Source organism: Adiantum capillus-veneris, chromosome 16 (assembly GCF_014529385.1).
Source record: "Adiantum capillus-veneris isolate H3 chromosome 16, ASM1452938v2, whole genome shotgun sequence".
NCBI classification, from domain to species: Eukaryota; Viridiplantae; Streptophyta; class Polypodiopsida; order Polypodiales; family Pteridaceae; genus Adiantum; species Adiantum capillus-veneris.
The window spans coordinates 7,073,355-7,217,533 of record NC_140946.1 but is presented as its reverse complement, the minus strand read 5'-3'; the positions used below and the strand labels follow the sequence as shown (position 1 = coordinate 7,217,533).

The window sequence follows — 144,179 nt, the reverse complement described above, 5'->3', positions numbered from 1 at the left end:
CATCAAGAAAAACAACGAATGAAGGAGAAACAGAGGGTACGAGAAGAAGCCCAAGCAGAAGCAAAAGAACGCATTGCAAAAAGAAGACTTCTACGACAACAACACAGTGGATCACCGTTGCGAATAAATACTATTCGACTCATGAATTTTGGTGAAGACACAATGGAACCAGTAATTGCAGTCAAAGTGGGTAGCAATCAAGTTGAATTCGACGGCATTGCTTGATTCTCGAGCTCAAGAAAATATGATCTCTTACAAATTATATAAACAGCTCAAGCCCAAAGATCACCTACATCCTACTTCACAAGTGCTGGAAAGTAGTACATCACATTCGCTAAGAACATTGGGTTGGGCTATATTGCATGTACAAATACATCAATATATTTACCCCCACAAGTTTTACGTGGTTGAGGACGCGAGCACACTGCACCCCATGTTGTTGGGACAACCTTGGCAAAAAGAGTATAATGTGCAGATAGATTGGAATTTGGATACAGTCAAAATTGAGCATGCACAAGAACAACAGGTGGTAACCTTTGCTCAGCAAACCCAGAAGAACTAGATGACAGCACCACAATCACTGGATAAAGAACCAAAAGGATGGGTGCCACTAAAGAACAACATGATACCCATGGAGAACAACGAGGGAACTGCTGACCATGTTCACTACAAAAATAAAACAACACAAACCACAGTGAAAAGATCAAGGTTAGCAACACACAAAAAACAAGTATGGGTGAGGAAGGATAGAGGTGACATGGCATACAAACCACAATACAACAGAAGAAGTCAATAGAAGAACACAGTTCAACCAACAACCACAAGAATAAAAAAGATATGGATCCCAAAGAGAATGCTCAATAACAACTTAAATGCAACTCGCATTTGGATCCAGAAAGCAAAGCAACAGGAACTCCCTTCAGTACAAGCAACACCAGCATGCAGAAACACACTACATATGAAACCGGCAAACCGATCTATGTGGGTGCCAATCAGCAGAACAACAATGACAACCACGGACGTGGCAATAAACCTACAAAGACCTCCAAAACAAAGCTACAAATGGAAAGCAAAAGAGAAAAAGACCACGGCCAATTCTGCCACGACAATTCTGTCCACGGAGACAACCATGGCCATATCGACAGTAGCGGCAAACCAAGCGACTTTTGCAAGAAAGACGATCAAACAAAGAGTTGTAGAGTTACAACTTTTATTGCAAAAAAAACCCGCCAACCAAATCAACAACAAACAAAAAACCTCAACGTCAAATGCCAATAAGCATCTTGCTTATTCCCTCCTCTCGCACAGCATTGATTTTTCCATGCATTGACTGAGTCTGCATCAAATAGGGCCACATTACACGGCCGAGCATTAGCACAATTTTTAACCCATGCACTGCACATACACCGAGGCGATACCTTGTTGTCCGGGAGGACTCCAGCTAGGAGGGGGGGAGGCATTCTCAAATACGGACCCAATGAAGGTAAAAAGAGCAAAAAACGGCATGTTTTTCGACTATTTTGAAGGGTTTTCGTTTGATTGCAAAATTTTCTGGACTAACCTAAGTACATATGCCCTTATACATCATAAATCTACAAGTATATGGGGCCAAACGCCAAATCAGGCCCCTAAGTGTGTGTATATATGTAAAAATAGCCATTTTTTCATAAAATATTGATAAAACGGAGAAATCCGGCCATAAAAATTGCATGTGAGTGTATATAGTGTTTTGCGGTGATGTTTTTAAGTTATTATGATTTTTGGGGATTTCTTGGATTTAATTTGCTATTTTCTTTTTAATTTTACTAATTATCCGCATAAAAACTTCAAAAATACAAAAAGCAGGTGAAATACGATCGTAATGAAAAACAAAAAATATGGGGATAATCAGTGACTATAGGACAACTTATGGTACAATAAGGGTGCAATTATGTGAATGGAACGAAAGGCGTGTTTTGGCCAGATTTTAACCGAAACGTCAAATTTTTCGGAAACTGGACAAATGGAGTCCAAATCAAGAACTTTTCGAGCCTAAACCGCATCTCGCAAGAAGTTGGGAGCACATGTCAAATTTCATAGAAAGTGGTTCGGGAACCCCCATTATAAGATTTTTCACTTCACTTAGAGCTCATTTCTACTATTTCCTTCTTGAGAGAGAGCTCCTGCCACCTAGAGCGAACCGGACTTCCAGCTGCTTCTATGACGCGCACAACCACCCGACAGGCTCCAGATTTGAGAGGTACGCTCACCACCTTGAGCTTTTCGTGTATGTTTGATGTTTTGTCGCAAAAACTAGTGTAGGGTTCACACGGGAAACGACCAGTAGAGACTTACAGGTAGAGGTGGCCACCTAACGGCTAACCCAAAAGCAATAAGGCTTCATCGGCGGTTTACCCTAGCATAGGAGACCACTCTTGAATGCACAAAGGCGGCAAAAAACCATTGGGAAAAACCTTAACTTCTAGAGCCCTACAAGAGGCCACCAAGTGGTAAATTGATGGAAATGCTACCAAAACTCATGGGTAGGAGCCTCTCGACATGCTCTACAAGGCTATATAGCCCACATGGCCATAAGGCGATTCGAAGCGGGACTAAGCTTCAGAAACGGCATCAGACACACAAAGCATCAACTAGCTCTCACGGCCAACCGGATGTCCGTTTGCCACCAAACTTCACGAGCGGCTTTCCTAGACCATCAACAACCAAGTCCTATGGTGGTAGACCACCACAAGTCATCGACGACATATGAACACAACTACGGGCGCTTCCAGAGCGACAAATTGCCAAACAGAGCTCCAGTGAAGCCAAAGCCAACAAAAACCATATGGCAAGGATCCCCAAGGAACCATGAAGCTATGGAGACTAACATCAAGAAATTTCATCACTGAAAAGCACTCCAAGAGTCAGAAAAAGGCTCAGAGGCTCTAAAAGCCAAACAGGGAGTTTCTATTTATCTTTTTGACTTTTTTATTGAAATAAGGCTTAAAGGGGACTCAGGGGGGCTCAAGGCATGTACCAGTAGCATTTCTCATATAAAATTCATCAGGAGACATCCTACGTGTAGGATGTCTCAAGGCCATGTTTGGGAACCAAACTCAACATCTCACCTCATACACAGCTTCTACATAGCTTATACATGCTAGCCATCAAGTTTCATCACATTTGGACAAGAGTTGACCTCATATGCATCAAAAAACGGAAAGTCAGAGCATAGAAGCAATAATGGGTCATAGATCTACCAAAACTAGTCTAAATCACATGAAACTTGCACAATATTCTCATTAGCACATTGCCAAGCTAATTGTGGGGTCAGATATGAAAATTAATGAAATAGACATCCTACGTGTAGGATGTCTAAATGACCTATTTGACCTCCAGCTGGTGTTTTTGAGTTCCATTTGTCTTTATAACACCTTCACAAGCTCATGTATCAAATTTCAAGCCATTCCCATCATATTTGGCCCCCAAAACCTCCAAGATGCACTTTTTGAGCCTAAAAACACTACACATGCTCTTAACAACACCAATGCTTATGCAAATCAAAATCTAAGAGCAGGGCCATGTTCTAAATGCTAAGGGCTACCCACAAAACCAACTTCAAGTCATTTTGAGAAAATAGATATTCTACGCGTGGGATGTCTCCAATGTCATATTGACCTTCTGTGCAGGAATTGACTTCATGGGAGCCTTTTACATGGTATAAGAAGCCTATGTATCAAATTTCAACCCAATTGAATATCATTTGCCACCTGTTTAGGACATACTACCCAATTTGTGAGCCAAAAGCCTAAATCTGTTCAAAATTACACTTTTTGATGTCCAAACCAAATTCCAAGTACATAGCCATGTTGCACAAGTCAAGGGCCACAAGCCTGTCAAATTTCACCAAAAACAGAGAAGGTAGATATCCTACGCATAGGATGTCTACATGATTATTTTTAAGCCAAAAATCTATTGTGGGCACATGCAGGGTTTCCCTAGTTCCTTTTGAGTTCTTATTTCAATTTTCAAGTCATTTGGGTAGTCAGAACTCGATTTTATCGGCTAATCTGTAAAAAAACGCTAACTTTGGACTACTGAGTGCAACAGGATCCATGGCAGCCACAAAATCACATGCAAAGAAGAAGAGGATGACTATCAAGGACTACTTGGAGAAACTGGATCTCCACAATTACTTTGAAGCCTTGCCAGCAGGGATTGATGTTAAAAGAGTGTGGGAATTTGTCACCACAATCAAAGAGGACGGCATAGCCCGAGTTACAGATATGCAAGGCAAGCCTAATACAATGATTGTCATCACAGAGAAGGTGGTGGCAGTAGCACTTGACATCTCTAACAAAGGAGACAGTGTGACAAAGAGGCGAGATGAAATTAAGGTCTACTCGGAAAAGAAGAATAACTATACATTTGAAGATATTGCAAACCAGAAGGTGGCTATCATGAGCCAACTATACAATCAATACTTCCACATATGTACGGCCACAGAAATATAGGATGCGACCTAGAGCTATTGCCACCACTTTCACCTGGGCAATGCAGAAGAGCAAACGAAAGGAGATAAACTATGCCGCTTACATCCACGACAATCTTGTGAAGATGGGGACCAAAAATCCCACCTATATTGTACCTAGTGAGTTGATAACAAAAAGTCGTCTATGGAGCATTGCATGCCAAGGGAAACTGGCCTCTACCTCCCTCACAAAATGATTGGCTCAAGCTAAAGGAAGACAAAGAAGAAGAACCTCCTAAGGCGCCCAGAGTAGCCACAAGGTTGAAGCGCCGTTTAGAGACAGTGTTAGAAGAGCCGCCAAAGCCAAAGAAGGGAAAGAAAGACACTCTTCAGGTGCCGATCAAGGAAACAAAGTCACAGAAAGCGGCAAGGCTAGAAAGACTAATGGAAAGTTTCAGAGCCGAGAGAGCGCTAAAAGGGGATCTGAGCGAGTTATGGAAGCCATCACTTGAGGCTATGTCTTGATCATCTCGAAGGATTCAAAGAGATCGGTTTGAAGATTATATCAAGAACTTCGAGATCTTAGATGCTACAATGGAGAATATCCCAAATATACCGCTTACAGAAGAAGAGGTGGACGAAGTGAGACGACAGCTGCTAGAAGAGCAGGAAGGCCAAGAAAGAGAGAGGAAAACAAAGGCGGATCGGGATTTCAAGAAGAAGCAACCAACTCCACCATCAAGCCGAGAATTCAGCCCACCACCATCACCACCCCCTCTTAGTCCTCCCCAAACCCAACAAAAAGAGGAGTTGAACAAACCTAATGGGCAACAAGACTCCAAGCAAGAGAAGAACAAAGAGGAAGAGCAGAAGGCATAAGTTGAGCCAAAAGATGAGAAGCCAGATCCAGAAGAAAGAAACTATAGAATATTTCTTGATCTCCTATCTGTTGGGTACTCTCGAGAAGAGGCAGCTAATGCAGCTTTTGAGTTATCGAGCACAAGACCCAAGGAATATATGCAGAGCCCTCGGTTAGTGGAGTTGAAGGAGATGGCCGCAGATACAGTGGATCTGCAGCCACAAACCAATGATTGGGATGTAGTGATGCAAAAACTCACCGGGCTCAGAGCAAGGTCGATGGCCACTGAGATTGAAATTGATAATCTCAAAACAAATGAAGTTCATATCAAAGCTGAAGTGGACTCACTGCAAAAACAAGACCAAGAGAACATAGAGAAACAAACCAAGTTGCAAGCCGATATGGACGCTGCACTACAAAGATGCCAAGAGATGGAAAGACAAAATCAGGCAACAGAACAAAAGCTTCAAAGAGCAGAGGAGGAGTACAAGAAAATCAGCAAATCACTGACAGATGCGGAGAAAGAGAGGGACAATTTGACACTATAGCTTGTTGATGAGTCCAAAGAGGTTGAAACCTCGAGGAATGCTAAGGAAAAGGCTGAACTAGAACATGAGACAAGCCAAGATGAAGTGATAGAGCTAAAAGATCAAATGAAAGTGAAAGATCAGACCATCCAAAGGCTAAGGGCATCTCCGGCCAGAGTCAGAGCTGCTACCTCGACTGGCACTGCTTCAGAGAATGATCTATATGAAGAACAGATGAAGGAACTCCACAAGGAGTTGACACTAGAGAAGAGACAAAGACTGATGCTGACCGAGGGCTCCCTAGTAATGCAAAACCGTCTGGAAGATGAGAACAAGGCCATGAAAGATGAGCTAGAAGCCTTGAAAAAGAAGATGGACGAGGAACTAAAGAGATTGCAAACAGAAAATGAAGACACCAAAAGGAAGCTAGAAGAGGCTGAAAAAACCAATGCAGATTTGAACGACCTCTTAGTGAACATGGGAGATCAAGCTGAAGAGGAAAAGAAGGCATATCAGAAGCAGATAAATGAGCTGAAAGGCCAATAGCAGACTGAAGAGCAACACTTGAGCACAGGGCCAGCAGCAATGGAAGGCATTGACATAGAAAATGTGTTAGATCTAGTGGACACACTATGCAAGAGGACATCCTTGTGGGACCATCACAAGAACCGCAGGATCTGACACAAGAAGAAGAAGAAAATCTACAGAAGGCAATAGAAGCGGCAATCAAAGACACGGCCAAAGAAGCAATGGAGTGGGAGCAAAGAGTATTTAAGTCTATGACCATTCAGAAGTTAGATGCCAATATCATTCGGCATGAATGGCTACAACCTTCTCTCCCATATTCTCTTCTAAAGTATGAAGCTGCTACAATAAACAAACGGATTAAAGAGGAGCCAATAGTGCCACTATACAAAGCAGATATCTCCAAACCAGAAGGAGTTAAGCTGATTGTGGACTCTCAGCCAAAGTGGAGAAAGGAATGGCTAAACAAATACCCGCAGTATTTAGTTCATCTAGTAGAGGCGCCTAAAAGAGTCAGAGACAACCTTAGCTTTTGCCCTCTACCAAGAATGCAGACCTGGAAAGCACAAGAGCTACTGTAGAAAAGCCAACCCACATGGCTCAACTACCCAAAGCTGCCAAGCATGAAGGCAGGTGAGAGAATGAGTGAGCAATACATGGTGAAAACCCTAACGGGTGCCATTAAATTGTTCACTGGCTCGCTTGACCTCTCTTGCATCATGCTCAGAAAAATTTGCAAAACCCTTCTGGCGGTTTTTGAAATCTTTAAACGTGGACAGGCAACAGACAACATCATCTTCTTCTAAGACACATATAGATGTGCATATGATCTGTCTGCTCAGCCTTCTCATGAGGTGATACATGTCCTTTATCAGAGAATCATGTTTTTGCCCTCGTATCACCTCCAGGCCTTTGAAGAAGCCTTCTACACCGGTTTCTTCACCATCAATACAGAAATATTCGGCCTGACATTACTGGCCCAGCATGCGCGGTATGAGTCTCTTCTGAAGATACGCGAAAGCCTCCACTAAAGAAGCAGCTCTACTGCCATGTCGGGGACGACATGAACTAGGAGGGGGGGAGTGTTAGCGGCTGGACTCACCCAACGGAGGATGATTGCTCGACAGGATATTATTTTTTGTTATTATTCTTTAATTGAAAAAAACCGTCATTTCACCTTTGTAATTAATGGGGATTGCAGAAGCTTCCAGATTGTATCCCATTTTTGACATTTAGACTGGGTGAATGGTTAAATTAGAACATTAGGGTTTGAGATTGTAAGGTATTTATACCACTTTTGACCTTAATACAAAAAACCTTTGTCATTTTATAACTGTTGTATGTGTGAGTGAGCGTACTCTGTGTACGAGAGAGAGTGAGAGTTTTATCTTGACGCTACGCGCACACCGATGGTCGGAATCGAGTGTGGAGGAGTGCAGCGTGTTGCCCCTGAAGAGAGCTACGCGCCAACACCTACATTGCGTGTGTACGATCTGGCTTTGCGAGCTCGATCCACGAGCTATATCTGGTGATTCGATGAGCAACGTTGTCTGTTTTCGCATTTCAGCATATCCACGCGTTCGTATTGAGTAGAGCTACACATTAGGCACTTCGAAAACGATGACTTGCAAATTTTGACCAGACATCCTACGTGATTTTGCAACTGGTGTTTAGGGTTGGGGTTATGGTTCATGGACCTTAGGGAGAGCGACCTATTGGTGTTAATAGGGTTTCCTTCAAGTTCCGTAGCGTTTCGAGAACGTTTGATGGATATTTGGCTCTTGAAAGCGTTGTAGGAAATCTCCTCTTATGTACTCCTAAAGGTTGTAGCTTAGACATTGGGTAGAGACCTCTGTAGGGAGTAGTCGAGAGTCGGTCGAGTGTAGGTTGACACCCTATGCTTGCTTCCACTCCGAGCTTCGTCCTTAGCTGACAAATCTTGTTAGGTGAGTTCTCGCTGTGCTGACGTCCGTCGCGACGTATCCGCCAACAGTGTGTGTGTGTGTGTGTGTGTGTGTGTGTGTGTGTGTGTGTGTGTGTGTGTGTGTGTGTGTGTGTGTGTGTGTGTGTGTGTGTGTGAGTGAGAGAGAGAGAGAGAGAGAGAGAGAGAGAGAGAGAGAGAGATAGGCAACGAGATATTAGGGAGGTTGAGATGTAGGCAAAGATATGCAAGCTAAACAAATTGTTTCAAAAACAATTGAGACAAGGGTACTTAAAACAAGAACATTCATTAATAATATAAAGTTACATTCTATTGCACTTGCATTACATAGGCAAGAAGCGTTCATCTTCTAAAAGGCCCGGTTTTAGGAGTAGATGTGCTGCCTTCGAGTTGCAAAAGAAGATTCACCACGTTCCCTAGTTGCTGCGTCATTTGCTCCTCATCCTCCTCTATGATGAGCCCAATCTTCTTCCAGCAAGAGAAAGCAAATTGTCCCTTCTCGTTCAAGTTGAGTAAGGTCCACATATTGAGTTTCGTGCGATAGATAGAGGCAATACACATTGACTGTTGCCTTTAGAGCCTCCCTAAACCAGTCGGCTCCATACAATGCCTCTCCGTTGGGAATGGCTTCCATGGCATCCCACGCAGACTTGATTTTATTCTCAAGATCGTCGGACATCGTGAAAAGTAAGAGAGGTGTGCTGAAGCTAGTGGATGCTTTCACAAAAATAATTCAAGCAATGGCAATTTATAGCTATTGTGGAAATATTATATTCCTTTAGTTATGATTTGACGCATAAACAAGCATTTTCCAAATTTGAAAAAAACTACAAATCAATGTACCGAAATGTGGCCATCATAGGATAGAATTAGAACCTGTTAGAGTTGTTCATTTTGTGAATTGACATACAAAAAGTGAGAAACGAAAAATGTTATGCATCCATACGTGGATAGGTCCGACTTCGGCTAAGTGCCCTGAAGATATCAGGATCTGCCAGGATTGGTTGATGGATAAACATGTTCTCATTTTGGCTTAACCCTAGCACACGCAGATAAATAAATACAAATCTTTACATGCAAGATATGGTTTTTGCTTTGACACCCGTTCCATGAAGTTTGTACATGTGCACGATGACTGGTTGCAAATACAAACGTTGACATGACCATCTTCACTCTTGGTCTCTACTTTGAAGACCTCATTAAGACCATCTGCCGCACATATCTCTTCTACGACCTTGGCTCTCAACGCTAGTGCTAAACTGATCTTGCGAGCAACATCCTCGAAAATGGAAGTTCGATATCGTACACACACACACCATCTCGCACTGTGGCTCGTGCACTGCCTTCAGGAGTGGATGTATCTTTTGACTTGAAATGAGAGTTGGTCATATTTTGTGCAGAAACAACCGACGTTACATTAGAGATTCCTTCTTTCCTGAGCTCCACTTGATACCCCCCTTCATGCAATATTCGAACCTCATCCTCAAATAGGTTGGTGCCCACATGCACAGGCCAAGTGTGTGATGAATGTTGAGGCTGCGGCTCAATGTTCTAGTCTACTATATGGCAATGCAAGACATGATCTGGACAAAACCAAAACCATCGATGCACCACACTATTCAAATGCTTTTGATATCCTTCAAAAGATGGGACTGGTATACTGAGGCTAGAACCTGCAATATTGCATCCACACCTTCATCCTCCTCTTGGCATGCCGCCACATGTGACTCTACTACCTTGTGGAGTTCGATGTATGGCCCACATTGCCTCATTGACCTTGTGTTCCACTACATATTGCCCACCCGAACCTATACTTCATTTTGGGGTTTGTGATATTCCTTCTTCTGCAAAGTTGATCTTATGTGGTCTTCCACACTTCTTGCGATCTTTGGTGACCGAGTTGTACTCAAGCCTATGTGATGCATCATCTTTCACATTGATAACCTCATTTGGCTTGCTTTTTTGCCTTGATGTCTCCTTATCTCTTGTCAGTGGAATTGGTTGTTTATACATTGGAGTGCCCTCAGTAGCCTCGTTCATTGCTCTTATTACTTGACTGGGACGTTTTTCATGGTGTTTTGCAAGCTTCTGTATCGATGGACCCTTCCCAATGTGTTTTCCATGGCTGTATGAAATGGCCTTTGTGCTCTGTAAGATGGAATTTGCAAGGTCGGTTGTACATGCATCATATAATGAAATGCGTTTACAAAAACCCTCCCCTACTTGCTCTTTGCAAGGTTTGTGCATGGAATGTTTGGTCCATCAGAGCTACTTTCTATGCACATCATAATGCCACCCCTATGTGCAATACGAATTTCCCACCAACTAAGCCATGAATCCATGTATGGAATGTTACGGTCTATGCAATGACCGTTACGCCACCATTGGCGTATCAGACGAGCCTCTCCTGCTGCAGCCTCTTTTGTTGGTGCTTGCCTCCACTTTTCACACATTTCTTTGTGTGTGTGTTGAGAAGCTTGCACCACATACTTCATTATGTGTTGATTCAAGCTTTGCTTCCAATGGAAAAGACAAGAACGCTCTCGACCACTCATTGTATTGGTCTTGTCGCCACCATTGAAAACAATTTGAACTGCATTCCAATTTGATTGAGCTTCATCCACCATGAAGCCAAAGAAATTAGATATGTCACACCCACATGATACCATTACATCATTGAGGCACTCCCAAAACAAACATTGCGTTTCCATGTCTTCCTGTTTCATTTCACAAGTTGCAATAGTCAAAAGGTCCTGCATGCTGCAAACAAATTGTTAGAGAGAGAGTCAAAGGCAACCCACAATGCTGTGAAGGTGCACCATGTACCTTGGATCATAGACATGACAGGCCAGAGTCACCCATTCGTTAACATGTCTGGTGTGATCAAATTGGATCCACGCACGTTGAAGATCGCCTGTCTTATCTCAAATGGTTCACCAGGTCTACATCAGATGCTGGACCAATTGTGGACATTTTGAAGACATAATATTTCTCCCCCTCTGTACCTTGACTAGGAAACGTGCTTCCATGGAAAAAGTCATATGCGCCGTCTCGCTTCAGCTTTAGGAGTGCATCAATGCCAAAGGATTCTTTGTCAACCCCTCTTCGTAAATTAGATACCGACCTTCAAAACCTAACAATGTTCATAGTGTTTAGAGCAAAAATAATTTAGCATAGAGTTTTGCATCGAAATAAGAATCTTGGAAATGCTCATACCAATTATCTTGCACCAATGGCCCCAACTCCTCGGTGATTGCAAATAGCTGTTGCTCGCCTAAAATTCCTTTGTTGGTGTTGTTGCAAAGAAGTGTTGTACTTATAATTTCTTTTGCCAAACACATTTGATCCTTCCCGGCTCCTGCGTGTGGGTCAATAGTCAAAATCCTTTGCACCATCACCTTGGTGTTGTCTGTTAGTGTTTTGGATGTGCCGTTGTGCACATCGTGTCTATGTGTGCCACGATGAATCATGACTCTAGTGGCGGTCTCATCGGATGGCATGACATAGTATACTACACAATCACATGTTGCAATACAGAAAGCAATTGCCTTGCAAAAGTGGCATGTAAGGCTCTCATCTCCAATCTTACAATATTGTCCGGGTGCAGTTGCCTTTTGTATGTACCCGTTGAAGTGACTTGTATTGGGAATATGATAATTAGCCAAGCGGGCATATTTTTCATTCATGCACTTTAGAGATCCTACGCAATGACTAAGGCTCACTACACTTGGAAAAACTATATTGGACGTTTGTGGCTTCGACCACAAATGACGATCATACTTATGCTCCATTGCATCCATATGGTGCAACTTTCCCATGGTAGGTGGAAATTCTAAAACAAGATCACCATTGTAAGCCCTTGGGATCTCTGTAACTTGTTCCACTTATTGTATTTGCATTAAAAGCTTTGTCAATGTGCCCTTCTTTTCGGTCAGCAGAAGTTTTTGTCTTGTACTCCTTTAGAAGCTATTTGGAAGCAAAACTCGAGGCGGGGTGCATAGATCTATTAACTCCTTTTGAGCAAATTGCACCTCTGACGGACTATCCACAATGGCAATGGGACTCGTGCTAGGTGAGCCTGCATAGTGTGTTTGATGAGATACGTTGACTTTGTATTTACATGAAAGCTGTTCATCCAGTACATAGATGAATTCAGCCAAATTGTTGAGCGTCCTTTCAAGAGGCAAATTCATATCAATATCACCAACTTCGATGACTGCATCTAAAGTTGTAAATTGCATTGGAGAAATTAATTTTAGAAGAGATGATTCAGATGTTATAAATTTACCATTGTAAAAAGGATAAGAAAGCTCTTTACCCAGGAAAAATAAAGAGCAACCATAATAATAAGCTAAATAAATAATTAAGCATAAGATCACATTTTATAAACTAACAAATTGTTTATATACTCACGTCTAATAATATAGACATTATAAAATTAAATTTAATAATATTTTATTATTTTGATAATTTTATTTAAAAATATAAAAAATATATAGTTTTTAAAATATTTGTGTACGACTGTGTGAGCACGTGAATGCTCGCCTAACGCAATGGATAAAAGGAGAAATTCCGTCCCAATAATTCTTTAAAATTTTTCTTTTGGGGGTTTGTGTGGTACGGGGGCACGTTCGCTCGGATGTGCAGGCTACTAGGGGGGGGCCGAGGACGTGTGGGTGGTTGGAGTGTGGACGAGCGGTCGGGTGTGCGGGCGACCGTGGGGGGCCGGGGACGTGTGGGCGGCCAATGGCTGAGGGCAGTAGACTGTGCGAACAGCCGGCCAGTGGTGGTTGGGGGGGACCGGGTGTGTTGTTGATCGACAGGGGGGCCCAATGTGTGCAGGTGACAAGGAAGGGGGGGACGTGTGTGTGCGGGCGGCGGCCACGTGCTGCCATGCAGTGGCGTGTGTCCGCTCCAACAGTCACGCATCGCCCAGTGGCGACCAGGTGGCCACGGAGCGACCACGCAAGCCGCCTCGTGGCCACATGGTTTGCCACATGTACCGTCGGCAGCCGACGGTACACGTGCATGCCACGTTGGCCACGTGGTCTGCCACGACGGTAGCACGATGGCCACGTGGCATGCCACATGTATCGTCGTTGGGCGATAGTACACGTGGCATGACACGTGGTGCCTTTTTGGTGCCACGTGTCGTGCCATGTGTATTGTCACCCAACGACGGTACAAGTGGCATGCCGTGTGGCCATCGTGTTGCTGACCTGGCAGACCAGGTGGCCAACATGGCATGCCACGTGTATCGTTGGTTTCCGATGGTACACGTGGCAAACCAAGTGGCCATGAGGCGGCTTGCGTGGCCGCTCCGTGGCCACGTGGTCTGTCACTGGCCATGCGTGGCCCTTGGGCTACGCGCCGCCCAGGTCATGCACGGAGACACGTTGCCACGCGCCCACCCTACACAGTCACACATGCTCAAAAGCGTGTGTGTGTGTGTGTGTGTGTGTGTGTGTGTGTGTGTGTGCGCGTGCATGTGTGTACACGCTCACCCACCTCTCTCTCTCACACACACACACATCTCCATTAATAATAAATAAATAAATAAATCTAATTTTGTAATTTAAAACCTTTATAAAGAGCATATAGAAGCTCTTTTTCATTTCTTTCTCAACTCTTAGCTCTTCATACTTCTCCTAATCTCTACTCTCTTATGTTACACAGATTTCTCTCTGTCAAGCTCTCTTTTGCTCACTTTTCTTTCTCAAGCTCTTAGCTACAATTTCTCATAAGCCATACTTTTATCTATTTTCTCTAATTCTTTAGCCCAAGTATGAGAACAAGAAATCAATCCAAAAATAATGGTGTCGTGGATGAAGTTTATGTTACTACGTCGCAAGAAGTCTCTCGGCGATGCACTCAAGAGAGCGAACAATCTCAAGCCTTAAGTTCTCTAGATCATATTGTGTCCATCGTAACCAGTGTGGATAGAACAACACAATCAAGTGGAGAATTGAGCCATCGTGTGGAAACTGCTACCACAACTGAAGATGTAAGAGATAAAGCATTTGGAAATGTGGTTGACAAGCATATTTCTTTGGGCTGGGTGAATTCTCATAGAGCTCCCTACGATGGCAAATTTCCATGCTTGCCTCTATGTCGACTTCTTTCAAACCCCGCCATCCGCACGCATGATGACCATGTGGTAGATTTGCAACTCTCCATTGTAAACAAAAGCTACCAACCAACCATGGAAAAAATTATTGTTAGTGAGCAGATTCCCGGGGATGATCATAAGCAATTCTCTCGTCATGGTCACACTTCGAGAGGTCTTGCAATGTCATATGATTTGGACGAGGAGCTTCGTCTAATCCTCGAACTTAGTCACATGGTCGAGAGGTACTTTGTGGTTTGGGATAGAAATCACAGATTGGAGGCATGGATGCGGTGGATGAACGAGAATGATATCCCAATTGAGAAGGCACCAAAGGTGGAGTGCGTGCTTGTCGATTTTCAACCCTATGAGACAGCGGAGTTTCTATTGGTTTTAGGAATGATAAATAGATAGGTCCAACTGGTTTTTGGCGAATGTAAATGCATCTTATTGTTTTGACAATGTGAATTACATTCGAGTGTTAAACAGAGCCACAAGGGTTTCAGTCCCTCACACAACTTTGCATGATATATTCATGATGAAAAAGCTAGGGTTGGTGGACCCTACTTCACTCCTGGAGAAATTTTCGAAAAGAGCACGTCTTGGAGCAGAGAGGGCTTTGAATTTTAGGGGTCCAAACAAATCGAAGTGGCTAAAATTGCCAATGGCTATCCTTGTGCAACTCATTTGGAAGGTATGCTTGATACCAATGCTAAATGAGAATATGTTTTGATTACAAAATCTTATTATGTGTGTTTTGATTGTGTCCTTGGTGAATGATAGGAAGAGTTCGATGTTATGTATAGTAGTAAAACGGAAGGGCTGCCATCAAAAGGGAGTTTCAACTACGAGTTGGCACCTGACGCATACGAGCAAAGCATCGTTTTAATGCTATCTCGAATAGAACAATATTTCACGTGCAAAGGGCTTGAGATAGCAATCATTGCAAATCTAGAAAATGGCAACGATTTTTTCCAAAAATGTATATTATTTACAGGTTGGGACGATAAGACCACTAAAGTGACACCCTCTAGTGTGGCAGAGGTTGTGCACGCATTAGCCCAAAAGAGTAAGTAAATGTCATTTAAGTCATTCGATTTCTTTCTCTTTTGATTATGTTGCAATGAAAAATAAGTCTCCCTTTTCCTTTGCTAGGAAGTACCGCTTAATTGATTTGCTCCAAGGTGGTGATGCATCCTTGAAGAGAATGGCATAGGGTTGACGAGGAAGGCATGGATCCAGTGGCTTCGATATCACATGTATTGGTGGCAATTGGAAAGGTGGGATCAAGTGATTATGTCCTCAAATCAATTTGTTTGTAATCTAACTTGTGTCCTGTTATTTGCTGCAGGAGAGTGCTTGAGATCGCCGAGAAAATGGAGGGCAAGAATCAGCACGTTGCTATCCAACACAAGAAGGCTGAAGAGAGGCATGGTTGACACTCGCACACACATTGCAGACATACATACGGAACCACTTTGACAAAGCCTTCAAGAAGTGGAGTGCATGGAGCAAGTCCACACAAGATCCTGAAGTGCAACCCCACTTTGCTTGCACGGCACGACGCATGTTGTACAGGTTGGACATCTTTGATTGACACGTTACAAATGTTGTAGGATACACTAATCTTGTCAGGATGGCTCAAAACATTGTTGTTGTTTTGTAGATGGTGGAGATGTGCTCTAGTCTTCCCCATTCTCGAGCACCCCAGTGATGCATGGTGCAGGTCGGAGAGAGAGGAGACGGGCTTATATCCGGATGCGTGGATAGATGACTTGCATCCAAAGGCAGTGTGGCTCAAGTGTCCTTGGTGGTTGGATTACCTGGACAAGGAGTACCCACCCGAAGAGGAAGCGCTTTACATAGGTATCGTACTATGTAGATTTTGCCTTTGCCATGCAATACGACATGGGCACAATAATTGTTCTTTTTTAATTAATAGCGGAGCATACTGCTTCACGGAAGAAAGCCGTTGTGATAGAGGATGCACTATCTCCGAACACAATAAAGAACCAGACTCAAAGAAACAGGCCTCAAAGAAATACCCAAAGATTGGCTCCACATCTCGGCCCTGCAAGCACCATTGGCTGACCGGCAACGTGGGAAGAGAAAGAAGAGAGTTGTTGCTTCCAGTGATAGTGAGGGCGAGCATGTGGTTGAGGAGTATTCTGTAGAAGTTAGTGATAGTGCTCAGAGCCTTGGTGCTATGAGCCACAGTGTACCGACACTTTCCTTCACTTCGAGACCAGTAGGGGGCATCCAGGAGTCCCCTCCATGTTCACCATCACATGGCAGGGCTGTAGAGGACCTATTGGACATGGCCAGAGTGGTCAGAGAAAACCCTCCAGGTACATGAAAATGGTTAATGTTGTGTTGTTCTCTTTAGCATTGCCTGAAAGATATATTTGATCTTATGTTGAGCATACAGATATGCTGTAGAGCCACGCCACCTTGCAGTGCATGCTGGTGTCAAGTGCTTGGCAAAAGTTATTCCAAATGTGTTGTGCAATGACAGGTAAGCCACGCGAATTTACCTTCATAGTTATGTCCACAATTTTAGTGCTAACAAAGATTGCACGTAGTTCTATGCAATCACTGCGTAGATTCTTGGGCTCTCTAGCAAAAACAGGGCAGATGAATGCCAACTTGAGATTGGGTGGCATACGTTTGATGTACATGGCCTTTCCCTTACACACTAGGCCACATGCAGCTAGCACGCGTGGAACCAATGGGATAGTGAGCTTGTGGATGCTGCATTCCTTCTCGCAACCGAGTTTCTTTTGGTTGATGGCATGGTTATGGAGACATGTCGTGCAGAACATCTGTCCATTGTCACTTCGAATGCAGAGGGAGCTCATTTCCAGTTGTTGAGGATATTGTACATATGGCTGCCGAAGTCTAGCTGCACAACTATTCAGGACTATGTAGAGGGGGTATGTTATTTTTTGTTTTGATATTGAATAGTATCTTTGATGTTCACATTTCAAAATATCTACGTTTTAATGTTATTCGTAGGTTGGTACTTTAAAACCAGTGGGTGTCGGCTTCCGAGGTATGATCGAGTGGATGGAGAGATTGCAGCAAATGTGCGTGGCTTCTCTGCAAATGACGACATGTTGTGGGAGAAGCTACCAGGTACAGATTCCACATAGTGGATGCTTGATTGTATGGGCAGGTCTTATCGTAGAAGTGTTGAGACGAGTCCAACGTTTGCCACACGCTCGAAGCTTATTGGATGTTTTTTCTTCATGTTCCTGAAAAATTGGAGGTATAACAAATCTAAAGATTTTTGTTGTTTTGTAGATGGCTACTAGGTACCTTCACAAACATGGGAGATGTTGTGTTGGACTGTTTTGCAGGAGTGGGGACATTGACAGCACAATGTTTACTACTACGTAGGCATTGCATTAGTTATGAGAAGGATTGGTCAGTTTTCAGAGCTTGTCTAGAGCCGGCTCAGTGCCTGCCTTCCAAATTTGATGTTCTGTAGGAGTGACAGAGTTCAGGTAACCGAGCATCCTAAGCAGGTGACAGAGTAGATTCATCTGATGGAGCCACCTATGCTGACACCACTCAGTAGTCAGGACGGGGTAGTAGCAACTCCATATACTACTTTCACGTCCCCAGTTTTGGCATGGCGTACAAGTGGACCATCTCCCAGTGCGTTCAGTACCTCCACATCTGAGGCCCCACCCGGAGTTGATCCATTGCCTTTTTCACTACCTACAGCCCCCCCCCCCCCCCCCCCACACACACACATATGGTTCGTACCCTCTGCCATTTGGAAGATTTCCCCCACCATTTGGTGCACTGCCCTCGTTGGCATGACCTTTCCCTCCTCCCGGAGAATATGGCCCCCCACCGCCCTTCTTTCATCCACCTCACCCATGATGTATCCCCCCCCATATGTATTTACTTTTGATGCAATGGAATACATAGATTTGGGGTTTGCTATATGAAATAGACCATAATTGTGTGTAAGGAACTTCTCTTTGTCTTATCATTAGTGTATTGAATGCATCCATGGTGGTTTTTGTTTGAATGTAAGTTGGTCGTGAACCTACAATCAAATTTTAGTTGAAAAGGGAGAGGGGGAGAGAGAGAGAGAGAGAGAGAGAGAGAGAGAGAGGGAGAGAGAGAGACAGAGAGAGAGAGAGAGAGAGAGAGTGACAGATAGAGGAATTAAAAAAGAGGGGAGAGAGAGAGAGAGAGAGAGAGAGAGAGAGGTAGATAAAGGATCTTTTGGGGATCCGCTCACCCGATTCTTAAAAAGCACTCGCCAGAAATTGTTGGCCCAAAAATGGCTCCCAACTAGTCTTTGCAAGCAACAGTGTCTAAGCCATGGGTGTGGCTACTCGAGAAATGGTTTTCAAAGGTAAAGAAGAGTAGCAACTAAGGTTTTTGAGGGTACCTAAGCACAAAGCAATCTATACATAAGTTTAATTAGCATGGCCGACAATAACCAAGAGAGTAGAATGAACATTGATAACTTTGATTTTGCACATGAAGGTGCTAATGATGATGCCCACATGTTTGTCAATTATCTTATTACTAGGCTCCAACAAGTTATGGGCAACCCTGCTTTGCAACCCAAAGTTGCTCAACAACTTCGTGCTTATAGGATTTCCCTTCCTCTTCAAGAGGAGAGAGAGCTTAGGAGCCTCTTGATGAGACCCCCAAAAAAAGACTCTCTCCCATACGAGAGGAGGAATCCAAAGAGCGAGAAAGTAATGAATTCCTAAGTTCCTTTGAAGATGTGGCTCCATGATGACAGTGGTCTAAACAGTCGCCAACTCCTCCCAAGAGGAAACATTCAACCCACATTCCTTCTCCTCGTCATTGCAAAAGGGAAGAGAGGAAGCAAAGGAAGAAAAGGGCAAGAAAGAGATTACCCTCTTCTCCTTCTTCTTCACCTTCCTTCTCTTTCGACAAAAGCCATGGCTATTCTCCTAGAGAATACAAGAGGGGAGGACATTGCAAATCTTACCCTGCATGGCAAAGGTCACAAAAGCTCAAGAAGTTCAAAGAGGGAGGAAAGAGTATCTCTTTTCTCACCTATGATGGCACCTTTGGTGCTACCGACAAAGTATTGCCCTTCATCCAGCAAATTGATGCGGCCTTTGGAGACGAGGACTTCATGCTGTCCTCCAAGCTACGGCATGTAGCTATGCAATTCCAAAAACCGGCTCGTCAATGGTGGGCTAGCCTTCGTGGCAATGGTGAAGCCCCAAAGACATGGAAAACTCTACGAGTTTCCATCATGAAGCAATTCCTTGCAAGCGATGCAAAGGACAAAGTGCTTACCAAATGGAGAAGTTTGAAGCTTCTCTCCCATGAGTCTATCCACAAATATGTAGACAAGTTTTGGGATTTACATCTCAAGGCTACTGTCTTTCAAAAGATAGACTTTGCCAAGCAAAAGCAACAATTTTGTGTGGGATTACCTGAAGAGATGGCCGAGTATGTCAAATCTCAATGGCCTGGTTGTATCACAGAAGTAATCCACCACATCATGGTTGCTTCGCGCATCAATTTCCAACAAGGGGCTCGAAGGAATATCAAATCCATGGAAAGTGAAGGCAAAAGTGATGCAAAGGGGAAAAGTAATGTGCAAAATTCTTCCCAAGGCAATTCCAACAACAACAATTGGTCCAAGGAGAAGGGAGTTTACAAAGGTAAAAATAAACTCTCTCCTGAAGAGCTTGAAGATTTTTGCAAGGACCACAAATGTTTTAAGTGTGGGGAGCAAGGACATGGCTATCGTTCTTGCCCCAAAAGAAATGCAAACAATGAGACTCTTAGAGCTTCCACTATCAAAGCTCCAAAAGGAGGATGCTCATTGCAAAGGATTACCTCTCTCCTATGCTTGGGGAAAGGTAAGTCAACATGATGCCTTCATCTTGTTTGACCCTGGCTCTACTCACAATTTCATATCAATGGAATTGGCCACCAAGTTGGGCATTCAAGCTTTCAAGATGGGAGATAATTGTAACGGCCGACATAGCTTTCAAGGGACAACAAGCCTCCGTTACTCCCTTAATTGGGAAATTGAGGCTTCATGTCCAAAGCTATGTCAAACAAAGAAGACTTTTTCATCTCTCCTCTCCTGCATGAGGATGCCATCCTAGGGGCACCATGGTTCAACCGCATGGTTGCCAACATGAAGTTCCCTAAAAGGAGAATCTGCTTAACATACAAGGAAAAGAGCATGTATATAGATGCTGGTGAGTCTAGTTGTATACCACTTGTAAATCCTCCTGCTTTTGATAAATCAATGAAGAGCTCAGTTTTTGTGTACATGATTTTTGTCAAAGAGTCCCTAAAGGGTCCTTATGTTTTATCAAAGGTAAATGGTAGGAATCAAAAAGAGTTAGAACTGTTTAATTTTCTAAAAGGACTCCAAGATGTGTTCATCGACGATATCCCTATGGATATACCTCCAAAACAAGGGGATGATGACCATCAAATTGAGCTCCTGCCAGGAAGCTCGCCGCCTAACAAGCCTCCTTATCAAGTTTCCCAAGCTCAACAAGAGGAGATCATGAGGCAAGTACAATAATTGGCAGGCAAAGGGATGGTGAGGCCTAGCTCCTCTCGAGACCTTTTGCTCTACAATCCTTTTAGTGCAAAAGAAAGATGGTACATACCGTATGTGTGTGGACTATCGAGCACTAAACCATATCACTTTCAAAAACAGATTTCCCGTGCCTGGGGTAGAAGAGTTGTTTGATAAGCTACAAGGCTCTACCTACTTCAGTAAGATTGAATTTAAAAGTGTCTATCATCAAATAAGGATAGTGGATGAAGATATCCTAAAGACCTCGTTTCATACAACGTTTGGTTTTCATGAATTATTAGTCATGCCTTTTGGCTTGACTAATGTACCAGTCACATTCAAACTTTTAATGGAAAATATCTTTAGACCCTACCGCAAATTCACTGGAGTGTTCTTTGATGATATCATCAGCTACTCCAAGTCCTTAGAGGAACACAAGCAACATCTCCAAGTGATTTTTCAAGCACTGAGGGAGAACAGGCTTTTTCTCAATCAAAAGAAAAGTGAAATTTTCCTTCAAGAGATTTAATACTTAGGTCATATTATCTCTCAAGATGGTATCCGTATGGATCCATCAAAGTTAGAGGTAATAAAAGCATAACCTAATCCAAGGAATCTACATGAGCTAAGAAGCTTTATTGATATGTGTTCATACTATAGACGCTTCATAGAAAAATTCTCTCAAATAGCAAAACCACTACATGACTTAACAAAGAAGAACGTTAAGTACGCATAGACTGCTAAGGAGCAAAATTGTTTTGACAAGCTCAAAGTGAAGGTAACCTCCCAACTAGTCCTTATGCTTCCCAATCTCTCAAAGCCATTTGAGGTCCAATGTGATGCTTGTGGTGATTGCCTTAGAATTGCCTTGGAGTAGTCTTGCTTCAAGAAGGGCATGCCATAGCATATGAGAGTCGAAGACTCAATACGGATGAACGGGTCTTAGGCATTTATAAGAAAGAGCTTTTAGTTGTTCTACATGCCCTAGACACATGGAAGCACTAACTATTGGGGACTCCATTTATTCTACGAAGCGACCACCAAAGTCTCAAGTACTTCATGACGCAAACCAATCTTCCTGACAAACAAATGAGGTGGCCAAATTTCCTTTCGCAATTTTATTTTCATATTGCTCACATTGCACTTTCACAACGACCAAAAGTTAATGCGGTGTCTATAGCAACTCACAATGATCCATCTTCTATGATAGATGAGTATCTATCGACCTTGACTTTAAAGACATAATGTCAGTCCTTGCTTTGGGGAAAAAAGAGGAACCATTCACCTTGCAATACGGTTATCTTCTCCATGGCAATAGCCGTGAAGATCTTCGTTGCCAATGAGTATAGCCGTGACCTACGGGCCATCAAAAGTATTATGCTAAATTAGCAAAAAGATGGATATAGGCTCCTTAATCTTTTGCCTCAATCGAGCCTCTACCCACTAAGAAACATTGACTAATGACTAAGGATTTATCTCTTCTACCTTGTAATCGAGGATGACTATGATTTCAAGAGAGAGGTAATGTCATAAAATCTAATATCTAACCAACCCAAATGATTTTCTCATATTAAATTGATCATTTAATGTGGGAGAATAGACAAGAACAAGGGTTAGAATATAGACATGTACTTACGGGTCTATCGCGACACGGGGCCAATGGTAAAGGGATCCAAATGAGAGATGATATGTCAAAGAGCAAGGCTAGCCAATGGAGCTTAAAGAGCTTAGGGTTAGCTTCATTGAAGATTTCCAAAGGTTAGTGTTAAAAGTCCTTTGGCCTTAGGTAAGCTAGGGCTGTGTTTGAGGTGGGAACCCGGCCCAAGCTTAAGGTGCTTGTCGTGCTTGCTGACTAAGGTGCTTCAGGTGCTTATTGTGCTTGTTGAATAAGGTGCTTGAGGTACTTGTCGTGCTTGCTGACTAAGGTTCTTGAGGTGCTTAATGACTAAGGTGCTCCATGACAAAGGTGCTTGAGGGGGTAAGGTGTTCAAAGTCAATGCATGTCCCTACACAAGGGGGGCCAAGCCCTCATTCTAGGGGCTAGAGAGAGAACACACACACCCTCACACAAGGCAAGCTTGGTACCAAGAAGCCAAATAGGACACTTGTCAAGCTCCTCCTCATGTTTCCCTTATAGTGTGCCTTAAGCCTATCGGTTGGCCTCCCAAGGAGTTCAATGATAAATTAGTTAATTTAATTAATTGTTTTTGCATTTATCAAGTCCTCTCTCTCAAAGAGGAAAGGGGGACACTTGTCCCAAGACTACCCTTGTTACTTGATATGCACTAAGCCTGTGATTGGCCAAGCTTGAGGAGGTCCAATCATATGCAAGATAGTGCTAGAAGAGGGGGTCGGACAAAGCAAAGAGGGGGGTTTCTTGGAGGGTATACTCTCCCTCGCGTGCACACACACACACACACACACACACTCATTGTGTGAAAGTACAAAGTGCAAGAGCTCCATCTCCTTCTCCAAGCTAGTAGAGAAGTTGAGAGCCTACACCAACACTCTTGGCTATGAAATGCAAATCCAACTAAGAGCCATGCTTCAATGCTTAAGCTTGCCATATTCTCCATCTTCATTACTATGCTATTATGTATGCTAGCAAGAAGAGTGATGATAAGTGAGGAACTATTTCTTTCTCCTATGAATGCTTCTTCTTCCCCTTCCCTACCCTCATTCCCTGCTAGCTCTCTCCACCTTTGAAGGTGTTTGAGGCCTTGGGACTGAGGCTAGGGATATTTAATGCATTTTACAAAGTCTACGTAATGCTCAAAATGCATGAAGCTTTCCATCTTCATTGCATCACCTAGGTCATGAGGAACACAAAGATTGTATTGTACCAAGTCTCTCTTGATAGGAGAACCTATAATACAAAAGAATTTTGAGGGGGGACCGGCTCCACATAAATCCGGTCCTCAATTGTTGTCAAGCTCTCTAAACTCTCTCTCTTGCAAAATTATTGTTTATGTCAAGTTAATTAAGTACTATGATTATGTTTTTACCATCAATTAAGTTCACCCTCTATGTTCTCAAAGTAGTCTCACAAAAATGCTCTCTTTCATTCTCCTAATTCCGCTATTCTCAAAGTTCAAAGGCCATTTCCACTTCATATAGTGATGTGGAAAATGTCAAAAACTTATATTTCAAAAAATTTGGAGACAAACACTTGAACAACTTCAATGCTTCTTAGAAGGAACAATAATTCCATGGTTAGTGGGATGGTTGTGTGCAAGAAACAAGAGGAGTATACTTCCAATACGACTGTGAACAAAGTAGAGGATCCTGAGACAACTTATGTCATGAATTTCTACTCGTAAAGAATACAGCGTTGAGGGTCACATATTGAAGTTGTTTGGCAAGGATGGTTGACAAAGATATCAATTGTACACAAAACCACATATAAATTAGAACTAGTTCTTTGTAAACTGTTATACAAGATGAATATAAATTGTATATTTATCTTTCATTCAACCATGTATCACTTTATTTTTTTCTACTTGAGGTGTACCCTATTGTAAGGGTACGACTTCTGTATCAATCCAATGTGTTTCACATGGAGTGCACCTTATCATTTGGGGGATTCTTTATTAATGGAGTGCATCCTTCTTATGGGTTCTCTTTTTCTTGTTTCTATGAGTAGAGAATTATCTATATTGTGCTCATATCTTCTGTAAGTGTATTCACTATAAATATTTAGGCTTCGTTGTAACTTGGATTTTTCCCTCGTTGTAACTTGCACCCTAATGAAAGGGGACTTCTTTATTAATAGAGTGAATTCTAATCTAAGGAGACAAATTTTTCTCTGTATTTTTAGTTTGGAATGTGATCACTATTTTTGTTTACAATGTATAAATGGATTTAATCAAGAGAACCCTTTTTGCTTCAAGACAGGAGTACGACATGAACAATGTCTATTTTGCTTCAAGACATAAATATGACTTCTTATGCTTGGTATTTCTAGTCATTTGGTGGTCTATATTATTTTGTACTTAATTTGAGTTGTATCAATAGAAGACCTCTTTTTTTATACTCATTCAATAATTAAAAAATTCATTGAACAATGTTGTTGTCATATTGGCATGGAGATTCATACAAGAATATGTCATGTTGTTGTGATATTGGCATGGGAAGTCATATGCATGTATACATGCACAGACAAACAATTTCTTATCTAAATCATTACAGTTTTGAATAATATGTATCTATAACCCATTCATTTAGAACATTGTCAAAATCACAACTTCTTATCATAAAATCCATTATTGACATTAGTTTAATTCTTCTCCCTTAAGACTTGTGTTTTTCAAATATGTTTAATGATAAGAACAATGTAATAAACACAAGAGCGTTACATTTATTATAGTTGCAAATAATTTGAAATTTTCTTTATAACAATTGCTTTTTTCTCATAAATACACATAGAATAGCATTGACACAAGAAACATTAAATTGATTGAAGAGTTTAGAATGGCCAAGTGGTGGTTAAAAACCTTTTGTTATAAAATTAGGATGAGTTAACATAAGTGTAGTTGAATACTAAATGACTTATCCTCATGAACATGTTCAAAAGAATGCATCTATGTGCACAAATTTGCGTATCACATGGTATTCTAAAATGTAATTTATGTGATCTTGACACTTCTTTGTAGCTCAACAAAGATTCTTGGGAATAGACTTGATCTATAATTAACTCATATAGGACCTAATATCAAGGCCTTGAACACCTCGTGGATAATAAGATTTATAGAGATTAAGTAAGAACTCAGGTTTGAAAAGAGGAATACTTAATCATAATCCTCACCCCCCACCAACATGGGTTCATCAAGAGAAGATCAATCTATGACAACATTCTAGCAGCAATGGTTGGCATTGAGTATGCCGCTCACACTAAACAAGAGTGTATGCTGCTCCAATTGGATCTTGATAAAGCCTATGATAGAATAACATGGTCGTTCATTGAAGACGTTATGAAGTCATTAGGCTTTGGGGCAAGCATGTGCCACCTGGTCAGCACCCTCGACACTGGTAGCCAATCAGAGCTCCTCTTCAACGAGAGAATTGTGGATGCTTTTGAAGTTAAAAGATCAATTAAACAAGGATTCCCACTTCCCCCTCTAATGTTTGCCATTGGATCCCACCCTCTGATCACATTTCTGGAAGACAATGCTACTAAAGGAGAGATTCAAGGTTTGGCTCTACCTAATTGCAAACAACTGCTCGCCAAGCTGTTTGTGGATGACTCCCTGCTCTTCCTTAAGGCTTGCCGCCCTAAGGTGATAAGGAAGGGTTTGGAAATTGTGCAAACATTTGCCTTATCCTAATAATCAAAGTGTAGCATTGAAAAATCAAGATTGATCTCTCTTTTCGAGAATGACTCGTTTGATCCCTCTATGTGGACCGGGGAGATAGTGTCAAAAGGAAAGAATTTACGGCACCTGGAAACCCCTTTGGGGGTAGACATTACTCATAAGCAATGATTCTTGTGGGTTATGGGGAATGTCAAGATCAAGATGCGAAGGTGGGAGTTTGTGCTTCTCCCCTTTGCAAGCAGAGTGAACGTTATCAATTCTTTTATGCTACCCTATATAGCCTTCAACGGTCCCCTGCTTAAGCTAGCTAAATGCAACTAGAAAGAGTTCTTAAAACCAGTAAGGAGATTTTTGTGGAAGAACGGGACTAAAGATGCAACACCCTAGCAGTGGGCAAAATGGGAAATGGTTGCAAAACCTTTGGAGCAAGGTGGACTTGGGATCCTTAACCCTAGCACTCACGCGGAAGCTCAATGTGCCAAGTTTGTTGTAGCCCTCGCTAAGCAAAATCAGGCTTGGGCTATTATGGGCAAGGATATGATGGACAACTCCAGAATATGCTTGCAAGGCAGCCAGTGGAAAGGACTAGAGGTGCACAATAAGTTACTGGCCCCATAGTGGGTGTCACAATAGTTAATCTTATTCTCCAAAATGATTTTCTCATGTTAAACCGATCATTTAATATGGGGAAGTACTAGGGGAGAAAAAGCTAGAATATTGGTTAAGCTGACAGACCGATCACAGTAGGGATCCAAAGGAGGGAAAATAGGGATCCAAAGGGGGGGCCATTTGCAAAAGAGCAATGTCCAACAATGGGCTTCAAAGACACTAAGGTTCAACCCATTAAGACTTCCAAAATGCTAAGGTTCCAAAATTAAATAAAATGTTCAATGGTCAAACTCTAGGTAAATTTGAATGCTTTTGGGAAGACTCAAAAGTCTTCCCACATCCCTATCCTTGAGGGGGAGAGCCCTTTTAGTAGGGGATGAGAGAGAAACACACACACACTCTTGCAAGCTCCCTTTACACAAAGGGCATAGTGGACACATGTCAGCTCCCTAGCCCAGTTGCCCCCAAGGTGCATTCAAATCCTATTGGATGGCCATAGAGGTGGACCAATGAGAATTAGGCTAGAGTAAATTTAGTTTAATTCATTTAAAAAACACTTGATAAAAGAACCAATAGAAATTAAGCTCTCTAGAAGACCATTGGATAGTCTTCCAAGGGTCCAATGAGCATTCAACAGCCCAATGGCTTGCTTGATTCCTATTGGCCAGAAGACTAATTGGTCCAATCAGAGTTTAATTGCATTATTTAAATACCTAAATATCTCACAAAAGGGGAAAGGGGGACACATGTCACAAGGCTATCACTTATGCAGGCCTCTCTCCGATAAGGGAAGAAGAAGAGGATCCATATACAAAGGGCTCAAAAATCTACTACTTGACAATGCATCTCCTTCCCAAAGGAGAACTCAAGTTTCAATGGTAGAGCCCCCACCGAAAGAACAAGAAATAAGTGAGTCTCCTGCCACCTCGACGGAGATGGCTCTCCATCACCCCCTAAACAGAGAAGACCATCGCACAGTTCTCCACACCATAATTCAAAGAGGGACGAGAGAAAACAAGAGAACAAAAAGGCGAGAAAGAGGTCATACTCTTCTCCTTATTCTTCATCATCTTCCTCTATGAAGAAAGTGATGGTACGGACAAGGAGGAACAAGGGAAGAAAAAGGCGAGAAAGAGGTCACCCTCTTCTCCATCCTCCTCAAATTCTGGCTCTTCTAAAGAAAGTGATGGTGCAGCTTTCGAACCACCAAAAAGAAGATCCCATAGGAAATCCTATGCCGCATGGAAGAGGTCGTTCAAGCTCAAAAAGTTCAAAGAGGGAGGAAAGAACATCTCTTTCCTTGCCTACGATGGCACCTTTGGTGCTACAGACAAAGTCTTTGCCTTCATCCAACAATTCAATGCAACGTTTGGAGATGAGAGCTTCACGGAGTCCTCTAAGCTATGCCATGTAGCTATGCATTTTCAAAAGTCCGCCAGACAATGGTGTTCTAGCCTACGGGCAAACGATTAAGCTCCACAAACGTGGAAAGCTTTAAGAGCCTCCATCATGAAGTAGTTTTTGGCTATCGATGCCAAAGACAAAGTACTCACTGAATAGCGAAGCTTGAAGCTCTCTCCCTACAAATCTATTCACAAATATGTAGACAAGTTTTGGGACTTACATCTCAAAGACACTGTCTTCAAAAAGATGGATTTTGGAGAGCAAAAACAACAAATTTGTGCTGGTCTAACTGAAGATATGGCGGAGTATGTTAACTCCCAAAGGCCACTCACCATATCTGCGGTCATACACCATACCATGGTGGCTTCACGAATCAATTTCCAACAAGGGGCTAAGAGAAATCTTAAGCCCACGGAGAACAAGGACTGTAATACCGAGCCTAAGGGGAAGGACACTGCCCAAAAGTCTCCTAAAGGCAACACCAACAACAACAAAGCTAAGGAGAAGGGAGTTTATAAAGTCAAAAATAAACTCTCTCCTGAAGAGCTTGAGCGTTATCATAAAGATAACCGACGTTTCAAGTGTGGAGAGCAAGGGCATGCCTATCACGCTTGTCCCCACAAGAATACACAAAATGAGCCTCCTAAGCTACCTTGGTCGAAATCCAAGAAGAGGATTCGCACCACAAAGGATCTCCTCTATGCCATGCTTGGAGAAAGGTAAGAGAACATGATGCTTTTATTCTCTTTGACCCTGGTTCTACTCACAATTTCATATCCATAGAGTTGGCCATCAAGCTCGACATCCAAGCCTATGAGATGGGAGATGTCCTACCCGCCGATGGTGCTTTCAAGGGGCAAGAAGCCTCAGTCACTCCCTTAATTGGGAAATTGAGGCTCCATGTCCAAAGCCATGTGGACAAGGAGGACTTCTTTATCTCTCTCTCAAGCACGAGGATGTAATCTTAGGGGCACCACGGTTTGATCGTATGGCTGCCAATGTTAAATTCCCTAAAAGGCAAATCTACTTTAGGTTCATGGAAAAAGATATGTACATAGATCCTAAGGAGTTGGGTAACACCAAACCCATTGTACATACGCCAGCTTTCAATAAGTCAATAAAGAGCTCTATTTTTCTGTACATGATTTTTGCTAAAGATTCTGAAAATGAACCTAATGCTTTGGCAAAAGAAAATCTTAGCAATCACAAGGAATTAGAGTTATCCAATTTTCTCAAGGGATTTCAAGATGTTTTTATTGACGACATCCCTTGTGAACTACCTCCTATATGAGGCAATGATGACCATGCAATTGAACTTCTTCTAGGAAGTTTACCGCCTAATAAACCTCCTTATAGAGTTTCTCAAGCTCAACAAGAGGAAATTATGCGGCAAGTGCATGAGTTAGTTAAGAATGGCATGGTTAGGCCTAGCTCATCTCCATTTTGTTCGCCCGTGTTATTAGTGCAAAAGAAAAGCGTATGTGTGTCGACTATAGAGCACTAAATAGGATCACTATCAAGAATAGGTTTCCCGTTCCACAGGAAACCTATTTACTGGAGTGCTCTTTGATGATATCATCATCTACTCTAAGTCACTAGACGCACTCAAGCAACACCTCCAGGTAATATTTCAAGTCTCACAAGAGAATAAACTTTATATTAATCGGAAAAAAAAGTGAGTTTTTCTTACAAGAGATTCAGTATTTAGGTCACATTATCTCTCAAGATGGCATCCAAATGGATCCATCAAAGCTAGAGGTAATAAAAGGATGGCCTAATCCAAGGAATCTACATGAATTAAGAAGCTTTATAGGTATGTATGCATACTATAGACACTTCATAGAAAAGTTCTCACAAATCGTGGGACCATCACATGACCTAACAAAGAAAAACATTAGGTATACATGGTCTACCAAGGAGAACAATGCTTTCAAAAAGCTTATCTCTCAATCTGTGCTTACATTGTCGGATCTCTCAAAGCCATTTGAGGTCCAATGTGATGCTTGTGGTGATTGCCTTGGAGTTGTTTTGCTCCAAGGAGGACACGCCATAGCCTATGAAAGTCGAAGGCTCGACCCTGTTGAGCAAGCTCTAGGCATATATGAAAAGGAACTCCTCACAGTTCTACATGCCTCGTGGAAGCACTATTTATTGAGGACTCCTTTCATTCTGCAAACGGATCACCAAAGCCTTAAGTACTTCATGACGTAGACCAAGCTCTCCAACAAACAAATGAGGTGGTCAAAATTCCTTTCGCAATTTCATTTTCATATTGCTCACATTGCTGGCAAGCATAATCAAGTAGGCGATGCACTCTCAAGACGGCCGAGAGTGTGTGGTTTCCATAGCAACTCACAATGATCTATCTTCTATGATAGATGAGTACGCTATTGATCCCGATTTCAGAGATGTGATTTCGGCCCTTGCACTAGGGAAGAAAGAGGAACCATTTACCTTACAAGATGGTTATCTTCTCTATGGCAATAGACTATGCGTTACTAACTCACTACATGAGAAAGTAATGTATGAATCTCATGCTCCTCCTTATACGGGGCATAGAGGGATTCGGTCTACCCTAAAAGGGATAGAAACATATTTCTATTGGCCCGCCATGAAAGCAAACATACAAGAGTATGTTTCTAAATGTGTGGTGTGCCAAAAGACGAAGTTTGATAGAGGGAACCAACCTGGATTGCTTCAACCTTTGCCAATCCCTAATGGGAGAGCATATTCATGGATTTTATCTTTGGATTGCCTAAGTCTATCCATGGGAATACGGGAATATGGACGATAGTAGACATGTTCAACAAACAAGCTCATTTTATACCTGTCAAAAATACTATCAAAGCCCATCAAATGGCAACCCTCTTCATATGACAAATCTTCAAGTACCATGGCTTGCCAATGATTAGTGTCGGATAGAGATCCTAGAATGACTGGTAATTTTTGGAAGGGTCTCTTTGAGAATTTAGGGACAACGCTAAACTTCTCTTTGGCCTATCACCCTCAAACGGATGGTCAAAGTGAAATAGCTAACCTAACAATTCTTGATCTACTAAAAGCCTACGTAATGGAAGTAGATCAAAGGTCCCAATGGGAGAAGTACTTACCCTTAGTGGAGTATGCCTACAATAATATTGTACATACCTCCACGGGAAAAGTACCTTTTGAGGTAATTGAGGGAAGATCCAAAAGTCCCCTGCTACTTAAGGTACACGAGAAGATCGTCGTTTTGCAGATGAGTATAGCCAAGACCTACAAGAATCTTTCCAAAGGTTAAGGATGCTATCTCTATCTCTATCTCACAACAAAGGCAAAAGGTTGTTGCTGATAAGCACAGTAGAGTCCAAGCCTTTTTTAAAAATGATTGGGTCTTACTTAAATTTCCCAAGGCTCGATTAAGGCACACGACAGGCAAGAATCCTACGGGACACCAAAAGTACTATGCTAAGTTAGCAAAAAGGTACTATGGTCCCTTCGAGATTCTTAGACCAATCAATGAGATGGCCTATCAACTCAAGATGCCTAGTCATTGGCTCATACACAATGCTTTGCTTGTAAGCCTACTAAAGTCTTACAAAGGAGAGCCACCTCAAGAACCAACTATTGAAGACCCACCAAAGATTGAGGACCAAGAAGAGGTGTTGCAGCCCGAGTCCATTCTCCAACATGAAGACAAGGTATTTAGAGGTGGTCAGATTATCGGATGGTATCTTCTTAAGTTTAAGAACTATCCTTTTGAAGATGCTAGATGGATGCAAGGCATAGAATCAAAGGATCACCTAAACCTTGTCAATGCTTACAATGCTTCCCTAGAGTAAGCAAATGTAAAAATGTTTAAAATGAACAAAGTTTTTGTCTTATAAGACTCTCTTTTTCTTTATTTTGCACAAATGTTAAGAAGTGTGCATGCTTAGGATCAAGTTTGCGGAGACGACGTCTTCCAACCACCAAGTAGAGCTTGCCACTCTACTATAGAAGATTGATAGGACTAAAGTGCAGACATGCTTGCCGCAGCTTAGGCTCTCAAGCACCAAATGGATTAGTCATCCATTCTGGAACGATGTCGTAGGGTAAAATAGGGATCCTCTACCCGCTAGAAAAAGGACTAATGACTAGGCTTTATCTTCTCTACCCCATAGTTGAGGACGACTATGATTTCAAAAGAGAGGTAATGTCATAATAACTAATATCTAATTTTCCTAAATGATTTTCTCATGTTAAACTGATCATTTTAATGGAGAAGTACCAGAAGAGAAAAAGCTAGAATATTGGTTAAGTTGGCAGACCGGTCACAGTAGGGATCCAAAGGAGGGAAAATAGGGATCCAAAGGGGGGCCATCTGCAAAAGAGCAATGTGCAACAATGGGCTTCAAAGACACTAAGGTTCTGCCCATTAAGACTTCCAAAATGCTAAGGTTCCAAAATTAAATAAAATGTTCAATGGTCAAACTCTAGGTAAATTTGGATGCTTGTGGGAAGACTCAAAAGTCTTCCCACATCCCTATCCTGGAGGGGGCGAGCCCTTTTAGTAGGGGATGAGAGAAAAACACACACACACACACTCTTGCAAGCTCCCTTTACACAAAGGGCATAGTGGACACATGTCAGCTCCCTAGCCCAGTTGCTCCCAAGGTGCATTCAAATCCTATTGGATGGCCATAGAGGTGGACCAATGAGAATAAGGCTACAGTATAACCAATAGAAATTAAGCTCTCTAGAAGACCATTGGACAGTCTTCCAAGGGGTCCAATGAGCATTCAACAACCCAATGGCTTGCCTGATTCCTATTGGCCAGAAGACTAAGAGGTCCAATGAGAGTTTAACTGCATTATTTAAATACCTAAAGCTCTCACAAAAGGGGAAAGGGGTCCGGACACATGTCACAAGGCTATCACTTATGCTTCTTAATTGTCATTGATTGGCTAAGCTTTGCAGGGGCCAATAGGATGCCAACAGGAGCAAATAGCACGAGGGGTCGACCAAGAGAGAGAGGGGGGCTGATTTTTGCAAGGCATTATCACACACACACACACACACTCACACAATCTCATGTGTGGAGTAAAGAAGACTATCTCCTCCTCAAGCTTTCATGGAAAGCTCATCATCTACTCCAAGCTTGTGAGAAGGGAGGCCTACACCAACAACACTTGGATTTGTGATGCAAATCCGACCAAGAGCCAAGCTCCAATGCATGCTCATCTCCTCTACCATGCTAATTACTAAGCTGGACACATACTTATTTCTTGTAAGAATACTCCTTCTTCCTCTCAATCTACTCTCATACCCCGCTAGCTCTTACCATCTTCGAAGGTGTGTGAGATCTTGTGTCTGAGACCGTGAGGGAATTGATGTTGTGTTTTACAAGTGTGAGCTTGGTGCTTGAAGATTCCATCTTCATAGCACCAGAAAGTTATTGAAGGAACACAAAGTATTGTATTGTAAAATGTCTCCCTTGATGGGGGAAACCTATAATACAAAGCCTTTTGGAGGGGGGACCGGCTCCATGTAAATCCGGTCATCAATTATTGTCAATAGTTTAATTTCTCTCTCTTTTTGAAGTATTGTTCATGCCTATCTAACTAGGTGTTATGCTTTTGTTGCTCTCTCCATCCAAGCACTCTTGCTATGCTCATTAGGAATCTATTCCAATGAAATGCTCTCTATGTCTTTGTTATTTTCCACTACACACGTTACTAGACCATTAAATGTTACAGTGGGCCACCCTAAAACCAGGGGGTATGACACGCGAGCTTACTAAAAAATGCAATAAAGCAACGAAGGTTTTGGAATGGGGAGAGATGACAAGGTACTTCCACAACTCTTTATCTCAATGGTCCGCTCGACTCTCTAAGGATGGAGGCAACCTTCTGAATCCCTTTTGGCGGAAAGTTGCCAAAAAGGTCAATAACAAAGGTATTAGACGTGTAGGCCATTGTTGGGACTACAGTAGAGGCTGCTAGAAAGGAACGAACCAGTTAGCCTTCGAATTTAGCCTCGGAGGGTTCGAAAGATTGTTGGTTAGTAGAACCCTGGAACGACTCAATGGGTGGTATTTGCCGGAATGCGAATTCAAGCTCGAGTGGAAAGCCTGGCACTGGCATGTTAGCAGACAATTCTTGAAACCGCAAACTAAATATGTGTATCTCACCCTGATGGCATCACGTGATTGGTTTTCCTCACTCAATAAACAATGGAGCGTCAACCGGCCAGGGTCAAGTTGGAGATGGTAGTGAAGAACATATGGCGCCCTCAGTGGCCGCATGGAATGAAGGTGTTCCTATGGAAGGCGCTATGGGGAGCCATGCCAACCGGAGTGAAGGTCCTTGCCAGGGGAATTGGTCTAGACAGATACTCGCAATGCAGGACCTCTTGTGAAGACCTCTCTCACTTGTTCAAGGACCCGACAATTTGTGGTTTGGCGGGCAAGGTCTGCAAATGGGTCCCGAAAACATGGAAAATAGGATTTTTTAAGAAGACCTTTTTTTGGGAGGGAAGTCGTTTATGAGCCAAGAAACACTCATTGCTACACAAATCATGAGGTTTTGCTACTTTAAGCACATTTGGAAGGCAAGGAACTGTCAAATCTTCGAGAACTTCTTCACAGAGATAGTCCAAGAAAGCAGGACAACAATCATCGCCATTGGAAAGCAAAAGAACACAGAGGACTAAAAAATCACCCTGGGTGCCGTAATAATGGACACAAAGTTATAAGTTTGGGTTCAACGTAGGTCATGGGGTGGCTCCCCCATCAAGCTATGTACCTATGGTCCTTTGGAATGGCCATATCTAATTTGTTTCTTATATCAATATAATCCACTCACCGTTGGCAAGTTTTGAAAAGATAACAAGTGAAAGGGTCACGATGGCTTTCTAAAGCAATAAGAAAGTGAGATAATAATTAGGTTGAGTTTAACTAGAATTATATAAGGTGAAGCATTGTTCGGAAATCACTTTTTATTAAGCAATCGCCTCCTTGCAAAGAAGCAAACCGAAAATCCTAGCAAATTTTTTGTTATTTGTAGGATTTTTGAACTAAGTTCTCACATATTTGGTTTTTCTTCCCTTTACCATGGTTTGCTCATTAATATATATATATGTGTGGATAAGGATGACAAACCGCATCAAGAAGAAGATCTCTCTCACCTCAAGTCCCATCTTACAGATAGGAAATCTGTATAAAACAGCGAAGTGATGGCGAGATTAGGGTAGCGGCGTGCAGGCTTCATGAGCACAGGTCTTGCTTTCAATGCAAGCGGGGCATCTTCCTGAGTCTTGTTTGTCCACCTTGGGAGGTTCTCTCCTTGCGCGCGGGCAGTCTTGACCCAAAATGCATCGAGCTTGAGGTCGACAGCCTCAACCGATCTGAGTCGTGTAGCACCGAGTATCTAGTGAAGGGCATCCCCCCCCCCCCCTCATTCTAGCACGCCCACCTCCCTACAACCTGCTGCACGCTAGCCTTCAACACTTAATAACCGCGATTGTACCAAGCAAATAATCATTTTGTGAATCGTACAAAATAATCATTGATTGCATGAGTTAATTATCTCCCTTTTTCCTTTGAGGCTTCCCTTTTGCATTGTACCTCCTTCATACCATAGCCTCAAAGCCTTTTGTTTGCGTTTGGCCCAATTGATGAATTGAGCCATTGATAAGATATTAAAGGTTCTCTCCCTCTCAACCTTTTGTCCACTTGACACCAAGTTGGCCTCTGCTACTCGGTAATGGAAATCGACACTCTGGTCGTAGATGAAGACATTGTCGAATTCTCACATATGTTAGCGGCAGAAAAGATAGCCGACAGGGAAGTAGTCGTGCCGATGGAAGTAGGAGATGGCTCGGTCTTGATACCGTTGTTCGATGCGGAAATGTCACGCCCCAATTTGCCAAGAGCTCCAACCACGGAAAAGGACAAAACTATTTTGACTAAAAAAGTTTTCTATGGAGAAACAAGAGAAAAAATGGGATCATCTCAAGGGTATAAATTCGAGGTAAAAACCCTCAAATCCGGGGTTCCTGAGGGTCCCATCTGTACAAATGGAAGTAAGGCGACAAGTGGATCAGCAGCTCGTAGGCTTGGCATCTCGTTTGCTAACATACTCAAGGGGCCCGACTCTAAGGACTATGGAAAAGGTACATTAGAACGGTTGTCGAGTGAAGCAAATATTGAGAAACTGCAGAATGCAAGAGCTAGACTCGAGCAAGAGCTCAAGGAAGTCAACAAAATGATTGAGTTCGGCCCTAACAACAATAAAAGAACTTGCACCCAAGCAGATAACAACGGGTTGGTAGAAGACGGGTTGGCAGATCGGGCCTTTTCTGCTTTTAAAAAGTCTTTGCCACAGCAAGTGGAGGTTGTCGAGGCTATTACTGTGGCGATTCCACCAACACTTATAGAAAAATAGTTAGCTAGGCAAGCTACGCTAACACTTGTATTTGGGTTCAGTGGAAGAATCCCGAACAGGTTGGAGATGATTCAATGGCTTCAGGGCCCACAAGTTCTTGGACATGGAGGAGCAATTGAAAGTACTTTCTACCTAGCTAAAGGTTTTTGTTCAGTGAGATTCAAAGAGGCCTCCGATGTGGTAACGATCCTTGACAAAGGGCCCCTTGTATTTAATAGGACTACGGTTTGTGTGGTGCCTTGGGAGCGAGTGTTCGACTTAGCTGAATCTCTTGAAGGGTTTAATCCTGTCTGGGTCGAGTTTGTGGGTCTGCCTAGCTGGCTATGGGACAATCTCAGGATGCTTGCTAGTCAGCTGGGCACCCACCTATTTATTCCTAGCAAGAGAGGCTTTGGCAGAATCTCAAATAGGGTATGTATAGGCTAGGATGTTTCTAAAACGCCACTTAAGAGCATGGTAATCAATGTTGGAGATGGGCTTGTTACTATTCCGCTAAACTTTGGGACATACTTTGGAGCATGTGTAAATGCAAGAACTTTGGACACTTTGCCAAGGATTTCCCCATGAAGGCTAATGGTACTGCAACTCCGGCAACACAATCCCCAGTGAAAAGGAAACCTCGATGGAAGGGTTGGAGAAGCAAGGAGGTAGTAACAAAGGGGCAAGTGCAAGGAAGGATAAAGAAGATATGGTATGCGACAAAATGGATATAAAGATGCAGGAAAAGATTGTGGAGAAATAAATTCCCATGCAACGAATCCCATAAGGCTCATGCAAGGATAATGTAATCATTACTCCCGTTGCTCCCCTGAAATTGATGACGGTCACAACGGCAACAGCTATTCAAGTCCTTGGTCTGAAAAGAGCCAAAAGGGTGAAGGCAGTGGCAAGAGACTCCAAAGTGGTCGAGGTCGTGAGAACACTAGAGGGGAAAGGATATGCTCCATCCCCCATCCCCATAACGGGTACACTATCCCACTTCACAATCCATTTGCAGCACTGCAAGAAAAGAAATCCCCTCACCTGAAACCCCCGGATTCTCCAGAGACCAAGGAGAGGGAGTGTGCGCACGATTCGGATGCTGAATAATTCGTTCCTTTGCCCCTCTTTAATGATGGAGTCTCTCGCTATACAATCTTGGAACGTAAAGGGGTTGAAGACCCGAAAGAAGAGTACCCTTTTCTAAGAGGAGATAAAAAAGGAAAAGGCAGTCAACTGCTGGCCCATCCAGGAACATCACTTGGATGCTCATAGAAAGAGAAAGCAGGCTCTAAGAAAGAAACTTGTTTTCTATGGAGAAGGAAGTAACGGTTTCAGTGGCGTCCTCAGCATTGTGGACAGGGAATTGGAGCCGAAGCTGGTTCTGAACCACCCCTCCGGTAGAATCCTGGGGATTAGAATCAGATGGGAAGGGCATCCCTTCACCATTGTGAATGTGTACGGCCCTTGCAATGCAAAAGATAGAGCTAAACTATAGATGCATCTTAGAGATACTCCTATTGAAGGAGAGTGGTTGTTAGTTGATGACTTTAATATGGTAGAAAAGAGCAAGGACAGAATAGGATCCTCTACTATGGTGGCTGGTTTGGAAAGGACTAAATGGCAAAGTTTGTGCAAAAAGTGGGCGATGATCGACTTATGGAAAGTTGGCCCATGGAACAGCACGCCAGGTTTTACCTACACAAGTCTCCAGTATGCCCGCACTACCTCTAGGTTGGACAAATGTTACTGCTCACAGCAAGCTGACTAGATACCGTCGATGCTAGAGATGAAGGTAGTCCCAACAAAAAGCCTTTCGGATCACATACCCCTGCACATACATTTTAAGAAGAATAAATAGAAGGACCAGACCCTAGGAGGCAAGAAAAAACTGCTAGTTACAGGGCCACACCTATTCAACGACCGTCTTTTCAGGAATCTAACCAAGAAAGCACAGGGTAAGCTCAGAAAAGATGTCGATCTCAACAAACACAATGAGTGGGACCTATTTGCTCAAAGTATTCAGAAAGCAATCAAAACTTCGGCCCCCGGTTTAAAAAATCTAGGGAGGCGCACCTTCTTCATCTTGCAGGTGAGGTACAATGGCTTACCTCCACAAAAGCCAATGGGCTTGCTACTGAGGATGAGCACAAGCAATGGCTTGAAGCCAAATCTTGCCTGGCTAACGAGCAATTGGAAGATATCAGAAAGGCAAGGATTCTCTCCAGGGAAACTTCCCTACAACCAGAAGCCTCTAATCAAGATCATTTTTTTAGGACTTTAAAAATCAAGAAGAGTCGGGGCCACGTCCACTCGCTCTATGATGAGAAAGGGATAGCAGTTCATAACCAAGATGAGATGTCTAGTTTGATGTTAAACTATCTGAGCCAAATCATTGGACGACTAGAAATCCAGTCCCGAGAAGTAGATGAAGCCATAAGGACCTTACTTTAGAGTGTGAAGAAGAAGATTCACCAGTCAGAAGCTAATATCCTGGAAGGGGCATTTTCCGAAGACGAATGTTCACTCGCATTGCAAGCCCTTGGCAAGGACAAGTCCCCTGGTTGGGATGGGATGACAACAGAATTCTTAGAGAATTTTGGGATGATTTGAAGGCCCCAGTCACAAGTTTGGCCAACAAAGCCATTGTCGAAGGGTTGTTGGAGATAAGTGTAAAGAGAGGTCTTATCAAACCCTTCCCCAAACAGTTTTGTTGTTCTCAACTAAAACATTGGCGCCCTATAATGATGATGGCGGTGGCCTACAAAATTGTTGCCAAGGCAGTAGCCCTCAGACTAGTCCCCTTACTTAACAAAATCATATCTCCCCATCAACATGGGTTCATCAAAGGAAGGTCCATTTATGATAACATCTTGGCAGCAATGGTAGGTATCGAATACGCAACTTTCACAAAGCAAGAGTGCATTTTGCTGCAGCTAGACCTGGATAAGGCTTATGATAGAATAACATGGACATATATAGAAGCGCAGTCATGGAAGCTCTAGGCTTTGGGCCTCGCCTATGTCGTTTTATTCATGCACTGGGGGCTGGTAGCCACTCAGAGCTCCTATTTAACGATAGAATAGTGGGCTCTTTTGAGGTCAAAAGGTCTATTAAGCAGGGATGCCCTCTGGCCCCCCTGTCGTTCATCGTAGGTTTGCATCCTTTAATCATGACGCTCGAAGCTAGTGCTGAGCGTGGGGAGTTGCAAGGCCTGGCTCTACCAGGAAACAACCAACTGATTGCAAAAATGTTTGCAGACGATTCTCTCCTCTTCTCGAGGGCGCGTCCCCAGGTCGTCAGGAAAGCTCTGGAGATTGTACAAATGTTCTTTGTAGCTTCGGGGTCCTAGTGCAATATAGAGAAGTCAAGGCTGATCTCCCTGTCGGAAAATGACTCATTTGACCCTTCTCTCTGGTCAGGGGAGATTGTTTCAAAAGAGAAAATTTTCACACATCTGGGGGGGCCCTTGGGGGTGGACGTAAATCACAAACAAAGATAACCTCCGAGACGATAAACAAAAGAAATCCTAAGATTAACGAAGCCCTAATTATACCACTTTAGTGTAATGTCCTTCGTAAGTAGATTCACATGTAACATCACGCCACCATACGAACATAGTATATAAGATTAATCCTAAGCCCAAGGCAAAAAGTAGATGTCAGTGGGTCTTGAAAAAAATTAGAACAAAAATGAGTAGGTGGGAGTATGTTCTTCTCCCATTCCCAAGCCGGATAAAAGTGATTAATGCCTTTATGCTCCCTTATATTGCCTTCACTAGCCCGCTTCTCAAGATGGCTAAGTGTCACTGGAAAGAGTTCTTAAAACCGATAAAAAGGTTTTTATGGAAAAATAACACAAAGCCCTCCAAGCCATGGCAATGGGCCTGTTGGGAGTCAGTCGCTCGGCCAATTAATCAAGGAGGCCTCGGCTCTCAACCCTGTGGCCCATGCAGAAGCTTGCTGTGCCCAATTTGTAGTCTCCTTGGCTAAACAAGATCAAGCTTGGGGCTATCATGATCATAGATATGCTAGAAGCAGCTAAACTTGGTTCGAAAGGAGGAAAGTGGAGAGGGATAGAGGTTCATGACAAACTATTAGCCCCGACGTGGGCTACCCTAAGTCTGGGGGGCGGCTCAGGGAAATTGGTAAGAAAATGTAATAGAGCAGCGAGAGTCCTAAAGTGGGGGGAAGAAACCAGATACTTCAAGAACTCCATTCTGCATTGGTCCCCCTGGCTTTCCAAACTTGTAGATGTGCCGCAAAATCCCTATTGGATAGAAACAGCCAGGAAACTGAATAATAAGGGTTTGAACCGACTGGGGCACTTCTGGGAAAGTGCAGCAAGAGCTGGAAAACCATTGAACTTCTGGTAACCCAATTCCAACTTAATAGCTTGGAGGTTTTGCTAGTCAACAAAGTGATGAAAGAGCTTGACAATGGAGTGATGCCAATCTGTGACTCGGAGTTTGACTGGAATGCTTGGAAATGGCCCGGAAGTAGCCTATTATGGAAACCATATCTCAAGGCATGTAACATACAATGATGCTAAAGAAGAATTGGTCTACCCCCTTTAACAAGATATGGAAAAAACAATGGTCGGAGGAAAGGTGGGAGCAAGTAATGGAGAACATCTTGGCGCCGAAGGTTCCGCATCACATGAAGGTATTTCTATGGAAAGTAATTAGGGGTGCTCTTCCGAGGGGGGTGAAGATTCAGGAGAGAGAGATACGGACAGATCGATGCCTGGGGTGCAGGATGGCTAGTGAAGATTTGGCCCACCTATTTATGGAATGCCCACTATCAGAGGCCTTACATGTAAAATATGCAAGTGGGTCCAAAGAACATGGAAAATTGGTTTCTTCAAGACTGATTTACTCCTTGGCGGTAGGAACTGGGTAGTCCTGCCCTCCTCATCTGCACTCAAATTATCAGGTATTACTTTTTACATAATGTATGGCAAACAAGGAACCGCCGTGTGTTTGATGGAGTTCTTGAGATGGCAAGCTTCAAAGAAATTACAAGAAAGCAGAGTGCTAATATGGACGCTCAGGGGCAAGCAAAACTCGGATGATTGGTATAGGGTTATTTGTACCTTGTTGATAGCGGAATGCTTAGGAAAGGGGAAAATCATGAAAATAGAAGATTAGTGAAGAACATGATAATTAACCTTGGCATGGGGGCAAGTCATTAGGGGTGGCTACCCAGAGAGCCGATGTAAGTTTGGTCTATGGATGATGTCATGGCTCGCCACGAGCATGGCAAGTTCTTGTAATTTTTTGAGATGAGTAATATAATTCACTCACAATTGTGAGTTTTGCAAAAAAAAAAAGAAATAAAAGATATATATATGTGTGTGTGTGTGCATGCATGTATAGCATTTACTATGTATATATATGTATAGAATTTACTAGAATTATGCAAGTTGAAGCTTCGCTTTAGCATTCTAAAAGAATAGAATGCAAGAGGTCAAGCCATGTGAGGATGTGAAATAAAAAGATCTATTAACTCAACTCTCCTCCAAGGTTTCTTTTAGAAAACCAAAAAGAAAAAAAACAGTACATAAACCGGACGTCCCAATTTTTAAATGGGGTGGCAACGTTAAAATCCTGCCCATCAGATCGCGAGCTCGATCAGCGCTGGTGCTCTCTCATCCAGCACTGTGTCCCAATCCACCTGCGTTTTTGTTGTTACACACAGAAAAGAGGCTGTTTTGCCGTCGCACGTTGTCTACATTTGCGAGCTCTTGCTATAATTTTCACTAGGTATCTTTTGAACGCAGTGCAGCAGGGCCTCCTGTTGGGGGTTTTACCCTAGACAATCGAGGTAAAGACATTGCGTAACATTGTAACTTGGGCTCGAAGGCACTTTCTCTTCCTTCTCAGTATGTCCTCGTCTCCGTTCTTGTCCACATCACAGCAAGCGTCTCCAAGCTTCTTGCTCACACCCCAGCAACATCAGCACCCGCAGCATCAGCAACAACAGCACGTCCACCTTCTCACTAAGGATAAAGTTCCTGTTACCTATCACACCAAATGGGCCGACCTTCACCCGGATTCTCAGAATTTTATACTTCAAGTCGAGTAAGTTTATTCTCGTTTAAACTGTATTCTTTAGATGCAATCTCATAGATTTGTTTTTGTTTTTGTTTTTTTTTTTGCATCAGAGCCCGCATTTTGGAGTACAGGGATGAGAGCAGAAGGTTGGATGAGTGTGATCGTCTTTTTGATTTCCTTGCCTTGAATGAGGGGTTTGAGGTTGATGCCACTCGCATTTCACAGGCAAGAATATCTAGCACTTCTTGAGATTTTCTGTACTAAACAAGACCTTGAAAAAAAAAGCATTGATAGAGAGCTTATTATCTCGCAGTTTTTTGAAAATTAAATGGAATCATGGATCATGGATGCTTTGGGTTCCTTCAGTTTGTAGCATGAACTCTCCTTTTGTGAAGGCTTATTCTAAGAGAGATGATTATTGCTGTTATTGCTCTTTGTCAGAAAAAAGTATGAATGCTTTGGGATTATCTTTCTTTGTCACCTGGTAGGACACAAACATCCCTTGATTTGTAGCATTGATTCTCCTTCTGGGAAAGTATCATTATTTCTAAAAGAGAGATGATTATTGCTTTTGTACTGGATGAGAGCACGCGAGCGCTGGCGCTTGATCAGAGCACGCTAATTTTTGCTGGAAAGCAGCATTTTCAGCCCCTTGCAGGTGTGTTTTTGGGTGGATAGCAAGCTCAAAGTTTGCCACTTTGCCTCTTCTATGGTCACCCAGTGACGACACCATCCGGTGGTGGTCCGTGTGGTTGATCGGTGACTTTCGCAGCTTGCTGTATCCTCGAGATCACTTGGTTTGTGAGAGGGCAGACTTGCAGATATTTGGGTTTTCATGTTGGCATTGATGTGTCATACGAGCAACAGTTTGAGCCAGTCCTACAGTCTATAAGGAGGAAGCTCTGCCATTGGTCTTCTTTGCATTTACCTTTGGCTGGCAGAGTCCTCATTGTAAATCGGGTTCGTCTTGGGACAACCTGGTTTGCTACTTCGTGCATGGCTCCATTCTCATGGTTGCGGCCTTAGTGCACAACTTCTGGTGGGGTGGCTCTGACTGTAATCGATCCAGAGATGCAGAGTAGCACATTGCTTACCAAGCTTGTGGTTCGTGGTGTGTTTCTAGGGGCTGAGCCTTGGAAGCAGTTTTGATACCATGCTTTGTCATGTGCCGTTTCTTGTTTTGGGTCTATGGGTAAAGCTGGCTCTTGGCACACGAGAATCCATTTCATTTGTATTGATGCACTCTTGGAAATGTCTCATCTGTCTCATCTGTCACCTTTCATTGCTGCTTGTTGACTATACAACATGCTTTGATTCGACAACCACCTCGGTGTGTAGAGGAACTTTAGCGGCAGCCTTTGGTCTCGAATGTTTATGTGACAGACCAATTGCATTCGTCTTTGGCTGGGAGAGCTCTTGTGGTAAATTAGGTTGTTTGTCACAAATGGGTGACGTGGCATGGCCGTGGACACTCACAGAGTGGGGCAGCAGACCCGGACACACCCAGATACATAGCAGTGACACTTGGCAGTTGTACGGAAATCCCGCAATTCTTTTGAAAGATTTTAAAAGATAATGCTTTTGGGCATCCCTTGTAACCAATAAATAAGTGGTTAGGCCCTCACTTCTCAGAGCATTTGGACGCAGTCTGAGAGTGAGCACCTACCCACTCTTTTGTACTTTGAACACAGATTAATACAAGAAGAAATACCGAAAGGGGTGCCAATCTTTGGGGCCAATATCTCTAGGCACGGAACTAGGCCGGGCCGTGTCGAATCAAGTCTGAATTGTGAACTATTTTGAAGTGAATCTCTGTTGTATCGCGGTAGAATCTTGACTTGGAGTGTCCAAGTTTGTTACAATGGTATCAGAGCACATAAAGATTCTTCTTCTACGAAGGATTCGATCCTTTTTGCAGCGCACACAGCTTTTGGGAAAGAATCTTCGTGTCCTAACCCCAGACTTATTAGCCACTCCCACCCTTCATACATCGTGCATCGGGCGCGCTCCCGCTCCCATCTTCATCGCTCTGTCTGACAGGGCATAAAGCCATAGAGAATCCCAGATTACATATGGGTTCTTGTGGAGAATCTGACAGAGACGACTGCTCTCAGTGGGAAGGCAAAGAAAAGTTGAAGATTCGGCGGGGGAATTGAAGAAAAGAATGAAGATTTGAGCAAATTTTTTTTTTGGACAAGTTTGCCAGAACGGAGTACAATGTCAATTACAGATTGGCATATGAACCGTACTCCAAGGACCCGAGATTGACGAAACACTTGAAGAATTACCCGATTGATAAGATTTACTCGAGATGGTGTGTGGCCATTGCTTCTCCTCTCAGGTAGGGAGGAAAGCTGAAAAGACAGACGAGTGCAGAAAAGTAGAACCTGTACTCGTAGAAAGAGATGGACAAGCACTCTTGAAAAGAAGCACTTCTACAGAGCCAACCAGTATGACTTCCTCAAAGATAAAAGCAAGAAAGTTAGAGAATTTAAAGAAGATGGAGAGTCAATTAAGTTTGACACTTTTTTTGGTTTCCGAGATGCTTCGAGGGCTTTGGCCTTCATACAGCAGTTTGACTTAGCTTTCTCTGGAGGGCATTACTCAGAGCACTCCAAGATTCGGAGAGCTACCTCTTTCTTCAAGGGAAATGCTCGAACATGGTGGTCCACACTTCTACTGAGAAAGGAAGGGCCAGTTAAATGGCTGAAATTCAAAAGGCTCTTTAGTTCTTCTTGGATGACTCGAGAGTACGAACGAGATATACGAGCCGCTTGGAATCATTTTCGGATGACCAAGGGAGATTCTTTGGACGCTTATTGCGAGAGATTTTGGAACTCTTTTCTACCAACCTCTTTGTTTACGAAGGTCTTGTTTAAGGAGCAGATTGAGCGGTTTTGCTGCGGACTTCTTACACAGATCAGAGACTACAGCTTGGAACAGAAGTCGAATTCTATTCAAGAATTGATGGGTCATGCAAAACGGGGTTTTGCCATACACTCAGGTAATCTGATCTACCCCATTGATGAGATCTTGACTCAGAGACCCAAACAAACCTCTCACAATGAAAGTAGACTTGCGAAGGATCCGAAATTTGCAAAACTTTTGACTCAGACATCCTTCGACGAAGTGCACTCTCAGTGGCAGGCGGCCACAAAACCACCCCTCAAACCGACACTCAAGAAACCTCCTATGTCACAAACTGCTGATGTGTCAAAGCCCTAGAGAAGGGAGCCAACTTGTAGATGTTGGCCGAGTGGCCTAAACCCTAAGAAAAACAAGTAACAGAAGAAGAAGTTCTACCAACTTATGGGGACCCCGTCCGATGGGGCCCCAAGTGACATAAAGGGACTAAAATAAAGTACGACTCACACACACACACTCACGCAAACCTGATGATGTGGCAGTTGTACGAAAGTTTCAAAAATTATGCTGGCTAATGACGTGGCAGGCTGTATGGATTTCCTCGTTATGTGTTGGCTGATGATGTGGCAGGCTGTACGGATTTCCGTAAATTACGCTGGCAGCTTTTGCATTGCTTTTGGGACTAGAAGAGTTTGAGTTTTGAAGGCTTTTCACTGTAATTGCTTTTTAGGCCAAGGGCCTCTAAATATGAGGTTAGGCCTCATTCTCTGGCATGCTTCCCGGAGAAGGTGCAGAGTTTGGAGTACTGGCTTGTACTGTGTTGATGCAATATAAAGAAACACCGAAAGGGGCGCCAAGGTTTGGGGCCAATACTCTCTGGGGTGGAATTCCGCCATTCCGTGTCGCGTGTTGTCTCTCTCTCTCTCTCTCTCAGTTGTATTGAAGTGCTAAAAGTCTGTTCAGTCTGTTCTTTTCTATTGGCACGCTGTGTCCGTTTTGTGACAATGGTATAAGAGCATCAGGCGTGTGCTTTTCTGAAAGCATACCGGTCCTACAAAAGAGCAGAGAGAGCTATTGGAATTTTATTTGAGGTATCTTCGGCCTCCGACCTTGGACTTATTAGCCACTCCCACCCTTACTTCATCGCGCATCGGGCGCGCTGTTGTCTTCATCGCTGTGTCTTACAGGGCATAAGCCATAAAGAACCCAAGACTTGGAATTCATGGATTCAGTAGAATATTTGCAGTTTCTACTTAAAGAGCTTCACGATGTTCTTTCGCGGCATCCTTAGTAGAATCTTCCGATGCTGCAAGGTTTTCAACAATTTTTGAACTACATGTTACCCCCTGTGATGCCCCTGGTGGTACCTCCTCCTTCGGCACCAGAAAGTACAAGAGCTTCCAACCGGCAACCTTCTCAGCCGTTTGTTCCGATCGGGGGAGCCTTCAGGAATATGGTGCAGCCATCTGACCCTGATCCAGTGCAACCGCCTTTGCCACCTCCATTGCCCCCACCTCCACTGTAACCGGCCTGTTTAATCCAAAAAGGGCGGTAGACTTTACTTCAAACCTTGATTTAGCTTTCACCCATTATTAGTCGTCTATTTTACCTGTACTTTCAAAACACAACAAAGGGGAGTGGGATACAGGTAAAATAGACGACTAATAATGGGTGAAAGCTAAATCAAGGTTTGAAGTAAAGTCTACCGCCCTTTTTGGATTGAACAGGCCGGTTACATGGTTCCATCGACGGGATTAAATCACTTTTTCCCATAGAAGTGAGCCTTGGTCTGTTTTGGACTTGAAGACACAGGGGATCATAGACCAGACACAGGGAATTGCAATTATGGCTGACAGACCAGATGATGTGACTGAAGAGGTTTCCTCTTCACAGGGTCAACAGACACATGAAGTGGGTGAGTCCTCAAGACCACCATAGACTGATGATGATATATTCAGGACCTAGTTGGCTACTGCTGTGGCTATGTTCACACAAGTAATGCAGAACCCAAGGTTTTTAGCCTTTCTGCAACCTCCTGTTCCGTCTCAGCAAGTTGGGTCACTGGATCATATTCAAAAGCCTGTTAAGGCTCGAGCACAGGTGATTCATACCGCACAGTCAATGGAAACACCTGTACACTTGACGGAGAACATGCAGTCTCCACAACGTATGCCTAAGGTGCAAGAACAGGTGGCTGAGATGCCAGTTTTTCAAGCTGTACCAGTTCAGCCCGCCACCTTTCAACAGCCTATAGCTGGTTCTAATGGGCAAGGAAGCAACTTACAGGCTATGCAATAGGTCTTCCCACCACCTTCAGTACACCCTGGCTATTTTGGAGGTGGATCCGTATTCCAGAGCATGGCTGGTCATGCACCTGGAAATCAGTTTTATACGCCAGGAACAGTGTTTGGGGGTGCTCAAACGATGATGCCTAACCCCATGTACAGTGTCATGGGTATGCAACCAGGGTTTCAAAGCACTCAGGGACAATTTGGGATGCCACAAGCAAATTTTGGTATGGCTGGAATTACAAATCAGCAGCCAAATATGGCATTTCCAGGTCAAGTTAATAGCGGCCAAGGAACACAGATGAACCCTAATAGTGTTCCCATGTTTCAGTCACTTCCATATGACAATTTGACGCCGCTAGAGAGGCCAACTCCATACAAAGAAGGTGGCAAAGGTGTGACATTCACGACCTTTACAGGGTTCGATGACAGGAAGAAGGCTCTTTCATTCCTCCAGCAGTTTGACAAGGCCTATGTAGGGGGAAACTTTACAGAGGCTTCAAAGGTCCGCAAGGTAGCCACTTTCTTGACAGGGAATGCGGGACAATGGTGGACAACTTTATTGCTTCAAGGGCAAGCTCCGTCCACATGGATTTACTTCAAGCAGATTTTTGCAGCAACATGGTTATCTGATGATTTCGAAGCAGATGTCATGACAGAATGGCACCAGCTTAATGCTGCCACTTGCAGAAATCTGGATGATTACAATCGGAAGTTTTGGAAAGCTCTACTTCCAGTAACTTCCTATAGGTTTGTGCCATTGACAGAACAGATTGAAAAATACTGTTGTGGCCTACCTAAAGGATTGAGAAAGTACTGTACGAAGACAAAAGTCACTACTTTGACGCAGCTCATCGAGGTAGCAAACACTGGCAATGGTTTGCTCAAGGGAGAAGATTGTGAATTTAACATTGGCGTCAAGGCAGGATCAGGCAAGAAAAATTCAGCCAAGAAGCACGTTCCCAATGAGGCTCCTAGAGGGACTCGGGAGTCAGCCAACGCGAGGAAAGACAAAGCTACGGTTGAATCAGAAAAAGGACCAGCAAAGAAATGGAAAAGACGTTTTCCTCGCAAGTCAGAAGAGCAAAAGAAGGTCCTGAGGACAGAGAACAAATGCTTTATATGTGAGCAGCCTGGCCACATTGCTTACAACTGTCCTACAAAGAAAAGGCCAGCTGATTCTGAAGACAAGGAGGACAGGAAAGGAAAGAAGCCCATGGCTGGTCTAGTGCCAGATATGGTGGGCGACAAGCCAAAATCAGATGCAAGTGAGCTTTGCAGAGCATGGGGAAAGGTCAGGGATCAAACAGTGCTTATCTTCTTTGATCCAGGTGCCAAAGCCAACTTCATTTCCCCAGAATTGGCTTCAAAGTTGGGAATCAGACCTGAAGAGATGGGGTATACAGCAGAGGCAGGTTTGGCATGTCCTGGCCATACAGAGGCTGTGACACCCATCATTGGAAAGTTGCGTCTACATATCCAGTCCTATGTAGATGCTGAAGAATTTTACATCATGCCACTGGACGGATGTGATGTGTTGTTAGGTATTCCTTGGTTGTTTCGTGTACAGGGAATCATGGATGCCTACAACAAAAAGATCACTGTACAGAGCAGGGGAAAGACTCATATTCTGGATGTAAAGCTTAAAGGGGAGTCTATTCCTACTGTATCAGCTTCTGCTATTACTTCTGTAATGAAAAAGCATCTTTCTGCGTACTTGGTTTTTGCACGTGAAGTGTCAGATTGTGATGAATCAAATTTATCTGTGCTAGATAAAGAAAGGTCAATGTTTTTACAACAGTATAGTGACTGTTTTTCCGATTCATTACCGTCTCAATTACCGCCAGAGAGACCCGAGGACCATGCGATAGATTTGGTGTCAGGCTGTAGCCCACCAAATAAGCCTCCGTACAGGGTTAGTGCGGCTCAGCAGAAAGAGATATTGGGCCAAGTACAGGAGCTGTTAGAAAAGGGGCTGATTCAGCCCAGTTCATCTCCATTCTGTTCTCCAGTGTTGTTGGTGCAGAAAAAGGATGGCTCATGGCGTATGTGCATCGACTACCGTGCACTGAACAAGAATACCATCAAGAATAGGTTCCCTATACCTAGAATTGATGATATTATGGACAAATTAGAAGGAGCAGCTATGTTTAGCAGGATAGATCTAAAGAGTGGGTACCATCAGATCCGCATTAGATCAGAGGATGTGCACAAGACTGCTTTTAGAACAACGTTTGGTCTTTACGAATTTTTAGTGATGCCCTTTGGTCTCACAAATGCTCCTGCTACGTTCAATAGAATGATAGACAGAATTTTCCGTCCACACCAGCAGTTTGTTGGTACGTTCTTTGATGACATGATAGTCTATTCAAAGAATGAAGAAGAGCATAGGCATCACTTGGCCATTGTGTTCAAAGAGCTACGCAGTCATAGGTTGCTCATCAATGCAAAGAAAAGTGAGTTTTTTCTGGAAGAGATTCACTTTCTGGGACACATTGTCTCAAAGGATGGTGTCAGAATGGATCCTGCAAAAGTTGAAGCGATCAAGTCATGGCCAAATTTGAAGACGGTGCATGATGTCCGAAGCTTTTTGGGACTATGCTCCTATTACAAAAGGTTTATCCGAAATTTCGCTGAGATTGCTTCACCTTTACATGCTCTTCAAAAGAAGGCAGTCACCTTCAGATGGACACAGAAAGAGATTTCAGCTTTTAATCTCTTAAAGGAAAAGATGACTTCAGATCCAGTCATTGTGTTGCCAGATCTTAGGAAGTCATTTGTGGTCCAGTGCGACGCCTGCGGTAGTAGCATTGGTGCTGTGCTAATGCAAGATGGCAGGGTAGTAGCCTATGAGAGCAGAATTTTGCAAGGGCCAGAGATGACCATGCAGGTCTATGAGAAAGAGTTACTGGCTGTGATTCATGCGCTCTTAAGTTGGAAACACTACTTGCTAGGTGCAGACTTTGTTGTCCAAACGGACCATCAGACCTTGCGATACTTCTTGACACAGACAAAGTTATCTGAGAAGCATATGCGATGGGCAAATATCTTGTCCATGTTCCATTTTCAGATTGTGCATGTAGAAGGCAAGAAGAACGTTGTGGCTGATGCCTTGTCAAGGAAGCCACAAATTTCAGCTGTGTCGATTCCTTATCATCATGAACTTGATGATATGAGAGAACAATATGCAAATGATGAAGATTTTGCAAGGGTCTTCGAGCAACTAATGGATGGACAACGTCATGAACACTATCTTCTTAAAGACGGGTTCATGATGATGCATGGCAGATTGTGTGTCACAAAGCCATTGCGACGCAAAGTTATGGAAGAGAGTCATGTCCCACCGTATGTAGGGCATCGTGGTATCGATGCTACAGTTAAAGCGGTAGAGACATTCTTCTATTGGCCTACATTGAGAAGGGATGTGGATGCCTTTGTGCGAGAATGCCTAATATGCCAAAAGGTCAAGTTTGACAGGCAAAAGGCACCAGGGTTATTGCAACCACTACCTATTCCAGATAAACCATGGGAAAGTATTGCTATGGATTTTATCTTTGATCTTCCGAGAACGCAGACAGGAAATGATGGTATTTGGACCATTATTTGCAGATTCAACAAACAGGCTCATTTTATTCCTGTCAGGAAGAAGATAAAGCTAGATCAGATGGCACGCTTGTTTATGAGCAATATTTTCAAGTATCATGGCATGCCACAGTCGATTGTTAGCGACCGTGATCCACGCATGACAAGTTTGTTCTGGAGAGGCTTGTTTGAGAATATGGGCACCACGCTCAAATTCTCTTCGTCATTTCATCCTCAAACAGATGGGCAGTCAGAAGAGGCAAATTCTACTGTCCTAGATCTGCTGAAGTGCTATGTGTCAGAGCATAAAGGAAAGTGGGAGCAGTATTTGCCATTGGTGGAGTATGCATACAATAATACAGTGCATTCATCAACTGGCAAGGCACCCTTTGAGATAGTTGAAGGTGGCAAGAAAGTTCCTCCCATACTGCATACAAAGGACAAGATATTTGAAGCAGATAAGTATGTTCAAGACATGGATGAAATGTACAAGAAAGTCAAAGTGGCCTTAGAAAGGACTCGGGCAAAGCAAAAGAAAGCAGCTGATCGTCACCGTCGTGAAGTGGTATATTCACTTGGTGATTGGGTGCTTTTACGCTTTGAAAAGGCAAGGTTAAAGAAGATGAAGGGCAAGGAAAGACTGTTTCCAAAGCTCAGCATGCGTTACTATGGGCCTTTTCAAGTGTGCGACATAATCAGTGATGTTGCATATAGGCTGAAATTGCCTGACAGTTGGAAGATTCACAATGCGTTTCATGTGAGTCTTCTCAGACCCTATGTGGGTGATGTGCCAGAAGATATGCCAGCTGAAGATCAGCCGGAAGTCGAGGAACTTGACGAGATCTTGGTCCCTGAACAGATTTTGGCACACAAAGAAAGGAAAGTGAAAGGCAAGGTTGCTAGGCGTTACTTGGTAAAGTTCAGAAACTATCCACCAATGGATGCTAAGTGGATGGAAGAAGGTGAACTTGCAGAGTCACCAACTGTGTTATCACTTTACCTGGAAGCCTTCGATTTGCAACCTACCTTGACCCCTTGAGTTTCAAAGCTACATGGATTGTCAGTGTGACAATGGCTACTGAAACAAATGATGTACATGGTATTTAAAGTGAGCTCAAATCAAATACCTGTTACATGAATGCTAGAGCTGTACAGATTGTCAGTTTGGCAATTGCTCTTATGGAATGTCCAAAAGTTTGGTTAGTGCTATAGAAGTGAGTATTTCTTGTCAGTTTGTCAAGGATACAGTGATTGCTTCTATTGAAGAGTACATGTGTAACTGCATTCTTAAACTGTCGGTTTGGGTATGCTCGAAAGTGTTACGGGATCCAACGTGTACTATAAGACAGTAGCAAAATGTGCAGCTACCATTTTGTCATTGGAAAGTTAGTGACTCAAAGCAATGGCAGAGTGCGAAGCTACCACTATGTCATTGGGACAGGGTTCACACGCAAGCAATACATGAGTCAACAAGGTGTTGAATACACCAGGGTTGACAATGAGCATGTATGTGTCGTACATGTGTCGACAGGTGTTGAATACATCAGTGTTGACAGTAAGCATGTACGACATAGATGCAAACGAGGACGTTTGAGATTTCAAGAGGGGGGTATGTCACCAGCGTGTGACTACTATCTATCCTTTTTGTTGATTTCTTTCTTATTATCTATTTACTTTCACTTTTTGGAAACACCCCTCGGGAAATCTAACTGCCCTGCATTGCATAGCTAGTGTGGAACTGTCCAGAGGGAGTCCAGGCCTGAGGGCAAGAGAGCACTAAGGTTGGACAAGGACTATGGTTAGCCAAGTGGGGTCATTGACTAGCCAAAGTGGAATCCTTTGCTACAGAGGCTACATTTCAGTTCTGGATGTGGCCGCAGTGTACAAAGAGGGTCGGATGACCTAGAAAGATACAATGGCAGCATCTCCTAAAATTTAGGGAACTGCTATTTTGGGACCTGAAAATGTGTTGGCGTCATTACCTCCGGAATGACAAAGGGAACATTTTCTTACTCTGCCGTGAAGTCAACTGGGCAACCGGTTGGGATATTTTTAGACGGCAACCCCGAAACGGGAAAATGCTTGTAAATGTGCCAAGTGGCACCTTCTGGTGCACTTGCCTCATGCAACAAGAAGTGGCGCTGAATTTAGGAGGAAGAGAGCCTCATTTTCAGATTTGGTCACAGGTTAAGAGCTATGGAGTGCTTGCTTTCCCTCTTATGCACAGTGCGGTGCCAGGAGTGATGCCCTGCACGCTACGCACTGCCCTCTCTCTCCCCTTTGGCAGTATGTTATGCCCCTCTAGTGGGCTCTTCATTTGACCAATGTACAGTTGTGTGGGTTCATGCGCGATTGCCGAGGCAAGAGCCTCTTGCACAAGTACTGGATTAGCTAGCGGCTAATCCCCCCGCAGGTACAGGTGAATTCGGAGAGGTTTCACGCCAGAAATCTCGTCCGATTCAAAGGGCAAGTAGCCCTACAGGTGCGGGAGCTCGAGGACTTGCTAGGGATGCGACCGGCACGCGAAACGGAGCCCGAAACAGTGAATTACAGCCTGCTGTGTATTTTTGCAGGTTTAGGGTTTTGGCCCTAAACGGACCCTAATACCCCCAGGAGGTTCGGGGACGCAAGGGGACCGCTATACAGGCGATCTGGCGCATTTTCAGGGCTGAAAACAGAGAATTCAGCGTGCTGCAGATTCTCGCCAGGTTTTGCAAAGTGCCCGTATGCGTCGGGAAAGTCATTCAATGCGTGGGAATACTGACCGTGAAGGGTTCTAGTACAGTTATGCTGTCGAAATCGAGCTGGAACAGTGGAAATTCAGCCGAGTTTGTGCAGGGCAGCTTGTAGGGAACCACAACGTTTATTCCCTCTTTTGAACAATAAAGAAATACCGAAAGGGGCGCCTAAGTTAGGGGCCAATCTGGTGTCCGTCTACTCATACAGGTGCAATCTAGCAGCCTGTATCCCACTCCCCTTTGTTGTGTCTTGAAAGTATAGGTAAAATAGACGACTAATAATGGGTGAAAGCTAAATCAAGGTTTGAAGTAAAGTCTACCGCCCTTTTTGGATTGAACAGGCCGGTTACATCCACCACCACCGCCACCAGGCTACAATGGTCGGAGCCCATATGGATACCCTTATTATCCATACCCGGGATATGCGCCTAACCAACCCAAAGATTTCAAAGATGGTGGCACGACAATCAAATTTTTCACTTTCCGGGGTGAAAGATCGCAAGAAAGCATTGCAGTTTTTGTTGCTAATTGGACTATTTTCTTATTTTTAATGATTAAATCTCTTTTTTAGGATATTTTATTATGTGCACTAAGAAGTGTTAAAAAGATTGTAGCTACAAGAACTGCCATCAGGAACGGACAACTCTGATGTGTCATTTGATGGGTGATGGTAAACATCACGAAGGAGTTTTCGTAAGTTCGGTGGAAAGGGCTGGGTTACGAGTGCCTCTGATGCGTCACATGATGGGTTATACGGGTGCATCAGTAAGGGGGCATCCTGTAGGCTAAGGAGGAAATCCGAACTGAGTAAGAAAATACGCGTAAGAACGCAAGCACAAGAATAAAGATGGGTTCAATGAAGCTTTTTATGAAAAGCAGGAACAGTCGCGGGAGGACAGATGTTTTCCCGCGAGGAGTCTGTGTCTGCATTGCATCTGTGTCGTGTCCTGCACCCAGGGACGCCTGGAATGTGTCCGTGTAGCATTGTTTTCACTAATTGAGTGAGTTTTTAAAGTTTGAACAGGTTCACACTTTATTTTATTAAAGTGGCCGGTCACTTTTAAGTGACCAGGCTTTTATTAATAAAATGAAGCAAGCAAGGCCCTTAAAAAAAAAAGCCAGCGCTAAAACCTACGCAGGGGGGCTGAATTGCGATCTCTCTCTCTCTCTCTCTCTCTCTCTCTCTCTCTCTCTCTCTCTAAAAAAAAGCGATTTTATCTCTCCTCTCTCTAGAAAACGCGATTTTCTCTCTCCTCTCTCTAGGAGGGCCAAGCTTTGCTTTTGGACCCCTATTCCTGCCGGGTGTCAGACCCTATAAAAGGGTAGCCAGTGTTTCAGTTTGGAGGAGCTGGAAGCAGCAGGAAGTGCAAGCGTTGGGATTCTGGAGCAGAGACTGGCGATGGAATTTGCAAGTGCTCGCGTGACGACTGAGTACGGAGGTTGATTCTGCGAGCAAGGAGCGACAGGTATAAGGTGTTGATACGCATTGAGAATTGCTGCTTTGTGTGGTTTGTTTTGCAGGAATCTCCCGTCTCACGGGAAGGCCCTTCACGGGAAGTACGGCTTCACGCCTAAGTCCCTTACGGGAAAGTACGGCTTCGCGCCTAAGTCCCTCACGGGAAGGAACGACCTTGTGCCCAAGCCCTTTACGGGAAAGCACGACCTTTGGGTCTAAGACTACAGAACGGAGGGGTTTCCTCGGGTTCTCGTGCTTGTATAAGAATTCTCCCTGAATAAAAGAATACTCTTAAGGGGGGGGGACCAACCCATCTTCTGGTCCCCAATACCGTGTCGCTCTTCTCCCTTCTCTCATGTTTTCAAAGAATTATAATTTTCAGATTTTCTAAGTGCTCGTGTACGCTCCCGTTTTGTGACAGTGGTATCAGAGCTCAGACTCCTCTCTTTCTCTGCAAAGAAGGACGATTCTGGGAAGAACGGGAAGAACCATGTCGAGCCAAGGGAGAAGCGTTGAAGAGGAGCTTCAACAAGTGCAAGCTCAGCTTGCGGAGTTGCAACAAATCTTACTATTGCCAGATGTCCAAAAGCTTTTGGGCGGATTGAAGAAAACGAATGGAACTGATGCAGCCAAGCATCCAGACAACACTGTTGGCGTGAGACCACAGGAGGCAAGAGAAGAAGAACGTGCCGAGGTGCACAAAGGATCTACGGATCGGAATGAACGGCCTACTTCAAGGAAAGGCCAGGAAAAAGCGCTCTCTTTGCTAGACGAGAGCAAGGACATCTCTATCTCATCTCCATCTTACTCTCCTGATTATACTTCTACTTCTCGATCATCTCGTCAGAAGAAGGAAGCCGCTACTACTGCCACTACCCTACATCAACCTAAAGATAAACCTCGATTCAAGAAGCATGGTCGCAAGTCTCAACATCGCATGAGAGTCTTCAAATCGGGCGACAAGGACATCAAGTTGGAAACCTACAATGGACGGAGAGACATCTCCAAAGCACTGTCCTTCATCAGACAGTTTGAAGTCGCCTTTACCAATGGGCACTTCACAGAAAAATCCAAATTACGCCATGTGGGGATGCACCTCAAGGAAACGGCAAGTAATTGGTGGTTAGCCAAGATTCTGGAAGGTTCTCAGGCCAGAACTTGGGAGAGCTTCAAATCTGAATTTTATGAACAATCTCTTTCGCTTGACTGCGAGCAGGACATACGGAAGGAATGGGACTGGCTTGCCCAGAAGGAACATGAAAGAGTAACGACCTATGTGGACAAGTATTGGTCGGTTCTTTTGAAGGTCACTCCCTTCATGAAGATTGCCGACGAGGAAAAGAAAAGAAAATTCGAAGCGGGTCTCCAACCGCAGCTTCGAAAGAGTATGAAGGTGTATCCTCATGATACTCTTCAAAGGATGATGGAGTTAGCAATCATTGCTGAGGATTTGCATTCAACTGGGACGCCCAGAAAGATGGAGCATAGCACTTACCGTGCAAGACAAAGAGGGGTCTACGATGACCAAGGGGGCCAAGGAAGAAAACGTCCTCCATCTAGAGACGATGATCATTCTAAGAAGCCAGAGGGCACTAGCAAGCGAACTAAGTACCTTTCTCCTACTCAACTTCAAACTTTCAGAGAGGAAGGAAGATGCTTCTACTGTGGCGAGAAAGGGCATATGAAACCGGACTGCCCGCTAAAGCAGCAACGGCAAGAGCAAGCCTCTACGAGGCAAGAGAAAGCAAGGAAGGAACCCGCACCACCAAGCTCGAACTCCATTCCAGATGTTCAAGGAAACACAGAAATGGAGAAAGGGAAGCGTCAACTTCTGAAGGGCTGGGGGTCTTTGAACAACCAGCGAGTACTGATTCTTTATGATCCAGGATCCACGGATAACTTCATCTCCCTGGATACTGCGGAACGTTTGTGCCTCACACCGGCTCAACTTGGCACACCGGTTACATCCGGATCGGCATTCGAGGGGTTGACAACCAATGCAACTCCCGTGCAAGGATAGAATCTTCGGATTGGCGAGTACAAGGACCGCGAATCATTTTTGATGGCACCTATCGAGGGATGTGATATCATCTTGGGTATGCCATGGCACTTTCACATGACACCTATTCCCGATTATGTGGAAAAGACCCTCACTTTTGATCATGGGGGTAAGAAAATAAAGATTCAAGCTGATGTAGGAGATTGGCAGTTCCCAATTGTAAGCCATATCTCCATTAAGAAAGAATTGAAGAAGTGTGTTTCTGCTTACTTGATTTTTGCAAAGGATAAAACTAGTAGGGACTCTCTCTCTAGTCTGGAAATTAAGCGTCTTCAATTTATTGAAAAGTACAAGGATTGTTTCACGGAAACACTTCCTGATGAACTCTCTCCGGTATGCTTGGAAGATCACCGCATAGATCTCATACCGGGTAGCTCGCCTCCCAATCAACCCCCTTATCGGGTAAGTCTTGTTCAGCAAGAGGAAATTTTGAAGCAAGTCAACGAGCTTCTAGAGAAAGGGTTAGTACGGCCAAGTGCTTCACCCTACTGCTCTCCAGTTCTACTGGTGTAGAAGAAAGATGGCACGTTTCGAATGTGCATAGACTATCGGTCTTTAAACAAGATCACAATCAAGAATCCCTTTCCGATCCCTCGGATTGATGATATACTTGATAAGTTGCAGGGTGCAAGTGTCTTTAGTCGCATAGACTTAAAGAGTGGGTATCATCAGATACGAATCGCCCCTGAGGATGTCCATAAGACTGCTTTCCGCACAACCTTTGGACTATATGAATTCTTGGTAATGCCTTTCGGCTTGACCAATGCTCCTGCGACGTTCAATCGCATGATGGACCGCATTTTCAGCCCGTATCGAGCTTTTACGGGAGTATTTTTTGACGACATACTCATCTTCTCTAAGTCAGAAGAGGAACATCGGAAGCACTTGGACTTAGTGTTTCAAGAATTGCGAAAGCATGAGTTGCATGTGAATGCAAAGAAGAGCGAGTTCTTTCTCTTTGAGATACACAATCTCGGCCATATAGTCTCCCACAATAAAGTGAGTATGGATCTTGCCAAGATCCGAGTGGTAGAAGATTGGCCTATTCCCACTACGGTACATGATGTACGTAGCTTTCTGGGATTATGTTCATATTATCGAAGGTTTGTCTGAGGATTTGCTCATGTAGCAGGACCACTTCATGACTTGACAAAGAAGAAGATTCCTTTCAGATGGGGATCGAGACAACAAGGAGCTTTTGATCGGCTCAAGTACTTGCTAAGCCATGGACCTATTTTGATAGTGCCTGACTTAAGGAAACCATTTGAGGTTCACTGCGATGCTTCAGGTGATTGCATCGGAGCAGCGTTAAACCAAGAAGGCCATGCAATGGCTTAAGGATGCAGAGTTGCATGCATCAATCTACGAAAAGAAACTCACGGTTGTGATTCACGCCTTATCCAACTGGAAGCACTATCTTCTAGGAGCGGATTTTGTGATCAAGACTGATCACCAGAGTTTGCGGTATTTTCTTACGCAAAGGAAATATGTGAGAAGCAGATGAGGTGGGCAAACTTTTTGTCTATGTTTCACTTCCAGATCCTTCACACGGCTGGGAGTAAGAATGTAGTCGCAGACGCACTGTCTAGGCAGCCAAGGGTGAATGCTATCACTTCGGTGTATCACCAAGAATTAGAAGCACTACCGGATTTATATCCGAATGATCCAGACTTCTCCACCATCTGGGGAAAGCTACATCGTGGAGAGAATGAGTTTCCCTATTCCATTCGGGACGGTTATCTCTACCACCATCAGGCCATATGTGTGGCGGAACCATTAAGAAAGAAGATCATGAATGAAGCACAGGCTTCGCCTTATGCGGGTCATCGGGGTATTCTCCCTACAACCTTAGCAATGGAAAGATATTTCTTTTGGCCTAGCCTTAAAGCAGACATTGATAAGTATGTCAGGGAATGTTTGGTTTGCCAAAACGTGAAGTATGATCAGCATAAGACGCCTCGGTTGCTACAACCTTTGCCTGTGCCTAATGAACCTCGGGAAAGTATTGCCATGGACTTCATCATGGACCTCCCTAGAACTCAGACTGGAAATGACGCGATCTGGACCATTGTGGACAGGTTTAGCAAGCAAGCACGCTTTATACCAGTCAAGAAAACGATCAAAGCAGATCATATGGCTAGGGTCTTCCTGGCACAGATCTTTAAGCATCATGGAATGCCTAAGTCAATTGTGAGTGATCGAGATCCTCGCATGACAGGAAATCTTTGGCGTGCCTTGATGGATAATCTTGGTACAAAGCTGAATTTTTCATCTGCCTACCATCCTCAAACGGACGGGCAAAGTGAGATAGCCAATTCCACAGTATTGGATATGTTAAAAGCTTATGTGTCAGACCGGCAATCTGACTGGGAGAAATATTTGCCTCTTGTCGAGTATGCGTATAACAATACCATACACTCATCGACGAGGAAAGCACCTTTTGAGATTCTTTATGGTAAGCCTTTGCTTCCACCCATCCTTTTAACTAAGGATAAGATCTTTGCAGCGGATGAATTTGTCCGGGATTTGGACACCGCCTACGGGCAAGTTAGGAGAGCTATTCTACGCTCTCATGAAAAGCATAAGAAAGCTGTAGACAAGCACAAAAGGAATCTAGACTTAACAGTCGGACAGTTAGTCTTGCTCAAGTTTGAGAAGGCGAGACTTAAGAAACAAGCGTCTCATAAGGGGAAAGTGGTAAAACTTTCTACTCGTCATTATGGGTTGTTTAAGATCACTGAGCGAGTGAATGATGTCGCTTTCCGATTAGAGCTACCGCCTAATTGGAAGATCCATAATGCTTTCCATGTCAGTTTACTCCGGCCGTATGTAGGACCGCCTCCGAGCCAGCCTAGCGCTGAGGAACCTCCTGAGGTTGAGGAAACAGAAGAAATACTCCAACCGGAGCAGATAGTAAGTCATCAGGAGCGGTCCCTCAAATCCGGAAAGATAACACGGAAGTGTTTGGTTAAGTTTAAGAACTATTCGAATTTAGATGCTCAGTGGATGACGCAGGAGGAATTAGCAGCTTATCCCGAGATACTGGAGGTATATGTCCAAGCACTACAGTTGAGGTCAACTGTTTAGAAGCCAGAGGGATGTTGCTAATTGGACTATTTTCTTATTTTTAATGATTAAATCTCTTTTTTAGGATATTTTATTATGTGCACTAAGAACTGTTAAAAAGATTGTAGCTACAGGAACTGCCATCAAGAACGGACAACTCTGATGTGTCATTTGATGGGTGACGGTAAACATCGCGAAGGAGTTTCCGTAAGTTCGGTGGAAAGGGCTGGGTTACGAGTGCCTCTGATGCGTCACATGATGGGTCACGGGTGCATTAGTAAGGGGGCATCCCGTAGGCTAAGGAGGAAATCTGAACTAAGTAAGAAAATACGCGTAAGAACGTAAGCACAAGAATAGCACTGTCACAAAACGGGAGCGTACACTAGCACTTAGAAAATCTGAAAATTATAATTCTTTGAAAACATGAGAGAAGGGAGAAGATCGACACAGTATTGGGGACCAGAAGATGGGCTGGTCCCCCCCCCGTTAAGAGTATTCTTTTATTCAGGGAGAATTCTTATACAAGCACGAGAACCCGAGGAAACCCCTCCGTTCTGTAGTCTTAGACCCGAAGGTCGTGCTTTCCCGTAAAGGGCTTGGGCACAAGGCCGTTCCTTCTCGTGAGGGACTTAGGCGCGAAGCCATACTTTCCCGTAAGGGACTTAGGCGTGAAGCCGTACTTCCCGTGAAGGGCCTTCCCGTGAGACGGGAGATTCCTGCAAAACAAACCACACAAAGCAGCAATTCTCAATGCGTAACAACACCTTATACCTGTCGCTCCTTGCTCGGAGAATCAACCTCCGTACTCAGTCGTCACGCGAGCACTTGCAAATTCCGTCGCCAGTCTCTGCTCCAGAATCCCAACGCTTGCACTTCCTGTTGCTTCCGGCTCCTCCAAACTGAAACGCTGGCTACCCTTTTTATAGGGTCTGACACCCGGCAGGAACAGGGGTCCAAAAGCAGAGCTTGGCGCTCCTAGAGAGAGGAGAGAGAAAATCGCGTTTTTTAGAGAGAGGAGAGAGAGAGATCGCAATTCAGCCCCCCTGCGTAGGTTTTAGCGCTGGCTTTTTTTTAAAGGGCCTTGCTTGCTTTATTTTAGTAGTAAAAGCCTGGTCACTTAAAATTGGACTATTTTCTTATTTTTAATGATTAAATCTCTTTTTTAGGATATTTTATTATGTGCACCAAGAACTGTTAAAAAGATTGTAGCTACAGGATCTGCCATCAAGAACGGACAACTCTGATGTGTCATTTGATGGGTGACGGTAAACATCGCGAAGGAGTTTTTGTAAGTTCGGTGGAAAGGGCCGGGTTACGAGTGCCTCTGATGCGTCACATGATGGGTGACGGGTGCATCAGTAAGGGGGCATCCCGTAGGCTAAGGAGGAAATCCGAACTGAGTAAGAAAATACGCGTAAGAACGCAAGCACAAGAATAAAGATGGGTTCAATGAAGCTTTTTACGAAAAGCACGAACAATCGCGGGAGAACAGATGTTTTCCCGCGAGGAGTCTGTGTCTGCATTGCATCTGTGTCGTGTCCTGCACCCGGGGACGCCTGGAATGTGTCCGTGTAGCATTGTTTTCACTAATTGAGTGAGTTTTTAAAGTTTGAACATGTTCACACTTTATTTTATTAAAGTGGCCGGTCACTTTTAAGTGACGAGGCTTTTATTAATAAAATGAAGCAAGCAAGGCCCTTAAAAAAAAAAGCCAGCGCTAAAACCTACGCAGGGGGGCTGAATTGCGATCTCTCTCTCTCCTCTCTCTAAAAACGCGATTTTATCTCTCCTCTCTCTAAAAAACGCGATTTTCTCTCTCCTCTCTCTAGGAGCGCCAAGCTCTGCTTTTGGACCCCTATTCCTGCTGGGTGTCAGACCCTATAAAAAGGGTAGCCAGCGTTTCAGTTTGGAGGAGCCGGGTGTCAAACCCTATAAAAAGGGTAGCCAGCGTTTCAGTTTGGAGGAGCCGGAAGCAGCAGGAAGTGCAAGCGTTGGGATTCTGGAGCAGAGACTGGCGACGGAATTTGCAAGTGCTCGCGTGACGACTGAGTACGGAGGTCTGCCGGGTGTCAGACCCTATAAAAAGGGTAGCCAGCGTTTCAGTTTGGAGGAGCCGGAAGCAGCAGGAAGTGCAAGCATTGGGATTCTGGAGCAGAGACTGGCGACGGAATTTGCAAGTGCTCGCGTGACGACTGAGTACGGAGGTTGATTCTCCGAGCAAGGAGCGACAGGTATGAGGTGTTGATACGCATTGAGAATTGCTGCTTTGTGTGGTTTGTTTTGCAGGAATCTCCCGTCTCACGGGAAGGCCCTTCACGGGAAGTACGGCTTCACGCCTAAGTCCCTTACGGGAAAGTATGGCTTCGTGCCTAAGTCCCTCACGGGAAGGAACGGCCTTGTGCCCAAGCCCTTTATGGGAAAGCACGACCTTCGGGTCTAAGACTACAGAACGGAGGGGTTTCCTCGGGTTCTCGTGCTTGTATAAGAATTCTCCCTGAATAAAAGAATACTCTTAACGGGGGGGGACCAGCCCATCTTTTGGTCCCCAATACTGTGTCGATCTTCTCCCTTCTCTCATGTTTTCAAAGAATTATAATTTTCAGCTTTTCTAAGTGCTCGTGTACGCTCTCGTTTTGTGACAGTTTCAACGGCAATTTGACAACATCTATGCTTTTGGGAACTATACAAAAGAATCCAAGATTTCTCGAGCAGCAGGATTTCTTAAAGATAATGCTATGCAATGGTGGAGTTCAATCGCGACACAACCGCATGCTCCAAGGACCTGGCAAGCTTTCAAGATAGTTTTTGCACATAGTTACATGACTTCTATGTTTGAAGTCCGGATTTTGGCAGAGTGGGCAAACTTGAAAATGCTTGCCACCGAAACCATGGACGAATATAACCAAAGGTTTCTCGACGTGTACCTTCCGGTGTCCTTTAGATCTGTTCCCTTGGAGGCCCAATGCGAGCGATACACCATTGGACTACCATCACCATTGCAGGAATATTGTCTATCCAAGCAAGCCTCTACTATGCAAGAACTTATAGACCATGCCGCGGTCGGCTACAAACTGATAAAGGGAAAGCTAGAGTTTACCACAGAAGAATCTCCGGTCACTAACCACAACTCTCGCCAACAAAGAACAAATTCTTGAGTCTCGTGAAAGTCAACCACAATAGCCTCGTTTGACACCTCAACAACGAGACACCTCACAAGTTACTACAAGAAGGCCGATGTTTCAGATGCTTTCAAATAGGACATAACTATTTTGGTTGTCCCCAACACACTGACAGACCTGCGGAGCCGACTACCGCGTTGACGGTCGACAGAAACCCAAGACCATCTCCAGCCAAACAAGCTATAAACCGGCTATTGGATTAGTACCTGACATCTATGGCATACGCCTTGAAAGTACAAATGAATTGTGTCGAGCATATGGCAAAGTCAATGGCTTCAAAGCCCTTATTTTCTTTGACCCCGGAGCTACAAAGAACATCATCCATTTTATTATGATGCAGAGGGTGGAGAAATTGAAGCTGAGCTAGCCACGGGGCAAATTTAGAAAGTGGTACTGCTCATTGGTGCTCTGCCAGCGACTATTCAAGATTATCATGGAAAAGCTGATTTCCACATCATGAAGTTGGGCAATTGTGACGTTCTATTAGGCATGCCTTGGCATGACAAGAATGATGCGACTCTCCAGGTTCAGAACCAAACCATCACCTTGATGTAAACCATCACCGTGATGTAGAAGGGCAAGCCAGTCGTCCTCAAAGTTCGGTTGTTCGAACAAAACCCTGAATAAACTCTCTAGTTGTTTTATAGTTAGACTCTTTTAAACTTTGTTTGAGAAAGTATTGTTTGAAACTTTGTTTAAAATGGATGGTATCTGTTTTGAACCTGTCTTGGTGCCGATTTGAAATGTTTTACTCTGGTTTTAATACTGGTTTCAATGATTGGTGATTTTACTCCCGGGTGGAGGGTGAGAATTTATGTTTGAGAATGCGTTCATACTCATGGCCCGGACCCTTGTGGTTATTTGCAGGGGGAGTATTGAATGATTGAAAAGTGTTGCTACTCATGACCCGGACCCTTGTGGTTATTTACGGGGGGAGTATTAAGAAGTCTGAGTAGTGGTTACTCTCAGTAACTCCAAACGACGCAGGCTGCGGTCTGGGGGGCGTTTGGTTGTAAAAGGCCTCTATATCTCATTGCCCGGACCTTTTTAGGTTATTTGCGGGAGGAGTGATGAGGGAGTCGTTGAACAACTCATGGCTCGGACCTGGATGGTTATTTTCGGTTGGAGTCTTTGAGTGGCTCGGTCTTGAGGTTGAGCACCTGTAGGATCAACTCTTGCATGCGTTGATTCTTCTGCGCCTCCCGCTCTAAATCTAGAGCCGCTCGCTTTTTTTCGGCCGTTATGCGCTCACGTGCTTTCTCACGCTGGAGCTCCATAGAGCTCCATAGCTACCCGTCGTTCTTCGGCGGCTAGGTGTGCTTGCTCAGGCTCAAGCTCCATGGCTGCCCTTCTTTCTTCCATGGCGGCGCGTTGCGCCTCTTGTTGTAGCATCATGTCCATCATCGACTTGACGAGTAGATGGGGATGGGGGAGTGTAACCGGCCCGTAGGGCGGTAGGCGTTGGCTTTCACCCGAAATTCTTTACTTTATACACACACACAGAGCACTTTGCAAAGAGAACCTGCGAGAATTCTTTACTTTATACACACACACAGAGCACTTTGCAAAGAGAACCTGTAATGGGAATTAACACTTAATCACACAGACAGCTGGGAAGCTAGAATGCTCCGAGCAGACGCCGACAACCTGTAGGCCCCAAAATTGGCGCCCCTTTCGGTATTTCTTTATTCTTTAGGAGGGTAAATTACAAGGTAAGGTCCTGGGAATCCTTCACGTGTATCCACCTAGATACCATTTGATTTGGCCAAATTTCGGCAGCATAAGAGCCCCAAAACTTGCGCGAAACCAATTCCCCTTGTCGGAACTCGTTTGCACTGTCGTATACCCTCTGATTCCTGTCCAAAAACAGTAAATTCAGCACGCTGTATTTACTGGTTTTTGCCCTGTTTTCAGCTCCAAACAGTCCCCTAACTGTCCTTTGTCAGTGGGGCACGATTCCCAATGATCCTGGCGTCCGTACGGCTGAAAAACAGTGAATTTACAGCACATACACAGCGCTGATTTTGCACCTGTACGGTGAGGTTATGACCCTCACCAGTGCCTGCTTTGGAGCAGCAGTTAGCTACCCCCGTTCGTGCTCAAGGAGGCTCTTGCCTCAGCACAAAAGCATGAACCCACACAACTGTACATCAGTCAAATGAGTAGCCCTCTTGTGGGGCATCACATAACTGCACGTAGGGGAGAGAGAGAGAGCAGTGTGTAGTGTGCAGGGCATCACTCCTAGCACCACACTGTACATGAGAGGGAAAGGAAGCACTCCATAGCTCTTAACCTGTGACAGGTTCTCAATGAAGCATCCTCCCAGCATAAATCGAGCGCCCCCTCTTCTGCCCTTGACCTGTAATGCATCTGTGAACAAATAGATGCAAAAAGGAGAAGATTTCCATGGCTGCCAAAACCTGCGTATCGCTGAAAACGCAGCAAAACAGCCCTGTAAACACGCATCTGATGCCTTCCAATGCTGAAAATGAGCTCCTTGGACCTAGGCAAAGTCATGGGAAGCTCAAAAATGGAGAGAAATAATGGCTGAAAATCCAAGTTAACAGCCTCCAAAACTGCTCTCAAAAGTCAGTTACGGGTTCTGTTCTCCCAGACTTGGTAAATTGACCACAAAGTGCCACTTGGCACTCATACATGCAATTTCCCCGCATTGGGCTTCCTGCTTAAAAATCTCTCAACTTGTGCATCAGTTGACTTTGCAGCAGAGTAATAAAATGTTCCCTTGGTCATACCGAAGGTAATGACACGAACACATTTCACGGCCCAGAATAGCAGTTCCCTAATTTTTAGGAGATGCTTTCGTCGGGCTCTCGCGGGTCTTCTGACCATCTATCCTCATTGGGACCGCATCCAAAAGTGCAATATGGCCCAACTGTCGGATACTTTCTGTTGGTGATCCCACCTTGACTTTATGCCTTTATTGAGTTCACTTCCTAGTATCCACCAACTTGCTAAGTGCGACGGGGGGGGACCTGTATGATCTTGCTCTGAGCCTAGACATCCTCTTACTGTACGAATTCTAGTGCCGACCAACTTCCCGTCTGCGGGTGAAACTACGGTTCACATTGGCCATACAATGTCCGACCATTTGCAACTTCAAAAAGAGGGTCTCAAAAATAAAACAAAAATCATTGGAAAGAAACCAACAACTAAGGTTAGCAATTGCCACGTCCTCGTGACAGGGAGGATCGGGGAATGGTGTAGAAACTTCTCCCCCTCCAACTTCACTCTCATCACCTTCACGCAAAGTATCCATTCCGCTTCGCGTGATGACCCTGCACTGAGTTCTTGGGTACCTGGGGTTCTTGAGGTTCTTGAGTTCTTGAGGGTCGTGAGGTTCTTGAGTTCTTGGCTTGCAATTTGCGTTTAAGAAGAAGGCTTTTCTCTTACCCAAGCTTGACTCTTTCCTGTGGGTGCACCCCTTTGCGGCCTTGCGCTCACACCAAGGTTGCTTTTTCCCACCTCACGTCAATTGGCCTGTCGCTAAGTGCAAGGTCTGCTCTCAATGAGTGGAAAAGCGGAAGGAGGGGAGGCTGGACAAGTCCTTTCTTGGGTTACTTGCCACTCTCTCAAAAACACAAAAGACCCAAGTGGGCTTGGGTTACGTGCGACCACAAGAAGCAAAAAAAATTCTTGTGGTTCTTTCCTTGAGTGATGATACCTAACACTTCTAAAGAGCTCTAGTACCAATGTAATGTGCAATGGAAGTATATGAGTGCTTAGTGATGCTCAAGGTTCCTTTCAATTAACAGAAGGGAGAGCCTTCCGTTCCTTAGTGAGAGAATGTGCAATGCCAAAACAAGAGAGCGGAATGCAAACTATGAGTGAGAGTGCAAAGAGTGCTAGGGAGAGAGAAGAGACGACACTAGATGGGGTCCCAAACCCCCCTCCAAGGGCCCCCCTCCTCTATTGCTATAGGAGAATTTGCTTTAGATTGCTCAAAGGTCTGATACAATGCTTCTAGATGTTGTGGTACTTGACGACGATGACATCGACGACGACGACCGCGTAGGCTGAAAATGGAAAAAACGCGTTCTGCTAGGCTGATGCTGACTAAAATCTGAGTGTTGTCCTAGGGCTGAAATCTGCAATTGTCAGCGACTGTCACAAGACGGGCACCGCCCGCCAATAGAAAAGAACAGACTGAACAGACTTTTAGCACTTCAATAACAACTGAATTGAAAAGAGAGAAAGAGAGCACACGTGACACGAAGTGGCGGAATTCCACCCTAGAGAGCACTGGCCCCAAACCTTGGCGCCCCTTTCTGTATTTCTTTATATTACTTGGACTCAGTACAATGCCGGTACTCGCGTTCTGCACCTTCTCAGTGAAGCGTGCCAGAGAATGAGCCCTCTGTACATATTTAAAGGCCCTTTGGCCTCAAGAGTCAAAAGCGGTTACATCAAAAGCAGTAAACTCAAAAGCATCTGGTCCAAAATCGCTACACCCAAAAAGCAGCCAGCGCGTTTTGTGAAAATCCGTACAACTCTGCCACGTCAGCAAGCAGCCATCGTAAAGCGCGGAAATCCGTACAATCTACCACGTCAGCAGTCAGTGTAAAACGCGGAAATTGGTACAATGTGCCACGTCAGCAGTCAATGTAAAACATGAAAATCTATACATGTTACCACGTCATCAGCATAAAACCTGGAAATAGAGTGTGAGTGTGTGTGTGATCCTGCTTTATTTAATCCCTTTAGGTCACTTGGACCCTCATCGGACAAGGTCCCATAAGTTGGCGGGAATTCCTCTTTAAAAATAGGCCACTCGGCAAGACTTTGCAAGTTGGTAAAACTTCTTCTACTGCTTCTGCTTCTTCACTTAGGGTTTAGGCCCATCGATCGGGATCTGTAGGTTGGCTTCGTTCTTTAGTGGATTGACACGTCAGCAGTTTGTGACAGCGACGACGACGGCAACGAAGAGGCTATGCTGAAAATCAATGGGCTTCGGCAAACTGAATTCTGAAAATACTGGCTGAATTGTAGCGTTTGTGGAATCCGGCGAGAACCTGGTTTTGAATCGGGTGCAGGACGGTTGAAGAGCTAGGGATGAATCGCTGATGCAAACGCCAAAGGCTGAGATCTAGAAAACATTGATTGAATTGCAATAAAACGCTAGGCTTGAGAAAACGCTGGAGTTTGCTGGGAAAAAACGCTGGGCTAATCTGTTTGAGAACCTCTAGGAGTGCCTGTTGCTCGGAAAGCACTGTGCGTTCTTCTGCTTTTGGCTTCTCTTCATGCGTCAAGGCCTTCTTTTATATCAGCAAGGAGTTGGGTCGATCAGCCTTCAGCCAGCCTTCGAGAGATTCAGAAGAAGAGTACGAGCCACTCCTGCCCATGGAGTATGAATAATGGAGATGTAGTGTCAATAGCAGGTTGATGCCTGTGCTCGACATATGCTCCAGTATTCTAAAGATCCTCACCATGCAAAGTTTTTGACCAGGCATCTGATCGACGAGATGCATTCCATTCTCGATGGCGTACGGCCATCGATTCACCTATGAAGTCAGCTTTGAAGAAAGCTTCTGTTCCGCGGATGTACACTAAAGATGAACTTGACGACGTAGTGGACAGACGAGTCAACCGACTCTTGAAGACCAAGAAGCATTCAAAGGAACACAGTCGATCAACAGACTACCCTGGCTACTTGGGTCACAAGTCTACGTTTGCAAATGTACAAAAAACAAAGAAGCGTGTACGCTTCGAGGGTGTGTCCAGTTCGTCCTCATACTCTTCCGATAGTTCCGATAGCTCTTTCTTGGATGAGGACAAAAAGGGAAGAAACGACGAAAGATCCAAAGACACGGAAAGAACAAGAAGGCCAAGAAAAGCAGATCCCAGTGAAGATTTCGGAAATATTTAGGTAGCTCGGAGGAGACTTCATCCTCTTCTGAGAGTTCAGACTCCGATGAACCGATGTTTTACTCTAAGAGGAAGCATTTGTACAGAGCCAACCAATATGACTTTCTCTAGGACGAGAGGAAGAAAACCAAAGATTTCAAGGAGGGTGGACAAGCACTTAAGTTTGATACTTTTCAGGATTCTAAGATACCCACAAGGCCCTTGCTTTTATTCAATAGTTCGACATAGCTTATTCTGGAGGGCGCTATTCTGAGCACTCCAAGGTTCGAAGGGCAGCATCCTATTTGAAAGGAAATGCACAGACATGGTGGTCCACTCTCTTGCTACGAAAGGAAGCATTGACAAAGTGACTGAAGTTCAAGCGACTTTTCACTTCCTCTTGGCTCACTCAGGAGTACGAATGTGATGTGATTACCGCTTGGAATTACCTTCGGATGATCAAGGAAGATAGGTTAGATCCTTATTGTCAGAGATTTTGGGATACCTTCTTACCGGCCTCTTCTTTTAAAAAGATCACTTTAAGGAATAGATCGAGCGATTTTGTTGTGGTCTACCCAAAGAGATATAAGAATACTGCTTATTGCAAAAGTCCGAGTCTATACAACAATTGATGGGACATGCTAAGCGAGGGTTTGCTATGCATTCGGGTACTCTTACGTATCCAATTGATCAACTTTTGACAAGTAGGACCGGATAGAATTCGAATAATGGTAACAGAAGAAGAGGGAAGTTTCAAAAAAAGAAAGATAAATTTCCCCGTCTGACAGAGGAACAGAAATCCGAGTACTTCAAAACGGGCAACAAGGACATATAAAGCCAGAGAGTTCCAAAGCAGCCGAAGAGCGCGAGAGAAAAGGAAAGACGAAAGAAGGACTGGTACCAAATTGTGTGGGGACCAACCCTGATCAGATGGATGAAAGTACTGAACTTTGCTGCCCATGGGGCAAAGTGCGAGACCAAGAAGCCCTAATCTGCTTTGACGGAGGGGCCAATGCCAACTTTATTTCACATGAATTGGCGGCTCGACTTGGAATTACGCCCGAGGAAATGAAGCCACAGGCGGAGGTTGTTCTATTGGCACCCGGACGGGATGTTCCCATTACACCTGTCATTGGCAAACTTTTTTTTTTTTTTTTGAGAAAAAGACCCTTCTATTAGTTAATGAAAACTGCCCATAGGGCTACATCCACCTCTGCAAGAGAGGGCTACAACAAGCATGGTGGGGAGACTCTCCCAATGAAAAAACAGCATATGTACAATGGGGCTAAATCAAGAGATGGGAGGAGGGAAAAGCCACACAGGTGGACAGTAGTGCCATCTGAGCACCCCCTGGACCATGGAGTAGAACGGCCCAGGGCGCCAGAGTCGAAGGAAAGCCTCGCGGCGCTCCCGCATGCGATCGGAGCTGCCCTGTAGTCCCTCAAGCTGTCCTCTGAGAGTATGGATCAGCTCTAGCCAAAAGTCACGAACAGTCTCTGCTGGTGGTACAAGGCGAGCCCCAAAGATGCGGAAACAACGGGCCCGCCAGATGAACCAGAGAGCTAGGCCGCTAATGAGCTCCCAACACTCCGCTCTCTCACTGCTCCACTCCTGTGGAGTAAGGTCTGTAGCAGGTTGGAGTGTAGGTCGACCCCCTGTATCACTATCATCCTGCTGGGCCGAGGGACAGTCCCAAAGACAGTGACGCTGACTCTCCACCAACTGGTCACAGGCTGTACATGCGGCCGAGAGACCACTATGTACAAGCCAACTCCCTACTGCTGTGGCTCTGTGTGCAACCAACCACTGGAACAAGGTGACGCGCCTCGGCTGTCTGGAGTCCCACAGCCTCTGCCAAAAAGCTGCCAAGAACTCAACTGTGAGACCCTCCTCCTACCAATGACGTGCTGCAGCGGGGCGGGCCTCACTCTGTGCTGCAAGTATATGACGTCCAAGCCGAAAAGTGTACTGAAAGAAAGGGACTCCGGGGCGGTCTGCAGAAGAGAATGGGTCCCTCCATAGCCACTCACCAGGATCCCACTGTACTCGTGCCAGTGGACAGCACTCCCAAGCCCATAGCCTCCAGTGTCCTGTCTCAAGAGCTGCTGGGTCAGGGTCTATGACGCAAGTCCTCCCACAGATGCCCACAACTCAGATCCTCTGGAAACAACACTCTGCTACCTGCGGGGCCTCTACTGCAACTCTCTGTAGTCGTCCCCCACCCTGAAGCTCGAAGAACAGGGCTGGGACAGTCTCTGAGCAAGCCCTGACTGAAATGAGAACCTCCAGTCGTGTGAAGGCTCCCATCCGTCGGGGTGCTACTGGCTCGAGAGGCGTGAGCCAGTCAGCTGGAACTGACTCTGAGATGTCCTGACACATGCTCTGAACCCCTCTCATGCCCTGTAGCTGGACAACCTGCACCTCCTCTGACAAACCTGTGAACTCTAGCCAGTCACCTAGAGAGCGCGCTGGACCTGTTGCCATTGGACCCCAAGAAACATGAGGCCTACTCGCAACCAAGTGGCCTCGCTGAGTGCTAACCATGGGGTTCCAGACGAGGGACTGCCGTAGGCGCTCCTCCGTGCACGTCGGCTGTCTCTGCTCTAGGCCACGCCGTAATAGCTCCCAAGAACGAAGTAGACTCACAGCGAATCGGTCCTCCAGTCTCCTGCTCAAACCAACTCGACGCAACTCTGTAAAGATCCATCTGGTCAAAGGTTGCCAAGGGCCTCCTGACTGAGGCACCCTGGCACGAAGCCTCTTCAACAAGAACTCCTTCCAGGGCTCCTCGCCTGGAAGAAGTCCTCTGATGACGAACTTCCCAAGAAGGGCTCTGCTCTGCTGTGCTGGATCAATGATCCCAAGCCCTCCCTGAGAACAAGGAAGTGTGATGACCGACCAAGCCACCTTGGCTCGGGCAATCTGAGTGTCGCGACCTGACCAAAGGAAGTTCCTGATCAGCCTCTGTACCTGGCTGATGCAAGAACTCGAGAAGATCCAGCAAGAAGTGATGTACCACATAGTCGCCAACAACACCTGGTTGGCAACTACTACTCTACCAGCCAGCGAAAGTCGGGCTGAGCTCCAATGTAACAGCTTTCTCCTGATGGACAGGAGAAGAGGAGCAATCTGCTGCTCGGGGGACAAATCCAAATCAACCTGACAACCCAAGTACCGAACTGCAGTCCCTGGAGGAATCCACCTGAAACCCTCTCTTGGCATCCAATCTGGCACAGGAGCACTACCAACCGAGAAAGCCACTGTCTTTCTCCAGTTGATCAGTGCGCCCGATGCACAGCAGAAGGTCTCCAAAGCCTGCCCACATCTGTGTAAATTGGCCTCCTGGCCCTCTAAGTACAAGGCTGAGTCGTCGGCAAATTCAGCGTCCAGAAGCTCATCTCCCCGTAGAGGGAGTGCTAAGCCCCTCAAACCAACCTGCTGTGACACCAAAAATCTGCTCATCGCCTTCGCATAGAACAGAAAGAGAAAGGGGGCAAGAGGACAACCCTGTCTGACCGATCGTGTGAGCATGAAGCGCTCACCTCTACCTCCTGCCAAAAGCACCTGACTGTGAGCCTGTCTGTACAAAGCTGACACCCCTCTGATCCAAGCCTCTGAGAAGCCCATCCTGCGTAGCGTGCCCTCTAGAAAGTCCCAGTCGACTCTGTCGTATGCCTTCTCAAAATCGAGAAGAAGAATCACAAGGTCCTCCCCACGGAGCCGTGCAAGGGCAGAAGCCTCCCAAAAAGTGAAGATGTTGTCAAGGATACTGCGTTCCTTGACAAAACCTGTCTGAGTCCCATGTATAAGGCTCTCCAAAAGTGGCTGAATCCTCAAACTCAGAGCCTTGGCAAGAATTTTGTAGGCTGAGTTGAGAATGGTGATGGGGCGCCACTGTCGAATCTCATCCAAGGAGCCACCCTCCTTTGGAATGAGGTAAATTAGGCCCTCACTCATGCTATCCGGCATCACTCCTGTGTGCAGAATGTACTGAAAGGCACTACAAAGATCTGGGCCAAGGAGGTCCCAGTACTCCAAGAAGAAGCTGGGAGTCAGCCCATCCTCACCTGGACAGCTACCACGAGGGAGGGCCCTAAGAGCCGTGTGCAGCTCCTCAAGCTGAAGAGGTAACTCAAGCCTCTGCCGCATCTCCTTAGTCACAAGACAGGGCATCTGTGCCCAAACCTGCTCCCTGCATGCATCCTGTCTCTCTGACTCGGGCTCAGCCGACAGTAGCGCACGGTAAAAGTCAGTAGCGACTGCACGCATATCCTCAGGCTCACAAACAACTGACCCATCGGGTCTCCTCAACTGATTGACCTTGGCATGCGAGTGCCGAGGTCCCACTGTCTCAAAAAAACCACCTGTCACCCTGTCACCCACCTGAGTCCACTGAGATGCCTGTCGATGAAAGGCAAACTCATGGCGCCTCTCCTCTGTGCAAGCAAGCTCCTGTCGAGCTTGCTGTATCTGCTCCTCCAACCATGGACTGTCTGGATGCTGCTCCTGCATCCTCTGTAGTGAAGCAATGCCTCGTCTGAGACTCTGCTCCTCCTCTCTCGCTGTAGCCCGTCGAGCCAGAGACTCCTGGAGAGAGAAGTGGCTAAGCTGAGCTAGGCCTGAGGCCACTCTGTCTGCAGGTGGAGCCTGGCTGTCCATGCCCTTTGTCCATAGAGCCTCGACCCTCTCTCTGAGTGCCGAGTCCAACAAGACCCGCTCTGGGATGCGAAGCATCGTGCTTCCACTCCTCTGCCTATCTGCCACTGTGAGAATCACTGGTGCATGGTCCGAGAAGGATGTCCCTGCCAGGATGCCCACTGATCCCCCCAATTCACTGAAGTGGTCACTAGTGTAGAAGCGATCTATGCGCGATAGATTCACTCCTCCCACTCTGCGGTCCGATCTAGAGAAGGCAAGACTCTCTGGAGGCCTCACAAAGCCAGAATGCTGCCATGTATCCGAGACCCTCAGCGTCATACAAAACCTCTCCCAAGCTGCTAACTCGACTCCATGCACAGTAGCATGGCTGCCTCCGATCCTGTCAGAAGGGTCCTCCAACATGTTGAAGTCCCCTCCTACACACCACTGGCCAACCTGTGGCAAAGACTCAACAATCTGTGACCAAAACTCTGTACGAGCACTCGCCACATTGGGCGCATAGATGTTCAGGAAACCCACAAGGCTACCCTGAACCTGCATAGTAATCCACTGAGCCCTGCCTGGTACAATAATCCCTCTGCCCACAATGGCCTGCTGTAGTGAGTCTGCAATAGTCATACATACCCCACCCTGGATGCCTCCAGGTCCAAAAGCAGCTTACCAAAAGGTATCATAGCGTCGACGCAAAATCTGACCACATTGCCGAATGCGGCTCTCAGACAAATGGTGCTCCTGAAGCATAAGGAGATCAATCTCTCCTCCCACAAGGCAACGCTGAAGCTCCTGACGCAATCGGCCCCGCTGTCGCTGAAACTGGGGCCCACCTAGTCCCTGCACGTTCCACGAGACGATCCTCATGGGGAGCGAGAGAGAACAGATGCTGCCGCAGCAGCAAGACGAGCTATCTTCGAAGCAGGCTTGGATGGGGAGTAATCCGCATCCGAGCGTCCTCTAGATAGGCGAGACTGCAGTGAGTGCCTGGTCCAAGTCCAAGCAGAGCGAGCCGTGCGTAAAGCAACCTCCTTTGTCGAGGAGTCCTCATGAATGAATACATAGCAAGGCAAACACTGCGTATCAGCAAAAAAGTACACCACAATGTGTCTACATCCTGCTGAGTCTGGGGGTGTCACCGCAAACTTGGCCAGTGGCCACAACGTCTGCAGCAAATCTATAACGCCAAGTTCTCCCATGTGGTGAGAGAACTCGAGAACCTGTGTATGCAACCATCCCACCACTGAGTCGAGGGACCACTCTGTCTCAGTCCTGCCACAGAGGGGGAAGGAGAAACCAACTGCTGAGTCCAAGGCCTTTGTCCCCCTAGCGGCGAGGAACAAAGCGTGGACTCTGAAGCAGGCTGCCTCGTGGTCTGCTGCGGAGTCGCCAAGAAAACGAGTAAACCCGTAATCGAAGAAATTCCAGCGGCGTCGGAGGTCAATGCTCGTCAAACCACGCGGGATAGCTGCAAGAGAAGATGTCTGAATCCGCAGAGGGGCTGCATGAAGGGCTGACCTTCTCTCGCTAGGCGACTCGTGGCAAAGGCGCTGCCAAGAGATCTCCTAGCAGCCGGCGAGGGTCCAGTCTCCTGAGCCGACTGAGGTACTGAAGCAGGAGGAGGGGGAGAAGGGGCTGGGGGGGGCGGGGGAGAGGAGAAGCGGGGTGGGGCGGCAGAGACATGGGGGGGGCGAGGTGGGGGGTGAGCGGTAGCAGAGGGCGGGGGAGGGCATGAGGAGGAGGAGGGGAGATCGGAAGGCGGAGCGGCTGGCGAGGGTGAAGCGGAGGTGGAGGCTGGCGAACAAGGAGGCTCCTCCTGCTCAAGAGGCCCAAAGCGGTTCCCCGTGGGAACCCACTCCTGCTGAGTAGGCACTTGGGGGCCACTCTGAGTGCCAGGCTGTCGCTGTGGCCCCTGGCGTCGACGGCCACCGGCCTGCTGCCACCCCTCCTCCGTTGGAGCCCCAGGCTCGGAGGGTTGAATCTGTGCTCTGTGTTGCTGGTTGTGGCTGCGGCCCAGCCTTCGCAGGTTGGGGCTGAGGCTGGGGTGCGGGTCGTGGTCTCCTCCGTGGACAAGCCTTCGCTAGGTGGCTCATCTGTCTGCAAATGAAGCACTGGTTCGGGAGACCCGAGTACTCCACACTCTGTCGAAACCAACCCCCACTCACCCGAGGCAGAAGAATGACCTTCGGGAGCGTGTGGGTATCTCTGACCAAAACTCGAACTGAAGGGATGCCAGCCGCCTTGGCATCTACTGATGTTGCCGTACGAGGTGTCTCCAGGACTGTCCCGATGGCGGAGCCAATCCTGGAGAGAAGTGGAAGGTACTCCCTCCGTAAACCCGGAAAGCAGACTGAGATGGGGATGTCTGCCTCCTCTACTAGCACATCCGAAGTCGGGTCAAAACCATGTCGCCACTGTCGAAAGTGGGCGCGTGATGCTCGGATGGCCAGTGGACTCATAGCAATGACCTTGGAGGCCATCTCGGAAGTCTCGAACTCAATCTGGTAGTACCCCCGTCCGAGAATCTGGACATCCAAGATCTTGCCCACCTCTGCGAGAAGGCGGGCCTGGAGAAGGTCTCGCAGCTCTCCTCTGCTAGGTCGAGTGCCGAGAACCTTGCAGATGACCGAAGTCGCCTGCAAGCGCTCTACCTCTGCGGCAAGGCTCGCTTGCTCTGTCGGCGAAAGAGCAAGTCGAATGGTGGGCTCAGCGGGGTCGGGTGAGGGGGCTTCAGGCGAGTCCCTCTGTGGCGAAGCTGGAGCCTCCATCTGTGTCTACTGCTGTGGCGCAAGAAGAGGACGACGGGAGGATGCTGCAGAAGGGCGCGCAAACATTGCTCCAAGGAGTTGGAACAGATGCCGAGAGTGCCGAAACTGCAGGGAGCAACCGAGGCGGGGGGCCCAAACTGATGGGTGAACGGGCCGAGACGGGGGGGGGGGGGGGGATAAAGCGGGTTTGGGCTAAAGGGATGAGGGCGTGAGGCGGCAGCATGGGATGAAGCTGAGGGCGGGTGGCGGCAGCAGGGGGCTGAGGACGGGCAGAAAGGCTGGAACAGGGCAGCGCGAGGGGGGGGGGGGGGGGGGGGGGCAGCGGGGGCAGGCAGGAGGGACAGCAGGCAGGGGGCAGCGGGGGCTGAGGGCAGCACGAGGAGGACAGCGGGCAGCACGTGAGGGAGGGAGGGAGGGGAGGGGGGGGGGAGGAGGCGATGGCGATGGCGCAGCGGGAGAGTACAGCAGCAGCGAGCTCAGTCTTACCCTTGACCTTATTTGGTTGTCATTGGCAAACTTTGTTTGCATTGTCAGGGGTATCTAGGGCACGAGGACTTTTATATCATGCCTCTGGAAGGGTGTGATGTCCTCCTAGGAATCCCTTGGTTCCACATTGGGATTGTACACCTTGCTCATCTTGTACCAACCTTTGTATCAGCTCTTACCCATTATATCCCCACACACACATGTTGTATTAGCCCTCATTCACTTCTTTCAAAACCCCCTCCTCCCCCCTCCCGCCCCCCAACTCATATCCTACAGAGTTCCAGCTAGCTGCTTAGTTCATATCTAGGAGTCTAGGATTCTGTAGTACCCTTTTTTTTAATACCTTTTTTTATTTTTGGTACTTAGACATCGTATCAGATTCACCGTGTTGTAACGTTTTGGTCTCATAGGTCATTTTGGCCTTTTGAAGACGTTAATATAATATCCCTCCCCTCCCCCCGGCCGCCCCCCTGCCTCCCTCCTTTGCTCTTCTGCCAAGTGTGCCACATCTTCATGTGTGACATGAAGTGTAGGAGAACAAGCTCAATCATGGTAAGTTTTGTAGAAGCTGAATAATTCAAGTATAAGAATAAGAACAAGGACAAGAGCCAAGCATCCAGCTCGGATGAGCCAAGGAAATTTCACAAGGCATTGTAGGAGATAAGCTCACAAAATTGATGAAGTAGCATATTTTACCAAATGCTCTAGAGCTGTACTCAAAAGATTCATTAATTGCACCACTCGCAAACCCAAACAAATTTACATTTTGTTCCGTCCAAGCTTAGCTCTAGTACAACCTCCACTTGTGAGCTGAGTGCGCAAGTCAATGCTGTGAGCCCAACTCTTCACCTAGGGAACTTGCTGACGAGCTTATTGAGCAGAAGGGTCATACAAATGGTAGTGAACATGATTTTATCAGTGAGCATGTCATACAAAATGCCAAGCTTCAAGCAACTGCTATATATTATGGAGATTAGAGTATTCAGATATTTGGAGTGGATGGTTCTATCTCATGGATACGTTATAATTTCCATTTTAGTCTTCAAGGGCATGGGATATCGAGTCTTCATGCGCTGTGCATCGCCAAGATGTTTGCAATTCGTTGTTAATCTATTTACTGGAAAAATATGTTTCTTTGTTGCTTTGGTACCATTCTAACACACAACTAGTTCTACCACACCACATATCCTATCATGTACCCACCAATGTTGGGAAATTGATGAACAAAAGTAAATTGTGTGTAATCAATAGATAAAACTTCAAATCGGTTGAGCACAAGAAAGAGAGGTATAGTGGACATGGAAGTTTCCTTGTTACCGTGTTATATTTAAAAGACTTCACAACACCCTCTATGATGATAATGAACCGTGGAGGGGAGACGTAGATGATGGAACTGATGTCACCAGGAGGTGTATTTTTCCTGTTGCCTTCCGTAAATAAGTACTAGATATTTTTATTTATTTTATTTTTACTTGTTTGTCCCGGAACTCTTGAAAAGGTGCAAGTGGACATTGCATGGCCAGTGTGAAACGGCTGCAGCCAAATGGGTTTCTCACATCGGGGATCTAGGTCGGTCAGACAGGGACTACTGCCCGGGCCAGTTAGCACTGAATTCTGATGAGTATGGAAGCTCGTGTGCGCCAAACTGGAATTTGGGCCACTCGTCAAGTCACTACAACTTTATAAGTTGAAAGGGGCCAGTAAATTAACCCACATTGTAAATGTTGGTCAAATGGTAGTCTTCAATGATGGTCAGGAGACCGATAGGGACGCCATGGAAGCATCTCCTAAAATTTAGGAAATTGCTATTTTTGACCGGAAAATGTGTTCGCGTCATTAGCTTTGGAATGACAAGGGGAACATTTTATTGCTCTGCTGCCAAGTCAACTGACGTACCAGTTGAGATATTTTTAGCAGGGAAAGCCCAAACTCGGAAACTGGGCGACGTGTCAGCCTGTGAGCGATTCTGCCACTATGGGAGGCAAAAACGAGCTGCATATCAACTAAGGGGGGGCTATTTTCAGCCTCTGTAGCAGGTACAGAAGCTATGGAATGCTTACCTTGCCCTCTATGCACAGTATGGTGACGGGAGTGATGCCCCGCACGCTACATACTGCTCTCTTTCTCCCCTACCTACAGTATGTTATGCCCCACTAGTGGGCTTCTCATTTGACCTATGTACAGCTGTGGGGAAATATGTTTTCATGCCGAGGCAAGAGCCTCTTTGCACAGGAACCGGTGTAGCTAGCTGCTGCACCAAAGCAGGTCCACGAGAGGGTGCTAACCTCTCGATTGCGCAGTAAATTCAGCACTGTCTACTTGCTGTTTTTACTCTCTTTTGAGACTGTTTTGTGCCCGGAATGTTTCCAGAATCAAGGGGCACCAAGCCCAAGGTGCAGGGAACAGTGTAGGGACCGTCGTGTGCCCAAATCAGATCAAAAACAGGACTGAACCAGAAATTACAGCGACCTGAAATTTACTGTTTTGTGCTCCCGACTGAGGGATAATGCCAGTGGGATAGAGTCCTGAGCTTGGAAACTGATTCGGAGTAATTTCGGTACCGTTATGCTACCGAAATTTTGCCAAATCTGGAGCGTACTAGCTGGATGCAGGTGTTATCTTCCAGGGACTCTCTTTTTATAATTCTCTCTCTTAATTAAAGAAATACCGAAAGGGGTGCCAGTCTTTGGAGCCTACAGGGTGTCGGTCTCGAGTGCGCAGTGACATTCTAGTCGCTGGACGCAACTGTGTTCTTTTCCCTTCTCAATGCTCTGTGTAAAGTTAACAGGTAATTGAAATAGTACCGCCCTATACGTTGTATAGGCCGGTTATAACTGATCTACTGTATTTCGATAAATGCTCATTTGCGATATGTTGGGAACACAATAGTGAGAGGACCGAGCAACGCTAGCAAGGTAAGGAAACCAAGGTTGTTTCAAAACGTACCTACGGATCCGTTCCGCACCGTATGGTCGTACTGTATGATCCGTATGGTACGAATCCATCGGTACAAGTCATTTTTTGTTTTTTTGTTTTTTTGGGGGAGGTCAGATCATTGAGTAATGTTGTGAGGGCTTTCGAGCCATTCCGTACTCTTTTGGGCACATAAATAGGCATGATTTCAAATGTCTCTAAAAGCTAACGCATGTAATCTTGTTTTTAATTGAAGATGTCCTAGAAAGTTTGGTAAATTGAGGTTTTTTAACAAGAGTAAGTATTTTTACGTACATAAAAATATATTCTGTACGGAACAACGTACGATATGTACAGATCCGCCACGTACAGTAGGTTTGGAACCACCTTGAAGGAAACTGCCCCCATAATTTCCTAGAGAGGCAGTATGTGGTTGTAAGGGAGGCGATGATACATGCTGCCAAAGGAGTGCCGATGAAGTGGGTTTGTGCACGCTCTACTGGTTGATGCCTTCAATTACAGGGGAGGGCTGGTTTTTCGTTTATTAGAGGGCCAGTCAAGTGAATCAGTATCCCTATCAAAGTAAGTGGAATGCCTGAAAATGAACAGGCGGTCATCACTTACGTCTCCGTGCATTGAGAATTGGTGCACGTAATACATGGAGAAAAACGGACTTGTGCATGATGTTACCAACAAGGACCACTTTGCAAATAGCGTATTGTTCTGCGATAAACCACTGAGAATCCATTTTGTTGCAAAAGTTGTGTATGAAGGTTGGACTTCTCTAACGAGGCTTGATTTCTTTTCGACGTCATTATTGTTGTGCATCCATCACTTCTATAGCTCTTTTTTGATAACGTCTCCGTAGCTTTTCCTGCTTCAGTTGCTTCGATCTCTTCTGGATATGCAGGCTGGATAGCAGAAGTGCAATCCCCAAAGACTTTACGTGATGCGTCCAGGTGTTGAAGAGTCGGTGGTTTATAAATAACTTGACTTGTGTTGAAAAAGAAGTTGCGTTATAGTTGATGTCTTTGGGGCACGCTGTAAACAAGGCATTGCGACCAGATAAATAAACTAACTTCTAGAATATTATTCAGTCATGATACAAAAAAAGCAGTTTGCATTTTCTTTTCTATTCAAGATCTTGTTGGTTGAACGCCTACAGGAACTTGGAGGGATCAGCACGGCAATGGAGAGGGACAAGGTCTTGCTTCAGGAGCTTCTGAAGACGGCTAAAGATTTGATGAGAAATGCCGAAGTTGCTGTACGTTCATTTGTACTATTGAGGTCCAGGTTTTCTCGAGCAGTAGGTACTGGCCTTACAAGCAGTAATCTTTCAACAAATAGCACATTTGCTCCATCAGTAGGGAGTGGAGCTCAAGGATTCACACAAGCAGTGTCTCCTACTTTACCAGTGCTGGAGTTTTATAGTGGTGTACCCATCAAACCATCAGCATTTTTGCTACATACTGCTAGCAGATTTGAGCATCAACTTCAGGAGTATAGACAATGGGTTGAAGAGTTGGAGCGATTGTTATTTGCAGATAATGATGAGAATGCGATGGATAGTACACACCATTCTGTTCTGCAGTCTCTTCCTTTGGTGCTAACAAATATTCACGACTTTTTTATTCACGTTGCTGCAAAGGTACGCTTCTCGGACTAGAATCTTCTTCAACGCATAGGACACCATTTCACTCAAGTCAAATAACCAGGGCCTTTGGATTTCATGCTGGATGCTGAGAGAAGTGCACTGCAGCTTTTGCATGTTAAGATATTTTTTGGGAAGCATGGAATGAAAACAAGATTTCTTTCAGAACTTACTGTATTTTCGCTTTTGACAGCAGGGAATATCTGATCCATATTGTTTTCCTCATGGTTACATACAGAGATGTCGCTCACCTACATATATTTGCAGACATTATTTGAAAAGGTTGGCTTGTAATGTTAAGAGTGATATGCTTTAAGGCCGGCTATGAAAACTTTTTCTCAACACACAAACTTCGGGTGTTAGGGCCTTTAGCCAGGGTGTTCTTCAAGGAAAAAGTTTTTCTTGGGGCCGATCAGGCAATGCATTGTGCTCTTGAAAATTTGAAACTCCCTTCACTACGGCATTGCAAGTTTTTCTTTTAGACAACTCGTTGACCAAGTTCCGCTTATTGACCATACATCACGTCATTTCCATAAGTGACTTATTTTTCCTCTCAACAATACCATTTTGTTAAGGTATCTGAGGCACTATACATCGGTATGCAACAGCCAAAAAAGCATCAAATTCTTTTGACATATACTTCTCCCCTTGATTAGAATGAAAGGGCTCCATAGTACAATGGAATACATTTAACAACAAAAGAGTTTTGAAGCACATAAACACTTTGGACTTAGTTTTAAGTAAATATATACATATATGCCATGAGTAATTATCAATGAAAGTTACAAAGTACAAATTGTTATTGAAAGAAGCAGTGTGCATTAAATCGCAAACATCACCATGAATAAGCTACAACTTGCGAGTAGTCCGCACCAAACCTTCGTTTGAAAACTAAGAATGTGCCTTCAAAAACATGCTTAGATGGTGCCTCCAAAAGGGAGGATGAGGTATTCCACAAATGCATCAAATTGGTAAAGTTGAGATGTCCAAAATGTGCATGCCATAGTTCAACATTTGAAACAAGTTTAGAATCTGTGAATGCACTTGCAAAGTTTAGAATCTGTGAATGCACTTGCAAAGTTTTCCAAGTGAAAATGGTGCCATATAGTAACACAACCAAAGAACTTGGGTCTCAACCATCTTGATTAGAAAGGTGAGATGATAAAAATCATTGATCTAAATTGAACCTTCTCTGATCAAGTGGAGGCCTGTCTGCTGAAAAACCTTATAACAAAAAGATCTTGGCCTGATACATTCCTCTTTTAAATATAGACTTTGAAACGTTTGAAGGTTATATTCTAATTTCTTTGTACTGAAATGCCTCCTCAGACAAATATTTTTAAGCAAACATGAAACTGTGCAGTTAAGCTGAAAGCCTTGCTTTTTGACCTTCTTTCAAGCTGACAAAATCCAAAGGATCTTTTATAGGTTCTTTGCATCAAAAGAGCTGCCAGCAGGAGGTGTGTCTGGTTTCTATTGGTGTTGGTTTATTTCTTCGAAAGTGTGTCTGGCGTGTAATTATGATAATTTATTTTTCTTTCTTCCTTCCTGAAGCTCTTGAAACAGGCAAGCATACAAGACCTATAGGTCCTAGGATACGGCATGGCTAGAGTGAAGTGGGCCTTAGCCAGTGGGCCAAGGACGTGGCTTGTGTTTGAGTCAGTCAGCATTAAAATTTGAACTATACATGGGCCCGGACAACTTTTTTAAAATGTGGACAAAGTCAGTTTTACGTGTCTGTCGTGTAATTATGTTAATTTATTTTTCTTTCTTCCTTCCTGAAGCTCTTGAATGGGCAAGCATACAAGACCTATAGGTCCTAGGATACCGCATGGCTAGAGTGAAGTGGGCCTTAGCCAGTGGGCCAAGGACGTGGCTTGTGTTTGAGTCAGTCAGCACTAAAATTTGAACTATACATGGGCCCAGACAACTTTTTTAAAATGTGGACAAAGTCAGTTATATGTGAAATAAATTAATGAGAGAATCACTGGACATGGGAAATAATAAAAAATTTACTTGCCCAAGAGCTCGAAGCTTCCTAAAGTGGAAAGTGCACAAATTGTAGAAAGAGATTTGCTTGTTTGACATGTCATCTTGTAGGTAGCAGGGGGGCAACTTAGGGGGTCTAAACTTTTGCTGATTGGATGGGCTGATTTCTGCAGAATTGACAGGTGTATGCAGCAATGAAGCTTCCTTAAGTAATAAAGGTCTCGGTAGTCATTGGAATATGCTCCCAGATCCGTGTTCTATGTAACTCGCTGTTTTTGTAGCAGCTCTGGAAATGAGCAACCTATAGAAGTGAAGCTCTGTTTTGCATATAACTTTGTTTTCATCGTGAAAAACATTATGGAACTCAAGGGGATGATACAAGAGGAAATTCTGCATGTCCCTCTACACTTTTCTTCACGATCACATGGCAAAAAGGTATTAAATTGGGACTGTTTTCTGCTGCATTTTGAGGGTTTGTGGTATGAACAAAGACGGGATAAGAGGTTTCATGGTGGCATAAGGGCCACTACATCTCCCCTGCGGGAGTGATGTGGAGTTATTAGGTGCTAGCCGATCCCTCAATGGGATTGCAGGATTCTTTTGCGCATATCCACATCATCCTCTATGCGCATATCCACATCATCCTCTATTTTGACGGCTCTCCGCCGATGTAGCTCGCTATAGGTGCAACAATAAAGAAATACCGAAAGGGGCGCCAATCTTCGGGGCCAATGTGGTGTCGTTGTGTGTGTGTGTGTGTGTGTGTGTGTGTGTGTGTGTGTTACTCTACAAATGAAGTATTGGATTCCATTCAAAGGTGATTGGTGAGGCAGAAGTGCAGAACAACACTAGATGATGGTTGGTCCAAGAACATAGTTTGGAAGGTTCGACTCAATTCCCACGCTTTCGTTTTGAATTTTGCAAGAATTAACTAGAGAGTCATTGTAACTCTTGTAACTGCTTGCTTGCCAGCAAGAACTAGCTAGAGTATTGTAACCTTTGATCGGGTTGCTTGGTGGCAAAAACTACTAGGAGAGTTGGAACTCTTTGTCCGATTGACTTCACCGTAAGTTATGAAAAACCAATTTCCTGAAGCGGGCTCGATTGTAGTCAAGGGGATGGCTTAGTAGAGACTCATGCTCATAGCTGGCTACAATGTTTCATGATGCGCATATCCACATCATCCTCTATGCGCATATCCACATCATCCTCTATTTTGACGGCTCTCCGCCGATGTAGCTCGCTATAGGTGCAACAATAAAGAAATACCGAAAGGGGCGCCAATCTTCGGGGCCAATGTGGTGTCGTTGTGTGTGTGTGTGTGTGTGTGTGTGTGTGTGTGTGTGTTACTCTACAAATGAAGTATTGGATTCCATTCAAAGGTGATTGGTGAGGCAGAAGTGCAGAACAACACTAGATGATGGTTGGTCCAAGAACATAGTTTGGAAGGTTCGACTCAATTCCCACGCTTTCGTTTTGAATTTTGCAAGAATTAACTAGAGAGTCATTGTAACTCTTGTAACTGCTTGCTTGCCAGCAAGAACTAGCTAGAGTATTGTAACCTTTGATCGGGTTGCTTGGTGGCAAAAACTACTAGGAGAGTTGGAACTCTTTGTCCGATTGACTTCACCGTAAGTTATGAAAAACCAATTTCCTGAAGCGGGCTCGATTGTAGTCAAGGGGATGGCTTAGTAGAGACTCATGCTCATAGCTGGCTACAATGTTTCATGAATTGCTGTAGGTATCTAGATACCTTAGTCTGATCGGATGCGGAGTTTTTTGCTTTGGAGGCTTCGCTCAGAAAGATGTATCATCCCTCACGTTCAATTGGTGGATTATAGGACTGGTACATTTTAGGCAAGCGTCGAGGTTGAGTCACGTAAACTTATTAGTATAGGATTTGAGGCGTATCTTTGAGAAAAGCCTCGTCTGTGGCTCGGGTGCCCAAGGTGCGGAAGTTTGTGGTTGAATGTCAATCCGGATGGGTACCTCCTACTAAGCATGCCCTAAAAGGTCCCATATCACTTCTTGAGCTCATCCCACTTGAGACTTTCCAAGGTCATGTCAAATGCAGAGTTGCCGGTTTGGCTTGGTACTATCTGTCACGCCGTCCACAATCCGACATGGGTGAACGTGTCCTCGAGTCCCTAGCCCCACCGCATGAGGGGCATAATGTCCCCTAGGATACCCTTCAGTGAAACACCCCCCTTTAAAAGGAGTATCTTTATTTACTAAGAGGATGATTACAAGCACATTAAAGGAAACGTGGCATGATTTTCGCGCATGCATTTTGAAATTCTCTTGTATGTTGATAAGAATCTATTTGAAGAGCGCCATCTCCTTTTGCACAGAGATAGGTCTTTGAAGTTTGCGGGTCTATACCAGTAGGTAATCTTATACCCCTAATCTAGTCATGGAGAGGCTCAAATGTTAGGTTCAAGGGAGCCCAAGCCGAGGAAATCATGCTTCCCTTTAGTTTGGATCCAACTCCCGTCAAGGTTTGCTACCTATTGGATGTTTCTGCATCAAAATAGCAAGAAACAGACAAAATCGAAACTTGTTAGTCTTGGAGGCGAGAATCAACTGTGTAATTGGAATTGTTGCATGGAAAGTTCTAAGCAATACTAAGGATAGGCGGTCTTTAAGACCTATTATGTTTTGTATAGCCTCATATATGGTGTCTATGAAGAAAACAACGAGTTAATGTGATAGACGTTGTCACCAAGAGGTGTATTTGGTGTATTTTTCCTGTTGCTTTCTTTAAATACGTACTACATATTTTTATTTATTTTATTTTTACTTGTTTTCCTTGGAACCTTTGAAAAGGTGCAAGTGGACATTGCATGACTTGTGTGAAACGGCTGCAGCCGAACGGGTTTCTCACATCGGGAGTCTAGGTCGATCAGTCTGGGAATGGTCGGGCCAACTAGCAGTGAATTCTGATGAGTATGGAAGCTTGTGTGTGCTAGATAGAATATGGGCCACTCGCCAAGTCGCTTATAATTGTATAAGTCAGTGGGAACTAGAGAATTAACTCAAAAGGGGCAAACTGGACACATGGCAGCTCCAAGTGGATTTTCTACTTCCAGCATGAAGAGGGGGCACTCAATTTGAGAGAGGAGGCTGATTTGACTCATAAGGAACTATAGTGTGTGTGTGAGTAGTGGGTGCAGGTCTACAATTTTAATGGAAAGCTTGCCTTCTCCTCTGTCTCATGTAGCGCGATGACTTCGCTCTCGTGCATCTCTCCCCCCTTTGGCACATATGGTAATGCCCCACTAGTTGGGCTACTCATATGAATATGTACAGTTCTGGGTGTTTATGCACGTTTGCCAAGGCAAGACCTTTTGAATAGGAACCGTATTAGCTAATTGCTAATCCCCCACAGGTACGCACAGTTCCATCGCGGAAGATTGAGAGTTTGGAGAGTTTTTTCGCGTGAAAACTCGTCCAATTCACAGGGTAACTGTCCCATTGCATGCGGGAGCCCTTTGGACACGTGTAGGCGTGTTTGCTCCGCTAAAAACGATCCGAAACAGGGGATTACAGCCTGCTGTGTTTTTCTGCAGGTTTAGGGTTTCGCACCTAAACTGCAAGGGAACAAGTGAAAAACAGAGAATTACAGCACACTGAATTTCTGTGACAGCACACCAGAAAGCTTCCAGATAGCGAGGGAATCCGTCCTAGACAGGTACTTTTGAGCTACAAGGGTTTTTGGGCCGTTAGCTTGCCAAAATCAGGTCGGAAACCTGCGTTTTCAGCCCTTGCCAGGTTTAGACAGCTTTGTGAAAGCTTGTACTAAGAGCTCGGATCGTCTATTTTAAATTGAATAAAGAAATACTGACAGGGGCACCAGTCTTTGGGGCCTACAGGGTGTCGATTTCGTGTGCGCAGTGACATTCTAGTTGCTGGACGCAAGTGTTGAGTCTCTCTCTTTTCCATCAGTACTCTGTGTGTAATTAACAAGTTGTAGATTTCGTACCGCCCTTTACTGTGTACAGGCCGGTTATATGGTTCCATTGCCGGGATAAGACACTTCTTCCTAAGAGAGTGCGCTGTGGATTGTTGTGGGTGAAAGGATACAGAGTTAAGCACTATGGCAAAAGGAGAGACGGGGGTTCTGAAAAGGAAGCATCCTCTTACAGTGGGCAGGAGGAGCATAGGGTTGTTGACAAAGGGAAGTGACCCATGGAGCCGGAGGATGAGGATCTTATGTTCAAAGCTCGGTTCTTGAAGATCATGGATATTTTCGAGCAAATGGCTCAGAATCCGAAGTTACAGAAGTACTTATAGGCTCCTAAAGAGGATGTCTCTCCCCTACCACCTAAAAAAGAGGGTTCACATGTAGAGGGGTCTCGACTCTCATGACACTCATGGAAAGGCTCCTGTGGAAGAGCATCAGCAGGTGGTGAAGACACCCAATGTGTCTACAGGTCCAAAGGAACATGTGGTATTTGGACATGAGGCTGTGAATGGTCAAGGCAGTAATGAACAAGCCGTTCGACAGACCATTCCACCGTTTACTTAATATCCTGGTTACTTTGGTGGTGGTTTAGTGTTTCAGGCTATGGCTGGACCATCCACAGGTTTACAAGGATACATATTAGGAAATGTGTTTGCAGCAATGCAACCATGTGCGGTTAACCGTATGTACGGGAATATAGGTGTTCAACCAAGTTTTCAGGGTGCTTATGGCAATTTTGGGATGCTTGGAACTCATTTTGGCATGGCTGGTTTTTCACAGCAAAATGCAGAGAATGCGAATAACCCTGGTAAAACAGGTGATATGAGTGCTTGAATGCTTAAACGAGAAGTACCACTTCTTAAAGCACGTGTTGATGATAATGTGGTCACTACGAGCCAGCCAAAGGAATACAAGGAAGGCGGGGCAGCCGTGAAGTTTGACACTTTTAATGGCACACAGGACAAAATGAAGGCCTTGACCTTCATACAGCAATTTGATGCGGCATATGCAGGTGGAAACTTCACAGAGTCTTCCAAGATACGCAAGGCTGCCACCTTTTTGAAGGGTAATGCGTTGAGATGGTGGACCACATTGTTAAATCAGGGCCAAGCACCTACAACATGGGTTCAGTTTAAACATATATTTTCTCCTATGTGGCTCACAAACACTTTGGAGGTGGATTTGATCACGGCGTGGTATGATTTGAATGCGTCAAATTGTGCAAATCTGGAAGAGTACAATCAGAAATTTTGGGATGCTTTGTTACCCATAAGCTCTTACAGGTTTGTACCATTGACATAACAGATTGAAAGGTACTGTTGTGGATTGCCAAAGGAAATCAGGGACTACGGTACGAAGACCAATGTCATCAACATTATGCCGTTGATTGAGAATGCGACAGTGGCTAATAACTTGTTGCAGGGTAAATTCAGTGGATTTAAAGGCAGCAACAAGGAGTCCCAGGGCAAGCAATTTTCAGCCAAGGGCAATGTCACAACAACTTTCACTGTACCACCTTTGAAGAAGAAGCCTTTCGGGGGACAGAGGCAGTTCAAACCTTCTTCTTGGCAAAGCCAAAGGACGAAAAGGCATTTTTCTGGCAAGACATTCCAATATCAGCCATTTCACTGGCGCTTTCTTGTTCAACAGAAGAGTGGACCACCAAGTTCGAGCATTTCCCTTGAAGTAAGAGGTAGCCCTCCGAATCTTAAAGTGCTCTGAGTAATGCCCTCCAGAGAAAGCTATGCCAAAATGTTGTATGAAGGCCAAAGCCTTCGAAGTATCTCGAAATCTAGAAAACGTGTCAAATTTAATTGACTGTCCACCTTCTTTATACTCTCGGACTTTCTTGCTTTTATCTTCCAGAAAGTCATACTGGTTGGCTTTATAAAAATCCTTCTTCTTTGCATAGAATCCTTGATCATCGGAGTCCGAACTATCTGAAGACGAGTCCTCTGTAGAATTGTTTGAAATTGGGCAAGATTTAGACTTCTTTGCCTTTTTCTTGCCCTTTCCGAAGCTTTGCTTTTTCCCTTTTCTGTCTTCTTCGCTCGAGTCAGAGGAGCTAGAAGAATTGTTTGAAGAAGAAGAAGGAGAACTAGGTATGCCTTCAAATCTGACATGCTTTTTCTGCTTTCTTGCCATGGCAAAAGCAGATGATGACCCAAATAACCCGGGAAGTCAGTTCCTTTTTTTGCTTTTTGTCGAGCTTTTCAGCTTTGTTCTGCACATCAAAAGCTGAGAAATCCGTGTATCAACCACTTCTTCTAATTCTTGTTGTGTAAACATCCTTGGAGTAGGAGGTTTCTTGAGTGCCGGTTTGAGGGGTGGTTCTGTGGTTTGCGGCCAGTGTGAGTGCACCTCGTCGAAGGAGGTTTGGGTCATAAATTTTGCAAATTTCGGGTCCTTCGCAAAATTTATCATCATCTTTGTTGCATCGTCAATCAATCGTCGACGCTCCATCTCTTCAATCTCCGCCTGAGTAGGCCGAGGTGGGCCATACTCCTCGTGAGAATCTTTTTCGTAATCTCTTCCCGCATCTCGAGATGCAAAGGAAGTTGAATGATCTCTGTCTGAATCCATAAGTGTCGCTAGAAAAAGGATCGGATTTTCCGGTAGAAGAAAAAGCGGCCGTGCTCTGATACCACTGTAGCAGACTTGGACACTTCAAGTCAAGAATCTACCGCGACACGACAGGAATTCACTTCAAGACAGTTCACACTTAGATTCAACACCGGCCCGACGGAGTTCCGTGCCAAGAGGTATTGGCCCCAAAGACTGGCGCCCCTTTGGGTATTTCTTTTTTGTATTAATCTTCGAGTAAAATACAACTTCTGTAGGTGTTCTCTCTTAGACTGCGCGTCCAGATCCTCTGCAGAGGGAGCCCCCTTGGGTTCTTAGGAAAGGTTACAAGGGTGGCTAAAAGTAGAGTCCCAAAAGCTTCAAAATCAAAAGCTTCATTTAAAAAAAATAAAGCTACTCTTCTCCCAAGCCTTGTTTGATAATTAAAGCAACTCAAACAGCTTTCTGGCCTTGCATAACAATTGCGTAGAGCAAAAGCTACACCCTGCCGTACAGTCCAGTGCATATCACGGGTCCGTACGCTCAGCCGCATCAACATTGCCGCAAATCTCGGAAATCCGTACGTTGTTGCCACGTAAGCAGGTCAGTGCATTTCCCGGGCCTGTTTTCCAAGAGCGGAATGTGTGTATTTGCTGTCACATGTCCGTGCCATGCCACGCCACTAGTTTGTGACAGCCTTCTTTAAATATATATTTTTCCTAGATATGTATTACATATTTTTATTTATTTTATTTTTGCTCGTTTCTTGTAGAACCCCTAAAAGGTGCAAGTGGACATTGTATGGCCAGTGTGAAACGGCTGCAACCAAACGGGTTTCTCACATTGAGAATCTAGGTCGGTCAATCGATGACTGTTCCAGCACGTTAGCATTGAATTCTGATAATGAGTGTGGAAGCATGTGCGTGCCTAAATAGAATTTGGGCCACCCGGTAAGTCAGTGACAACTTTATAAGTTGGGAGGGGTTAGGAAACTGAACAGTAAGGGGCATAGTAGACATATGTTAGTAGGAGAGCAACTTGTTGGTCAACACACACTCCAGAAGGTCATCCCTAGCTGAGGGCGCCCAAATATGAGAGAGAAGGCCGATTTTCAGTTTTGTGACTGGATTTTCAGGTCCATAACTTTAATGGAAAGCTTGCCTTCTCCCTGGTCTCATGTAGCGCGATGATTCCACTCGTGCATCTCTTTGCCCCTTACATGTATGGTAATGCCCCACTTGTCGGGCCCCTCAGATGATTATGTACAATCTTGTGGATTTTATGCGCGTTTGCCAAGGAACCGGATTAGTTATTGGCTAATCTTCCAGAGGAATGCACAGTTCCATCGCGACAGATTGTGAAACAGGAGAGTTTTCTTGCGTGAAAACTCGTCCAAATCAAAGGGGAAGTATCCCATTGCGTGCCAGAGCTCTAGACGTGTTTGCTCTGTTAAACACGGTCCAAAATCGGGAATTTCAGCTCGTTGTGTTTATTTGCAGGTTTGGGGTTTCGCACCTAAACTGCAAGATAACACCACGGAAGCTTTGGGGAAGCCTTGGGGTGGTTATACCATAGTTACAGGGAATGGCCATTTTCAGGTCCCCGTTCCCCGTTCCCATCCTAATTTCCCGTTTCGGATCCCCGTTCCGTGTTTCAGTCGTGAGTATCCAAACAAGGAATGACATTTGATGCATGTTGCCGTTCTCCGTTCCCCATTCCGATTTTCCATTCCGGGTAACTATGGGTTATACAAGAGTTTGGGCACTTGCCAGTGACAAACAAAACAACACAAGATGTTGGGCACTTGCCAGTGACAAACAAAACAACACAAGATGTTGAAATTTACTTACAGCTCATAGGAAAGCTTCTAAAATGTCAGGGAATTGGTCCTAGACTTGTACTTTTGACCTACAGAGATTTTGGCGTCGGAATGACCCTCATAATTTTTTGAACTAACTTGAGTTATTTTGCAGATATGTTGTAATCGCGGACGATTACTTGCTTTCAAGAATGGGGGATGTCACAAACTACTGACGTATCAAGCGACTGAAGAACGAAGCCAACCTGCTGCTTCTTAGGGTTTAGGCCCCTCGACCGAGATGTGCACATCTCGGTCGAGGGGCCTAAACCCTAAGAAGCAGCAGCAGAAGAAGTTCCCACCCACTTATGGGACCCTGTCCGATGGGGGCCAATTGACCTAAAGACCTTAAAATAAAGCAAGACCAATACACACACAAAAAAACCTTTGGCGTAGAAGATGATGACGTGGCAGTTGTACGGACTCCCGAAAATTACGTTGACATGCTTGCGTGGCACTTGTACGGATTTTTGCATTTTACGTTGATGATGTGGTAGCTGTACGGATTTCCGCAAAACGCGTTGACAGCTTTTGGACCACTTGCTTTTGAGTTTGGAAGCTTTTCATGTAACTGCTTTTCATGGCCAAGGGCCTTTAAATATGGGCCAAGGGCTCATTCTCTAGCACACTTGAGTGTGAAGGTGCAGAGGATGGAGTACTGGCGATGTATTGAGTTCAAGCAATATAAAGAAATATCGGAAGGAGCGCGAAGGTTTGGTGTGATTGCTCTCTCGGGGTGGAACTTTGCCACTCCCCGTCTCGTGTGTCGTGCATCTCTTTCAGTTCTGTTGTTATTTGAAGTGCTTTAAGTTGTTCAATTTATTCTTTTCGGTTGGCATGTTGTGCCCGTCCCTGTTACAGCCACCGATTGCTTGATGTCTCCTTAATGTACATACCGTCTCGGCAAAGGTAACCTCGAACTGTTGGATGAAAGAGAGAGCCTTAGAGACATCTGGTCTTCCATTGTAGCTGTCAAATTTCACATCATATTTCAAGACTTGAAGAATCGCCCCTCGATACGGTGCTTGCAGCTTGTCTTCTTTAACCTTAGTTCGGATGTACCCTTATGTAAAGAAGTGGTAGCAATAGTGTGAGTAGTATAGAAGTAGAGGCCACATAATCAGTAGAATATAATGGAGAAGAAATGGATATATCTTTGTAATTATGGAGAGAGAGAGAGAGAGAGAGAGAGAGAGAGAGAGAGAGAGAGAGAGAGAGAGAGAGAGAGAGAGAGAGAGAGAGAGAGAGAGGAAAATGATAATGAAATTCAATGTTATATTAACGTCTTCCAAAGGCCATATTGACCTATGAGACCAGAGAGTTACGTCATGGTGAATTTGATACAAGGTCTGGATAAAAAGAAAGAATGAAACTAACTAAACAAAAACACTAATAGTGCTGTAAAAGGTGGGTATGAAGAGCCTGAGAGGTTCGTATACAAAAATTGGGTGTGTGTCTCAGAGAACATATACAAAATGGTGGATATGTGTATCAAAATCCGAAGATGGCTCGTATGGGTGGCTAGATGATCGTGTCGATGTCCTGCATGGTGAGAGTCTACTCATGCTGTCTCCCATGTCTCGCAATATAGATTTGATGTCATGTGCGCACTTCACTTGCGCCACGTGGACACGCTTCTGCCATGGTTTAGCATTAGTTATAGCCTAGCTTAGGACTGAGCTTGGCACTTTGTGAGCCTCTAGCAGGATGTGCATGCCCAAGCCGGTCACAATTGCATACCCTCTCTTGCACAGTCAGTTAGCATGCGCATTTTCCAGAGCGTAGAACCGTTTTTGCCAAAGTACAGATTTTTCATTTATTTATTAATAAGTGACTTTTGTTGGAAAAGTAGGTAGGGCAAATTGCTAAAGAGCTATAAAAGAAACCATTGGGCACTCAATAGAAGCAGAAGAAGCAGGACACAGAAGGGCAGGCATGTGCAGCAAAGCAGGCAGGCATCCACAGGTCCCAACGTTTTCTCAAGGAGCAGCCCAACGTTTTCAGCCTCCATCAATTGGCGTTTTTAGCCACTATCACCAGCCTTTTCAGTTCCCAGCCTTAGCCCCGCGAGAACCCGCATCCTCTGGTTGCAGATCCTCGTCAGATACCCCATCTAGTTGTAAGGTGCAACGGAAGTGAATGTTGAACTTTGCTCAAGATGAGTGCTCCGAACTGTGGTTAAGGGTCCTTTTTACTTACGGAAGGGAGAGCCTTCCGTTCCTTTAGTGAGGGAGTGCAAATGATCACAAACAAAGTGAATGACACTGTGAATGAGGTGTTGAGATTGAGAGAGAGAGAGAGAGAGAGAGAGAGAGAATAATGCGACACCAGACTGTTGTCAAACCCTCCTCCAAGGGCCCCCCCTCTCTAAGGAGAGAGAGGTCTATGCTATTGATTGCACAAATCTGGTACAATGGTCTAGATGCAATGGACTAGCCGACAATGTCGATGACAATGATAACGGCGACGAGACGGGCTGAAAAACTGAAAATGCTAGGGGCTGAAATCTGAAAATCTGCTGATTGCTGAATTCTGACTCTATGTCGGCGAGTACGGCGATGGCGACGACGTGACGACGATGGATTGAAAACGCAAATGCTGAAATCTGCGAATAGCGGGCTGAAACTGAAAATGCTGATTGATTTGACCGTGTGGTGAGGATCTTCTGCGGGTAGGTGAGATCTGCGAAGTTTGGGGCTGATCTTGCGGAGTCTTAAGTGCTGAAATCTGGAAACGCTGATGCCATGGCTGATCTGACGCCGAGAAACTGCAAAACACTAGAGCAATCTGCAGGTTGCAAAAACGCCAGGGCTGGTATGGTACTGCTGATGGAAAACCCTAGGTTGAATCTACTTAGCAAAAACGCCAGGGGGTCTGTTGGCTGAAAACGCTAGGGAGTTCCGTTGGTCTTGCTGAGAAGGTGCACTACAAGTTGTAGGACTTTTGCTGCCTCTTCCGCCAGAAAATGCTAGCGCTAGGTTTCTTTTATAGAGCTTAACAAATTTGCCCTACCCAGTTTTCCAACAAAGTCACTTATTAAATAATAAGTGAAAAATAGATAGGGGAAAATGGCTTCTGTGCATTGTAAAATGCTCATGATGGGTACTGACTGTCATGCTGATGATCATGTTGTGTGCAACCAGAGGATATGCAGCTACTCTTAAGTGCGTGGACATGCACGGCCTGTGCACAGGCTCACAAAGGTGCCAGAACACTTCTTAAGCTTACCTTAATCCTAGACCTGGAGTAGCTTGTCCACATGCACATAGGGTTAGATGTGCACGTGAAATCCCCTCCTTTTTGTAGTGAGGTACTTGTACCAAGCTGCATGGCTTCCTTGTAGGAACAGTTCGGGGTAATCCTTGAAAAACGTTTCATCGATCCACACTGCCTCGTGGGTTCCTCGATCCTTGAACTTCGAAAAGTACTGTCTGACTTGCTTCTCTGAGCCATGGCAAAACCGATGCAACAACACTTGCTTCAGCTCCATGACTTCAGCTTCATCAATGATCTCTGGCTCTTCTTCTTCCGAAATGTCCTTCGGAGGTGGTCCCTTAAACCCTTTCAACCAAGAAACACGAAAAACGTTGTGCATTGACCATTAGTTAGGCAATTGCAATTTCATAGAAACCTCATTTGTCTTTTTAATGCTTCAGATATTGCTTCATGATTAACCCAATCCCCTTTCTTGATAGAAACATCCTGACGATGCTTGTTAGTCTGTCGTGAGCAAGACTCCTGAGCCTTGCTTAGCCGAAGCTTCACACTCTCAGAAATCTCATCCAACGATTGACTTTGAGCATTGGTATCAGGCATTTGACTGACCGAGCGAGTCAAAAGTGACTGGAACGGACGGCCAAAAGATGCCTCATACGGAGTTCGACCAATGGTAGAAGAGAAAGAGTTATTCAAAATAGCTTGAACCAATGGGAGATAGAGCTTCCAATGAGATTAATCGCTGATCATGCACATATGACTGTAAAACATCAAAAGCCAACTGATTGTAAATCTCTGTTTGACCATCTGACTGTGGATGAAAAGCCGATGAAAAGTTCTTAGTGCTAAATTTTTCAAAGAGCGCATGTCAAAAATTGAACGTGAACTTAACATCCCATCTGAAACAATCGATTTTGGCAAACCACAGAGGGGGTACCAATGCTTTATGAACAACTGTGCTACATCTTGTGCAGTGACTGTGGCCTTACAAGGAATCAACATGCAAAACTTGCAGAAACAATCAAGAATTATCGAACATTGAGTGTTCCTTGAATGTAAACTAGGTGGAAGGTTAGTCACAAAATCCATGGAAATATCCATCGGGAATAGGCAACGGAAGCAAGAGGCCTTGCTGCTTACCTCGAGGAGCTTTTACCTTTTGACAAATAGTGCAGTGTGTGACATAACGAAACACATCCTTTCGCATTTTAGGCCAATAAAAGAATCTTTCTATTTTTCCTAGAGTGGTGTTCATTCCCCTGTGCCCACCCGTGAGGGAGTCATGTGCATCATGCAATACGGTTGTCTCGAGAGAGGGCAACACACATAGACGGTGAGGAAAATACAACAAACCATCACGAATGAGATAGTTGCTAGGTCCTTGGGAAGCAAGAGCCTACAACCATTGCTTACCAAACTCGGAATCTGCATACTGGTTCTTCATGCTGTCAAAAGACACACCCTGAAGAGAAACTGTGGATCTTGACTCAGGAGCCAGGATCTGTCCTTGCGACTTAACGCATCTGCAACAGGGTTAGCTTTTCCAGGCACATACTCAAAAAAATTGTGACCATCGTGTATGGCGATCACTCTTATGTGCACTAGGCATAGATTGGAGCCACTTGAGGGCTTGGTGATCTTTGCGAACTGTGAACTCTCTACCATATAGAAAATGCTTCCAATGCTTAAGAGAGTGAATGACAGACAAAAGTTCTTTATCATAAACTAAATAGTTCTTTTCTGCACTATTGAGCTTCCGACTAAGGAATGCAACTAGACGGCCATGCTGCTGAAGCACAGCGCCTTTGGCGACATCGCTCGCATCCCTCCATACCTCAAAGGGGTCATCCTAAGAGGCAAGGGTAAGCCACGGTGCTTCTGTCACCGCAACCTTGAGAGCTGCGAAAGCCTCAATGGCTGTTTCGGGCAAAGTTACGCGTTGTCGGCGAGTCTTTACCCCTTTCAAAACATCTGTCATGGGTGCGGCAATGCGTGCAAAATTCTCTATGTGCGAACTATATGCTTGACCTAAACCAAGAAAAGAACGCACATCATATGCAGTTTTGGGCAAATCCCAATTACGTACGTGTTTCACCTTCGTGGGATCTAGCTGGACGCCTTCTGCACAAATGATATAACCGAGATAAGTAACTTTTGTGAGAAAAAACTCAAATGACTTAGGTGCAATGTACGATTGACACTTATCCAACTGGGTTAATACCCTTTCTATATCCTTTTCATGTTGTTCCCACGACGGAGAAAAAATGAGAATATTATCAAGAAAGATGAACACATATACCTACCATATCGCCAAAACGGCCTACCACGAGACGTTGAATGTACCCACTACACTTGTCAATCCAAAAGGCATGACCAGCTACTCCCATTGCTCTGTGTGTGTGTGAAAAGCGGTCTCGTAGATGTCGCCTTTGAATAGCCTTACCTGATGGTATCCACTTTTGAGATCGATCTTATTGAAAACCTTTGCCCCATTGAGCCTATCGAGGATATACTCAATGCGAGGCATCGAAAACTTCTTCTTGACGGTCATCTTGTTCAATGCCCTGTAATCAATACACAAACGAGACGAACCATCCTTCTTGCGGACAAACAAAATAGGAGCAACAAAAGGACTTACATTAGGACGTATGAATCCTCTGGCCACCAACTCGGTGAGTTGCTGCTCTAACTCTTCTTCCCGAGTCTTGTTCAACTAGTAGGGAGCCTTATTGACTGGCTCTACCCCCTCCGTGAGTTTGATGCGATGGTCCTCCGGCCGCACGGGAGGGAGATGGGGTGGAAGATCATCCTGCAAAAAGAGATGCTTAAACTTGGTAAATAAAGCTGAATTCCTGTCCGGAGCCTGAATGCTCTGGGTAACTGGAGAGACATAGATGAATGCCGCTTGTGCTCCTCTTCGTAAATCATGCTTCGCCTGCACATGAGAAATGAGAGACAAAAAATGCAGACCCTCCTCACCACGAATGATCATGGGAGAGTCACTTTTGGCATTTAGAGTGAGAGTATTGTCCGCCCAATCAATGAGAGGGTTATGCTCATGAAACCATCTAATGTCCAAAAGCATATCACATCCTGGGAGAGGAGACATGACAAATTTTCTACGGAAGGCAGCCTGTTGAACTATAAACAACACATCAAGGCACTCTTGCGTAATGAGAGAGTCCATACCGGGAGCGAAGTCCGACACTTCGAGAGGAGATGTCTGACTAACCTCTAGGCGGGCTCTCGGCACTAATCACATCATGTATACTACTTGAATCAAACAATATGACAAAACATTGACCCTTCACATAACACTTAAAAGAGAGACTATTCAATGTGTGTGTTAGAAACATGTGAAGATTCATTTTTGGTTCATTAAAGTGCTTGCGGTAGCTGTTGGTGCTTTGGGTTCTTTAGGTGGGGTTGTCTTAGGACAAGCCGCCTACATGTGACCCTTGATGTGACATTGACAACAACGACCTTCCTTAGCATAAATGACTTGTTCTTTTGCCGTTATGTATCCTCCTATAATTCCTTTTGCGGCTTTTTCATCCGGGGTTAGCTTAGGTTAGCAGGTGTTTTAGCTTTACCCTTAGATTCAATTTGTGAGTTCTTTTCCGAAGGATTAGAGGAAGTTTGGCTAGAAGAGTTACCGTTCTTTCCATTCTTATCGTTCTTACCTATCTGTGGGTTCCGAGGAGTTTGAGAGGTACTTCGAGAAGACTTGTTGTCCTTAGGCTTTCCCTTACTGTGCTTCGTCTCTTGCGCGAGAGCAATCGCTACCGCCTTGTTGAGATCTATTGGATCGAGTGCTTCGACATCATACTTGATATACTCGTCCAATCCATAAAGGAATGCCTCCTTGTGCTCATCATCCGATTTGCGTAATTGGGTACCGAGCTGCAAAACACGATTAGAGAAAGACATAGTTGGCATACCATTTTGCTTGAGACCGCGCCAATCGTCTTTCAACCGTGCTAGGTACTGAGGTGGCATAAACCGCGCCTTGAGCTTGTCTTGGAAGTCGACCCAATTGAAGGAAAGGGGTGCGTCTTCTTTCGCTTCCTCTAGGTGCGCGGTCAACTGTGCCTCTTGCCATTCGTGATAACAATTAATGGCATCACTGACAAGGTACATGACTGCCGTCAAAAACTTACTATTTCTTGGTCTCTTAGTTGTCGCAAAGTAAGCATTAAATTGATGCAACCAAGAATGAATAACATTAGCATCCATCTTACAGTCATACTTACTGAACGTCAACTTTTTAGTGACGGGGTTGTTGGAGTCCGAATCTGTGCTTGTGCTACCTGATGAACTACCAACATCTTTGATCGGCTTGGGCTTCGAGGTCAGTACCTGTAGGACCAACTCTTGCATGCGTTGGCCTCTCTGTGCCTCACGCTCTAACTCCAAGGCCGCTCGTCTTTCTCGGCCGCCAAGCGCGCTTGCTCACGCTCACGCTCCAAGGCTAACCGTAGTTCTTCGCGCTCGCACTCCAAGGTAGCGCGTTGCGCCTCTTGTAGCATCATCTCCATCATCGACTTGACCAAAGCCTCCATCGGATTTGGTGCAAACCGTGGCGTACATGGGGAAGGGGGAGGGTGGGAAAAACCTCCTGGTGGGGAAAATTCTTCTCCACCACCTCCATGCTCATCACCTTCACGCAAAGTATCCATTTCGCTTTGGGTGGTAACCATACACTGAGAGCTTGGGTACTTAAGTTCACGAGGAACTTGGGTTCTTGAGGTTCTTTCGTTCTTTCTCTAGCTTGCAATTTGTGTTAGAGAAAAAGGCTTTTTTCTAACCCGTGCTCATTCTTCCCTTTCTCTCTTTTTCCTTCAGTTCAATTCGATTCTTTCAAGTGAAGTAAAGTGTCCCTTGAGTTTGTGTGCGGAATACTAGATTGGAGCAAAATCCTTATTCTCTCCTGCCGCACGTGACATTGGTATCATAGCTCTGGGTGGGCTTCGGCTTTGTGAACTCAAGGAAAGAATCTAAAGAAGAATCTAAGGAAGAACCATCAGGAACCCAAGTTGAACCAAAGAACCCAAAGAACCTCTCCCAAATTTTTTTCCTGAAGAATCTTTGAGTCCCGACCATGGACTTACCATATCCCATCTTCATTGCCATGTCTTTGAAGGAAGATCAACATCGGATACACGACAACCCAGATCTTGAGTACCCTAGGATCTACTTGCCTCTTATACGGACATGGACGGCGTATCACCTTGATCTCTTTTCCCGATCCCTGCATTAGGCATTCTGTTCTTGGCATCCATTTTCCTCGTCATTGACCCTTTGGAGAAGACTCCAAAACCAAACCTTAAGAACCAAAACTCAGTCCATCAACATCGGGAATGTTTTCACCACAGATATTATTCGGGTGTCGGCAAAGACCAACCAAAGTAGAGTCGGTGTCTAGGAAGAAGCTCAGATTGGCCTTAGTATCTGAGCGAAGCTAAGGCTGGCGTATCTATGGCGGCGGTCGCATAAATTTGTTGGCTAGTAACCCTTGTGATAGTTGTTTTCATCTCCGGCAGTACCCGCAGAACCCACAATACCAGCAAAACCCACAATACCAGCAAAACCCACAACACTTGCAGTGTCCGTATACACCGGTTTTGGAGGAATTTTCATTGGTGATGCATCCACAACATCAGAAGCATTCATTAGTCAGCTTCAGAAGTACAAATAGAAGTTCGGTAGCTATGCCTCACTATTAACAGGGGGGGATGTGACATGTCACGTGTGCACTTCACTTACGCCACGTGGACACGCTTTTGCCATGGTGTAGCATCAGTCATAGCCTAGCTTAGGACCGAGCCTGGCGCTTTGTGAGCCTCTAGGAGGACGTGCATGCCCAGGCCGGTCACAATTGCATCCCCTCTCTTGCAGAGTCAGTTAGCATGAGCATTTTCCAGAGCATAGAACCCTTTTTACCAAAGTACACATTTTTCACTTATTTATTAATAAGTGACGTTTGTTGGAAAAGTAGGTAGGGAAAATTGCTAAAGAGCTATAAAAGAAACCATTGGGCACTCAGTAGAAGCAAAAGAAGCAGGACACAGAAGGGTAGGCACCCGCAGCAAAGCAGGCAAGCACCCAATGGTCCCATTGTTTTCTCAAGGATCAGCCCAACGTTTTCAGCCTCCAGCAATCAGCGTTTTCAGCCACTACCACCAGCCTTTTCAATTCCGAGCCTTAGCCCCACGAGAACCCGCATCCTCTGGTTGCAGATCCTCGCCAGATACCCCATCTAGTACGAGATCAGCCTAGCGTTTTCAGATTTCAGCTAGATCAGCCAGTGTTTTGCATTTCACCCCTAGTCCAACGAAGCGATTGCAGATCCAGGCCACAATACCGTCACAGTAGCAGATCCCCAACAGAGCATCTAGCATTTTCAGTTTTCAGCTTTGACGTTGTCGTCGTCGACACCATTGTCGTCAGCTTCATCGTCATCCTCATCGCAGATCCCTATCTTGACGACGACACCTTCGTCGTTGTCATCGCAATTTCCGACTTGACGACGACACCATCGTCGTCATCGTCACAGTCACCATCGTTGTCGTCGTCGACGTAGGCCAGCAGTGCTCGTCGTCGACATCATTGTCTTCGACCCAGACCTCGTCGTCGACATCACCGTCTTCGACACAGACCCACCGTCGACATCACCGTCTTCGACACAGAACCGCCGTCGACTTCACCGTCTTCGACATAGTAGTGTCGTCGAGAAAGACCCTTAGTACCTCATCGTCGACTTCATCGTCTTCGACATAGATCCCTATCTTCGACATAGAACTTCTCAGTTTCTCAATAATGAATAGTTCCCAGCACCAGCAACATCAGTTCAGTCTCTAGTATCAGTAGCATCAGTACCCATTAGCATCAACATCATTGTAGAAGCATTTGTGCAAGGATAAAGAAAGTACTCGCTTTGGCAACAGAGCAAGGGGGCCCTTGAGGGTTGGGACCCAACATCCTTGTGTCGTCTCTTTTCTCTCTCTCTCTCTCTCTCTTGTGTCTCTCTCTTTCCTTCAGTTCAATTCGGTTCTTTCAAGTGAAGTAAAGTCTCCCTTGTGTTTGTGTGCGGAGTACTAGGTCCGAGCAAAATCCTTTTTCTCTTCCGCTGCACCTGACATTTGATCCTCTGCGGCAACCTTCTCCGTCGATGGAAGCATCTCCTTATCCTGGGCCTCTTGGATCTCCCCAGCTTTGTTGCTGTACCTCTGCTAGTGATGTCCCTGTATCCCTCTTTGGCCGGTCTTGTCTCTGCTCTTATCTCTCTCTGGATAGAAGTACACTTTCTCTCGGTAACCCTGCTCAATATCGTTGAATCTCCAATAGATAAAGGCCAATACATCTCTCATCATGGTATCTCATAACTCTAGATGGAAGCCCAAAACAAAAACCCATCCCCGAATCCGAAAGCAAAAAAGAAGAGAGCCCAAAACCCTCTTCAAAGAGGCAGCGAGAGCGGCCACATATGTCATAGTATGCTGTATAGTGGCATGTATAGTGAAGCTTTGTCTCTGGCTCTCTCTGACAAAGCTGGCACAACGTGGCCTTAGCTGAAATGCCTTGATATCGGCAAGTCTCAATCTCCAACTTATGTGATGATGTCCGAATCTGTCCAACAATACATTGTAATCCGTGGGACAAATGAGTGTCCATGTAGGCAGGCCTAGATAAGAACCCATGCTCTCTCTATATGTAGTCATCTTTGTGCCGAGCTGGTGTATAGGCTGTATCCATGTCCTCTGCGTATCCAACTGAAACACATCCTGTTGTGTAAGTCTAGTGATCTCCCTCCGTGTCAGAGAGAGAGACGGTGCATCTAGAGAATATTGAAAGCGAGGGAGCTTGTCCATAGAGAAGCCATGTAGCTTAAACGATGTTGCCACCAACGCGATGTATCTCCCTATGCTGTCAAGTGCCGGGAGGAACCCGGGCTAGCCGAGCATAACGATCGTGTGGGAGCTCCCATAAGGTGTGTATGAATGCCATTGATCTTGTAAGAGTCTCAACCACCAAAGGAGGGGCAGCCAGCATTGCTCGGATGATCTCATGGGGAACCAGGAGATCATGGAGATAATTGGCCTCTTCACGTCTTGCTACCTATCTGTATGTCCATGCTGATGAGTATGATGATCTTTTGAGGGTCCCTATATCTGCACTCCATATAGCATAGCTGAGGCAACTAGAGTATCAAAAAGCCATAACATGGTGCGGGAATTGAACCTGTGAACACATCCTCTCCAAACCTTCCAAAGATGTGTATGCACTAGTCAGTCTAGTTTCCGTCACTCTCCTCATGGAGAAAATCGCCCCCCTAAAAACCACCCCAAGTGTACATATCTGTATAATTCACTCGGTCTTGTCCATAAGTAAAACTGGGTGCTAAATGCCTAATTCCTTGCGCTGTAGTATCAAATACCACAGGTTTGTTCTTCATAAGGTTAACAGACATACCACTATCTTGTGCAAATGTGTGTAAAGCATCAAGATGGCATTGCAATAAGCACAATATCATCTGCATACAACAATAGGGATATCCATGTGCTTGCCAACTGTGCTTCTGTGTATATGTAGTCTGAAGCCTCATCCACATACATGCCAAAAAGAGTCGGGGATAGTGGGCAGCCCTGTTTCACCCCAATGGTGAAGTGAATGATCTCTGACACCCCCTTGGGCGTACGCACTCGTCCTGTAACTGCCATGATCCTCCATATGAGCTCTACCGGCACCTCCAGCTGCTACAGTCTACGCATTAATCTGTAAACCATTTGTACTACCCCCATGTTTATAAGAAACCTGCCGTTCTACGTCTGCTCTCTATCATGTGTAACTCTGGCGAGACCCATGTTAGTGGTATCAAGCTCTCTCAACATAGTCCGCAGAGGTGCATAGAAGACTAACTGGCATTGTGTTGTCTTGGCGTTAAAATCTCCCAAAATCATAATATCACCATCTTTGGAAAAGTCCCATCTTTTCTAATCTAAACTAGTAAATGGCGATTGCTCTTTGGGTGCCACATAAGCTGACGTACTAGTTGCAAAATAACATATAGCAATATATAGGTAAGAATGTAGACGTAGACAAAAGAAGAAAGAGATTCACTAGGATTGTAGATGACATGGACATCATATCTTGGCTACATTTTCTTTTGGATAATTTATATATAAATGTCGGTGACTCTTTTCAAGCAAACACTTTGTATCCCTATGGGCACCAATCGTGCTGTTTTTCTTTCTAATTCCTATCTTTTTACTTATGAGTTTGATTTTTTGAAGCGTCTTGTCCTTGGTAACACTTGCCTAATATTTTTGCACAAGTTTTGCAATGTAAGACGATCTGTAGATGATCTTTTTGTTGACGGTCCTTCTTTTCAAAATTTTATGTGCTTGGGTCTGAGTTCTGTAGATGGAGGAATAAACACACATACACCTACCATGTCGCCGAAACGACCTACCATGAGACGATTGAACGTACCCATGGCTCCTGTCAATCCAAAAGGCATAACAATATACTCCCATTGCCCTCGCTCGATGCGAAAGGCGGTCTTCAAAATGTCTGCTTTGAATACCTGTACCTGATGGTATCCACTTTTGAGATCGACCTTGCTAAAAACCTTTGCCCCATTGAGCCTATCGAGGATATACTCAATGCGAGGCATCGGAAACTTGTTCTTGACGGTCTTTGAACATTTTTGTTTTAGCTAAATATGGTGTCATTTGCTCTCAGCTATTTAGATTTTCTCGTCTTTGTTCTAGTAAATCTGCTTTTGTTGTTCAGTCTTTCCATCTCATCTCTTTACTTGCTGAGGAAGGATACTCATTCAAAAGAAACATGAAAAATGTCTCTTTTTTTTCTCATGGTAGTAAGTTTATTTTCAATGTTTCTTCCTTTGGAATGTTCAAGATAATCAGTAGTAAATTCAATAAAAGTGGGGAGTTAAAAAGCTCACTTATTGTTTGACTTCGTAACACACTATTGTGATGTTTAGATCTTTAGTCCTAATGGTATTTTTGCTCTTGCTTGACAAATGTTAACCTTTATCATGGCTGAGTATGTCCATCACCTCAGGAGGGTGATAGAAACTCAATTCGTTGGTTTTATAGTGTACGTTCAAAGCACGAATGACCTCTAGACAAACCTGCACCTACTCTTGGGCAATGGCGATGTGAATAGGGGTGTCATAGGTGTTGTCCAAGCTATGTATGATAAAGGTGATAATCTTATTCTTCGTTGTAGTAGTATTTATTTGTAGTATTTAGCTTACATTAGGATTCAAGAATTTGTTCTTTTAGACGTTGTTGTGTGGAGTCTGATTTCTAGGATTAAGTCTTTGAGGTGTCTTATCTTTGTTAGTTTAAAGTTGAGTACTTGTTTCAAGGTTTTAGTCAAGAACGCTGCTTCAACTTATTTCGCTTATGCCTTTTCTAAAACAAATTTTAAGTGAATAATGGTTTGTTTTATCTAGTTTTTTAGTAGCAAATAAAGTGATTTTTTTTTCCGATTTTCTTGTGTCCCTTGCTTATGTAGTTTTGTGATTGTTTTATGCCCTCTTATAATTTGTGAGTTCATACCATTCTGAACTTATGAAGGTATAATCTTCAGTCTCTGGCCTTGGTCTCACCCACATATACTTGGCATGATCATCTCTACGAGCAATGTATATCATTGGCTATAACTCGTCCCTATAAACCTACAGCCATTCTTCCATACCCTCTTTCCTACGCTCTGATCTTGTCTCCTTTCTATTGGCCGACTCCCATCTATATCCATTAACATGTGGTAAACTCTATCTAGGTGCCTGATGTGTCTTCGAGTAAAATACAATGTCCCTCCCAGTGAAGCTGTCCTCAAAGACTCCTAAATCCAGTCTCAGAGACTCACTACAGTGCCAAGCAACAATAGTGTGGGCTGCCTATCCACATAGGTCCGGCCGCCAGAGCACTACGGCCGGGCAATCTCCCCCTCTAAACCCCGCCTTCTCGACTCTTTGTTTGGAAGGTGGCCGACCAAGACGGAGCTGTTTTCTGATAGCAATGTTATGCTGGCCTAATGCTGCTACGGGCCTGAGAGGGTCTGGTCCCTAGTCACAACACGTACGTCTCCATAGAAAGCCACGTTCCTCTTCTCCCTTGCCGCCTTGATCTTTGGCATGACCTCCATCATGTGTGCTAAGTGTGCCAAGGTAAGATATCTCCTAAAAAGACACCTGTCTTCTCTAAAGTTTGCCACTTTTTTAAGAACTCCTCCTTTGCTTCCATTGAGTGCCCTTTCTTTGACCGAGGATGTGCCTATATCTGCCTTCTTTTTCCTTACTCTCCATGCTTTGGTATGTGTGGGTGCTATCACCCCATCATTGTCATAAGCTCCTTAACTTCCTCATCCACATTATCTCGGTCTTTAATACGGGGTATGCGTACATGCATGGATCGTATCCTCCTCCTTTGTTCTTCTTCCAATGTCATGTTAATGACAGTTGGGGTGGGCGTATGCTCCTTGGTCTTCTCTAAGTTCTCTTTCTTGGCCACTTCAATCCACTTCTTTGCTTCCTCTCTTGTTCTTGCTTGAGGTTCTTCCTGATAGCTTCTATCCATCCGTTCTTTTCCGTATCGAGCTTTATTTTCAATGCTCCGTGCGATCTCCTTGGTGATCTCTTCTTTGATGGCTTTCTTGTTAGTGAGTATCTTCCTCTCTTCTTTTGTCATCAAGATAGCAATAGTGCCTTCCAAAAGAGGGACTCTCTCTTGGCGACTTTCTTCGAGAGTTACCAGGGAACGCTTGTCGAGGGAAGTCTGGAACGCCTTGGAGCGGCGAGACGTTTTGGACAGAGATGCCAAACTGGAACGGGACTGTCCGAATGCCTTGGAACGGCTGAAATGAATAGGAAGCTGGCGGTCAACGGACCATTTTTCGGTCAGCTGTCATAAATGGGCAAATTTTTAGGAGGTTAGTTTTTTTGAAAGTTAGCTCTCCTCTCTAAAATACAACTCCTCTCACCCCTTACCTTCACAAGTGACAATGCATTGTGCACATGCCACAAGCTCTAGCCGTATGTATCTTACTATCTAGTATCTACCTAGCCCTATAAAGATCTAGCCTCTCTCTCTCTCTCTCTCTCTCTCTCTCACAGTTCCTCCCTCTCCCTCCCCCTCTCTCTCTCTCTCTCTCTCTCTCTCTCTCTCTCTCTCTCTCAAGCTCTCAAGCCTACATGACACACATATGCCATTGAAGATTCAATCATTCAAGAAGCTCTTGAATCTCAAGTCTACAAGCTCGAGCTCTCTTCCTCTCCATCTCCCTCTCTTTTGAATCTCAAGTCTAGAAGGCACAAGCTCTCTCTCTCTCTCTCTCTCTCTCTCTCTCTCTCTCTCTCTCATCATCCATGGCCTCTTCTTCTTGTACAACCCCCTCTGTCCATGTCGGCAACACTCAAAAGCCGAAGGAATTGTCGTGGTGGGATGAAGTGACTTCGGAGGGCACTTGGTCGGCAGCGGGAGTTGCTCACGCATGGGCATGCAAGCTGTGCTCTTACCATTGGAAAGGTGGCCACGACAGTGGGGACACACTTTCTTCGAGTGCTGCGACATGAGGTGAGATTTTGCACCAACGTAAGCGCTGAGAAGACGAAGGAGCTTGAGGAAAAGGATCGGCAATTTAACACTAAATCCAAGCCCGCACGCAAAGCTATCGACCCAAAACCCCTCATTTTCCCTTCTTCGATTCTATCGGGTGGGGTCTTCATCCAGCCTGATTCGTCGCCAAAGGATCCTTGCCACCTCTTGGGACCCAAAGAAGAAGAAAGAGGTGGATGCCGCCATTGCCCTATTCTTTTATGACGACCGTATCCCATTTGTCGTGGATAGGGAAGCTTTATTGATCTTCTCTCTCGTTTCTTCCGTTCTCTTCGTTTCCGCCACTATGATCTCTAAACTATGAATAATGATACTAACCTCTTCCATGTGTGATAAAAAAAATAGGTCGGAGTATTGGAAAGCTATGGTACAATGAATAGGAGAGTATGACAAAGGCTATGTGCCGCCAACTTTGGAAGTTCTCTGAACCGCTTTCTCAATTGAGAGAAGGCGGTCGTGGAGTAAGCAACGCTTAATATTCAACGACTTTGTGCAAAGCAAGGGGTTTCCCTCATTGCCGACGGGTGGAGCGATACGAGGAAGAGATCGATCCACGGCCTCGTCGCATACTCGATCGTCATCAAATAGAGTAGCAGTTAGAGCAGTAGCAACTATTGTAGAGGGCCACTAGCCGCATGTCACAATGTGATTTTGTATGACATATTCCTTGAACAACGTTTTAAAGGACATTGGCAAGCTAGAATGGATTGCACCAGTCATTGCAGATGCAGTGAAGATTGTGACCTTCATCAACAATCACAATTTCATTCGGTGCAAGTACCTCAAGAGGTCGGGTGGCAAAGTGCTCCTCAAGTATTCAGACACCCACTTGGCGTTCAACTTTCTCCTCGTACGCAGTTCGTTTGTATGTCAAAATGCGGTCCGACAGGTTTTCATCAGTGATGAGGTCACCACCTCTCCCTATGCAAAGACTGTTGCAGGGATTGTGTGCAAGGAGAAGGCAGAAGATCTTGAGTTGTGGAAGGAGTTGAAGACTAAAGAATATAGACGCATAGGTCAAACCAGAGATTCATTTGCTTCAGGTTGTGGATGGTTGCATTGGCAAGTTTTATGAGGCCATGGAGTGCATGATCGAGCAGCTTGCACGGCTTGAGCCAGATGTAGAGCGATATGCAGAGATCCATGCGCTTTGCAGCTCGAGGCGGAATTCATATGCCTCTCCTTTACACGGGGCAACATACATGGTGGATCTAGAGTTCCAAGGTGGAGGGCAATAGGCATATAAGGAAGTCATGAATCAATCTACAAAGATCTTGATAATACAGAGAGATGTGGGGGTCATTTGGCAATCCAGATGCTCAGATTGATCGCAAGAAGATAGGTCCATTGCTATGGTGAGAGGACTATGGCTATGATGACCCTAAGCTTCAGAAACTGGCGATCCGTATTCTTAGCTAGTCAGTTAGTACCTCATGGTTGGAGCAATTGTGGAATACCTTTAGCCACATTGCTTCCAAGAAGAGGAATCGGCTTGGAGTAGAGAAGGAAAATGATCCTGTCTTTGTTAGCGCAAATTTGAGAATGCTTTGCAATAGTACGACTAAATAGAAGATCCTTTTACATAGTGGGAGATGGAGCAAGAGGCTCCTCAAGTAGGTGAAGATAGGTATCTCAAGGGTTTTTTCACTATCAGATCCGTTGTGTGTTGCCTACGGGATGATGTAATGCCTGTGGGCTTGTAATTTTGATTACGTAATACAAAGGGTACCAAGCCCCAATTTTTTACACACACAAAGAGAGAGAGAGAGAGAGAGAGAGAGAGAGAGAGAGAGAGAGAGAGAGAGAGAGAGAGAGAGAGAGAGAGAGAGAGAGCCTAACTGTTCACTATTGAATTGCTGCACAATAACTAAGCTCGAAACTGGTGTTTACATGTGTGTCTTCTAGCATGAGTGTCATATATTCTTTACTGGGTCTTGTTCCCACTCAGCCCCTTATGAAGTTCTCAAGCTAGTTTATTACCTAATGGCTCAGTTTACATATGTGTGCCTCTAATATTGTGCCCCTCAAACCCCATTTGTGCATGTTCAAATACGGGAACAGCTTAGCTTGCTCTATGTTTCCCATCCGTCACTGTAATTGAAGTAATAAATGTGGATTTTGAAATCTATATTTGTGTCGCATTTTGAGTATGTTTTGTACGCGTCATTTCGAAGGTTGGACTTTTGTGTGTGTGAGGTGTTGGGATTCCCAAGAGTAAGGGGGTAGAAAATGGAGAGGGAAGATATCACGGTTCAGAATGCAAGCCTCATCAGTAGAAACGAAAACATTTCTTAATAGTACCTACAATTAATTTTCTCATAGAAATATTGTATCAGTGTGTTTGCTCCATTGTTCGTCTTTACTTGCAATTAAAATTTCAGAAGCTGTATCTTGATTTTTGCTGGGTGCAATGAAGGTTGTTTGTTTGACAGCAATTAATTACAGAATGTAATGGAATTTGAATGGCTTCATATCTTGTTGATGGCAGTGTATTTCTGTTTTGCTAATATATGTGGGATAGCAATCTTGTCTCATTGTCTAGATTCTAGGGGTTAAGTTTTGTCACTGTAAAGAGCCTAACCTCACAATAGAAAATTCGCATCTTTTGACAGGTTGAAACCCTACACCAGCATATATGGTCTAGACGCACAATTTACTTAGCAAATCAAAGGAAGAAAGGAGATGACAACAATCCCTTTCTGGAAGCTGATAGGCGGGAAGTTGCAAAACGGGAAGCTGCTTCTAAGAGAGTACACCCTACTTTGCTGGCTTCAATGGCTAGCCAGCTTTCTACGCAGCTAGGGGGTTTGATATCTAATCCAACTTCTTGGTCAACTCCGTCCTCTGGTTCTTCCAGCAGTGCATCCATGCTTTTCTCTGGATCATCCTCTTTTCCAGCCTTCAATACTGCAGGGGGACTCACCTCTACAAATGTTTCAGCATTTTCATCACCCTCTTCTTCTTTATTTGTTTCTTCATCTGCACCTAGCGCTTCAATTTGTGGTGCCTTAGGGACGTCAACATCTGCTTCATTGTTTGGTTCGGGTATATCGTCTTCAATTTTTGGTTCTGGACCTGCAGCTGCCACTGCTCCTTCAGCATTGCCAGCCTTCTCTGGAGGTATTTTACATTATTAATGAACGCAGACGTGGTTGATGTGCCTAGAAATTCTCTATGAAGGTACTCAGTGAGCATTAGTGCACTTCCTCAATATGATGGGAAAGGGCTCATGAATCTCAAATCTAGGCCTAGTATAGATACTGTTTTCCAGTAAACTCATAGGTCTAGTAGGGGCAAAGCTTTAAGCGAAACTCTGTTTTCATGAGAAAACAGCTTCTCAAAGGAGACTTGGCATTTTTTTCAACACTTCTTAACAGCTGAAACAAACTAGTTGATTCTTCTTACGACGACAAATACGGTGCTTTTTCTAAGTCTTTCAAACCATACAGATTTTTTGATATTTTCTGCACTGCTTGAAAAATTTTCTTCCAACTTCCAATTAAACCTCTAAGCATTCACTCAAGAACTTCTTGCGTCACTTACTATCAGGAAAGAGTCACGAGTCAGTAATGAGCTTTTGCTTGTGGTTTTAAGGTAACAAACTCCTAACAAAGCCATCATCATTAACATATTACATTGGATGTATACTGAAATTTCCATTCAAGGGCCCATCCCTGAGTTAGCTTTTGTGATGGTAACATGTCTCAAATTGTAACACCAGCAAGTGAGATGCAACTTCTTTTATTTTGTTTTTCTTTGGGAAGAGGATTAATAGCACCATAATCTTCTTAGTTGCATGAACAGTGCTTTATCTGTTTGCAACTATTGTGTACCTATTTTTTTCTGGTTATATCTATTGGTATATTGTACTGATCATAAAGTATGTGAACATGCTTTTTGTCAGTTTCTGCTTCTAGCTCGTCAGGCAATTTGGTTGGTGGGACACCAATGCCTTCTAGTGGGTTATTTGGGGCTTCAGCAGTAACGTTAGGTCTGCAAACTCCTGGGAGTGCATTTGGAAATCCAGCCCAACCATTGGGTATTTACTCAACTCTCTCATAATTGAACCTTTCATTTCTGGTATTGTGCATGTTTTTGCACTTTCTTTAGGTTAGTTGCTGGCAACTTGCTGCTCTAGAAAATCCTATGAGATTCTGCCATGTAATTGCTGTAATTTCATGCTAGGTTTCCTGGAATTACAACTCAGATGCTTCACAAGCAGAAGATGTCACAATAGTCCTGTGCATGAAAGAGTTTTTCTATTCACTTAGGAGTACATGGTCATTTTAGGGGACTTGTGAGGGAGTAAGTACAAGTAGTTTGATAGGGTGAACCTAGAGGTGATAACCAGAACTGTTTTATTTCGAACAGGTACTGCAGCTCCTGCTTTTGGCATAGGAACTACTCAAGGGGTATGCTATTTTTTCTGTTCGTTTCTATTTGAGTGTAAAGAAATTCTGACCTACTATTTGGGAGAGAACCTGGAGAAATTTTTTTCCTAGCTTTTTAGTTTTGTCCTTCCTTATAATGCCTGTTCTTGGATGAATTAATCTCGTTGTTTTACCCTCATTCGCATCACAATTGTGGTGCACTCCTGTACTACCATATCATGGTGTAATTTTGTGTATAGATTTTTAAACTCAATCACAGCAGGACGCCATTTCCTGTATCTTTAATGATGGAAGTTCTTAAAGGAATTGTCTGAACATAATAGTGGGAATTCCTTTTGTTTTTTTTGAGCATTCAAGCCTCTTATTACTTGTTTCGATTTACATAGACAGCCGCTTAACAGGATAGATCCATTCATATTAGCCACACAATCGATTGAGTGCAAACCTTGGTTCGCATTGTCATGCGTTAAAGTTGTGCTTGCCGATTGGGAAGCAGGCTATTTTGTTGCAGTAGTGCGGAGGCCTATGTTGAAGGGTGATACTTACTGTTTGATAATACAATCTCAGGGTTCTCTGTGTGAGTGTGAATGCAGCTGTTGTTCGTGCAGTATTGGGTTTTATCTTCTCTGAAAACTAAGCTTGCCACCCTCAGTGCTTCTTCATATACCGCTAGCTTTGTTCCAAGAATGATTATCAATTAATTCTGGGTGCTGTAGTGTGGAAAAGGTTATTTATTTTAAATTCCTCATTGTTCAGCCTGTCATTTGTGTATTTTTGGCCTGCCCAAAGAGTTGAACTCAGTGTTGTCTGCCCTTTGTGGCCTAGCTGAAAATATGTTCTAGTTGTATAAAAGTAGCGGTGTATCATGACTGAGAAAATGCATGCGCTAAGGTGATGATATTTGAACTATGATCATATACAGGTTGTAGACCTTGCATGAGCTCCCTTGGACAGAGATTACTGTTTAAATTTAGAGAGAAGATGCTGGTGGAGGCCAGCATTTGTCTCTCACTTATATTAGTGCCTGGTTAGTAATGGCGGGGAAAAGCTGATATGGTCTGAGAAATATTTTTTGAACGGCCGGGTCCCTTCATAGGAATTTATTTTTACTCCAGAAAATTACGAGTGCGTAGGCTGAAAATTCAGCATGGAATCGTCGCGCCTCCTTCATGCGATCACTTCTGCAACACATCCTCCAATGTCTTCTTGAAACTCGCCCTTGATATACAATAGGCTTATTACTGCCGATTAACACTTTGCATTTAGGATAAATACCAATCTTCGATTAGAGGAGAGAGGAACATATGTAAATGTAAAGATACAGTGCATGATCTCTCGGAGGGTAGACTGCCCTTTGAATAGTGGCTCGTATCGGCCTCTAATTTCAGCATAAGCCCTACACCTGCAAACAAAATGCTCCTCACTCTCCACTTCCTCTCCTCCCTGGGGATGTCATGGGCTCGCCCCACCTCGATCTCTAGTCTGTGCGCTGACAGTATGAGCTGACCAATCGCCACTCATGAGCTGACCAATCGCCACTCATGAGCTGTGTAGCATGTAAGTGCCCATATAGCGTGGTCTCTGTATGAATCCGTCCTCTAGTATGGTAAGAAAATGATCTCTGTAGTGTGACATCTTCCGTTGGAGGTGAGATGTGATCCATGTCTGTCTGATATAGAGCTGCCAGAGATCCTGTTAGATCACTATGTAGCGTTTTGGATCCACAGCAAAGCAGCGATTTCAGCCATGAAGAAGTCGCAGATTTAGCCCCAGAAGAACCTCAGTTTTCAGCCCTAAACCTGCAGATTTTCAGTGTCAAAGACCCACAGAAAAAAGCCCCAAAACCAGCGTTTTTGGCTCAGTCGCAGATTTCAGCCCATAGCGTTTTTGGACAGCAGTAGAAACATTGCAGATTTCAGCCCTTAGGTCGACTTCGTCATCACTGTCGTCATCGTCATCACTGTCGTCATCGTCGACATAGCTTAGACTTGCATCAGTCTCATGCATTCCATTTGTACCAGATTGTGCAATCATAAGTAGACCACTCTCGCCGACGAGAGTGGGGCCTTCGGAGGAGGGTTTTACAATGTCTTTGGTGTCGTATTCTCTTCTCTCTCTATCTCTCAGTCTCATACTCTTTCACGCACAGTGTCCATTCACTTTGTTTGTATCCATTGCACTCTCTCATTAAGAATGGAAGGCTCTCTCTTCCATAAGAACAAAAGGAACCTTGAGCACAGTTCGGAGCACTCATCTTGAGCAAAGTTCAAACATTCATTCCACTGCACCTAACAACACTACTCATCTTTGTGAGATTCTCTTGGTGGGAACCACCTAAAGTTATGAGACAAGGCGAGTCAACGGCCACCAAAAGGGTCACACCAAAAGCGGACAAAGGCTTAGCTTGCCTCATCTCCTCGGCTCCTCAATCCGCAAAAGAAGCTCAATCTTGGCTTGCTCCTTCGTCCAACTGCGCATCTTACGCCCTTGTTTTTCGTCAGTGTTCACATTATCATCCAAGTGGCGCATCATTGCTTTGGATTGGAGCACTGTTGCCATCATCATGCTGCAACTCCTCAATTGCCATCAAACTTGGCTTCACTTGCATTGTTGACCAGCTCTCGCGCTGTCTTGACAGCTGGCTACCTCTGGAGTCCGCGCGCTACTTGGCCCCGGCTTCGCCATCCATTGTTAAGTATGGAGCTTGATTTACCCCTTGTAATTTTCTATATTAAAAACGCACATTGGTAAGGCCCCCGCTATGAGGAGAAGCCATCGTGCGTGAAGAAAAATCACTCGTCGGAAACCAAAATTTTCATTGAATATTATGGCCGGCCGACGATCGGAAATTGGTCGGAAAACAGATGGCCGGCTGGTTGGTAGTCAATGGCCGGTGGGCGGTGGCCGAATTCAATGGCCGATGGACGATTTCAAGATGGACTTGTCTTCTCAAGGGTGGCCACACATGGGCGTATTGGAGAGACCAAGTCGGACTTGTCAACACAAGAGCGGCTACACACGGCTGCCTCTCATGAGAGAGGGCAGTCCTTTTGGCCTATAAAAGGAGGCCTCTTCTACACAAAAAAATGGATTTTGAAGCATTGTGAAGCAAGGTGGGAGCTCCAAAAGGGTATAGTCCGTTTGTAATCTACTTCTTGTTTTGAAGTACTAAAGCCATTGAGTGGTTGCTTTCTCGTGGACGTAGCCCACATTAGGTGAGCCACGTATATCGTGTGCTCTCTCTCTCTCTCTCTCTCTCTCTCTACTCTATAATCTCTTATGTGTGAAAATTATCCCTCTCCATTAAGTAAACTACTCAATTATCTACTTAGCTACGTCATATTTCCTAACATCCATTACCCTGTACACCTTTGCTAACCTCTTCTGTCTCGGGAGCTCGTCAAAGTCCTTCATATTGGTTTAATTTTCATTTGGCGTTTCAAAGACCATGTTCAAACTCTACACACCAAACACCCACTCCCACCAGGGCTAGAAAAGTACATTCTCCCTAACCGGTGAAAATAAGGGCAAACTTGAAAATCTCCCAGTTTTTAGGTCAAAATTTGAAGCTTTTGCCGATAGTTGACACTTTTGGGTCCGTAGGCAGCTTTTCTGCGTTGACACACATTGTCGGGAATACCCACACGTCTCTTGCCTATTAGCCCCACTTCCCACGAGCCTCAAGAGCCAACCTTTTTTTGCAATGTATGATTTTATAATATCACCAAGGATATGAGCATGTGCTCTTCACACTAGCTTTGGAGAGTCTCCAAGTTCAAAGACCGCTCCAAGGCACCATGGGGAAATTCAAAGGTTCAGTTCGAGGGAAGGGAAAACCGGCAACAACATCATTAGCATCCGCAATAGCAATTCTTTTACATCAGTATTGTTGCATTGGACTTGTTTGTTCAATAAAGCTTGATTGCACAACAAAAGGGGAAAAGAAGCATGTTTGAGGGGAGGAGACGAAGACAAAGACGATGAAGCAGTTGAGACAAAGCATTGAAGAAGACGAAGGTGCTCTTGGATTAGAGTGAAGCAAACATTTTCAGGATTTGGCTCTTGGATTAGAGCGTTATTTTTTGCTCCAGGATTGGAGTGTTATGCTGTTTGTCTCCTGGATTGGGGATGTATGTTGTCTGTGCTCTGGATTGGAGTGTTGTCTTTCTTCATCAAGTTGTAGCCTCTCTTCAAGGGGAGGGATTTTGTCATTCTTTGTGGATCTGTCATCCTTAGTGGATATGTACTAAAATCCTTTGTGGATATTGTGTCATCCTTAGTGGATAAAGAATCTTCCATGTATTCCTGTAGTCCAAACCTAAAGGGGAGGATTGTAAGGTGTGAGCTTTGTCCTAGAGTCCTAGAGTATGAGTCAAGGAGAGAAAATATTGAATTATCCCACATGTAGTGGTGCAAGGTTGTAGAGCTGCTTAGAGCTCATTTCATGAATAAGGAAATCCATTCCATTTTGCATTACATCTCTCTTGTTTATGGTGAGCTTGTGATGGCTTAGCACCTACTCAAGATCGTGTTTATGAGTCCCAAGTTAATAAATCTTGTAATTCTCTTGAGTGATAATCTAGCCAACACACACTCACTTGTGCACAATGTTTCTCTCTCATCCACCCTAGGTAGCACGATCCCATTCCCATCACGGACCTTGTTAGGTTGTGCGGGAGGAGTGTTCATCGGCAATTTTATGTTTCTATGTCTTGTAACATGCATATGTGAGCATTTGTGTTTCATTGTGATGTGCCAACCACTGAATATTCCTTATTGGATGAGATACTTCTAGGAAGTCTACGACCAAGGATATCAAGAGTTTCGATCTGGAATGAGAGTTCCCACCAGCTTATGAGACCCCGTCCGATTGGGGCTTAAGTGACCCGAAGGCATAAAAAATTAAAGCGGGGCGCGCGCGCACAAACACACACACAAAGCGTAAAAACTGACAACGTGGCAATGTGTACAGAATCCCAGATTTCGTGCTGACATGCTGACGTGGCCTTTGTACGGACGTCTGCAATTCGCGCTGACATGCTGACGTGGCCTTTGTACGGACGTCCACAATTCGCGCTGACATGTTGACGTGGTAGGTGTACAGATTTCTGTGATTTACGTTGCTGACGTGGCAGGTGTACGTATTCCCTAAAATTACGCTGGCTGATTTTCAGCATATGCTTTTGGACCAAATGATTTTGAGTTTGAAGGTTTTCATGTAAACTGCTTTTTATAGTCCAAGAACCTTCAATTATGAGCCAAGGGGTCATTCTCTGGCATGCTTTAGTGTGAAAGTGCAGAGGATGGAGTACCGGGGTTTTACTCATTTCAAGCAATATCAAGAAATACCAAAAGGGGAGCCAAGGTTTGGGGCCAATGCTCTCTTCGGGTGGAACTACGCCACTCCCCGTTTCGTGTCGTCTATCTCTTCCAGTTCAGTTGTTATTGAAGGGCTAAAAGTTTGCTCAGTTTGTTCTTTTGAGTTGGCACGTGGTGCTCGTCTTGTGACATTGAATCTGGTGCGGTGCGGAGTGCTCAAGAGGAGAGCCACGACACTCCTTTCTCACAAATTGCCTAGATTGAATAAAGTCATTAATTTCTCTTTGAGATTGTAGGGTACTGACGGGCTGACAGTATTTTGCGGAATGACTTTATGAACTGTGTGCACTAAATTGGAAATTTCCTTGATTGAATTGAAAACATGTGCTCTTTCATGTGTGTATTGTTAGAGACATGTAGAGAGAGATGAAATGTCTGCAAGATTTTGTCTAATGAATGATTTGAACTTAGTGCATCAAGACATTCGTGGGAGATCGGCGAGATCTAGATGTGATGGCTAAGTGAATTGAATGTGAATTGAATCAGATTCTAGTGCATAAAGATGTCTATCTGGATGAGATGACTGGATACTGGTGTGAGTGCATCAAGCGTTTCGGAAGGATGAGATGGCTGCAGAGTGATCTAGATGCATCAAGAGTTCTGGACGGAATGAGATGGCTAGTTTGAATGATTGAAACACAAGTGTTCCATTTGAACTAAGCATCTGATTTTGTGAATTGCATGCTATGTGGATGGTTTGCTTGATTGAAATGTGAAATGAAGGGATATAAATCTAAGATTTAGTAGATCATGCCATCCGTGAAAGTCTAACGCGGTTTAGATGTGATTGCGAAATGGTTACAATGATAAGGATTTGTGTCTGAGACCCTCCACAGAAGTGTGATTGACGAGTGACAGATGTCTCTATAGAAGTACTGGATTGGTAAATTTTGGTGCATGAGTAGTGTCTATTGAAGAAAGTTTCTGTCCTTTAGCTGTTTTTGTTGGCGTAATCGAGAGTGATTACAATTCTTTCAAAAGGGGGGGGGGGGGGGGGGGGGATGCATGCCCATATGGAAGGGAAATGGCCGAGTGGACAAGAGAAGCTGAACCGAGCAACTTAGAGAACTTTTTAGCACCGGCCGTGGGGCCTAAAACCCTAAAAACCCAAAGCTTCAACTCTGAAGAAGTTTTCCATAAATCGCATTGATGATGTGGGAGCTGTGCGAACGCTCGCGTTCTACGTTGATGACCAGGCAGGTTGTACGGATTTTCGCTAAACGTGCTAGCAGCCTTAGCGCTAGCTCTTGGGGGTTTAGTGTTTTTGAGGAGAGTGCTTTTGGGGCTCTGCTTTCAGGCATCCCATGTAAGATTAAAAGAGCCCTTGGGGTCTCACTTTGCAGCATCTAGACATAGAGTCTGAGAGCAGAGGACCCTCGGGAGTTTTACCGTTGCGAACATAGTAAAAAAAAGAAATACCGAACGAGGCGCCAGTCTTCGGTGCTTTTGGGCGCGGAATTTCGCCGTGCCGTATCGTCTCCCTCTCTCTCTCTCTCTCTCTCTCTCTCGGGATAGTTTCATACGATGTTAAAACTCTCTTCTTCTTCTTCTTCTTCTCTCTCTCTCTCTCTCTCTCTCTCTCTCTCGTAAAGTTCAACGATTTTGCAGTTTTTATTCTTGTGTTGCTATTGATTTCTCGCTTGAAGTGTCCAAGCCTGTAACAGTGTGTCCCTCCACCTCCCCATGTTCCTCACTCTTTCATGGCTAGTACTCCACCACCTTATTAGTTCTCACGAGTTGAATACGATGGCGATTACATAGGTCCTTTGTTGGTACGGTTGTACATTTTGTGGTGTGTGCAGAAGGAACCTTCTTCCCTCGGTACATGCAAAGTCCCATGCTATCTTTCTCTTTAATTTTTACTGGCATAAAGACTTGGACAAAGGCCTCAGGAATGGAGTTTGTTATTCACCATACTTTGCAGGCTATTGAGACTTGGGCAGGTTGCAGTCCTCCATGCATTGCCACTGATAGGCTTGCATAGAGTATGGGAGCCATTCGGCAGCTACTGGCATAGGAAAATTATTGTTTGCCAATGGTATTGTCTGTGGAGCATACATCACAGATTCCTCGCACCATGCGAGTATGGTTAGAGTTCATAGTTGTTAGCACATTGCATTGCTCTCTAGACTACTACAGTTCTTGACATGATGAGGATGCTCTTCCTTTAGCTGTTGCTTTACAGCCTCGGCTAGTGTCAAGAGGACTCATTGTTGATTGTTCAGTCTTGTAGCAACTGCTATTGTTGATGTACCTTGTTGAGGTTTCAAGTAAATCTTTACTTGTCACATGGATTTACATGTTGTTCCTTGGAATGCCAATGGATTGCATGATACTAGCATCAATGGCCTGAGACAAAATTTGCTTCGCATAGACTTGCGTTCTCATGTAGATTGAGATGTGGATGTACTTCTCGTGCAGGAGCACAAGCTATCCACGGACAACTATCGTTGATGTGGCAAGCCCTTACCTAGGGTCTCTCATACTGTTTTCGGAAACTAAGATTGGCTTGATTCACAGACAGAATACCCTAATGACCCGCATAAGGTTAAGTATGAGATTCTTCCATAATCTTCTCTTAGTGGGATGGTCGCACAGAAAGCTTGGAAGTTGGTGATGATATAGATAACCATCCCAAGTGGAATAGAGAGTAATTGTCTTTCCGTTTTGTAATGTGGCCCTCTAGTTACTTACAGTAAACTAAAGTTCTAACATTCACTCTAAGGCATCTAGAGTGGGCAACTGCTGCACGTTCTTGCTATTTGATGTACGAAAAATTTGAAAGTGAAACTACAAAGGAAGTGCTAGGAGTTAGCCCATCTTCTTTGTTGTTTTGATAGCTTCCTTTGAGTGAGGACTTCGGTGATCAGTCTTACTGACAAAATCAGCCCCTGGAAGGTGATGCTTCTAAATGGAAAGTGCATGTCCCACAATGGTAAGTTCCTTCTCATAGAAGCATGTAGTTTTGTGTCTTTAAGCCATTTGTTTTCGAAGGCTAGTGCGTGTCCTTCTTGATTGAGTATTGCACAATCACCGGAAGCATCACCTTGTATTTAGATTTGAATCTATCAAAATAGATCCATGACTCTAGAGGTATGTAACCTTGTCGAAAGCTTCTTTTTGGTGCTTCTCCCAAGTGAAAGGGATCTTCTTTGCCAAATCATGAAAAGGAGTGTTTACATTAGCAAATGATAATATGAATCTTCTATGGCCTAGAAAGTTACGTGTGTGTCACGAGGACGTGGCAACTGCTGATTACTGTCACGAGGACGGCCAACTGCTAACATTAGTTGTTGGTTTGTTTTCGTTAATTTTAACCCTCTTTTTGAAGTCACAAATGGCCGGACATTGCGTGGCCAACGTGAAATGGCCGACGGCTGAGAGTTTCACCCGCAAATGGGATGGGTAGGTGGCCACAAGATGGTCTGGCTAGTTTGCACTGGGATCCGAGTAGTAAAAGGGTGTCTAGGCTCAGCTCAAAGTCATTTGGGCCCCCTCCCTACACTTATAAGTCGGTGGGTACTAGGAATTAACTCTAAAGAGGCAAACTGCACACATGGTGGCTCTGCAACAATTTGCCACTTTCAACCAGAAGAGGGGGTGCCCAAATTGAGAGAGGAGGCTGATTTGTTGCTCATTGTGCTTTGTAGTGTGTGGGTGAGTAGTGGGTGCAGGTAATCACAGCTCTTGCAACGCGATGACTTGCTCTCACGTATCTCTCTCTCCCCTTTGGCACATATGGTAATGCCCCACTAGTTGGGCTACCTAGTTGACCAAAGCAAGAGCCTTCTGAATAGGAACCGGATTAGCTAAATGCTAATCCCCAACAGGTTCTCATAGTTCCATCGTGAAGAATTGCGAAATCGGAGAGTTTTCTTGCGTGAAAACTCGTTTGTTTCAAAGGGGAAGTGTCCCATTGCATGCGGAAGCATCTAAGAAGGGAGCCTCGGAAAGGCCTTGGGATGCTTGTACAGGGCTGTAGACACCTAACATTGGAAAAATAGAAAATTACAGCATGCTGAAATTGACTGTAAAGCTTCTAGAATGCGAGGAAAAGCGTCCTACGCGTGTACTTTTGACCTACAGGGATTTTGCACCGTTATGTTGGCGAAATTGGGTCCAAAACCTGCGATCACAGCCATGGATAGGTCCAGACAGCTTGGTGGGAGTTAGGTGAAAGAAATAGGATCGTTTCTTTGCACTAAGAGTAAAGAAATACCGAAAGGGGCGCCAGTCTTTGGTTCCAACAGGTGTCGGCGTCTGCTTGGTTGCGCTCTAGCTTCCAAGCCGTGTGTTTTTGAAGTGTCAATTCCTGTTACAGGTTTTTATTTGCAAAGTTTCTCTGTGTCCTAAAGTCTAAAGTAAAGTTTCGAGTGAAAGCCAAAGTCTACTGCCCTACGGGTCGGTTACAATGTGTCATGTGGTGTAGTTGGTGTAGGACAATCTTTGACTACCTCTTAGCCATGTCCATTCTTAGTTGGCTGTGAGAGGTTTATATGGCCTAGATAATGAATCTCCAATACGAAGAATTTACTTTTCTTGCTATCTTAGGACTCTGTATGGTGGTTTTGAAAGTTGTCTTGTCATGTTTGTGGTTTTAGTTTTTAGTGTACTTCGTGGTACATTTCCAAATTCCTCCACAATTGCTTGGTAGGTTGTAGCACTACTTGAAGGATAATTTTGGTAGCTGTGAGAGTGAAACGAACGAGGAGAGTGGATCTCCCGGCTACACAGGCCGCCTACAGATACGCGTCGGACGAACCACCCGACCATAGCCACCATCCGACAGCTCCCCCGTGTTGGGGCCAGCGCCCGAGGACGTAGGCATGCACCTGTCAGAGCGAGCGTCCCATACCACCTGGCCTCACCTCCTCGAGGTGACCTCGCGCACTCCTAGCCTCGCGGGCTAACCACTGGCACTCTGCGAGTGGGGGTGGATAACTGCAAATGAGGCCTTGGCCTCCCTTTTATAATAATGGCCGGCCACACTGGCCGTGTTCACACTACGTCTGCCCGAACACTGGACGCCCATCCCGACGACATCTGGGCTAGATCCCCTCTCCTGTGAGCGAGACATAACATACTTCCCCCCTTAAGAACCATTGATGTCCTCATCAATGAAGTGGGGATACTGAGCCTTCAAAGCTCTAACAGGTTCCCAAGTAGCAAACCTTTCAGATTGACCCCTCCATTTAATTAAGTACTCGTCATAAGCCTTTTGACGTGAATGACGGGTACGATGATCTAAAATCACTTCTGGTTCTCGAGGAATATACTCAGTTTGCATATCTTGCCATACATTTTCCTCGATAGGCACCATAATGTCGGCTTCGCCCAATTTCACTTTAAGGCAGCTGACATGAAACACTGGATGTACACTAACATCCGAAGGAAGAGCCAGTTTGTAGGTAACTTGGCCAATCTTCTTTGTGATCAAGAACGGACCACAATATCTAGATGAAAGCTTATAATGATTTCCTGTTCGCATAGTCTTGGAATCCTTAGGTATCTTCAGATAGACCCATTGTCCCACATCTAGAGTCCTTGGAGATCTCTTTTGATTAGCATAAGTAGTGACTCGATCATGAGCCGTCCTTATACTATCCTTAGCCAATTCGAGCATTTCTTGAATGTCATACAGGAAATCACGAGCTTGGCGTTCCTTGACTTTCTCTAAGCCAATAGCAATTGGGGATTTAGGCTCAAATCCATACATCAGCATGATTGGGCTAAATATAGTAGCAGAATGCTTGCTACTATTAATAATAGGAAAACTCTAACTGTGGAAGATACCTTTCCAATCAGATTGCCTGTGAGAGACATACGCTCTCAACATGTCCTCTAATGTTTGATTCATCCTCTCAGTTTGTCCGTCGGACTCGGGATGGTCAGAAGACGACATACTCAACTTCGTCTGAAGGTGAGCAAAGACATCTCGCCAAAATCGGCTAGTGAACTTAGTATCTCGATCACTGACTATATCTTCTGGGAGACCATACAGCTTACAAAGCTGATCGACAAATAAAACCGCCAACTTATGGCTTTTTTCTGTCGTCTTCGTTGGTATAAACTTCGCCATTTTTGTGAGTCTATCGACCACAACCCACATAGCGTCATTGCCTCGACTAGTATTTGGCAAACCAATGATGAAGTCTATGGAAATACTCTGCCACTTGGCATCTGGGATTTCCAATGGATGTAGCAGGCCAGCTTTCCTAAGGCGCTCTACCTTATTGACATTACACTGAGAGCATCTCTTCACATAGCTCTCTATGTAAGAGCGCATCCTTGGTCAATAGAAATATCGCTTGACCAAAGCCAAAGTTCTCTGGATGCCTGGGTGCCCAGCGCTAGGAACATCGTGGCATTCGCACAAAATCCTTTGTCGAATCTCATCGATTTCCGGCACGCAGACTTTACCATTTCTGAACAATAGTCCACCTCTAATGGACCTCTAATGGAATATTGTCGCTGCCTTATTGACATTACACTGAGAGCATCTCTTCACATAGCTCTCTATGTAAGAGCGCATCCTTGGCCAATAGAAATATCGCTTGACCAAAGCCAAAGTTCTCTGGATGCCTGGGTGCCCAGCGCTAGGAACATCGTGGCATTCGCACAAATCCTTTGTCGAATCTCATCGATTTCCGGCACGCAGACTTTACCATTTCTGAACAATAGTCCACCTCTAATGGACCTCTAATGGAATATTGTCGCTGTCTTGTGTCTCCAGCACGACTCACTTGGGTCTCCGGATCACCCAAGCCTGTATGCGAGTCATTACCCGCTTCGATCTCGTTCCATATCTTGCCAAAATGGCCATCGAAACGGCATAGCCCTCGGAGAGAGAGATAGAAATCCGTCGAGATTTCAGCCATAGACAAGGCATTAACCTCAGGAATCCTGGTGAGTGCATCGGCAACTCGATTGCTGGATCCTTTTCTATAACGGATCTCAAAGTCAAACTCTTGCATAAGCTCAACCCATCTAGCCTTCCGGCCTCTGAGATCACCCTAATCACATATATAGAGCAAGGAGTGATGATCTGTCCATGCAATAAACGTAGAGATGGCCATACAAGTAGTGCAGCCATTTCCTCAGGGTGTGGACTACAGCATAAAGCTCCTTTTCGTACATTGGATAACGCATTTCAGGGTCGGAAAGCTTCTTACTTTCAAACGCAACAGGACGTCCATCCTGGTATAATGCTGCACCAATAGCATAATCACTAGCATCCGTTTCAACCACAAACGGTTTGCTAGGATCCACAATGTGTAATATTGGCGCAGTAGTCACCAAGTGCTTTAGTGTCCGAAAGCTCTCGTCGAGACGCTCATTCCAGACAACAGGGGGATTACCTTTACGATGAGGACTCGAAGTCTTCGGCCCTTTCACCCCTCCTTTTAAAAGTTGCGCAAGTGGAGCAGCAACTTTAGAGTAATCCTTGATAAACTTGCGAAATAATCCAGTAAAGCCTAAAAAGGACTTTACTTGGCATACATTCTTCAGAATGGGCCAATTTCGCACTTTATCCAAATTTTCAGGGTCAACGCGAATTCCATCGCGAGTAATGATGTGACCCAAGTACAAAAGCTCTTTCTTAAAGAATTCACACTTCGAAGCCTTAGCGTGTAAAGCTTCTCAGTTCTAAGTACTGCGAGAACAGTGCGTATATGCACTAGGTGCTCAGACAAACTTTGGCTGTAGATCAAGATATCATCGAGAAATACAACAACGAAGTTGCCTAAAAACGGTCTCAGCAGATCATTCATCGTCTGCTGAAACGTAGCTGGAGCATTGGTCAAACCAAAAGGCAAGACCAAAAACTCGTAGTGACCATAACGCGTATGGAAGCCTGTCTTAGGAATATCTTCGAGTTTGATCTGTATCTGATGATAGCCTGAGCGCAGGTCTATCTTCGTAAAATACAGCGCTCCATGGAGCCGATCTATCAGATCGTCCATACGTGGGAGCGATACTGGTTCTTGACAGTGAGCTTATTCAACCCCTTGTAATCCACGTAGAAGCGCATAGCGTTATCCTTCTTTCGAGAAAGTTGCAGTGGCGCTCCCTACGGGGATTTGCTAGGCCGAACAAAACCCTTGTCGAGATAATCCTTCTGCTGTCGCTGAATCTCGTCCTCCTCGGTTTTACTAAACCGATAGGGTTGATTTGAAAAGGGCTGACTACCAGCCACCAACTCAATGCCATGATCTACTCCTCTCGAAGGCGGCAAGCTAGGAGGTAGATCATCAGGAAAAACATCCTTGAAATAAGTCATGATTTCTCGGATAAGGTTGGATTCTTCGGAATCCCGAAGTTCAACAGAAGAACATGAAACATTTTTACGAATTCAGTGACAGAAGTACCAAGCACTAATGAATCAAACCAAGCAGATAATAGACATTGATAAAAGTCAACATCAAAAGACTTTATTTCTTTATACATTTCCAAAGCAGTAACAACTGGTATTGCAAAACCATTATTTACAGACTTCTGATTACAAAGAGACATAGATACATGAGGCATGTTCTGCTTAACAAAAACAAGAGAGTGATGTACATAGTCTATATACAATGAGTCTTGTTTATCATAAAACCATGGAATTCCTAAAATAACATCTGCTCTGTCTAGGCGCATGATGTGGAAATCCAGGTTCTCTTTGTAATCAGCTAGCTCGAGCGACAAGTTTGGAATCATCCGATTCCATACATTCGTATCCACGCTACGAGCCATCTTCACGCGATACTCATGGTCACTCAGACCATCAATCCGGTGAGGGTGCTTCGAGGAAGCGACCCCGATTCCAGCATAAGTCCAAATCACCACCGAGATCTTCTCAGGAGAAGAAGAAAGCCAGAAATGCTTCAGTTGCTGGTGCAGTGAAGAAGGAGGCTTGCTTCGGATGTGGCCAGACGGTTCACCAAATCAAGGATTGACCTAAGAAGAAGAAGACGTAGAAACCGCAATGTCGTCCTTCGGTTCAGATTCACGAGATCTCAGGTAACTCTGATGTTGTTCAAGTTGAAATCCATCATTTAGCGCACAGTTCATGCACTAATTGTACTTTTAGCACCAAAGTGTTTGATAAGCACGATCTTCTCCGTTTCCCCGGGAAGATCAATGGTCACCACGTGACCGTACTCCTTGATAATGGAAGCTCACACAATTTTGTGGATGCAAAATTGGTGCAGAAACTGAGCCTGCGGACGCGGCAGTTCTTTTCTTCTCATAATTCACTCCATTTATTAAATGGAACGTCTTGGCCTTTGCCACTGCATCCTCGACATCAACCGGGGCTTTATCCTTAATTAAGGCCCAACGGTAGTCCTCATGCAATCCCAACAGATACATGTGCACAGCGTGCGTAGAATCCACCTTGCAGAAGGTGAGCGCCTCCTTGAAAGCTGTCGTATACTTATCAAAAGATAGAGTTTTCATCGGAAGACTTTGCAGTTTGGCATAAGCTTTCAAAGGGTCCATTTTGGCGAAATCCCTCTTGAATTTCACACAAAAGTCAGCCCATGTCGTAGGCTTCTCTGTCATGTCACGCCACCAGGTAAGTGCCTTACTGCGCAAATAGAGAGGAATCGTCTGAATCCTCCGTTCATCATGCTCCCCATGGAGATCAAAGTATGTGGTCCACTAGTGCATCGAGTTATTTACGGCCAGTTCTGTACACTCCTTCTCTTCGCCTGAGAAATTGGTAGTTTTGTACGGAATCGTGGCAATCGGACCACCCTGTGAACGCCCAAAAGCAGCAATCTGCATCCACAATTGTTGGAGATGGGTTTCGCCCTCGGAAATACGTGCAGTCGTCGACTGAGCCATATTTCGAGAGTAGAGAGTCGGGAACTGAGCCCATGCACGACCTCTTCGAGAGAGGCCAAGTGAATGTTCGTCTGAACGTTCACGTTTTCCACAGCAGTAACACGCTGGTCGAAACTCTGGAAAGAACTTGTAATCCATGTGTAGAGAGCATGCGTGAATGGAATTTGGATATTACTTGGCGTGTCGTCACGTTGCACATCTGAGCTGGAGGAATCCATGGCAAAGTGCGTGAAAAACTGGAAATTTCACGTGAAGCCGGGCCTTTTTTGCACTTTTCGATCGCGAAAAGTTGAAGTTCGAAGAGCTCCACGCGTCGGCGTGAGCGTCTGAACGCGAGCAGGTGATGGCGGGAGCACGGGAGTGCGAGCAGGCTCGGGAGAGAAGCAGGAGAGTCTAAAAACTCAATTCTCTGCAACTTATAGGTCTGTAAATGAGTTTTTTAATAAAACACAGGTTTCAAACTATACTTTAAAGAAGTCCTGGCCATTTAAAAAAAAATAATAAAAGGTACTTGATTTAAAGAAACCAAGCTTAAGTGACATCAAAAGAAAACTCCAGCGCTGAAGTTAAAAAAAAACGTTCGTTGCTTCTGCCGACGGATGCCGTGTGGAGTGTGGGAGAGAGCACACGCGCGTGAATATGGGGAGCTTGCGCTCGCATGAGTTTGGCACACGCTAGGCTGCCAATTGGGCACCACGTTGGAAAAAAAAGCTACGCAAGTACCACTGCAGACTCAAGGCCCGCTCACAGAGAGAGGTAGTTCTCTCTCTCTCTCTCTCTCTCTCTCTCTCTCTCTCTCTCTCTCTCTATGCTTCGCACAGAGAGAGACTTACAAAGAGAGGGATTTACAGAGAGATTTGAAAGTATACCATATGCTGAATTTTAATCTAAAGCAGAAAATTAATGATAAAATACATTGATTTTCATTGAAAACCAGTAAATTCGGTAAGAATCCTCTGATTTTCAGCATTCCCACCTGTTAAATTGCTGAATTTTGTCAAAAATCAGCAAAAACCACATTAAGTTTCACATGCAAACATACTCATGAGAAGAAAAACGCACAATTTCAGCGGTTAATTACTAAAAATTACGCGAACTCGAGGTTCCCCGACTCGAACCGATTCGTAGGTGTGCACACAGTCCATTCGTGCAGCCAAGCCGGCTTTGATACCATGAAACGAACGAGGAGAGTGGATCTCCCGGCTACACAGACCTACAGACACGCGTCAGACGAACCACCTGACCATAGCCACCATTCGGTAGCTCCCCCGTGCTGGGGCCAGCGTCCGAGGACGTAGGCGTGCACCTGTAAGACTGAGCGTCCCATACCACCTGGCCTGACCTCCTCGAGGTGACCTCACGCACTCTTAGCCTCGCGGGCTAACCACTGGCACTCTGCCAGTCGGGGTCGATAACTGCAAATGAGGCCTTGGCCTCCCTTTTATAATAATGGCCGGCCACACTACGTCCGCCCGGACATTGGAGGCCCATCCCGATGGCATCTGGGCTAGGTTCCCTCTTCTGTGACGGGGACATAATAGAGAGTTTTGAAAGTTTTGATAGTTCTGGTAGTTCCAAAAGTTTTGGTAATTTTGATAGTTTTGGAGTTTTGACAATATTGCTAGGTTTGCCAGTTTTGGTTCTTTTGACAATCTTGGTAGGTTTTACTCTTTTTTAAGCTTTGGTTGTTTTGATTAATATGAAGCTTATGAGTGCGTAGCTGATGGAAGACCGTCTTAAAGTGTTGTCAATGTTTTCTTTGAAAGTCTGCTAAAATACTAATATGTCATCAGAGAACACTCTTGTGAATGTCAACGAGGCCTAAATATGCAATCCATCGTTGGTGGAATGGTTAAGCCTAAAGGCATCACCAAGAACTCAGAGTTCAAAGGTGCAAAAAGTTGTCTTATGCATAGCTTCAGGAGTATGCGTATATGATGATAACCGCTTTTAAGATCTATTTTTCTAAGGATATGAGAACCTTGCAACTTATCAAGGATATTGTATTACCTTGGATTAGAAAGCAATTCTTGATAGTGATCTTGTTCAAAGATCAATACTCTAAACACATATGAAATGTGCAGTCTTTCTTTTGTACCACAACCCATTGACACCGTCTTGTTGGCGTGCCACACCATAGCTTTATTTTTTCCATAGACCCCCAATGGAGGTCTATGGCAAAATATTGCTATGGTGCAGCATGGGACCAAAGAGCCGATCGGACTAAGATTACAATGAGACTTTGAAGGGGTAGGGTGTTTGGTGCATTCCTTGCATGTGCGAAGTTTCGTTGCCATGTGACACCGTCTCAATGATCCCGTGCCGCACCCGTGCCGCACCATAGCCATAGATGTTCTAGGCGTCCCAATAGACGTCTATGGCTAAAATATGGCGATGGTGTGGCATGGGACCAAAGAGTCGACTCATATTGCAATGAGACTTTGAAGGGGCTGGGTGTTTGGTGCATTCCTTTCATGTGCAAAGTTTCGTTGCCATGTGACACCGTCTCAATGATCGCGTGCCGCACCATAGCCCTACTTTTTCCGTGGACACCCTAGACATCCCAATGGACGTCTATGGCTAATATATGGCTATGGTGTGGCACAAGACCGAGGAGTCGAACTCGGATTGCAATGAAACAGTACAAGCAAGGAATGCACCAAACACCCCGCCCCTTCAAAGTCTCATTGTCATCTGACACCGTCTCAACGATCTAGTGCCGCACCATAGCCATATTTTTACCATGGGCGTCCTAGACGTTCCATTGGATGTCTATGGCTAAAATATGGCTATGGTGTGGCACGGGACCGAGAAGTCGAAGTCGGATTGCAATGAAATGGCCAAAATGTGGCTATGGTGGGGCCGGGACCGAGGAGTTGAACTCAGATTGCAATGAAACGTTGCAGGGGGGGTAGGAGGAACAATACTTGGTGAGATGAGACCCTTTTCAAAAAGCTCATTGATGTGACTAACCCGCTTTGGAGGAGAACTAGCACAAACCAAACCAATTCTATAATCTTCCAGGCGTTCGGGGTAACTCATCTGGTAGAGTCCATGAAACAATCTTTACACTTATTAAGGAACTTGGTCCTCCTTCGATGCGTACTAGAAATCAAATTTTGTGTAGAAATACCCCTCATTAGGACCAAGTAAACTGAAACACAATTCTTCATTTCTTTCATAATAGAGATAATGACTTACACTGGGAATATGCCAGTCACGAGCATCGGCGTAAACCAAAAGCTTTTTGCCTCAACTTTAAAAGAGAGGGTCTTTAACAATTGGATGGATCCGGTAATGCCGAGGCATGCGCAGGATGACAACACATCCTTCTATGGGTGTCATCATGAATCTTTTCCTTAGAGCCCCCGATAGGCAAGTTGAGATGTTTTTGTACTTGAGTTGAATTCGTAGTCAATTCTTCAAAGGCAGAACGAGATGTAACTGGAGTGCCTAGTTGGTCGGGTGTAAGGCATAGTCGTTCAGCAGGATTGTAGGAAATGAAACTGTTGGGTTGAGCTTGGATCATATAAGATGAGAACTCTTTGACTGTTGAGGCATCCTGAACCTTTCAAGAGTTTGTGCTTTCAAGTTTCCTTTTTGTCACTCATTGTTGCCTTGCAGATCAGGGGTAGAATTGGAACTTGGAAAAATTGCGGAGGGGACAAATGGGTTTTTTATTGCCTTTTACCCCACAGAGGAAACACTTTCCCTCATTCATATAGTTCTACTATTGGAGCTACTTTGTTTTCTATTCTTGGACCTCTGGCTTTTTAGAAAGTCTGAAAGAGGCCGTTCTGATGTAAAAATGTCTCATTTTGGAGCTGAATGTGTGCTTTTTCACTGTTGTGTGGGCTTTTTGTTTAATTGAAATAACTAGCAGTTCCCAATGTGTGCAGACTACTACTACCAAGGCTAAATCACGTACAACAAGGCGAAAGTGATTGCAAGCTGATCGTTTATCCTTTTGCCTGTGAAGAAGGGTTTTCAGCCCATGGAAGGTATGAGCTCTAGAAGGGCTCGTCATTGCTTGGGCTCGAACGGCACAAGTTTTTTACGAGAATGGTAGGGGCCTTCTTGAGGCATGTTTAGACTAATAAGAAAGTTTGCTACATCCTTCACGTTCTCTGAAAAGGGTCCTAGTCCATGTTTCTTTCAAATAGGTATTTTTTCTTGTTGGGATCTATAAGCTTAGCAGCTTACTACAAATAATTGCTTTGTGCTTAATACGTTGCTCAAGGTGATTATTTCTTCAAGAACACAACTTGATTCTCCAGAATGTACGAATATGTTATATATTTAGTGCAGGATTCACAGATTTGACGACTTATCGGGGATCCAGCAATGGGTCTATGAAAATTTCCTGACGATCAGAAAAGTCCCAGTAAGTGATATCTATGTTTACCACGTAGAGATTTTAGATGGTTATGACCTTTCATTTATGTTTCCTTGAATTCCCAAGCCCTTGGTTGGTCACCACCCAAGCTTATCCTTTTTTCTTCTAAATAACAAAACAATAGAAACATTTTCTGGCTGCTTAAAATGTGGTTTGAAGTCGGCCAAGAAAGAAAAATTGCAAGCTGTTTTCGATGCCATCAATTACTTCAAGACAGTAAACAACTTTGAAAGACCTTAAAAGTGTTTGGGAGATTGCCATTTTGAGAGGGGCTCTGCAATTAGCATTCACCATCCTTAAAAGACCTTATTTGTGTTGAATGCTAGTGTTGATGGGCCCCAACTTCTTTGCTATGCAATATGAGAGAAAGCAGAATATCATGATTTAATGGTCGCCAGTTATGAAGGTGAGGCAATGCCTTCGTTTTATTGATTAATTGTAACACCAAATATCTATTGTAACACAGGATGCATGCTTGTGCCTGACAGTGGTTCTTAAGAGCAACAAGAGTGGACTTAATTATTTAAAAAAGCTAATCAAGATATGAGGCATTATATTGGCTACAAAGCTTTTCATGGAGTATACAATTGTGGTCTCTCCACAAAGATGCCCATATGCACACCAAAAGCAGGTAGAGGAGCTAAGATCTTGTCAGTTAGGACTTGTGCTTCCCTTGTGTACCTCTGTTTAGGGAGACATGTTGAATTTCTCTTATGTAGTAAGATATGTTGCACACGTTCACACATTGACTCCTTGAAAATGGCAGCCAAAAGGCACCTTTCAAAGTAACCAAGTGATCCAACTGAAACCTCAATGTGCTTGATGATGTAGAGTATTTTACTCTTTTAAAGGAAGGAGGCAAGGTTATGTAGTTTTGAGATCTCTATGGCTAATGCATTGCTTCGTTGGAAAATGTTGTGATGGCAAGTTCGATGCTTTTTTATTTACACAACACTGGCTTGATGTTGATATGGTACTCGTTCAACTATCATAATCATTGTGAATTTTGGTAATTGGCATCTTATTGCTAAAGGATTATAATATGGGAGAGCAAGTTTTAGGTCTGTGGTTAATACAATCCTTCCGATTGTACCTTACAACTAGCTAAGGTGGCAATGGGAACATGACAATGGTCCACCGATTTTCAATATTGGGTTGCAGCTTCAGGCTTTTGTTGTTATTACAGTAAGCAAGGCAATGGTCACTTCAAGTCCAAGTGATGTGGCCAACTAGCTAATTAGCACCGTTGGCACAACCACTATTTTAGAAGAGAGTTCTATGGTTGTGGTAGAAGTTGCCTTGCAAGACCTTGTAGGAATAGCCGACAATTTTTGTTGTTTATGCCTCTTCAATTGTGGCTCAATGAATTTTCTACCTCATCTTACTATTTTGGTGTCTATTGAGTATGGTTATGCTCCAAGTGCTAGAGGCTCCTAATGGCACTTTCACAAGGAAAACAAATATAAGACATAAGAACTATGATAATCGATCTTGAATTTGTAATGGAAATTGATATATAATTATTTTACTTTAGATGACCGGTGGAAAAGGCATAATCGAGCTATGGCCTATGCAAAACGACATTTTATTTATTTATATTTTTTATGTATATTTTATTATTCAAGTGCTCTTTATGAGATTGGATCATTATTATGTTCGGTGGGGTAGTTTGTACTCATTTTGAGTATTCATGAAATTCATAAATAAATACGTGCAAGAGGAAGATGCACACTCTTGGAGGGGGGGGGGGGGGAGATTGCACCTAACGCTTGTGTCTATTCTTCTTTTCTCTCCTTTGTTCTCTCTGGTGTAGCACTCCACTTTAGGAGGTGTATCTACACGGATTCTATTACTTTCTCGCACTTTGCTTTTTTCCATCCGTGTATAGCTTGGATTATGTGCAAGTATGGATACTAATTATGCAGATCTGTTGTTTTATGGCTAGTAGAATGTTATTTTCGATATTTTGTAGCGTCTTCTACGCTCTGGATTGTAGTAGGTATGTCACATTCATGTCGACTTCTGACTAGTATCGCGACATCTCCGGTGTATATCTATCAATGTGATTGTTCACATTTAGTACAAATTTTCTCAAAATTTGTAAGCTTCAAAATCAATAGACTCAAGATATTCAGACTTGTGGCCACTATGGATTTTAATGAAGAATATATTGGGCAACATAAGTGAAGGATACTTACCTCTACGTCAGAATTTGATATCGACAAGTTTCAAAGACATGCTTTGAACATATATTCATTGAGTTTGATATCACTTTGTCATAAGATTGATATCCATTGATTATGCTAGCTTGGCAAACCACTCTATAAAATTTATATAACGCCTTTATTATCCGTTTGTTTGTACTCAACTCTTTGTCTTCTATAAACCCTAACTTCGCATTAGTTTTATGATTAACAACTTTTAAAATGCTAATGTATTTAGTGTACGGTTGAATTGTTCAATTAAAAAACAAATCACCTTGGTGTTGTCTTTGAAAAACACTTTTGTAGATAAAGCTAAGTACAATGATCTCATCTCAGAGAACCTCCACGTGAAATTTCTAAATGCTTTCTAATAATATATATCTAATAAGATCATGTAATTATCTCTGATAAGTTAGCTTCTCTTCTATATCTTTAGATTGAGCACTATTCCAGTGCTTATTCCACTTGTTTTTGTATCTTTAAAACTCTTAATTTTTTTTTGTTTCTTTTATATCATTGTATTATACGACAATACCCCAATTTGATGTTTATATGAATACTCATTTTATCGAATTTCTTTTAAATGACTCTCTTTGCAGATATTTTTACGAGGCTATATCCAAGAAATTTAGCTCTTTTACTTGTTTACATTGTGTTATAAGCTGTAAAATCAATGATTTTTAACGTCATGGATTGTACTTACATTGATTGGATTCTCTACTAAGATGATTTGCTAATACTCACATACTTCAATCCCCTAAGTTATTCCAATTTGGTATCCAATATGTTTGTTTTTTTATGCTTTGTTTAGTCCATTGGTCACGTGTACATAGCTCCGTTGATTTGTCGATTTAATCAACACCAGTTATACGTAAATATTCGTCGGTTTAGGTATCACGAGAGCAGATTTGTCAATTTAGGTAGCACATGAACACATGCAGATTCACTGTTTTAAACAATGTTAAGTGCAGATCAGTCGGTTTGGGTAGCAGAAGTGCATATTTGTTGATTTAGATACATGATGTTTTTATGTTGCAATACTCAATGGAATTTATAAAAATTGATTATTGAATGATGAGTGTGATCAATGATATATTGATTCATCAGGGTATGGCATATACTACTAATTCTAGTGGTATGGGACACTAGAATATGCACTGTGTAGATGACAATAGGCATAACCAAATTCGTTTGTTTGAATTAACAGTTTGATTTTTGACATATAATTTTAAGTATTATTTTGACAAGTATGATTTGCAAGTAGGAGGGCAATTCCTTTCTAACGGAGAAGGTAATAATAGAAATTGATTGATATATAATTATTTTATTGTAATTGACAGGTGAAAAAAACATAATCGCTCGAGCTATGGGCTATGCAAAAGGGCATCAAATTTATGTATATTTTATTATTCAAGTGTGGATGGGTGCTCTGTATTTATTTTGATCATTCAAAAAATCTATAAATAAATGTGTGCAAGAGGGAAATGCTTACTCTTGCACGAGGGGAGATTGCAGCCATTGTTTGTGTCTATTCTCCTCTCCTCTCCTCTCTTCTCTTTCATCGTTCCAGTGTAGCACTCCGTTGCAAGAGGTGCACGTGCCACACGGATTCTACTACTCTCTCATGCTTTGCGTCTCTCTATTTGCGTATAGTTTGGAATATGTGCAAGTGTACTACTAGGTATACAAATCTGTCATTTTACGGCTTGTGGAATAATATTTTTGATATTTTGCAGTGCCTTCCATGCTAACAATTGTAGCAGAATCAATCTAAAACAATAAAGCTATGAAAATGGTACAAAAGGTTAGAAATTAGTGTCGTAGATTACCTTATTTATTTGGTGTTTTAAGATTCCTAACTTTAAGGTCTCTATGACCAGTACCACTACTTACATCCATTTTATTTTTTAGAGCTACGATTGAGGAGATATGATCAAAACAATGGATCCCAGTCTATCCACATCATGCAACAACATTTCAAACTTTGTTAGATCCTATTCACAAGGGCTTCTCTCTTTCTTGTGTATCCTTTGAGGGTTTTCTTCACCTATATAAAAGATCCTCATTTTTCTTGAAAGGGGGAAAGAGAGAGAGAGAGAGAGAGAGAGAGAGAGAGAGAGAGAGAGAGAGAGAGAGAGAGGATTAATGCCCAATTGTATTTGTTAGCCATAGACATAAACATGAGTACTACACTTGTCCCTTGAGGAATTTTAGTGAAACCTGTATGCATCCACTTCTTCTACTCATCAATACTAATTGTTGGTTTATGTTTCAGCTCCGTGTTCATTCAACGCAAGGGATTGGGACTGAATGGGACAGAGTCTCGGTTGATGGGTGGAGGTACCCGCGGATACATTTAGAAATTGGCCTAGTCCAGGTAGGCCTAATGTCAACCAAAAGGAGGAAGAAACTTGGATCCAAGGAAGGGATTGGATAAGGAAGGAAGATGTCATTAGTTAATAAACTCTTGCTTTTAAATTGTTTGGTAAAAATGAACCTTGGAAACACTAGGAACCTAAATGGGCTATCCTCTACGTCCAAATCATGTTGGACATGCTCTGCTTCTAAAAAACTTTCAAAAATGAACATAAAGTAGATTTCCAAAGAAAGCCTTTCCCAAACAAATAAAAATTCCAAAAATCTTGTGAAGATGCTGTCGTTTAGTGACAATGGAGATAGGATAGGGTATTTGAGTCCTCGGAGGAGGATCGGATATACCTAGAGAAGTAAATGCGACTACTTGAAAAATGACTATCGGATAACTTTTACATTATTACAGGAAGAAGGACTAAAATTATTCTAAGATGGAAAAAGGTGGGAATGACCTGATAAATGTACTCTTGCAGGGCCCTGTATGCAATAGTTTGCGTGTTGGTAATAGTTTGCATGTTGTTTTTGAATTGTTGGAATGTATTCTTAGGTTGTGCTGATTGGAATACTGTTTTCCTAGGTTGTAGTACTACGTTGGAATTGTGCATTTACCAAATGGTTCCGTGGAAGGGTGGACTCTCGAGGGTTAACTTGTTGGCCGGAAAGTTGAACTATTTTATGTTGTACGTTAAGTTAACTCAATAACAAGGAAAGGGATTTTGAGCTACGGATTGGGGATCAAACTTGGAAACGAGGGATACATGTAGTTAATAATAATCACTCAGCTTAGGGAAATGCATTGACTGCTGTGGTCAATCACAACTAGGAAAAAAGAGTCGATGACCTTGAACCAAAGTAAGAGAGAGAGCAGGTGATCCTTGCAATACAGCTCGAGTGGGACAAGAGCCATATGACAGAGGCAAGATACGCGAGTAGTAGGTATGGCAACACTTGAACACTAGTGCACATAGGACAAGGTATGACAGGCAAGACACGAGCGCAGGGTACGACGATAGCTGTACGACTAGCGCACGTGCAGGCTGTATGGACCGCAACACAGCAGGATAGCATGTTTAGGGTTCTCCAAGGACATTTCATACATGTGCAGGAAAGAGTGGGATGCACGTCTCGAGGGTAGGCTAGACAAGTTGTGGTTTTGCAGGCCGTACAAATGACAAGTTGTTCCTATAGGCAGTGGTAGCAGTAACGAAGGGTCCGTACATGCTCTCTTTCTCTCTCTCTCTCTCTCTCTCTCTCTCTCTCTCTCTCTCTCTCTCTCTCTCTCTCTCTCTCTCTCTCTCTCTCTCGTATCTAGATTCTACATGCTCGCGCACTTCTGACACTATGGATTATGAGTACAAAAATCCTTGAAACGGTGTTTTATGAGAGCTAGTGTATGTATGAGTCTTGTCTAACCTATAGAGTAGTCCAAAAATTATGGCATGATTGGTTATGGGCGAGGCACTTTTTTGTGCATTAAATGATCGTCTCATCGCATAGTTTTTTAAAAAAGAAGTAGAATTGAATTCACTCACAGAGGAATAAAGCTTGTACAAAGGACCCTAAGGAATTCCCTATACCAAAAGGTCAGAAATCAATGTCTTCCATCTTGTACCTACAAGAGGAGTAAAAAGTAGGTATCTTGCTACTCCATTGTTGCCATCTAAAGGCTTTTTGAAGGGCTTGAATAGGATAGGGATCATTATCCAAGATACAAGCGGGAGTAGTCCTAGTCTTGTTACACAGAGATAAAGCAGATTTTTTGAGATCAATATGAATCTCGGATTCTTTAGAGAAGAGTTTGAGGTTTCTATTTCTCTAGATGTGCCATAGAGGCATGGCCCTCCAAATGTTCCAAAGAGGTATGTCCATCCCTTTGGCTTGTCAAAGAAGAAATTAGATGGATAGAGAGGACCCAAGCTTGCTTGGTTGACCTTGAAAATACAAGATTGAATAATCTTCAAGGGATTCCCTTTACATTTCAAAAATAGGTGTGGCAGAGACTCCACCTCCCCTTTGTAATAATAGCACAATCCATCACTTATGCCTATTCTTAAGGCCTTTTCTCCTGTCCAAATCCCTTGATGCAGAATCAACGAGAGAAGTTTGCTATGTTTGTTACCCAAGGGATATGCCCATATAGTCTTGAACTTGTAAGTCCATTGTTTGACACTCCATTGGAGGTTTCACTTCTTGTTCAATGACCTTCAAGGTATCTTCCACCACTTTGGTGTTAGGAAATAAGACGTAGCTAAATAGATAATTGAGTAGATTACTTAATGGAGAGAGACAGATTTACATACACGAGATTATAGAGTAGAGAGAGAGAGAGAGAGAGAGAGAGAGAGAGAGAGAGAGAGAGAGAGAGTATACGTGGTTAACCCAATGTGGGCTACGTCCACGTGAAAGCAGCCACTCAATGGCTTTAGTACTTCAAAACAAGAAGTAGTTTACAAAGGGATTATACCCTTAATGGAGCTCCCGCCTTGCTTCACTCTCACCACCTCACACTCACCTCGTTGCATCAACTTCACACTATGAAATGTGTGTAGAAATGGCCTCCTTTTATAGGCCAAAAGGGCTGCCCTCTCTCATGAGAGGCAGCCATGTGTGGCCGCCCTTGTGTAGATAAGTCCAAATCGGACCCTCCAATCTGCCCATGTGTGGCCGCCCTTGAGAAGACAAGTCCGCTTTTGAATTCGGGCACCCGCCACTGGCCATTGACTTCCGACCATTGGCCATCGGCCATTGACTACCGGCCACCGGTCAACCGACGGTTGTTTTCCAACCACTTTCCGGCCGCCGTCCGGCCATAGTATTCCGGCGATGGAAAAAAAAAAGTCTCGGGGGCGTAAAGTTGCCCCTGATTTTTGGCCATGAAAATTTTTGTATTCCGGCGAGTGATTTTTCTTCACACACGGTGGCTTCTCCTCATAATGGGGGCCTTACAAATGTGCGCTTTTACCACATAAAATTACAAGGGTAAATCAGGCTCCATACTTAACATTTGGACCACTTGAGCTGTTTGTAGATATCATTTGCAACCTTTGTGGGAAGGTCAAGTAATTGCCTGCACCTGTAAGGTAGAGCAGTTGCAGTCAAAACTTGCTTGGCTCTCTCTAAACACCAGGATGCATCTCTAGTAGTGATGTTGAAGTCATTCTGTAGCCGGTTAATTGTTTTGAGTGAGTAGTTATAGAAAAGATGTCCCCACTCCTTGATTCCAGATTTGAAGCATTTATGCCCTCCTACAGGGAGGATTTAGATGCTTATCTGCAAAAAATCAAAACCATGGTGAATCATTTATAAAGAAGTAAAAGTTAGTTGCCTGATCTTGTGAGGGAATCCATTCCATTTGAACCTCCTGCGAGGACTGCCAAAACTTGCAGACAAGTTTAGACCCCGAAGGTTGGATAAAAGATTTTGCAGAAAGAGCCTCCATCACAGATAAGTTATACCAAGCTTTGTATGAATATAATTTGAACATTTTGATGTCTTTTTTCATAGGTAGAGCCTAATAATCATCTGAGTTAGTGGCTCTGAGAACCGATTTGCCAACAAGTTTCCTGACTACTATTTCTAGAGTGAGTATGCCAGGCCCACCTTTGTGTTTGGGATTACAGCAGGTGTCCGAGGACATCTTAAATAGTTTACTGTGATCTGGGTCTCCCCCCCACATGAAGGTCCTAGCCAGGGAGATAACCTTGTTGAGTTGGTATTTGGCAAGCGACCAACAGGACAGAAAATAAATAAATGAAGGAAGCAAGTAATGGTTCAACATAAAAGCTCTGGAGGCAGAGGGAAGTGGGATGAGAACTCCACTTGAAGACTTTTGTCTTGAATTTAAATATTACCCATTCCCATCTTTGGTTGAAAGACACCTTAAATCCCATAGGGATAGGAGTCTAAATTTTTTTCCATCTTCAGTTAGTTTGCAGCCAGCATCAATTATAATATGAGGAGGATCACATGTTATGATTTTATAACCTGTTTTTTGATGATTAATAATTGACCCACTAGCTGTGGAGAAGGAGCAAGAATTTCTAGATTTCTTTTACTGTCTGAGGGTCATTTCTCATTAATGCATTAGTGTCATCATCAAATTGTTGCAGGCACATATCTTTTCTAGCTCCTAGGATAGTGATTCCTTTCAACCACCTCTTTCCATTGCCATGGATGATCCAACCCAGTGCGTCTGAACAAAGTGCTGCAATAATGGGCCAATAGGACATCCTAGCCTTATTGACCTTCTTAGAGGAATCAGTTCAGTAAGAGAGCCATTCAAAGCAATCCTAGCATAGTTTTGCCTTTAAGTCATAGAGATGACCAACATAGGTCAAACCCACAAATTCAAGACCGGAAACCTCTTTTTGAAAAGCTTTTGACTTCGGTAACACACCCAAATTCCACTCGAAATGTGTACTTTTAATCAAATTATAGTTGCTGTAAAAATGTTTCAACCTAACCTCGCTAGGTGGGTTGTCGTGACTATAACTTGAGATAGGAGAAACCAATTGGAATGCTATAGCTCTAGGATGAAAGATCATAATGGATATGTGGAACGCATATTGGGTAAATCCTATTGTGCGTTGCATGTATCTTTTATAACATAGTCAAGTTGACTAGTTACTGTCCTGAGATAGTCAAAAATTGTTTGTGTTAAGGTCGCTCCTTGGAGAACCCTATGGTGGGAAAACTCAATGACAATACCCTCTTTGGAGCTGATCATGCATGCAATAAGGACTTGATATCTTGAATTTGGAACTGAGCAGGTTAAATTTGAGGTGTATACCACTAGACCCTAAAAATTTGCAACCTGTTGGCTACAAGTTAAAGTCATGAGAGGTTTACTTGATTAAAGAATCATGAAAAGAGTTCAAGAAATTAGTTAAAAAATGATAACTAAACATTAATTTTACTTCATTCAAGTGTTATGTGCATAATTAGTAGGTGTTTAAAGTTTAATTGAATCTTGTGGATAAATGGGTTAAATGAGTTTGTTTCTAAGTCCAACACATGGTAATATTATGACTCAATAATTGGAGTCCTAATGTGAATATGTTGGGCCAAGGTTTAGTAATCCCATGATATGTGTTATTTGATGGTTGTCAAGTCTCTTTTGATATTTTTGGATGGATCAATATGTTGTCGTTATGCTACCGAATTTTCTCCAGAAAAAGATGGGACATGACATAAGCCTTAAGGTCTATGAGACGCTTGAGATAAGGTCATGTTCATGATGGACAATTGTGAAAGTAATCAAGATGTAAGTCAAGTGTATCATGGCATAGTCCTTGAGGTCGGCAAAACGCTCAAGATATGGTCATGGTGGTAATGGTCAGCATGTGTGGACACTAATCCTTGTGATGTAGGAAAGTACATATCATTAGTGTAGTCCTTGAGATCTTAGAATCACTCAAGGAAAAGTTGCAATCTTGGTTTCTTCTTCTTCTTCTTCTTCTTCTATCACCACATATGCAGTTCCTGTCACTAGTTTCTTGACATTGATGTTGTTGCTTCCATTGTTGTTGCCTTGGTCTTTGTATAGCATATCGTAGGAGGATGAACCTTCTTATGGCACTTGCTGCAAAACTTGTTGATGTAGCAATCCTTGTCTATACATTCCATTCTTCCACAATCGCAGCACTTCTTATTGACATTAGATGATGATGCAAAGTCTAAGGATGATTCTCCTCCCCTTAATGATGATGCAGCAGAAGCTCCTCCCAGTGATGTTGATGAACCCTTTTTTTAATTCTCCTTTGCTTGAAGTGAGTTTATGAGACCTTGAAGTGTGGGGGTTGGCTCCTTCTTCTCAAGGATAGTGACTAAGTGATCGTAAGAAGATGGAAGTGCACTCAAGATTGCAATCACTTTTATCTTTGGAAACTTGAGTTATGATGCTGTTTAGCTTATTGACTAGGCTAGCTATATCCTCCCCTTGTCTAGTGGTAATCTTATAAAGTTGATTTTAATTCTAGCCCCACAATTCTACTTAAGAACTATCCAAGCTTCATTTGCACTTGTGCACTCATCACGATGCCAAGTGAATGTAGTTTTGGTGAAGTCCAGTGATGATGATCCCAAGTGCTCGTCTTTCTCTAGGTTTTTCCCACTAGTTTCCCTAGTTTGTGCTCCCTCTTTCCCACTTTTTGGTGCTTTTACTTTCTCCCCATATGGTTTTTCTTCATTAATTTTCCTCTAATCTCAACTATGGATTCCATCCCCACTAAATTTTGTAGTCTCTTGTATTCCATCGTGCAAAAAATTGAGAGGTCTTACCTTGGAGGACTCTCTTGAAGTGTGTGTTCACCTCTTTACAAAGGTACAATGATCAAGTAAAAATATGAAATAAATTTTGTAGTTTGATTAAAGCTATGCTTGGTTGCAAGAGTTCCAAACTTAATGAGAGAAGAGATGTAAAGGAAAGCGTCTCCAAGCTTTTGCAAATTATGCCTATGGGAATCTCCTCCTTGCAAGAAATGGCATTGGTGCTATATATGTAGCCTTGGGGCTTTGGGCCAAGAAAGCAAAGTCCTTATACCTATAATGAGACATTTGCTATGAAAATAAATTCAAGACTTGCAATGCCCTGCAAAATCTCAAGATATATTGTGGTGCATCTCTACGTGTGAAGTTCATATTACAAGGAGACGGCCCTTAGGGATTTGGTGTGCAAGGGCCCCTGAGGCAAGACGGGTACGTTTGAAAACACCATTGATGTTCGGTGTTAAATGAGGCCTTCCCAGCTTTGGTGGGACTAAGGCCTTAAGTGGCCTAAATCCTAACTCTAATACCAATTGCTAGTGTAGGTGATGATTAAATGAGGCCTTCCCAGCTTTGGTGGGACTAAGGCCTTAAGCGGCCTAAATCCTAACTCTAATACCAATTGCTAGTGTAGGTGATGATTAAGGAGGGCAGATTAGTGTAGCATTTACCATGCAATTATGATTAGTAGGGGATTAGTGGAGAGCTTGAGAGGGACAATAACACAATAGAGCTTATGCAAGATAGCTTGACTAGTTGCATACTAAGAGAATATACTGCTCTTGAATAAAAAAAAAGAGCATATCCACTTAA

The 144,179-nt window shown here is 44.2% G+C and overlaps 1 protein-coding gene across 1 annotated transcript; it reads left to right on the top strand.

The window, feature by feature from the left end:
- The first annotated feature begins 42,278 nt into the window (after window positions 1-42,278).
- Window positions 42,279-132,457, top strand: LOC147438504 (hydroxyproline-rich glycoprotein family protein). Its single transcript, XM_086484604.1, has 7 exons — window positions 42,279-42,756; window positions 42,840-42,954; window positions 81,807-82,289; window positions 111,141-111,648; window positions 112,433-112,567; window positions 112,900-112,940; window positions 132,029-132,457. Exons 1-7 carry the CDS (start codon window positions 42,560-42,562, stop codon window positions 132,071-132,073), a joined length of 1,524 nt encoding a protein of 507 aa, XP_086340730.1. The 5' UTR covers window positions 42,279-42,559; the 3' UTR covers window positions 132,074-132,457.
- The last annotated feature ends 11,722 nt before the right edge of the window (window positions 132,458-144,179 follow it).

Bases quoted from the DNA above. Each gene is read 5' to 3' on its own strand.
- LOC147438504 (XM_086484604.1), top strand. From the start codon at position 42,560: ATGTCCTCGTCTCCGTTCTTGTCCACATCACAGCAAGCGTCTCCAAGC. The intron at 111,649-112,432 runs GTATTTTACATT...GCTTTTTGTCAG, and splicing joins ATTGCCAGCCTTCTCTGGAG to TTTCTGCTTCTAGCTCGTCA. The intron at 112,941-132,028 runs GTATGCTATTTT...CAATGTGTGCAG, and splicing joins GCATAGGAACTACTCAAGGG to ACTACTACTACCAAGGCTAA.